Source organism: Phocoena sinus, chromosome 10, assembly GCF_008692025.1.
Source record: "Phocoena sinus isolate mPhoSin1 chromosome 10, mPhoSin1.pri, whole genome shotgun sequence".
Classification (NCBI taxonomy): Eukaryota; Metazoa; Chordata; class Mammalia; order Artiodactyla; family Phocoenidae; genus Phocoena; species Phocoena sinus.
In genome coordinates this window covers 61,911,564-62,037,162 of record NC_045772.1, presented here as the reverse complement: position 1 = coordinate 62,037,162, position 125,599 = coordinate 61,911,564, and the positions used below count along the sequence as shown (strand labels likewise).

The following is a 125,599-nucleotide window of genomic DNA, read 5'->3' as shown; positions in this document are numbered from 1 at the left end:
TCTAAGGCAGGAAACTCAGCTGTGTTACTAACACAGCTCCAGGGACTAACACAGCCTAGCGCGTGGCAGGTGCTCAATATATGGGAATGCCTCCTTGGGGCCAGCACTGCACAGGGGTGACCACGACCTACCCACCTCTCAGCCCTGGAGGGTGGGGTGGGGAGGCCCCTGCCCTGCGCCATCTGTAGCTGGCATCTGTGGGTCCTTCTCACCAAATCCCTTCGGGGCTGGCTGTCGGCTCCAGCCAGGGCACACGCACCTGGCTGCCCTGCCCTCCCTGGTCCTGGGGAGGGAGGACATTTGATTAAGAAAACGGAGCTTCCCCAAGCTCCCTGTTTGAACAGCTGCTCTGCAGTGATGGCAAACAGCGGCTCCCAGGGGCTCAGGTCTAGGGGAGGGGCCCTCTCGCACCTTTGTTCCCAGAGCCCCCGGCTGCCAGGAGACCAGCTGCCTGGGCATAGCCTAGCACCTTCCTGGGGGTGGGGGGCTGCCAGGGCCTCACTGGCTTTCTCCTCCTAGAATAGATTCCCAGCCCCTCTCTTACCAGCCTGTTCCTCCCCTCCTCCACCAAGCAGCTAGTGTTGGCAGTGATGTCAGCACCGCTTACCCAGGCTGAAGGGGGGCTCCTGGCTGGCCGTATGCACCCCGAGGAGAGTGAGGGGGTGCCCAGGGTGGGGCTGGATCCCACCTCTCAGCTGACGGAATGACGGCACCAGCACAGCAGCCTCCTGCCGTGTAGGTGGGGTGACAGGGAGTGACTAATGTGAGAGCTGCGATGCTAAAAATTAACCCAGGGATCGTGTTTGGTGGAGGGGTGGGGGTGGATGGGAAAGGAGCAGGGACTTGGAATATTGTGTGGTCGGTATCCCCCCTGCCCTGCCTCCCCTCCCACCAGCGTTCTGGTTCTCTCAAAGCCTCAGGGGACTCTGTGGGAGCCCTTCCCCCTCCCCAGGCCGTAAGGGGCCCCTAGTAATTACAGGAAGGAGGAGAGTGGACGCCACCCCAGGTCTCATGCACGGTAGACTGAGGACACAGCCCTGCAGATGGAGTTCAGATATGAGGTCCCCGCAGAGCCCTGCATCTGCCCCATCCCCTCAATCATGGTGGCCGCATGGCCCTGAGTCCCCTGGTTCGTCCCCCTCTGCCCAGGCCAGAGCTCTGCCCATGGGCGGTGGGGGAAGCGGAAGCAGCCAGTGCACAGAGACAAAGGCAGGTTCCTGGCAGCAGGCTGGAGTTGGGGGACAGTGGGGATGGCAGCTGTCCTGAAGGAAAGGACAGGAGACTGGCTCCCAGAGCATCCCCTAGGTACCAGCACTGTGCTAAGACGTCCACATCCATCACCTCACTTAGGCCTCACAGCATATCTGACAGCCCATTCTACAGATGAAGAAACCGAGGATCAGAGAGGATAAGGTAGCACAGCTGGTACCTGCTTCAGCCAGCACTCTCTCAGATCTGTCTGTCTCTAGAGCCTAGACTGGGGAGAGGGAAGTCTTCCTCGAGGAAGGAGTGTGAGGACAGGGTCAAGGTGGTAAGGAATCATTTCGAGGAATTGAACCTCCAAAGCTGTAAGACTCACTCGTGGGGAACAAGGTGGGAGCACGGAGGGTAAATGAAAGGTGGGACCTGAGGGAGCAGGGTCTGAGGTGTAGCAGACAGCAAAAGGAGGAGGAGATCAGGTCCACAGGGATCAAGGCTCCTGGATGTGGGTGCTATCCTGGAGTGAGGTGGGGAGGGGCTCTTGGCACTGGGTTCTGGGGGGGGTCACAAAAGAACTTGGGTTTAGAGAAGTGCTTTGTGGACACACATAAGAAAACCTGTTAGAAGGAGGGAACCCATAAACACTCCTGTTTTGCCTGGAAACAAAACCAGAGAACGTGAGCTGAACGGCAGCAGGAGGGGAAACAGTGAGACAGTAGAAGACACTTTCTGCTCACCAGTCCGTCACTCACGAAGCTGGGGAAGTGAGAAGGGCTGTGGGACTCTCCAAGTGTCAGAAGAAACGTCAGGCTGTCGAGTTGGGAGCCTGCCTGGTCCTGCATTGATGGCTGGATGGGATGACCTAAAGGAGGGAGTGATAGGCCGAGAGAAGTGAGAGAGAAAGGGCAAGGGACCAAGGAAGATTCCTCAGAGAATAAGATAGCCAAGAGATGAGACAGACGCTGGTGAACAGAGCAGGTGCGCCTGACCCCTGGTGGTAACCTCAGGGCACTGCACCTCTCCGCCCTGAGCTCGGGAAACAGGGTGGGGCAGAAGTAGGGTCCTCCCCTCAGCCAACAAGCTGTGAAGGCAGCTCCCCGCCTTCGAGCCCACCTCTTCAGCCATGCTCCCACGCCCTTACAAGGCGGGGCCTCCTTGGAGCCACACAACCCATTTGAAGCTCTCGGACACCATTCCTGGGCCTGGTAATGAGTGGGCATTCAAAAAACACTGAAGGCAGCTATGCCTGAAGGGAGTGAAAAACGAATTCAGAAACTTTTAAGTCGTCCAACTCCAACGATTTCAACCAGCTTACCTTCTCTGCAGCGAACTCCGCATGGTCTGGAGGCTCCGAGACTGGGGTGGGAGGGAGGAGAGGGGAGGAAGCACAGCCGCTAAACTGCAACACGAAGAATTGCTGCTATAAGGGACACCTCCTAAATGGCAGCGAATTTTCTGTTCCTGGAGTTTAGCCTTTCAGTAGCGAACACATACATCTATGCGAAAAGTAAAGATTATGCAAATACTGTCCCTGTTTCCCCACTGCTTCCCCAAAGAGTCACTAACAGGGCCCCCTCCAACACACACAGCTGGCCAGTCCATTCAGCAACTCCCTGCCCCCACCACAGTGACTGGCCACCCAGGTCCCACTTTCAGCTTTCCCCAAATTTCACCCTGATTGAAAGCCCAGATCAAGCCCCACTAGTGCTGAGGAACACGGTCTCTGGTTAAGTGAATGCAAGACCAGTGGTTACCAACTATAGCAACAAATCGCCTGGGGGACATTTAACCAAAGATAGGACCCTATCCCTCCCCATAAGATTCTTTTTTTTTTTTTTTTTTTTTTGGCTGCATTGGGTCTTCGTTGCTGCACGCGGGCTTTCTCTAGTTGCGGAGAGCGGGGGCTACTCTTCGTTGCGGTGCGCGGCCTTCTCATTGCCGTGGCTTCTCCTGTTGTGGTGCACGGGCTCTAGGCGCAGGGGCTTAAGCAGCTGTGGCTCGCGGGCTCTAGAGCGCAGGCTCAGTAGTTGTGGCTCACGGGCTTGCTTGCTCTGCGCATGTGGGATCTTCCCCGACCAGGGATCAAACCCGTGTCCCCTGCATTCGCAGGCGGATTCTTAACCACTGCGCCACCAGGGAAGTCCCCCCATAAGATTCTGATTTAGGAGTTCTGGGTCGGGGCTGGAGCATCCGGATTTTTAAAAACACCCCAGACCCTCAATAAGGATTTATTGATTGGATGTTGAATGAAGATGGTTCCGGAGGCCTCTGAGCTCCCTCCCGCCTAGAACCTTGGCACTCCAAATACTGACTGAACTCAGGCACCCCCTGAGGTCCTGTCATCCGTGTCATCCTCAGGGAGTTGAGGACCTGAGCCTCCCACTGGCACAGAAACACTTTCTGCTTCACGGTGTAAGTGTTGGGATGTGTGGTGGCCACTCCCCTGCCTCCGCCCTCTCCCCCCCCCAAACTGGGAGCTCTTGGGGAGCAAGGAGAGCCCACTGGACACATCTATGTCCCTGCCTTGGTTGGAGTGGGGCATAGGGACACGACACAGGTATCCAGGACCTGCTGGCTGACTGGGTGTGTAGCCAACGGTCGGGGGCGGCGGGGGCGGGGGGGAGGCGAGAGGAGTCTGGGGCTGAGCCTGGGTTCACATCTAGACCAGCAGTTGGGGTCAGCAGGGGGAGATCAGATCGGTGGTGGTGCTGGGGGGAGCAGCCCCATGAGCTGCCGAGGCGCTTCAGGATTGACCTTCAAGTTCTGGACTTGGTTGAAATGGGGTGGGGGTGGGAGTGCCACTTGGGTGCACAAACTGGAGTCAGCTGGGCGGCACCCCACTTCGCGCACCCTGAGGTCGAGCGGCTGAGGGGCTGAGTTGCGGAGGCAGGTCCCAGCCAAGGGGTGCGGCCGCCATTAGCTGGGTTGGGGTGGAGAAGGGGACTCCGGGTTTCGTTTCGCTGGGAGGGAAGCAGATGGCAAAGCCTGAGCGAGTAACCGTCTCCCCGGAGCAGCAAGTCTTGCCTCCTCAGGAAGTCCCACATCCACGCCGCACCCCACCCCCCCCGCCCACGCCGCGACCTTCTCGCTCCACAGCGGCGCGCGGTGCCCCAGCACCCTTGACCCCACTGCGGACGCCCACACCGTCCCGTCCCACCACCCCCGCCCCGCGCCCGGAAGCCTCGCCTGCGGGCCCGCCCTTCATCCCTTGCCCCACGGCCCGCAGACCCTTCAGAATCCGGGGAAAGCTGCCCCTGCGCTCCACCCGGCTCCCTGGGTCTCGGGAAGGGGCTGTCCCTGCGGGGGGTGGGGTGGGCGTGGCCCGGGTGGTTTGCAGAGCTTGGGGGAGGTGTCGCCCTCTGCTGGGAAGACCAGGGAATTGCTTCACCTCCGTCGCCGCGTCCTTTCATTGCCCCCCTGGGCCACTTATTTTCGGACCTTCATTGACTTCTCGGCCTTCTCTGTCCTTTCCTTAACCTGACCCTTGCAGGACTCCGACTATGTATATGTCGGTCCTGGTTCCAACTCTGTTACAGGCTGTCTGCGGCAGAGTCGCGGTCTCCCTGAGCCTTGGCTTCTTTCCCTGTGAAATAGCAGTCGTGAAGTCCAAATGCGGGACAGTGAAAGAAGACACTTTGTAAACTGAAAGGGAGCATCTGAGGATGAGGTGTGGTCGTTGTTAAAGCTAAGGGTGTTCTCTCCCGCCTTCTGGAAGGAGGGGCTTAATTCATCCCTTGGGATCACCACATTTTGATGAATTGCTTTTCAGTCTTTTCTTTAAAAAGTAATATACATGTAATATATATGGTCACATTTGCATTAAATATATTTATTATATAATTCAAATATAATTATATAATAAACATATATATCGCATATGTGGCCATACTCTGCATGCTGTTTTATGTCCTGTCTTTTTTTTTTCCAAGACCACAAATCATCGTAAAAGCCTGCTTCTGGAAGTCAGACAAACCCGGATTCAAGTCCTTGCTCTGTGACTGTATATTTCCGTCCTTGGGCAAACCACATAACGTTTCCTTTTCTCAGCCTCAGTTTCCTCCTCAGCAAAATGGTAACGTCAGGAGTACCCACCTCACAGGCTTGCGGTAAAGCCCTGGGCATAGCCAGCTCAGAACCTGTTAGCTGGTGTTATCGTGCCGCCTGTGTTTTGCGCAGTACTCTTCCCAGCCGCCTGCTTCTCAGAGCACTTACGATGTTCTCCCTTCTCCATGTGCCATAACGGTAAGAAAGGGAGAAATCTCCATCTCCGAGCTTGCCCCGCCCTGACACCTTTCTTGGCCACGTGGGTCTCATTATTCCTCCAGCCCATCCAGAAATTCCCCTTCTGGGGCCCTCCAACTCATCCTGGGCCTCCTTAGCTTTTTCTCCAGAAAGTGTCTCCGCCTCCCCTCACTTCCCTGGGGTCCCTGCTACCTTGTTGCCTCCTCAGAGAAGTCGCTTTGACTGTTCCTTCATCATTAGCAGCCTCCAGTCATTCTCTAGACCTGCTCTGTTTTTCTTCATAGCACTTCTCATTACATGGCATTATGTTACATATTTATTTTGGTCGCGCCTCGGGGCATGCGGGATCCTAGTTCCTCCACCCGGGATCCAACCCGTGCCCCCTGCAGTGGAAGCGGAGTCAACCACTGGGCTGACAGGGAAGTCCTACGTGTGTGTTTTAAATTTATTCTATTTAAGTGTAGTTGATTTACAGTGTTTTGTTAATTTCTGCTGTACGGCAAAGTAATTCAGTTACACATATATATACATTCTTTTTCATATTCTTTTCCATTGTGGTTTATCACAGAATATTGAATATCATTTCCTGTGCTATATAGTAGGATCTTCTTGTGTATCCATTCTATATATAATAGTTTGCATCTGCTAATCCCAAACTCCCACTCCATCCCTCCCCCACACCCCCATCCCCACCTGGGCAACCACAAGTCTGTTCTCTATGTCTGTGAGTCTGTTTTGCAGATAAGTTCGTTTGTGTCATATTTAGATTCCACATATAAGTGATATATGATATTTGTCTTTGACTTACTTCACTTAGTATGATAATCTCTAGGTCCATCCATGTTACTGCAGATGGCATTATTTCATCCCTTTTTATGGCTGAATAGTATTGCATTGTGTATATGTACCACATCTTCTTTATCCATTCATCTGTCGATGGACATTTAGGCTGTTTCCATGTCTTGGCTATTGTGAATAGTGCTGCTATGAACGTAGGAGTACATGTAACTTTTTGAATTATAGTTTTGTCTGGATATATGCCCAGGAGTGGGATTGCTGGATCATATGGCAACTCTATTTTTAGTTTTTTGAGGAACCTCCATACTATTCTCCATAGTGGCTGCACCAACTTACATTCCCACCAACAGTGCAGGAGGGTTCCCTTTTCTCCACACCCTCTCCAGCATTTGTTATTTGTGGACTTTTTAATGCTGGCCATTCTGACCCGTGTGAGGTGGTACGTCATTGTAGTTTTCATTCTCATTTCTCTAATAATTAGTGATGTTGAGCATCTTTTCATGTGCCTGTTGGCCATCTGTATGTCTTCTTTGGAGAAACGTCTATTTAGGTCTTCTGCCCATTTTTCGACTGGGTTGTTTGCTTTTTTGTTTTTGAGTTGTATGAGCTGTTTGTATTTTTTGGAACGTAACCCCTTGTTGGTTGCATCATTTGCAAATATTTTCTCCCATTCTGTAGGTTGTCTTTTTGTTTTGTTTGTGGTTTCCTTTGCTGTACAAAAGCTTATAAGTTTGCATATGTTTTTATCTGTATCTCTCCACTAAATGTATCTCCCTGGAAGGTAGGGACTTTTTGAGTTTTTCCTCCACCTCTGTGGCTCCTAGGAGACTGCCTGGCACATAGTAGGCCCCGGACAGATTTTTGTGCAAATATGAATAAATCTACCACTTGCCTTTCTTCCTTCAAAGAGGCAGCAGCCCAGTAGAAGCCACTTCTGTCCAGTAGAGGGCACCACCACACAGCATTTTGGGGTCTCCCAGGGCTGGTACTAGGATGGAGATATTTATAAAGCCCACAGGCCTCTCTCCTCCCACTCTGTGGGCGCTCAGTCAGGCTGGGACCGGAAGCAGGAGGGCCCCCTGTGCTAATCTGCACTGGCAGCGGGGGGGCTGGCATGGGCTGGCATTGGGCTGGCCGCCTCATCCGGCGTGCTCCGGTGCCCAAGGTCGGAATACCCTGACTGCTGTCCTGGACACACCCCTTAGCAGCTGAGTCTTCTGGACAGATCACACCTTATCCTGAGCTCTGCAAAATGAGGGCAATGACAGGAGTTGCATGGCTGGCTCCTGGGTTTGCTGTGAAGCCCAAACGGGAATGTGTGTGAAATGTTTTGTGAATGTAAACACCTGGGAATATAATTTACACATGCCTTTATTGGTAGTGGCAGCTGATTAGCAACAAAAGAGGAGAGATTAGAGGGCACTTGCAAGGCTAAGTGAAGGTGGGTTTATGAAGGGGATTAAAATAGTGAAGGAGAAAGAAGTTAAAAATAACTACCTTTCACCAAGAGCTTATTAGGAGCCAAGGCTGAGGAAAGTGATCTCCAGACATTGTCTAATTATAGCCAACACTTAGATGGGGCTGCCCTGTGCCAGGCACTAAGTGCTTTATGCGTAGAAACTCATGGGACCCTTACAATTCAGGGAGATGGGTCGTGTCACTGTCTGCGTTCGACACGAGGAAACGGAGGCATGGAGAGCTTCAATAAACTGCCCAAGGCCGCACAGACTGGGTGGGATTCAAACCTGAATAACCTGCCTCTTGACAGAATGGGTTCCTAAGCCCTCGTGACCACAGGCACATGGCAAACGAGGTACGAGTTCTCATTTCCCATACAGGAAACTGAGGCTCAGCCAGCTGACAAAGCTCGCCCAAAGCCGTGATGTGAACACGTGTATTTGAACCCTGCTTAACCTCCAAGGGATACCTCCCACTCCCCACCGGAGTCAGGAAAGGGGCGTCGGGGATGGGTAGAGGCATTTGTTAGAGGGGCCAGCAGCAAACACACCTGGCTCCTCCTCTGAGCCTCAGGGGAGGGTGAGAGAACAGAGGCCATGCAGGGCTCAGGGGTGAAGGAGACGCTGCTTGGTGGCCTCAGGTCCATGGGAGGGAGGAGACTGGGTCATCTTCCAGGCCAGGCTGGGAGGGAGGAAGTGAAAGTGTGCTGGGGGCCACCAGGCTGTCCCCAGTGATTCCTCCCAGGCCTGTGAGCTCCCACCACACACGTCCACATGTGGAACAGGGGCTCTGAGGGGCGGGCCTGACCGTGGGAGGTGGGGGCAGCCCATCCCTTGCCGCAAGTGCCCCCAGCTCAGCCCCTGGCTGCCAGCCTGTTACATAAGCTGCTCCGTACCCTGAGGCTGGAAATAGCCGTGGCAGGGCCGGGCTGGGCTGGGGGCATGATGAATGGTCTTCAGGCACATCAGCTGACCTCTCCCGAGGTGACCTGAGGGCCTGCCGGCAGCTCAGGTTACCCAGCCCTCTCTGGAAGGAGGCCCTGCCTGTCCTCTGTGACTCTGTGTCTGGACATTTATGGTGCGAGCATCTGAGGGATCGTCCCACTCTCAAGCCCGAGTGGCTGAGGCAGCTCACAGCTACAATGTGCCCACTGCGGCCACCCTGGGTGCTGGGAGCCAGAGCCTCGCCCAGAGAAAGTGTTTTGGAATCTCTGCAGCCAGCACCAGGGAAGGCTGGGATCTCTGCTCCTTGGCGTCCTCTGCTCAGGGCCCCAAGAGGAGCCAGAGAAATTGGGGGTGGGATGGGGGATGCCAGAGGCTGCAGGCTACATGCCACTCCCACCCCCATGCCTCTGTGTCACAGCCCTCTCTGTCACCACACTCCCGGTCCCAAGGAGGTGCCCGCACATTCTGAAGCCCACTGGCAAGGACACAGCCCTCCAGAGACAAGGCACGTACACTCCTACTCCTGAGAGCACCTTGGGCAGACTTTCAAAGACCACCCAGGGTGTGGGAGGGTGTTCTCCCAGTATAGGGTGATCATATGGTAAGAATTATGAGGATGGGTATTCCAATCCTTAGCCTTTAAGATTCCTACCCCTCAAAAAGAAAAAAAAAACCCTCTCCAAAAGTATAGAAATGATTTAAATTACCTAACAGTTAATCGCCTGATTATTCTCCCCCAAATCCTTCAGTAGAATTGGCACTCCCAGGGAGTTAGGACCTCTTTACTCCATGACTCCAGAACCCTGTGACAGGTAGGAACCTGCCAAATGGAGGAGGGTGGGAAGTTTTACAAAGGAGCAATGGAAGGCTGGTGAGTTGTTTTCTCCTTCTTGATGAGATTCCTGCTCAATGATCAGATATAGACACACACACACACACACACACACACACACACACACACACACACGGCTGCTCTTGTTGGTGCTCAGGTGTGGGGACAGGACCCCCTCCCCAAGCTCCTACAGCAGCTCTCCCTGGAAGGTCTCACCTGTGCCAAGGCGCTGTGCATGCTGTGCTACCCTCCTGTGCGCCTGTGCGTCCTGTATTTCTGAGCCCATGGCATGGGGAGACAGGCCCAAAATTCGCCAGAGAGCTAAGGGATACCCCACACGCACACTGCCAGGTAAACCTGTACAGGAAAGGGTTTGGCCTCCTGTGTTCTCCTGCCTGCCTCCCTGTCGCTCCAGGCCCTCCCCTGGGAGTTGTCACTGGTAACCAGAGCTGGATCATCTGGTGAGAGCCGAGGAGGAGCAGCGTCGCTTGGCAACCTGAATAGCATACAAGATTCGGCTAATCTGGGCTGATCTGGCGGGCCAGTCCCCTCAGAGTCTCCAGGGCAGCCCCCTGCTGGCTAGCAGCAGACCCCCAGAGGAAGACGCTTAAAAACTTCTACCTATTTCCGGGCTTCTCTGGTGGCGCAGTGGTTAAGAATCCGCCTTGCAATGCTAGGGAACACGGGTTCGAACCCTGGTCTGGGAAGATCCCACATGCCGCGGAGCAACTAAGCCTGTGGGCCACAACTACTGAGCCTGCGAGCCACAACTACTGAGCCTGCGAGCCACAACTACTGAGCCTGTGAGCCACAACTACTGAGCTCGTATGCCACAACTACTGAAGCCCGCGTACCGCAGCAAGAGAAGCCACCTCAATGAGAAGCCCGCGTATCTCAACGGAGACCCAGTGCAGCCAAAATTAAATAAAATTAAAAAAAACCAAACTTCTACCTATTTTCACTTCAGTAAACCCCAAGTTCTAGGCCAAGGTCTGGGCAGGGAGGACCCTTTGTCTCCCCATCCTCCCTCCCCTCCCTGCCTGTCCCGCTCCTCATTCTTGAGCCCCACCTTCCTTCACAACACAGTGAAAAAGCTGCAGACCTCTCTGGGGGTCCTAGCTCTGTTGTAGCCATGAGATTCGAGGCAAATCACTTCACCTCTCTGAACTTCAGTCTCTAATCCGGGAGGCAATAACTAGTGGTTCAATGCATAGACTTGAGGCCACATCAGCCAGGATGCAAATCCACCCTCTATATTTTCTCAGCTGTATGACATTAGGCATGTTGTTTAGCCACTTGGAGCCTCAGTTCTCTCAATACTAAATAGTACCCACCTGAGAGGGCTGTTGAACGAAGGAAGAAGAAACAAAGCAAGGAAAGTGCTCAGCACTCTGGCACAAGGCCCTCCACGATGCTTTTTCCCACCCCTGGGCTTTCCCACATACTGCCTCTCCCTGGAACACTTGGCCCTTCCCCCCACTCTGCACCTCATCAATATTCCTCAGTTGAAAACTTACTTCCTGAGAAAGGAGAAAAATTACTTCCCTAGTCCACCACCCCACTTGTAAATTACAGCTCCACATTAAATATCTCATTGGCACCCTGCAACTCGTTTTCTCTTTACATCGCTTAGTACTTATTTGCAAGATGGTTTAACAGCAGTCTCCCCAACTGGGCTGTAAGTAGGGGTGGAGACAGGGGCTGGGTCTGTTTTGTTCTTTGCTGTGTCCCCAGCGAGAGGGTTGGCCTAGATGTTCTCCAAAGTATGATCCAGCTTTCTGTATCTCTGTATTTCTTATTTCTTCCTTCTTTTCGTTTCCAAGTTGACTTAATTTTTGCATCATTTCTTGGGTTCACTGAATCTCCAAGAAGCATGGTCTAACTGAAAAGATAGCTCAAGAATTAAGGGCGCTTACCCTTAATTGCACTCTATTCCCCATAGGAGTGGCTGGACCAGATTTGGGATGGAAAGTCGCAAACCAGCCCCCTTACGGAATTCGAGACACGCTTCTTCCTCAGCCCAGGTCTCCCCACCTGGCAAAGAGGTCTGTTTGCATACATCAGATCCAAAGGAAGCAAAAGCCCGATGGCTGATTTGCATACGCTCGTGCTATTGGTTGGAAGGGCGGCCCGGTAGCCAATGGTTTGCAGCGGTGTTTACCCAGCCGCGGCTCCGCCCCGCTGGGTGATGCAACGGAATCCCGGCTGGTCCCCGTGCTGACTCCCTCGGGTATGCCTCGTGAGGTAGCGGCTTCCCCGGGCCCCAACCCGGCCCACCCAGACCCGGCGCTGGGCAGCGCGGCCGCCCCCGGAAACGCGACGTGGGGCACTGCCGAGGCCGCAGCGCTGCAGCGGGGCCCGGCCCTGTTTCTTTCGGCCTAGCGTTCCGGTCCCGGCCCCTCTGGGAGGGCCCGCTGGGCCAGATCTGATCTCTGGCGACGTGGAGAGAAATTTGGAAGCAGACAGCAGAGGATTACCAAACTCGACTCCTCTGGGAGTGGATTACCGGCCTCTCACCTCGTAAATCACGCAGCCCTGTAACGTTTTGCATTTGTTTACAACGAGCCAGTTTGATTTTGTAATTTAAAAAAATAAGTTACAGAGGATTTCTGTTTGTTTTTAATAAAGAGCCTGGCTTGGATTTAGGAGAAATCTTGACATTAATTCCAGCTCTGTCACTTCCAGCCTCGCGACTTTGGCCACTTTTTCATGTTGGCCCTGATGGCCTTGCATGGCAACTAGGGAAGAGCAAATGTGGAGGCACTTTTAAAAGCTCCCAGCGGGGCGCCTCCTCGTCCTTATGTAATTCAGAGCAAGTACTCTCATCCGGGTTTTGGCCGTAGAAGGCCATGATCCCTGCGACAGCCCCTGGAAGGCCCTGTCATTGTGCCCCCATTTTTTTTTTTTTTTTTGCCCTTTAATTGCTCCTAAACCTGGGGAGTGGTGGGAGGACCCCAGCCGGGTATTTCTCCATCTTCAGGTTAAGGAAGGGAACCACAAAGGGAATCCCCTCCACAGCCTCTCTCTTCACTGAGGGCTGGGGCCTGGACAGGGGAGCCCCTTCAGGGCCCAAATGGGCTGGGGAACCCCCTTGACATCCTTTTACCACCGCCCCCAGTGGGCCAGGATGGAGGTGAGGTGGAGTGGTGTTTCCCTGACTAGGTGGAGTTGGGTCATGAGTTTCTGCTACTTTGAGATGGAAGGGCATATGGGGAACACCACTAAGGGTCTGGTTGATTGTCCTGGGTCCTGGGGCTTTGCACCCCCAGGATCTCAACCCTGCCTCCACCCCACCCCTGTGAACTTTGAGGTCAGTCTTTCTCCTCCATGGGATACCCTCCCTTCTCTCTGCCTTGCCTGGTCCTGTCTCTCCCTTCACACTGTGCCCACGTTCGCTCCTTCCAGGGAGGCCTCTTGTGTCCTGCTTCCCCATCAGACTAGGATCCATCTTTCTGTGGCAAAATCTTCTCCTCTCCCTTAGGAATTTCCCAGAATGTGGGACAGCACTGGCTGGGGTGTCTGTTTTCCCCTCTAGTCCTAGTCCTGAGCCATGAAAGGAGTTGACCTTCTCTCCCCTCAGTTTTCCCATCTGCCATGTGGGCTCTGTGGTAGTTCCTGGAATTTGTGTAGAAAGGGGAGAGGCTAAGTTTTGAAGGTTCAAGATGGTGCATACAAATTAGAGCACTGTTCAGGGAGTCAGAAGACTGGGGCTGTGGTCCTGGCTTGGCCACTGACTAACAGGGTCAAGGAGACAACAAGAGGATTGAAATTTACTGGACATCTCTCATGACATAATGAGGTGACATTGCCCTCATCTGTGCAGCTCCTCAAGCCCCCTGATAAACATACCAGCTGGCAAAGCCAGGCTGAGTACTTTGCGTGTGCAGCTTCAAGACAAAGTCCCAGCCCTGCCTTCCCCCAAATCCTCCTGTGTGGAAATGGCAGGTCTGCTACTACGTGCCAGGCTCCTTGCTGCATTCTTATATCTACTATCAAAGATGCACTCTTAATGACAAATCTGTGAGATGGGTATGTCGTTATTCTTTTTTAAAGGTTTTTTTTTTTTTTTTTTTTTTTTTTTGGCGGTATGCGGGCCTCTCCCTGTTGTGGCCTCTCCCGTTGCGGAGCACAGGCTCAACGGCCATGGCTCACGGGCCCAGCCGCTCCGCGGCATGTGGGATCTTCCCGGACCGGGGCACGAACCCATGTCCCCTGCATCGGCAGGCGGACGCTCAACCACTGCGCCACCAGGGAAGCCCCGGGTATGTCGTTATTCTTGTTTCAAATGAAGAAACTGAAGGCAAGAGAAGGTGAGTAACTTCCCTGAAGTCACCTAGTTGGTAATAGTTGGAACCAGTGTCAATCCCAGGCCTCTTGAGCCTATGTTACTTCCACCATCTCAGTCTGCCACCACGAGCCAGAAAGGTGTGTGTGTGTTAGCATTACATATTTTAATATGTTTTTTATTTCATTATAAAACAGGAGAGTATATAATAAAGCCAAGTTGTGCTGAAGTATTTATAGAAGGGAGAGACCTCTGTGGGCTGGAAGCCTTCATGGAAAAACTGCTAACTGAGACGTTTAAAAAATTTCATCCTTCCTGTCCAAATAAATGTATTTCTCCTACACAGGCAAATATTTTTAAAATGTATTTCAAAAGTTAGATTTCTGGAAAAAGAAAAGGAGGAGGTGGGGGTAGTGACTTCTTTAAAAAGCCCATTTGGAAGGAACTCCTGGGGTAGGAAGGAGAGGAGGGTGGTGAGGGAAGGAAAAAGACAGACTCACGGCCTCCCCGCACCCCCGACCTTGCCGTTTTTTGAAGACTCGGTTTCTTTATCTCCATATTGGCCTAATATTTGAATCTGGGAAAGAAATATAAAGGTTCTGAGAAGGTGATTTTGAGACAAACCAGAGATTCTTGGGATCGTTCTCAAGAAGGAGAGAAAGGGGCTTCTGAGTTGCAGCAGGCGTTCAGGACAGGTCCGGGAAAGGATTTCTGGGGGTGGGCTTGGGGGTGGGGAGAGGAATGTGGCCCCTGGAATGAGGGCTGAGTGGAGGTATGGGGCCTCTTTTGCAGAGTTTTGAATGCAGAAGAGATTCTTTGCTGCGTGGGGCCTGGCCTGGGTGCTGGGATTGATTAGCAGGCTCATAATTTAAGGTGGCTCCAAACATGAGTAGCGGCTGATGGCTAGGGCCACAGAGCACAGGACTGGTCCTGCCTGATGGGCGTTCCCCAAGGGCCTTGCCTGTTGGGCAGCACACGGGGAGACACTGTAACCCCAGCCCCACCCAGCCAGACCCCTGCCCCACTGCTCCGGCCTTGGCTTGGCTTCCCTGAGCCAGCCCCTCCTAAGTGGGCTGCTGTTGGGGGAGAAGGATTTGTTTGCTCCAGACAAATACAGTTCTCCCATTTCCAAGGAGTGTTCCAGTCAGGTGGGAGAGGGAAACCTTCCAAGCACTCTCACTCCCAGGCAGGTTCTTACTGGGGAGAAGAATATGATCAGAAGAGGGTGGGCCACTCAGGGCTTCCTGGCCACTGTGGTGTGCCTCTGTGTGTTTCTTTCACTAAGCACTCCTGTGGATTGGGGAAGTCAGGTTCCTAGAGGAAAACAAGGAGGAGAAAGTAACTATGAGTAACTACTGTGTACAAGGCACCTCCACAGTTGTTCAATTCTCCTGACTCCTGATAACTGGAAAAGGTGGATAATATTATCATCCTCACTTCGATTGATTGATTGGCTGCGCTGTGCGGCATGTGGGATCTTAGTTCCCTGACCAGGGATGAAACCCGTGCCCCCTGCAGTGGAATCGCAGAGTCTTAGCCCCTGGACACCAGGGAAGTTCATCATCCTCATTTTATAGGTAAGAAAACTGAGGCTCAGAGAGGTGAAGTGACTTGCCCTAGGTCACACAGTAGTATGGGAGCAGCTGCCTCTGGGAATGCTTCTCTCCAGGAGAAATTTCACCTTCCCAGAAGTCTTCTTTCTCTAAGCTGCCTTCTCGTGTGAACGCTGGACACCCTGTTGGCTGGGCTCCTTGCCCTTGTGGTGGCATGTAGGCCAAGTGATGCTGGTGGGGGTGTCCAGGGCTCAGAGGGCCCCGGTCCTGGTTTCTCAAAGCAGCCTAATTGCTGTGTGACTTTGGGCCGCTGCTGAGCCTCTCTGGGCCTCACTTTTTCCACCTCTTCCTCGGGGAAGCCCCCGGGTTAATTTATTTATAAGTCATCTCCAGGTTCGCTGCCTGGGAAGATGTCAGCAAGGCCGCAGACGCCTCACCTGAGAAACAGCTCCCCCACCCAGGCCACAGGCGTGCGGATTATGTAACAGGGTGTGCGGCGAGGGTTGGGGAGGGGGGCCCGCGGGGCGGGGCCAGGCCCTTGCGGCTATTCCGGGCGCCGCTATTTTTAGCCCCATTGATGAGGCTGCGTCGGCCACGCAGCCGGGATTCCGGAGACGTCAATGGGCGCGCGTCACTGTCCCCGCCCGCCCGCCGGGGGAGGCGAGCCCGGGGCTGGGGCGGCGGTGCTGGCGGCTGCGGGGGCGGGGGGCGCGGTCGCGGCCGGAACTGGGGGCCGGGGGGGGGGTCCCCGGGGGCGGGGGGCGCGGGGCCGCGGTGGCGCGGCTGCAGGAGCGCGAGGCGGCGGCGGCGGAACAGTGGGGCCCCCCGCGCGGCGTCCGCGATCCCCGGCCGCCCGGCCATGGGCGCTCCTACGCTGCCGAGCCGCTCCCCGCCGGCGGGGGCGCGACCCCGGAAGGCGGGGGCGGCGAGGCGAGCCAGGCGAGTCGGGCAAGGGCAGGGGGCCGGGGGGGGGGGGTTCCGGGGGCCCCGGGAAGGGTGCGGTCTGCGCGGGTGCGTGGCGGGGGTCGGGGCCGCGCCGGGAGTCCCGCTTGGAGACCGGGGGGCGTGGGGGCAGGGACTGGATTCCCGGCGGAACCGGCTACATCCGAGTCAGCCCCCGAGTGTGGCGGCCAGCACTTTCTCGCCCCAGCCCGCCAAGGGTGGGGTTTGGCCCGCGAGGGGCGCTGGAAGTGGCCAGGCCAGAGGAATTCCTTCCATTTCCCCGCTGGCTTCCAGGAGTTAGGGAGCTCGGCTGCCAGGACGCGGAGCCGGGAGGGACCAGAGTTGCCCGGTGCAACCCCTTCGTGGGACTGAGCTGAGAAGCCGAGCCTGGAGAGGGTCTCGTGGAGTCAGGAGCGGACCTGGGATTAGAAGTGCTGCAGAGGTGGCATCTCCAGTGGTTTCCAGTGGAGTGATAATTTGGGTTGGGGGCTAGTATTAGGGGTGTGCTGGGAAAAGGAAGGCTGGGCAGAGGTAGGTGGATTGAGAATAGTTATGCCCAAAGTGTGCTGATGTAGTAGGAGGCTTCAGTGGTGACTTCAGGCTTGGTCCTAGACCCACACCAAGTGAATTGTTTGAAGACTTGAAAGGGAAGCCAGCCGACTCTTTGTAGTGACCTAGAGGTGAGAGGAATGACAATGACAAATGTATAGTACGGTAAAGCCAAGATTCCAAGCGATGGCAGCCAGGCAGAAGGATGGACCAAGTCTAGCAGGATGGATGAGACTGATTATGAACGTTGAGGCCTGTGCTGGAGTTAAGAAAATTAGCTGAGAGGTTCAACCCAGCAACTCAGGCCCTGGAGCTTCCCACTGGCTCTCTGGTGTTGGCTGTCAAATTGCTCTGTGCCCACTAAGCAGGTCCAAGGAGGGAAGGGGGTTGCCTGACCCTGGGCTCCCTGGTTGGGCTCCCTGGGTTCTAATCCTAGCTTTGTCACTTCCTAGCTGTGTGACCTTGGACAGGTTGCTTAACATTTCTGTGCCTTAGTTTCCTCCTTGTTAAAACGTTCATAATAAGAATAATGCTTTTCTCACAGTGTTGTGAGGCTAAAATGAGAACATGAGTGTAAAGTGCTTAGTGATATGTTTAGCACATGGTGTTCAACAAATATTAGCTGCTGTTGTTATTGTTGGTAATAGTAATATGCCCATTTCTGGGTGGGGACATTGGCCAATGCAGAGTTTATGCCATCAAGAAGCCACCAGGGCGGCAGAGGGTCTGTCATTCATTTCGTGTCGCAAGGAGTTCAAGTAAGAAAAGACTCAGTTGATAGGAGGGAGGAGAAGGAGGTTTTAGGTGGGTTCATGCGGGGCTGGGGGCTCCTGTGTCAGTCGTGACTCAACATAGGAGGGAACCCTTGGAGTTTGGGTCTGCCCCCAAGTGGAGGGGACAGCTCCTTAGCTGCAGTGTTCTCCCTGCCTCCTTCCAGGTGACTGGCTGACCCTCCTCCTAAACCCTTCCTGAGGCAAGCACGTCTGAGTCCCCCTCTCCCGCATTCCACAAATACTTAACTGAGCACCTATTAGTACCGTGCTCTGGTTTGGAGACTGAACTCTGCAGCAGTTGAGAGACACGCAAACAAACGCACAGCATTAGTCCTATGGCGATGATAAAAATAGGTTCATGTGGCGGGGTGGGAGTGGAGGTGAAATGGGAATGGAAACCTGATTGATGAGAAGGTACTAGCCACACAGATATCGCAGGCGGTGACTTTCCTGGCAGAAGGAACAGCCAATGCAGAGGCTCTGCGTGGGGAAAGAGAGCCCATGGGGCTGGAGCACAGCAGGGAAGGGGAGCTGGAGAGCAGGGGCTGGGTGCTGAAGTCTGGCCTGAGGCGCCCACTTCCTTTGCGGGGGAATCCCTTTCTCCTCCTCCAAGCCCACTCAGCCCCTGGTTTGTCCTCTGCACAGGGCTGACTGTAACCAATCTTGATTCATTCCTGCGTCTAACCTCCTGGGGCCCGGGGATCTTGATTTGCTGCTTCTTGGATCTCCCACTGTTTGAGGCTCACTGTCTGGCTCACAGTAGGCCCTCAGTAAATGCTTGTGGAATGACTGTTGAGGATGGGATTTTGATGGAGGGCAGGAGATGGGATCAGATGCCTGCTCTAAGATGTTGTGAATCACTTTCTGGGCACCAACTGGATCCCCGACTCTGACCCCTGTTCTCAGATATAGGGTCTTCCTGGGCACTCAGGTTGGGCCTGGCTGTGGTAAGAGGCGTTTGGCCCTCCCTACCCTTTGTCCTCAGCTGTGGGCTGGAAGGGAGAAAAGGGAAGGTTGGTGGAGTCGGGGATGGGGGGAGGCTAGGGCATGACCGCAGACCGTTTCTGGGGTACGGGAAGATGACAGGGTCACTCTGGGAAGCAGGTGTAGGCTGTGGGCTGGGCCAGGTTTGCAGCCTGGTTTTGCCTTCTGTGTGGGGTTGGACTCCCTCCAGATGATCCAGACCGCCTCCCCCTTCTTCATGCCCTGCTCCCCATTATACCCACAGGGATATCGGGGTGCTAATAGCTCTGTAAGAGGAGAATCTGGGTACCATGGGCTAGAGGAACTCCCCTAAGCCTGTGGACCCTGGGACAGAGGTTAGGAGGGTGAAGGAGTCCATCACCTACCCTCTGGGACCCCTCCTCCTCACTCCCTCTACCTGCCACCGTAGAAGCATCTACTTCTCTTTTCTCAGATCTCATCGGCCTGAAGGGCATCCTGATAACCAGGGAAGATCACGCCTTGTCTGGTCCTGCCCTCACCTTGGGGCCCAGTCAAGAGAGGAGAGGGCTGAGTAAGGGTAGGAAAAGGGAAGGAGAGGAGTGGGGTCTGCGTTGCCCTGGCTGAAGGCTTTGGCACCAGCAGGGTTGGGGAGAGCTTGAAGAGGCTGGAGGGGTGGCACGCACAGGTGGCTCTGGAAGTAGAGGCCAGGTGCCCAGAAGTGGCTTGGAATAGGAACCAGGGTCTGGGGTTAGCTTTTATGTGTCATCATTCAATTTCTCCTAATAATGATAGCACTTGTGTGTATCCAGCACTGTTTTAAGTCCTTTACACATATGAGCTCATTTTAAGCCGGCTGGTAACCTTATGGTTGTTAATTTTAGAGATGTCAATTACAGATTCTCTTCTTTTTTTTTAGACTTATTTATTTATTTATTATTTATTTTTTGGCTGCATTGGGTCTTCGTTGCTGCATGCGGGCTTTCTCTAGTCGCAGCGAGCGGGGGCTACTCTTTGTTGCGGTGCACGGGCTGCTCATTGTGGTAGCTTCTCTTGTAGCAGAGCACGGGCTCTACACGCGGACTTCAGTAGTTGCAGCATGTGGGCTCAGTAGTTGTGGCTCGCAGGTTCTGGAGCGCAGCCTCAGTAGTTGTGGTGCACGGGCTTAGTTGCTTCACGGTATGTGGGATCTTCCCGGACCAGGGCTTGAACCCGTGTCCCCTGCGTTAGCAGGCGGATTCTTAACCACTGCACCACCAGGGAGGTCCCACAGATTGTCATTTTCACAGATGAGTAACAGAGAAGTTATGTAACTTGCCTAAGGTTACAAGTGATGGAGCCAGGATCTGAACCCAGGCAACAGGGATGCAGCATCCATGCTCTTAACCACTCTACCCCAAGCTGGACCTTCCAGTTTTGTGACTGGAATCCCTTCAGAGAGGATTTCCTGAGAGTCCGCATGGCTCAGATTAGAAGGCTGGGCTGCCTAGAGATGGGGGCATGGAGCCCTTGCTCTGCAGCCTCTGAAGCTTTGGGGGCCAAGTTGGAGACCCTTAAAGGAGAGAGGGGTATTCTGCTCTGTCCTCACAATAGCTCCCTTTTCTCTGCCTACAACAGGCCCTTTTGTGCACATCAGGGAGCTGAAAGCTGGATTGAGGTACCCGCCTCCCCCCAGGAGTGGGGTGTGAGGCTGAGGAGCTGTGTCTCCAGGGCCCTGAGATGCCCCAGACACTGTCGGCAGCTCCTGGCCACACCCCACGTTCCCAAGTGCTGTTTGCTTGCGGTGTGGGCCCCCAGCCTCTGACGCCCAGCTCACGGAGGTCCTTGGGCTGCCTTGTCCCCCTTCATGGCCCGGGTCCTGCTTCTGTTCCCACTCCTGTTTTCTGGCTGTGCTGTCTCCAGGGAATGGTCCCGCTAGCTGGTTTCTCCTCTCTCGCGTGGACTCTCCCTCTGCAGGCCTCCACTGTGGACAGAGGCCAGCCCCAGCCCCTCCCTGGTGTCGGCGCCTTCTGCCAGGCCCCGAAGGCCCGAGGGATGGTCGAGTGTTGTTCGAGGACTGTTGGTCCATCCAGAGTGGTGAGTGCCCTGCTGTTGCCCCTTGTACGTCCCCGGGGCCCTTGAGCAGGTGGCTGGGGGGCTGAGGTGGGTGTGGAGCTGCCTGAAGCGGATGTGGTTTGGGGGATGGAGGGGGAAGCCCTGCAGAGGCGGTGGGCGAGGTGCTGCTTAGCATGGGGAGATCTGATTTCTTCAGTGGTGGGGGTAACGCGGGGGCAGGGAAGGGGGGAAGCCTGACTTTCTTGGCAGGACAGACCGGGGGGCTCTGGGCGTGGGTGTCATGGGGTTGTCGGGGATGACAGCTGCTCCCAGGGCAGCGTGTGCCTCGTTCCGGGAAGCTGATGGGGTGGGGTTGTGTAGCTCAAGGCCAGGCTGGGAGTCTAGCGGGGCAGACCTGGGGGATGGGAAGCTGCCTTGTTCCTAGGGTGTAGACACTGTACCAGGGGAGTGCATGTAGGGAAACTTGGACCACCCCTTGCCTCTGAAAGGGTGATGACTGCCCCCTTCTGTGGTGGGCCTGTAGGTCCTGTGGGGTCTGGTATGGAGTGGTGGCTCTATGAATGGGGAGGATCTTGCTGACCAAGGGCAGGGACAGACCCTTCACTATTCATCCAACATCCCTGAGAGGGAAAGTCTCAGACTTGTGGCCATGGCCAGAGAAATCCGTGGCCGTCTAGCTCCCCTCCTCTCCTTATGGATGAAGAAACTGAGTTAGAGAGGGGACAAGGCACTTTTCAAGGTCCTACATGGAGGACGTGTAGACCCAAGCTCAGAATCCAGGTCTTCTGGATTCTGGGCAAGCCCAGTGGCCTGGTCAGCTGCTGGAGGACACACCTTCCTTGCCTGAAGATGCCTCCAGAGAAGACACAAGCTGATCTGTGGGTGAGGGGTGGAGTGTGGGAATGGGATTCCCACCAGGCCTTTCCTTGGGGACATGAGGTACTGGGGCGGGGTCAAGCGTACATAGTCCTGGTCACCGTGTTTACCGGAGAGAGCTGGAGTTCAGCTTGGCGCCCTGGGCAGGGACCGTCTTATTCCCTTCTTCCTTGCCCAGAAACGAGGGTCATCTCTGAGCAGCACCCCTTTCGGGCCTTGAGAGATCCCCAGATGAAGCAGGAGCTGGCTTAGTATCCCACCCTGGACCCCCAAACTCTGTTGCCTCTTGTGGAGTTGGTGCTCGAGGTGCAGAGAGTCCCAGAGAGGTGGCTGGGATGGGGAGGATGGGCTGCCCAGCCCTCCAAGCCTGGAGGGAAGGAGGGAAAGCCCTGGGAAGCAGGGCCTCCTGTTCCGGGGGCTGCGCTGGGTATGCACCTGGCCTCTTGCTGGCAGCAGGCACTGTGCCACCAACCTCGGGCTGGGGCAGGGAGAGGAATTACTGTAAGTGGAAGAGGCAGGTGTCCCTGGTCAGCTGGACTCGGGAAGCACGTGAGTGAAGATGACAGCAGCAGCCGGGTGTCTTTCCCTCCTCTCAGCCCCCACCTCTGCCCTTAGGTCAGACGCGGCCTGCTGAGTGCCTAGCCTTCCCTTTGGGTACCCAGTGGCTCCTGGGGCCAGAATTCCTTGCGGTCAGTCCGTTGTCTGGGTGAGGGTGGTGATTGGGTGGAATTCCCATGCCAGAGGTGCTGCCAAGGCCACCGTGAGTGCTGCCAGTGGGGGCTCCATGAGTGCTAGAGCTGCTGGTCCTGTGACGTGGGCACCTGTCTGCCAGGCCCGGGCATGGGCCCAGGGTCACGCTCATGCCAGGGCTCCCGTCAGCTGACTATTTGAGGCTCTTGCTGACCTGGGCCAAAGTCAGGCCTCAGCCAAGAGGGCCCTGAGGCAGCTCCCCCTGCCCCCAGAGGCCAGCTCTGGTTTCAGCTATATAAACAGAGGAGGACATGCTGGCTTGGAGGCCGCTCCATGTCCTGAGTCCACTCAGCCGGTGCACAGCCTCGGACGGGCTGACTGGGCGGTCACGTCTCTTCCCGCAGGGCTTCCTGAGGCCACCGGGAAGAGTCCCCAACCAATCCCGGGATTCTCCCTTGGTGCAGTTGTCCAGGCCCTCAGAGAATCAAAGCAGATCGTGTGGAGGAAGCTGGTGAGTCTTAGGAATGGGGAAACCGAGGCACAGGGGCTGGGCTGTGTGCATCTTTTTCCATTGTGACCGTCCTCACTGTGGTTTCTTTGGCCTCCAGAGGGGGAGGGGCGGAGGAGGAAGCAGGGGTGGCCGACCCTCCCGAGGGATGAGAGTAAAGGCCTGATGGCACTTGGATGACGGGAGTTGGACTTGGACCCCTTTGTGGTTGAGAACCAGGCGACGAGGAAATAGGTGATGCCGCCTGTCTCCTTCCTCAGAGATTTGCAACAGGGTCTTCCGTCCTCCTGTCCTGTTGACCCGGCCTGGACAACACTGGTCTGCTCAGGCTGGGGAGGGATGCTGGAGTGAGCTGGGTGTCAGTCAGGTACCTCAGCACTTGTCCTTGAGTAGGGTCCCTGGCCCCCCAGCTGGTTGGGACTTGGGGTCTGAACTTGTGGATTGACGTCCCTGAGCCCGCCCTCGGCCCCTGCCCTGCCCTACTTGCCTGGCTTCCCACCTGGTTTGGTGCCTGAGAAGCTGGACTGGAGCTAGGCTTGGCAAGTCCGCCAACCGGCTTGCCACAAGCACGCTTCCCGGGAGCCGGGCCAGGGGCTCGGGCCGGCATGGAATAAGCGGAGCTCCTTACGTGGGAGGCTGTGTGCTCTCCTTCTTGGTTCTTGAAAAAAAAATTTTTCCCTTTCTGAACGTGAGTCTTTAAACGAATCCAGAGCCTGTGACTAAAAATACTTTAACAATAGGAAAATGCATCAGTCTTTCCGGCTGGGCCTCGTTATCAGAGGGTTTTTATTTTGGAAGTTGAAATTTTGCCCAGGGAGGCTGGGTGGAGACCTTGGGCAGGCACAGGGGAATTTGGTGGGTTGCTGATGTTGTGCGAGGTGGTGGGAGACCCCCCTAGGGTGGGGGAGAGAAGAGCTGGCCAGGAGCTGAGCAGACTGAGGGGCATGGAAGGAGATTTTTTTTTTTTGGGCTGTGTTGGGTCTCCGTTGCTGCGCACGGGCTTTTCTCTAGTTGTGGCGAGTGGGGGCTACTTTTGGTTGCGGTGCATGGCTTCTCTTGTTGCGGGCTCTAGGCGCACGGGCTTCAGTAGTCGTGGCACGTGGGCTCAGTAGTTGTGGCTCACAGGCTCTAGAGCTCAGGCTCAGTAGTTGTGGCGTACAGGCTTAGTTGCTCTGCAGCATGTGGGATCTTCCCGGAGCAGGGCTCGAACCCGTGTCCCCTGCATTGGCAGGCGATTCTTAACCGCTGCGCCACCAGGGAAGCCAATGGAAGGGGATTTGAGGAGGCTACAAATGAGGCGTGGGTCGACTCTTCCCAGAGGACCTCCATGATCTTGTCTGTGTTTTCCAGCTCTGTCTGGAGGTTCCTCCTGAAGTCTGATCTTGTTGCTTTATGTTGTACGTGGATTCCTTCTGGCCTGATAGCAGGCTGGGGGTTGAGAAGTCACTGGACTGGAAATGACCTCTGTGGAGAGAGGTCTGACCTGCTCAGGTAACCAGCTCTCTTCAGAGTATCAGTTGAGCACTTGCTGCATACAGTCGGGAATTTTCCTGGTGCTGGGTGGAGCCACATCTCTGGGCATACTCTCATTTCCTTTCACGCAGCCCTGGAGAGGGAGAGGTGGGGATGGGGGTACTATTTATCTCTGGGTCTTGAAGAAGGAGGGTGCTGGCTCCCCAGTCGAGCTGACGGCGCTGGTGTCTCCTTTCTGTGCCTGCCTCAGGATCCTGCTGCGGGTCCCTAGAGCCCCAGCCCCCAGACAGTGCTCCCATTTCACTGTGAGCCTCCCCCTTCCGTTAGTGACTTGAATTCTAACAGCACCGGGACTAGCGATGTTGTCAGCATTGGGCAGATGAGGAAACGGTCCGAAGAGGGCAAGGGACTGGCCCCGGGTCACGCACCAGGCTTGCTGGCTCCAGGTCAAAGATGCCTCTGAGAGTTCCTTTATCTTTTGCCTCTGCTGGGGCTGGGGTGAGAAGTGGAGGGCGGAGGCTGACCCGCCCATGTCCTTGGGAGCCTGTTTTCCTGGGAGGTAACAACACGTGTGGTCGTGGCAGGGCCTGGACAAGGGCTAGAAGATCAGACCCGGGCCTGCCCCTACATCCCCAGTTCCCAGAGCTGTCTGTGGAAGCCCCCTGGGGCAGTAGGCAGAGCTTCCCTGCCCACCGCACAAATCCCCCTGCCTGCTGCCAGGGCAGGAAGAGGAAGTGGCCGGGTCGGGCCTGGTGATAGGTCCTGGGGCTAAGGTGGGGAAGCTGGGGTGGGGGGTGGGGGGGAGGAGGCAAAGCTCACTCCCTCTGCCTACCCTGTGGGAAGGGTGTGGAGGCCCACGGGTGAGGATGATCTTGGCGAAAGTAGGGCAACTTCCTGCCCTTTGCTCAGCAGGGGCAGGGGCCAGCCTGAGGTGGGCGGGGCAGCGTGGGAAAGGGGCTGTGCAGTTCCACTTCCTCCGTCTCCTATTTACCCACCGTCTTGGCTGGGGGACGATGGTGTACTTTGGCTGCCCATTTGCGGCCTGCCCTGGGCTACTTACTGTTGAGAATGCATGAAGGGGCCTCCTGCCAAGGTGGGAGAGACAGGGCCTTGCCCTCCCGTTCACACACTGGTTGTCGGGGGAGGGATGGCCTGAGCACGAGAGTCCCCGAGCCCCACAAGATTTGACTAGCAGGGGCCAGGCCCGAGCTGAGTGGTTTGGAAAACATACTGCGGGAGGACCCCTTTCTGATGTCAGATGCTGCAACCTCTCCTAACCGTAGCTGTGCTCTTGAGTATGTGTCGATAGAACAAATAACGTAATGAGAAACAGCCACTGTTTCTCTGTGATTTCAGTGAACTCCAGCAGCATCTGCGTCCATTTGAATAAATATGTCTCTCCCATTTAGGTGTGGCTATTTCTGGAAATAAACTTTTCTTTCTGAAAGTATAACATACATACAGAAAAGCATAAATCACAGACGTGAAATCTTCAGAGCATCGAGTGTGATGACCCTTCCATACTGAGCACACCCCGGTGACCACCGTTCAGACTAGGAACTTGGGACGCTTCCAGCGCCCCCCAGAGACGCCCTCGTAGGCGCTGCTGTTTCCAGCCTATAGGCCTTGTGCGTACCAGCTCTGTGGTGCACTTGTAAGAATCAAGGCTCGTGGGGCCAGAAGCCAGAGCTCTGGAGTTCAGAGTTGAGGGCAGTGGGTCTAGCACAGAACTGGGAGTTCAGGGAGTCTGATTCCTGGCCCCTAAGCCTCCTCCTCATTTATAAAATGTAGGTGGTAATTCCAAACGTAGACGGTTAGGGAGAGGGTTAAGTGGAAGAATCCACGTGAAGTGCCCTAAGCCGAGGGTCTGACCCTTCATTGGTATTCCTCACTCCCCCTACCCCCAAACCCTCCAGTGAGAAGGTACTTATTATTAAGAGTTAGGCTGGTCCAGGAGGATGTTATGAGCTGAAGTCTTAGAGGATGAGTAGGGTTAGAATAGAAGGAAGAGGAACAGTGTGCCCAGTGGGTGGTGGGAAGGTTTAGCCCAAGGTCTTTATATTGGGGCAGCGGGGATCCTGGGGGTGGTGAGGGTAGATCGGTGGGCTGTGCTGTGCTGTGCGAGCCTGACCTTGGGCAGCTGTCTCGTCTCCAGCACAGCATCTTTCCCTGCCCTTCCTGTGTTATCATGGCCCTGCTTTACCTTCTGGTCCTCACCTCTAGTTTCGGATACCTCTGCCATCATTACCTGTCTCTTTCCGACCCTTACCTACCCCACAATGAGCTGTTCACTCTGCCCTTGCTCCTAAAGGTTGGGCTTAGTGGGGTCCCTTGGAGTCTCCGTCCAGTCTTCGACCAGCTTATGCTCCAGGTCTCCCAAAGTCTGCATCAGTTATGCCTTTTCAAGAGTTCCACCTTGGCCAGATTCCGCCTCAGAGCCCCAGGCCACCCTCCCTGGAGGGCATCTGGCCAGCAGGGATGAAGCCTGAGGTCCCCAAGCCCCTCTCGCCTCTCCCCTCTCTGTCTTAGGCTAGGTGCTCCCCGGGTGTGTTCCTACAGAGGGACTGCCTTTTTCTCCTTATTTACTTATTTTCAGAGTGTAGTGTGTTCCAAGCCCCCAGCATCCCCCACCTCCACAAGCATGGCCAAGTGGCAGCTGCTGTTGTCTCTTCCACCCTCTGCCTTTGGGGCAGCAAGACTGCAACCTCCGAACCTGCAATCTCCCACGGAGATGGGGCCTGGGCTGCAGGCACAAATCTGGAGGCTGGATGCTGAGACGTGGAGATTTAGACTGGGGACCCGGACAGCTCCTCACCACACTTGAGTTCCCTGGGGCTCCTGGTTGGGCCTCCCCATGGGAAAGGTAGGGGATGGTCTGTGTTGCTCTTTACAGATGGAAAGTGGTGGGGAAAAAAGGGGGTGGTAGGGCTCAAGGCCAAGTCAGCTTTCAAAGGGCCATTAAGGCTGCAGCTAATATACCTTTTCTTGTCTCTTTTTTTCTTTTGCTGATGAGTTTTGGAGGGAAGAACATTGGCCTGGCTAATCATCTTTTGCTAACATATTAGAATTGTTTTTATTTTCTGAGGAAGGCCCTGCTGGGCTGGGTTGGGGGGCTAGGTGGGGAAACCAGCCCATGACCCAGCTGGGTTAGTTTCACCAGCCCGGACTTGTTTGTGCCTCTGAGCGAGGTGCAGCTCTTCTGGGAGCCCTTGGGTCCTAATCTGCAAAATGGGAAGACATGAATTATATTCGTGGTTTCAAACCAGTTTTAAGCTGTGGAATCCTTTTTATCCAAGTAATATCTTCTGCAAAAGCCCAAGACAAAGGAAAACAAGACTTTGGCTAAACGTCATCCTGCCCACACTTCATCTTCACGCAGGTGGCCGTTGAAGCGTGTTTAGAAGATGTTTTAGCAAAGGCCAGAGCTCTCTGAAGACTGGTCCATGTTGAGACTGCGGGCTGCAATGGGGGAGCTATGCTAGGTTCTGACCGGATCACCGAATGATGCTGGTGTTACATGAAGACTGCTCCTTCCGTGGTGGACAGTAGGGTTTGGAAAGAGGAGGCAGGCTGGTGAAGGGGCAGTCTCTTAATGGACGTGGGCAAGGAGAAGGGAGAAGGGGAGGTCGCTGGCCTCAGTCAGCTCGTCTGCTGCCTTCAGGCACCAGTGAGGCGTGGGCTCTGGCTGGCAATTAGGAACGGAGGATCCAAGAGAAGTTCCAAAATAGAATTTCAGGAAAAAGTGAAAAGTAGCATGTGGGGCATCGGGAGCAGAGATGGGTGGCAGGCAGGGAGTGCAGAGATGGCAAGCTCTGTCTGGAACGGGTGACGTTTGAGGTGCTGGTGGGACCTTTGAGTGGACAGAAGTGGGGGCTGGAGAGCAGGGTGTGGGAAACCTGAGACGGAGGTGAGAGTGGAAGTGAGGAGCAGGAAGTGCCTCAAGGGTAGAGGAAAGTGCTGTTGGGTGACCAGGGGAGGCCAGAGTGGGGTCCGTGGGCGCAAGCTCAGCGTGGAGAGGGGAGAGGGGGAGGGGTGTGGGGAGGGGCTCTCTTCTTCTAAATATTAGCCTTTTCTTCCTTTCTCTCCCACCTAGCAGGCGAGGGCTCCCGGGAAGGCTGCAGGTGGGAACTCCTCGATCATGGACAGCGGAGGTTGTGAAGGGATCCCCTAGACATGTAGTCAGGTTCCACCCCAGTGTGCCATCACCTTGCTCTGTGACCTTGAGCAAGTGCCATTATTTTTCTGAGCCTGTTTATTTATAAAATGGGGAAGAGTCGGCACAGCTTCGAAAAGATTTCTCAGGCTCCACCCGGTTCTGAAATTCTGTAATTTCCCAACTAGAGTGCTTTCACCCTGTCAGGGACTGGGGAGGGTAGTGGTGAGAAATCAACTTCAGCTGTGAGGCACAGCCAGTTGGCCTGTCTTGGGCTTGGCGAATCCCTGCCCTCCGGAAGGTACTTTGCATGAGAAATTGGGGGGAGGGAATAAGTGTGTGTGTGTGTGTGTGTGTGTGTGTGTGTGTGTGTGTGTGTGTGACAGCCCGAGACCCCGCTGGGGAAGAAGGGTCAAGTGCAGTGGCAGCGCCTTGGGCTGAGGTGGGGGGCGCAGGTTCCCCGGGGTGAGTCCCTGAGTTGCCCGCCCCAGCCCTAGGCCTTCCCCGGGCCCGCTGGAAGGGCTGGGGAGGGTGCAAAAGCGGAGCCGGGCGCGTTCGTGGCTCCCGGGAGCCGCCGGAGGGTGAGGAGCTCCTCGTCCGGGGAAGCCCCGCAGCCACGGCGCTAGAGCACCCTTTTCTCGGGCTCTGGCCCTCGGGCTGCTTATTTCGGCTCCAGGGCCCCGGGCCGGTGCTGGGTCCTGCCGGAGGAGCCCCGCGAATCCGCGAGCTGCTATTTTTAGCTGGCGCAGAGGGCGAGAGGGGACTATTTATAGATCAAACGATCCGCGCTCCCTGCGTCAATGGAACCCCGCGTGCGTCACGCGCGCAGACATTCCAGGCCCCCCCTCTCGCCCCGCCCCCTCGGGCTCCCCGTCCCCGTGCCTACCCCTGGCCACCTCCCGCCGGAACCGCGCCGCCCCCCGCGCCCTTGTATGGCCAAAGCTCGCCCGGCCGCGTGCGTCAGTGGCGCCCCCGCCCCTCCCCGTGCGTCACGGAGCGCTTAAGAGCAGGGTCCGGCGCGGCCGGGAGTCCCAGTGGTGGAGGCTGCGAAAGTTGGGGGAGTGTGCAGGACCGCGGGAGAGCACGCGGGACCGGGCTGCGACTTGGGGCGCCGGTCCTGGGCACGGGGAGCAGGAGCCAACCGGGTAGGTGACCCCCGGGAAGCGTGCATCTCCACAGAGCTCTGTTTTGTGTTGGGGGGCTTGCTGCATGAAGGAGATGGGTGTTCGCGCGGGCAGAAAGGGTGTTTTAGGGTCAGCATGAAGGAGGGCGGGAGTAGGATGCAGTTCTGGCGTTGGGGGTTAGCGGTTGGAACGGGATGAGGACTCAGATCGGACTGGAGTTTACTGAGCGCTGTGTGTGTGTGTGTGTGTGTGTGTGTGTGTGTGTATGTGTGTATGTATGTGTGTGGCGGGGGCGGGGGGGGCCATGTCCGTGCAAGGTGGAAGCCACAGAGGGTTAGGTTGGCGCCAGCAGTGGGGACCTGTTCAGTAGGAGACTGGCTAGAATTCAGTCTCCCAGGGTCCTTTAGTGGGCACCGGGCGCCTGGGACTTTGTTGCTGGTTGGGGTCTCAGTACAGTGTGCGCGGGGGAGAAGGTGCACAGAGCTTGGGCTGCTGGGATGTATCTGACTCCTACCAGGATTGAATTTCCAAAAGGGTCTCCTTCTTCCCAGCTTGTCAGCTCGCACCCCAGCCCTTAGTTGTTAGTTGTTTTCTTAACACTTTAGAGGCTGTGGCTTAGTTTGTGGTGACCCTCAGCTGGAAGTTTCTCCCTGGATTATCTAGGAGAGGTCTAGATTGTTGAGGTCAGCATTGGCTGAACTGTGCAGGGGGTGCTGCTGTGTGTTGGAATATAGGAGTCTTCTCACCGGCAGGAGCAAGGTCTCTGGAAGCGTAGGGAAGATTGTTTTTACTGTAGCTTGGATCTGCGTCTGTCTGTGTGTGTGAGAGAGAGAAAGAGAGAGGGAGAGAGGGAGGGAGAGTGGTGGAAAGCGTCATCCTTCGGGATCCTTGGTAGGCAGTTGCTAATGTTGCATTCTCTGGTGTGGTACCACCTAGAGGATACCACCCCTGCCCCACTCCCGCCTTAGTCTATGTTGGATCATACAGGTAGGGTGCAGCCTGAGGCTTGTTTAGCACAACAGGTGCAAACCACAGTGTTGCCAGGACCCGCCTGAAGCTGGATTCTCCTTGCTCCCTCCTTCAACCCCGCCTCTTCCTTCTCCCTGTGCTTCCGCCAAAGGCTAGATGTAGGTCCATATCTTGTGTCATTAAGTACCTGCATGAAGGCAGGAGTGGGGGTAGTTTGGTGGGGATTGATCCGGATGTGGGACGTCCACGTGGAGAAACGGGATTTGAATAAGGCTGGAACGCCCAGCCCAACCCTGTGTAGCTGCTGCCTCTTTTCCTCCACCCAAACCCATCCCTGCCCAGGCTGTCGTAGCGCAGGCAGACGTGGCCACCCTTACCTCTTGCAGGTGCTCAGTGCCTCTGGACGGGTGCCACTGGGTGGGTGGGGCCAGAGTTTCTGGGGGCCCTGTTGTCTGGGTTGGTTGTGGGAGTGTCAGGTCAGGGGTGGAGCTGCCCTGTCCAGGGCCCAAGGAGGTGGGAGAAAGGCTAGAACCAGAGGACTCCCTGGGCTCTGGCCAGGAGGTGATGCCAGCCTTGGCCCCCTCCTGCTGTCCCCCTTGACTATGGCACGCTTTGCTTCAGCTTGCTTTCTTACCCAGCCTCCCTCCCTCACTGATGAGGCCAGGGTCACGGAGACCCCCAAGCCAGGAGGCGGGATGGGGAACTGTCCCGGAGCCTCCCCTGCGTTAGTTTTTGACTTGTCTGCGAACTTAGGGTTCCCCCCCCGAATGGTGCTCCATCTGCTCCTTCAGGCTCCTCAGGTTTGGGACAGGGTGTAACCACCTTTGCCCGAGCTCCTGGTTTCTTCAGGGCACAGAACTCTTTAGCGGAGGGACCCGGGCTTCCGACACTCACCAGCAGGCTCCTCCTCTTCCCTGCACAGCCATCTCCAGTCTCCTGGACTCTTGGGTGTTCTCATAAAAACAACAGGGGGAGACACTTTGGGGGTAGCAGAGGAATTCCTCTTCAGGACCTCTCCTGGAAGTCCAGGGGCTGCTTTCTCCCTCACGCTCCCCCTTACAGCGTCCGGCCTTTAAAGGTCTGGAGCCGGGTTACCTGATCCCTTGGGGAGCTGGGGACTGGGTAGGGAGGCCGGGCTCCCTTTCTCTTTGCTTCTGGGAGCATCCCAGGCAGTGTAGAGTGGGTGCCTGTCCCCAGATGGCAGGACTGGGGTGCGCGTGGGATCTGCAGCCTTTGCTCAGTACGTAGGGTGGGGACGGGTGGGGGTGGGGGTGGAGGGGCACAGGCTCACTGCTGCTTACGCTGCTTTCGTAGGCAACTGGGCCTTCACTCCCAGCTCCTCTTCCATTTGCAGGATGTCCTTCAGCCCAGGCACTGGCACTGTGTGGGGAGGAGGAGAGGGGGTTTGGGAGAGGCTGGGCCATGCCTGGGAATATTCCCAGAAGTGCCAGGTTGGAGGAACAACATATCTGCTCCCGGGACTGGGCTCAGGCCTTGCCTGGCTGCCTCTCCCACCCACCCTTCTCCCAGCCCCCACCCATGCCTTACCCAGTAAGGGAGGGGCAGGGGGCTGGAAGAACACAGCTTTCCCCTGTTCCAGCAGAGAAATGCTGGCTGGATGCCTTCCCTAGGGTTCCCAGGCTGCCTGGGGTGTGGCTGGCCTTCCGACTTGAGCCCACTCTTGCTGGGCCATTGCCCAGGGGCTTTGTGACATGGAGGTCGAGACGGTGCTCTGGCCGGGGGCCAGGATTCCTGGGTTCTGTGGTGGGCTGTGGCCCTAACGCCTCGTGTCCCATGTCTGGCTGGGACTCCTGCCACCTGGCAACTCAGGGGCCTATACTTAGAGGTCAGGCCTCAGGCTTCTCTCACTGACTCCCCCTCTCCCCACCCTCTGCTCTTCCTTCTCCAGAGATGCCCTGTATCCAAGCCCAGTATGGGACACCAGCATCAAGCCCAGGACCCCGTGACCCCCTGACCCCTGAGCTCAGCAAGCCCACCATGGACCTGGCCAGCCCTGAGGCGGCCCCCACTGTCCCCACTGCCTTGCCCAGCTTCAGCACCTTCATGGACGGCTACATGGGGGAGTTTGACACCTTCCTGTACCAGCTGCCGGGAACAGCCCAGCCGTGCTCCTCGGCCTCCTCCTCGGCCTCCTCCACATCTTCATCGTCAGCCACCTCCCCTGCCTCCGCTTCGTTCAAGTTCGAGGACTTCCAGGTGTTCGGCTGCTACCCCGGCACCCTGAGCGGCCCTCTCGACGAGACCCTGTCCTCCAGCGGCTCCGACTACTATGGCAGCCCCTGCTCAGCCCCATCACCGTCCACGCCCAGCTTCCAGCCGCCACAGCTCTCTCCCTGGGACGGCTCCTTTGGCCCCTTCTCGCCCAGCCAGACTTATGAAGGCATGCGGGCATGGACAGAGCAGCTGCCCAAGGCTTCTGGGCACCCCCAGCCGCTGACCTTCTTTTCCTTCAGCCCTCCCACCGGCCCCAGTCCCAGCCTGGCTCAAAGCCCCCTGAAGCTGTTCCCCTCGCAGGCTGCCCACCAGCTGGGGGAGGGAGAGAGCTATTCCATGCCAACAGCGTTCCCAGGCCTGGTGCCCGCTTCCTCACACCTTGATGGCTTGGGGATGGTGGACGTGCCCGTGACCTCAGCCAAGGCCCGGAGTGGGGCTCCGGGTGGAAGCGAGGGCCGCTGTGCTGTGTGTGGGGACAACGCCTCTTGCCAGCATTATGGTGTCCGCACCTGCGAGGGCTGCAAGGGCTTCTTCAAGGTACTGGGCTGCCCGGGGGGTAGCTTTTTATGAGAGGTGGGACAGGCTGCTCTCTTACCCCAGCGGGGTCTGTGGTGGCTTGCCTTGGGTTCTCCTCCCAACAAGTTCTGCTCTTTAAGCAGAGGGCAGGCCTGCCAGGTGGGCTACTGTCCTGGGAGCAGGGAGCTGGGACCTTTTCATGCTGGGACTGGGGCTGTAGAGTTATGGAGGGAGGGATGAGAGCTGGGCAGAGGGTGCGGGCTGCAGGGGTACCCACGAGGGGAAGTTCAGTGGCCAGCCTCTAGCTTTCCTCTGCCTGGCCTCCCCCCACTCAAGGTCCTGGTGGGAAGGGGGGCCCCAGGCACTCGTGTTCCTGGCGCAAGATGAAAGGATCTGAGAAGAGGGCTTGGTGCTTGAGGGCTGGGGGCGGACTTGGGAACAGGCTGTGTGTTTGTCCCAGTGCTGGCTGCCTGCTTCGCCTCCCATCCCCACCCCCAGACCCTCCTCAGCCCTCTCGTGTCTGCCCCAGGGAAGGGGCAGGCGGACGCAGGCACGTTAAGAAGTACCAGCTGCTGGGGAGCCCCGAGCCCCTAATCTTGTGTCCTGAGGGTGAGGCCGAACCCTCCCCCAGTGTCCCCAAGACTTTTCTCTTCCTTCCCCCACCCATCCATCTCTCCCTCCCCTGCCACCCAAATGTTAGAAAAATAGCTGTGAACAGAGAGCGCTTTTGTCTGTGATGGCAGTAGGATCTGGTCGCTTCCCTCCCCTGGGCTCCCCCCATCCCCACGCTCTGACAGCGTGTTCCGTGTTGCCCCCCCCCCCCGCCCAGCGCACAGTGCAGAAAAATGCCAAGTACATCTGCCTGGCTAACAAGGACTGCCCTGTGGACAAGAGACGGCGAAACCGCTGTCAGTTCTGCCGCTTCCAGAAGTGCCTGGCTGTGGGCATGGTGAAGGAAGGTGGGTGGCGGGCACAGGCCCAGTGGGGCAGCGGCGGGCCTGAGTGGGGTGGGGCCGGCAGAGTCCCCCAGACACTTGTTCTGGTGGGCCGCAGGGGAGGGCAGGCCTGGGCCCTACTTCCTCCCCGACCTCTGGTCCACCTGCCTGCCTTGTGGTGGGGGAGGTCCCTGCAGCGTCCCCTGGGTCTCAGGGGCTCTAGGTCCTTGCACTTGGGGTTGCTGCCCAGCACTGCTGTGCACGGCTTGGGCTGAGAGGCCCTTCCCTGGGTCCCTTCCTCCCTTGCTCACCCTTGCCCATTTCTCTGCAGTTGTCCGCACAGACAGCCTGAAGGGGCGGCGGGGGCGGCTCCCTTCAAAGCCCAAGCAGCCCCCGGATGCCTCCCCTGCGAATCTCCTCACCTCCCTGGTCCGGGCACACCTGGACTCGGGGCCCAGCACTTCCAAACTGGACTACTCCAAGGTGAGGCCCCGCCTACCCCACATTCCGCGCTTTCCTGCACATTAGAAAAGCCCCCCGCCCCAACGCCCAGTTCCACAAATTGAAAAGAGAGGAGGCTCCTCCAGGCTGACCAGATGGGAAAATGTACCCCTTTGGGCAGTGGCCAATTAGAAAAACGTGCTCCTTCCAGCAGCTGTGGCCCTGGGTTAATATGTGAGAGTTGGCAAGCAAGTGTGGGCGGAATCTCAGCTCCACTCTCATCCCCGGGATCTGACCTCCAGGGGAGGGCGCGTCATGGCCGTACGTGGTGGCCTTGGTGCGGGGCTTTTTCTGGGGTCTGACCCCGCCAGGCCGCCTCCTAGTTCCAGGAGCTGGTGCTGCCCCACTTGGGGAAGGAGGATGCCGGGGACGTGCAGCAGTTCTACGACCTGCTTTCGGGTTCCCTGGAGGTTATCCGCAAGTGGGCTGAGAAGATCCCCGGCTTTGCCGAGCTGTCCCCCGGGGACCAGGACCTGCTGCTGGAGTCGGCCTTCCTGGAGCTCTTCATCCTCCGCCTGGCCTACCGGTGAGCTTCCAGCTGTCTGCTCCCCCCTCACCTTGCCGCCCTGCCCTCAAGCCCCTCTGACTGGTGTCTGCATCCCTGCCCACCAGGTCTAAGCCGGCTGAGGGGAAGCTCATCTTCTGCTCGGGCCTGGTGCTGCACCGGCTGCAGTGTGCCCGTGGCTTCGGGGACTGGATCGACAGCATCCTGGCCTTCTCTCGCTCCCTGCACAGCTTGGTCGTCGACGTCCCTGCTTTTGCCTGCCTCTCTGCCCTCGTCCTTATCACAGGTGGGTGGCTAGTTCCACAGACCTGGGGAGATGGGGAGGACCTGAGGGCCTGGCCCTGGATGGGTGGGCATCTGGCGCGAGGGTGATTAGATGCAGAGAGGGGTAAGCATGGCTCAGGGCAACACAGCTGGCAGGTGGCAGAGCCAGGCTTCGGGCCCAGCTGTGGCTGACTGCAAACCAAGCCAGCCTGTGAGTTATCCCAGAGGACCACAGATCCTGATCGTGTAGGTGTCATGTGTGGCCTAAAGTTTGGGTTTGTTTTTGAAATCTTAATCATGTTGCACACAGGAAGTTTTTACAAATGGAGCATGTGTACATAAACAGCACCTAGATCAAGAAACAGACGTGGGCTTCCCCGGTGGCGCAGTGGTTGGGAGTCCGCCTGCCGATGCAGGGGACACGGGTTCGTGCCCCGGGCTGGGAGGATCCCACGTGCCGCGGAGCGGCTGGGCCCGTGAGCCATGGCCGCTGAGCCTGCGCGTCCGGAGCCTGTGCTCCGCAACGGGAGAGGCCACAGCAGTGAGAGGCCCGCGTACCGCAAAAAAAAAAAAAAAAAAAAGAAACAGACATGACCGGGACACCAGAACCTCTCCTTGTGCCCCCTTCCTGTCATCAGTTCCCCAAAAGGTGGCTGCCACCCCGACTGCTAATAGCACAGATTAGCTGTGCTTGTTGTATACTTTAAATATAATTATGCAGGATGGAGTTTTTGGCATTAAATGCAGAGGTTTTCGGGTCTCTTTATTTTTTAAAGCACCGGAATCTGCCCCCACCTCTTCTTCACTTCATTTTTTGAACTGAAATTTCGCAAAGCTACACAGGGCAAAAAACTGTAGGACAAGATCTGAGGCCTCTAGGCTGCAGAGAGAGTGTGGTGGGTTTTGAGGCCTGCTTTCCCTGGAGGTGGCCTCCGAAACACTGCTGCTCAGACCCAGGGCTTCTCACAAACAGTCTGGGGGGAGAAAAACCAAAAACCAAAAGCGACACTGGCCTCGTCAGAAAACCTGTGTAGGGTTTTATTTCCTTTTTGCGACCTTAGGCAAGTCATTTAGCCTCTCTGGGCCTCACTGTGTCACTTGGAAGATGAGGATAATGAACGTTGCTCCTTGCTAGGCTTCTGCTGGGGCTCAGAAGCGGGCTCCTGTGCTTTTGCAGTGCAGAGGGCTGTGGGGCCTGGTCACTGGCGGCCGTTCCAGAGACCTGGGAGAGGCCGGGGAGAGGGGCGTCTGCTCCTCAGCTGTGCAGCTAATCCTGCACCTTCCCCGCAGACCGGCACGGGCTGCAGGAGCCTTGCAGGGTAGAGGAGCTGCAGAACCGCATCGCCAGCTGCCTGAAGGAGCACGTCTCGGCCGAGGCAGGCGAGCCTCAGCCCGCCAGCTGCCTGTCACGCCTGCTGGGCAAGCTGCCCGAGCTGCGGACCCTGTGCACCCAGGGCCTGCAGCGCATCTTCTACCTCAAGCTGGAGGACTTGGTGCCCCCTCCGCCCATCGTCGAGAAGATCTTTATGGACACGCTGCCCTTCTGACCCCAGCCCGGGAACACGCGTGCACTCTGTGTGCACGCTCATACGCCACCCCACGTGCCTTTAGCCCACGGCCCACGGACCCCTGGAGCACCACCCCTCAGCCTGGGCCTGAGCTGCAGACTGGCCGCCCCGCCCCGCCACCTGCTCTGGGAGGTCGGCAGGGAGTTCATGCCCTGGGGGAGGGGGATGCGTTCACAGGGGTGACCCTTACTATTTGTCTTACCCCCCAGCCCAGCCCTGGTCTTTATGTTTTTGTAAGATAAAACCGTTTTTAACACACATACCGCCGTGCTGTAAATAAGCCGAATGCTGCTGTAAATACAGGAAGGAAGAGGTTGAGGTGGGAGTGGGGTTTGGGAGGGAGGGACGGGCCCCCACCAGCCTCCTCCTACTTGCTCTCTCTTCCCGCCCTCCTTCCATGTGTACATAGACTCACTCTAGGAGGAAGACAAGTGACAGATTCTGACATTTATATTTGTGTATTTTCCTGGATTTATAGTATGTGTCTTTTCTGATTAATATATTTAATATATTGAATAAAAAATAGACGTGTAGCTGAAGCTAGGATCCTGTCTCTCTCTGACACTCTTCCCCCATACCACCCATCCCCCAAATGGCATGAGAGGCAGGGGTGTCACCCATAAATCTTGGATGTTACCAACCTGAGCTTACTGGCCTCAGTTTACTCATTTGTAAAAGGTGGAAAGAATCGCACCTGCTTCATGGGGTTGTTATGCAAAGCACTGAGACTACTTTCCCACACGGAGAAAGCTTCTGGGAAGCAGGCCTGGCTCGTGGATGGGGCCTGCGCCTGGAGACTGATTCATCCAGGGATAAGAGCACCGGCTTTGGCTGTAAGTTCCTAACCTGGGGTGATGGCCTCTGATTCGGCTTCCACATCTGTAACGCAGGGAGGAGGGCATTCCCCACCTCACCTGGCTGCTGGGATTGCGAGGGTGTGGGTGTGGTGCTCACCGTAGGGCTGGGTACAAGGCAGCTCAGGATGGTGATAGCAGCTATCATTACTCAGTATAAGTTTTCTTCCCATCGCCATTTTCAATATTTCTCCCCACGCGTCTAGCACCCCCTTGGCAAGGAAACTGTTCTGAGGTCCCTACCTGTACCCAAATACCCCCACGTAGGTTCTCCATCCCCCAAGCCCATCAGATGCTTAGCTGGCTTAAAATGTAAATTCCTAGGAACTTCCCTGGCGGCGCAGTGGTTAAGAATCCATCTGCCAACGCAGGGGACACGGGTTTGATCCCCGGTCGGGGAAGATCCCACATGCCGCGGCGCAACTAAGTCCGTGCACCACAACTACTGAGCCCGCGTGCCACAACTACTGAAGCCCGTGCGCCTAGAGCCTGTGCTCCGCCACAAGAGAAGCCACTGCAATGAGAAGCCCGCACACTGCAACGAAGAGTAGCCCCCACTTGCCGCAACTAGAGAAAACCTGCATGCAGCAACAAAGACCCAATGCAACCAAAAGTAAATAAAATTGATCTTTAAAAAACAAACAAACAGGGGCTCCCCTGGTGGTGCAGTGGTTGAGAGTCCGCCTGCCGATGCAGGGGACACGGGTTCGTGCCCCGGTCTGGGAGGATCCCACATGCCGCGGAGCGGCTGGGCCCGTGAGCCATGGCCGCTGAGCCTGCGCGTCCGGAGCCTGTCCTCCGCGACGGGAGAGGCCACAGCAGTGAGAGGCCCGCGTACCGCAAAAAAAAAACAACAAATTCCTAGGCTCTACCCCGAAGACTCGGATTTGATGGGGTGGGGCTCATGGAGCTCTACTTTTACCCAGCACCCAGGTGTTGGTGAGGCTGGAGGCCTGGAGGCCACTCTTTCGAGAAACATGAACGTAGCCTGACCCTAACCCGAGGCCCAAGGTAGCCACGCGGGGTCCGGCCCCTTTCCCTGCTCTCAGTGCCCTTCCAGCCTCATGACCCAGCAGGGCCCTTGGCCCAGGACCCCTGAACCTCTACCTCCACAGCCCCTAGGAACTGGCTGGATGAGGGCAGCCCCTGCTGGATAGAAGTCGACCAAAATAGGGCTCTGCTTTGCAGTAGGACCGAATCAAGGGCCTTCCCTGGTGCTCCAGCCCCAGGCTGCAGGTTCCCCAAGCAGTCCCCAGCCACCTGCCCTCGCTCAGGTTCTGTTCTGAACGGTCCATGTGGGGTGGGCTGGGGAGTCCTGGGCCCTGTGCATGATGACTGCCACGGCCAGCAGTGTGCGGACTGCCAAGCGTGCATCCCTGGCACCCCTGCCAGAGCTCGTGAGTGAGCCTGTGTCACAGCACCAGCACCTGGCAAGGCGGGGCTGGGGGTGGGGTGGTTGGGAGATCTGCTTCTGTTCTCAGCCCTACCCCAGCTCCACGCTGCTCTCTGAGAAGCCCCTCTTCCTCACTGAGGCTTCGTTTCCTATCTGTTCCACGCGGAGTTGAGTCTGATGGCAGTACTCTGCTTAGGAGCAGGGCTTGCTGGGAAGTCCCCCACCAGCTGTGGCTGGACTGAGTCCCTCTCCCTCTGAATCACTCTTTGGCAAAGACAGATGTGGAGCACAGGGCAGGCCCCTGGGGAAAGCAAAAGGTGTTTGAGGAAGGGCCAGGGGTCGGGAATGGGCCGGGGCAGTGGAGAATCTTGGTCCCTATAGATATCTAGGCCCCATAGTGATGACAGTAGCTACCACATATTATGATTTATCATCCACCAAGTTCCTTTCATATGGTATTTGTTACTTCTAGCCCTCGGTACCACACTGTAAGGAAAGCGTGCAACACAGCAGAGGGGTAAAGAGCGAGGACCCCGGAACCAGACTACCCGGCTTTAAATCTTGGCTCCAGCTCTTCCTAGCTGTGCAATTTTGGGCAAGTCACTTTACCTCTCTGTGCCTCAGTGTTTTCATCTATAAATGGGGAAATTAGTTGTACCTATTTCACAAAGTTGCTAATAGTGATTACATGAATGAATGTACACAAAGTGTTTCCAACAGTGTCTGCCTTGTAGCAGGCACCCAATAAGTAATAGCTATTGTTTTTACCAAAGAGGAGAATTCATTTCAGAGGAAAGGAAATGACTCTCCCAAGGTCACTTGACTTCTAAGTGGCTGAGCTGCATGGGTCTAACTACTTAACCACTAGGTCTCCCTGTCCTTGTAAATGAAAGAAGCTCCATGGATGGTGGCTCTTTTCCAGGAAATCTGGCAATTGGGGTACGGGGTGGGGGGCTGATTTCTCCAGCCCTGCCCCGCCCTGCCCCGCCCAAGGGCTGGAGCCTGCAGGCAGGCCTTTTCTTTCCAACCAGCAACTGGAAGAACTGGCCTCTGAGTCTTGCTAGGGGCCAGGAGGGCGAACAAGGGGGCATTGAGCCTGGTGGGGCCTCACAATGGCCGCTCTGTCCCCGCGGCCCGGGGGCTGGGCCGTTTCCGTTGGGGACAATAGTCAAAAGGCAGTGACGCCGGCAGGGCCTGGAATCCCAGGCGGGATTTTCCAAGGCCTCAAATCCCGCTGTTTGTCCTCACAGGAGACCCAGGAAGCCTACCTCCCTGTCTCCCAGCACCCCACCCACGCAGGGCCCTGTGCCCAGAGGCCCTGGCCCCCTCCCCAGTCTGGGGGTGGCTCGGTGACTGGGGCCATAGCTCTGAGGTCTAGGCTCTGAGCAGGGGCCGATGGCCCTTCACGGGGGCCTGGGATGGGGGAAACTGTGCTATACCCGGACGTGGTTATGGAGCTGGTTGGTGAGGGTCGGCCTCAAGGAAGTAGAGAAGCTTTTGAAGGTCACAGGCAACCAGCCGGTACTTGAGCTGTACGATACCGCACGGTTGCTCTGAGTGTCCACGCGCCGGGCTGGGTGGTAGCCGGCTCTGTGGCTGCAGAGGGAAGCTTGTGAGAGCCTGTCAGAGGTGGGAGGCTGCTGTGTGGTGGCTGGACAGTCCGCAGGTCGAGTGACGTCCTTCCGCGGCCGTGAGGCAGCTGTGTTGGGCCTGTTCTGGTTGAGGGGAGTGCTGTGTCCCCCTCACGTGAGAGTTGGGTCTGAGGATTCCCAGCGTGTTTTAGCTTAAATCTGGACGAGCCCCAGCCCCACCGAGCCCCTGACTTTAGCAGTGACCCCAGGGCTGCTGGGCCTTCTCAGAACGTGAGGCTGAAGGGGTACGCCTCCGTCCGTCCGCCTTGCTTCCCTGTCCGGGCCTGGCCTTGCAGCCCCACAGCTCAGCTGGCGGCTGCTCTGCTCTCCCTGGAGCCCCAAACCGCTGCTTCTCTCTGCTTCAGGCTCAGGCCGCTGCCAGCCCTGCCCTGGCCCCTGGGCTGGGGGCTGATTGGGTAAGGCCTAGGCTGCCTAGTGGGACTTGGAAATGTCCAGCCTCCTGTGGGAAGGGCAGGAAGGAGTGCAAGGCTGAGGAAGCCCCCCTCCACCCCCTCAATATCCCCTTCCCCACACAGCCAGGGACATTCTGAGGGCGGGAGGCACATTCCAGGGTCCCCAGCTGGACTCTGAAGGCTCTGGGGCCCTGGAGGCTCTGGCCTTGGTGTCTGCCTCCCGTCCCCCACCCCTAGGCCCATGCTCCAGCCATCCTGCCCACCACCCTGGTTCCCCTTTGCCTCCTGCTGGGCCCTGACCCTGCCAGACCAGGGGGGCCACTTGAGGTCTCCTCAAGGTCTCACCCAGGTGCTGGCTCAGGACCATAAATCATGCCAGCTGGGCTGTGAGGGCCTGGGGTGGCAGCTGGCTGGGGAGGGGAGTGCAGGGGGGGCCTGTCTTGGTACGTGCTGCGTTAGCAGGGAGCAGTGCCCAGCTGCGAGCCGGGCGGGCAGGGTGCTGACCGCCGCTGCCCTAGTCAAGGAACATCAGAGGGAAAGGGCCGCCACCCGGGGAGCCCAGCCTTGGGGTATCCCAAGCAGCAGACCTGGACCCCATCCCAGGTAACTGGGGTACCATGAGGATAGCTACAGAGGTGACCCCACCCGATAGGAAACCTGGGACAGAAAAGCAGCCCCCCAGGAGTAGGTGGAGAGACTCCCTTACCGAGGGTGGGTAAACAGCTATCCTTTTTCTTTTGCAAGGATAGCCTCACAGAATCCTCTGCCCCAAAGAACAACAGATATGCACACACCTCCCAAAGGAACAGAGGCACAGGCCTCGCAGGAAGGAGAGATTGACCCCTTACCCCGGCAGGACACAGAAATAAAGCACCACCCCAACTTGGTCAGAGAGACAAATACGTAGATCTTCTCAGAGAAGGAGACACACCACCCTTCCCCATCACAGAAGGACAGAGCCCCATGTGTCCCAGGGGAAAGGGCAGCAGATGTGCCACCTCCCACCCCGCCCAGGTCTAGAGGCTGCCTGATGAGACTGGGCTGGAGGCCACCTCTTCCTCATGCTCTCTGCCACTCTCTCATCCGCCCAGCCGTTTCCTCTGCCTGGGAAGAGGTGGGGCTGGGAGTGACATCCAGAAAGGGTGGGAGGTGGAGCAACCCCTGCCCAGGATCCCAGGGGGCAGATGTCAGAGGGGACAGCTGGTCCTCATGGCCCCTGTGGCTTGGCTCGGATTAGAGGGTCAGCGGGCAGGGTGCTGGCTACACAGCCAAGCCGGCCGCTGTCAGGGGCCCCCAGCCTGACGTCAGTCCCTCTCATTGTTGCTGCAGAGGCTTGAGTCACTCCCTGTGACGCACTGGGGTCGGCTCTGGAGCGGTTGGGGGTGGCCTGCAGGGCCAGCTTCAGGGCTCAGCTCTCCCCTGGGCGCAGTAGGATGGGGTGGGGCCGTCCGAGGCCACACTCGCCATGGGAAGCCAGCTGCCTACTCCCAAGGTCTTGGGTTGGCCTTCGAGGTCCCTCCACAAAGGCTTTGCTGCAGACGTGCCTCAGAGGGCCTTCGCCAGTCGCCTGTCTGACTGGCTGGCCGTGACTCTGGCTGAGAAGTCAGCTCCCTATGTCCCGGCCTGTCCTGCCTCAGAATTCTCAGTTCCCACCCTCAGCCCTCAGTGAGACCTCTTTCTCCAACTCTTTTCTGTCTCCTTCTCCAGGAAGCCTCTCCAGCATAATTCCCTGTAGCCCCACTTCTTCCTGGAATTGCCAAGCCCCCTTCTTGTCCGTCTCCTCAGGTTGCTGTTGTGTGCTCTCTGCAGTTGTCTTGGTTTTCCACTGGCGCCCAGTCACCTCCCAGCTTGCTGAGAGCAGGGCTTGGGACTCCTCTTCACTCTGAATGTGTCACTTTCTCTTCCGGGCCACAGGCCTCTTTCTGGGATGACAGCAGTGGCTTCCATCCTGGCCCCTGCAAAACCTGCCGCCATTTTTCATACCATTAGTTGTGTTTTCTCACCCAGGGGCAACTTCTGGTCCATTTCCTCTGTGAGACTCTGAGTTCCTGGAGGGCCAGGATTGTGACTTGTCCCCCTTGGTAGGACATCGGCCTGGCGTGGGGACAGTCACGCAGGTGTGGCATGATTGAATGATTCCATCTGGGTCATCAGGAGTAGTGGCATAGGACGGGAGAATTCACTCCACGCAGCCTCATTTTTTTGGGCTGAGACCCTTGCTCCCTGACAGGACCACCCAGATGTGTGTAGGACTCAGGGTCAGAGTTGCAACGAGAATGGCCCTGTAAGGATTCAGGGAGGTACGAGGAGGCAAGAACTGGCCAGTGTCTGGATGTGAGATAAGATAGGTGAGGGGGCTCAGGCAGGAAAGGCTCCAGGGACAAGGTGAGGTGTGGAGGGAGGAGAGTGGGTAAAAAGACTGGCAGAATGAGGAAGGAGTAGCTGTGTAGCTTTGGCAAGTGTATTAGTCAGGGTTTTCCAGAGAAAGAGATCCAATAGGATGTGTATATATAGAAAGAGATTTATTATGAGGAATTGGCTCATGTGATTATGGGAGCTGATAGGTCCCAAGATCTACAGCCAGCAAGCTGGAGATCCAGGAGAGCCGATGGTGCGATTTCAAACGCGGGCCCCGGAGGAGTGGATAGTTCACTTCAAGTCTGATGTCCCATCTTGAAAGCAGTCAGGGAGGGTCAGAACCTTTTATTCTATCCAGGCCTTCAACTGATTGGATGGGGCCCACCCTCCTTAGGGAAGGTAATCTGCTTTACTAAGTCTGCATTCAAATGTTAATCTCTTCCAGAAAGACCCTCACAGACACACTCAGAATAATGTTTGACCAAATGTCTGGCCACTCTGTGGCACAGTCGAGACATAACATTAGCCGTCACAGCACATCACTACATATCACTGAGCCTCAGTTTCATTATCTGTAAACTGGGGGGAAACCGTATTTACTTTCAAAGGCAGTTGGAGAAATCAACACACTAGTGTGTGTGAAGTGCTGGTGTGGTACCTTGCAAAGCTCGGTGACTGGTAGTGGTGATCATGGGGATGTCAGGACAGTGGCAGTGAAGGGCCCTGAGATGAGTGTGTCAAGGGACAGAGAGCGGTCAGTCACTCCCCTCACTCACTGGCAGTCTCTGGAAGTTAGGCTCTGTTTTTTTGTTTTTTTTTTTTGTCACACGACACGCAGGGTCTTAGTTCCCCCACCAGCGATCGAACCCGCGCCTCCTGCAGTGGAAGTGGGGAGTCTTAACCACTGGACCGCCAGGGAAGTCCCTAGGCTCTGTTTCTCCCCGCCCCTCTCCCCCCCGCCCCCCGGGTCTGGTTCTAACCTCCCTGGGTCCCCCTCCTTTGGCTCCTTACAGATCCTCCCCTCTCAATATTTTATCCTGATTCCCTTCTGGTTAAGTCCAGGCTCTAGAAGAGGATGCTGGTCTCTGAAGCAGGCGGCTTTCTCCTCCCCCAGGCCCCATTTATAGAGGAGAAAATAAGAATGGATGGGGCTTCCCTGGTGGCGCAGTGGTTGAGAGTCTGCCTGCCGATGCGGAGGACGCGGGTTCGTGCCCCGGTCTGGGGGGATCCCACGTGCCGCGGAGTGGCTGGGCCCCTGAGACATGGCTACTGAGCCTGCGGGTCTGCAGCCTGTGCTCCGCGGCGGGAAAGGCCACAGCTGTGAGAGGCCCGCGTACCACAATAAAAATAAATAAATAAAATATTAAAAAAAAAAAAAAAAAAAGAATGGATGAATGACATCAAGAGGCACACACAGAGGCAATGGCAGAATTACAAGCTTTACAAGAAATGTCACCAGATCCGTCATGGCAGAGCACCAAAGAAGTGCTCCTGTGTGAAGATAACGGAGTAAGGTTTAAGCCCCTTTGTCCAGCATCTTTGTGGGGCCAGGGATCTTGTCTGTCGTGCACATTGAACAAGCTAAAGTTTTGCCATTCACTCAGAACACTGGCTTGAGCTCATCTCCAGGGCACCTCTCCAAATGGCATGCCCCTCATCTTGGGGGATCGATGCCCCTTGCAGGCCTCTGAGCCCAGACTTGGGGCTCCGTTCCAGGGGTGGCTCGCCGCCGATGACTACTCTCGGCCAAGGGAGGCAGCACAGAGCCCATCAGGCCCCTCCTTCCCGCTAATCTCTATGGCGGAAGTGAGTTGTTCCAGACGAAACACAACAACATCCTCGGTGGTGGGAGTGAATGGACTCGTCCAAATGAGGGAGATACTTCTTACCATCGAATCTTAAAAGCTGATAGGTAACCCAGAAACAGGTAGATTTCAAATTATAGAGCAGCGTATGATTCTTTTTGTCCTCTGGAGTGGACATAGAACGATCTGGGTAGCTACACTAGTGTCAGGGCTCGGCCAGCCCCGCTCGCTCCCCCGCCGGAGGCCGATGGAGCAGGTGGGACCGGCCAGGCTCGCAGAGGAGGGTCAGGGCTTCCGGCGCCGGCACCGCCTCCTGCCGAGGTGATCTGTCGCCCGCGGGGTGGGCGGTTGCGTGGCCCGAAGGTCTAGGACGGGGATTCGGGGAGGTGGGGGGCCGATTTAGCCGTGTGCCCCCTTCTGTTGTACGAGCGCCGGCGCGCCTCGAGCTCCCGGGACCGGCCAGGCTGGGCGCGGGGCGCCGCTCCCGAGACCTGGAGGAGTCCGCTTCTCCCGCGTAGCCCTGGACCGTGGAGGTTCGCCGGGACTGGTGGCTGGAGAAACGCGACTCGGACGGGAAGTCCTTCCTGCGTCCGGCCGGGGTTTCTTGATGCGGAGCCGAATAACTGTGTGTTTTTGCGTTCAGCCCATTTCTTGCGGCTCCTTGGGCGCGCGGAGTTTGCGGCGTACCTGCGGAGATCGTACCTGCGGAGATCGCACCTGCGGAGGGCTTACCTGCGCCTGAGGAGGAGGAAGGGCAAGATCCAGCCTGAGGGACCCGCGCTCCAGCCTCTCTGCGTAAGGTGAGGATGGGGGTACCCTGGGCTCCGGCCTGACTCAGAGAAGGCATCAGTCAGCCTCTGCGCCTGTGCTCTGCAGATCTGGGCCTTGGGGGCACCAAAGGGACGAGACTTCCCAGGCCCTGCCTTGGAGAAGTCCCCTGCTCACCGGGGTCGGGGGAGAGGGAGCAGAGAAGCTCATCACAGACCAAAGGTGGCCGCGTTGGGAAGGAGGCTGAGGTTGGTTAGTATTGACTTCCTGAAGGAGTGGAGTGGCGCTGAGAATGAGGGAAGAGCCTGGGTTTGGGCCAAAAGTGAAGAGATGGATGGCCTGTTTGAAGGTTTGCGGGGGATACAAGAGGGGGTTTGTGGAAGAAAGGGGAGCTGGACCAGAGCTGGGAATCTTTAGATGGGAAATTGCTGGATGGAGTTAGACTGGAGAAGCAACCCAGCAACAATTCCTGCATCAGGATGAACTGGGCAGTCACTTTGTACTAGGAATCAGGTATACTGAGATTCCAGTGATGACTAGGATACAGTCCCTGCCCTCAAGGAATCGTCTGCCTAGTTGGAGAGATCAGTCAAGATTAACACCTGTGAAAAGATAACCGATAATACAGGTAGTCCTGGGCTGATTGCCAAGCGAGAGGCAGAGCCAGCTTGATTTCTGAGCAGTCCATGGACTGCTGCCCTGTCTCAGGGACAAAGAGACAAACCAATACACTTTGAAGAGAGCTGCCAGACTTGAGGAGATAAGATGTGATGTCAAGCTGGCATGTTTATGGGGACTGGAGACCTTTAACCTGTAGATGGGGCGTGGAGGGGGGAGGGGTAAGGGGGTGATGGAAGAGTTGCCTTTAAATATCTGAAAGGCTCCTTTGTGGAAAAAGGGTGAGACTTACTCTGTGTGTGGCTCTTGATATCAAAACTAAGTTTAGTGGTTTGAAGCACTAAGAGATTCCTTCCGTAGAGGGAATCACTGAGTAGAGCTTTGAAAAGGCGGAATGGCCTGCTGGGAGAGGTAGTGAATTGTCTGTCAGGGGAGGTGTGTAGGCTGAACCCTCTCCTGCTGGGCTCATATTCAGTTACTGATGAAGTTCTGGTTCTCAAGTCTGTTCTTTTTTTTTTAATTTTTAAAATTTATTTATTTTATTTTTGGCTATGTCAGGTCTTCTTTGCTGCGCGTGGGCTTTCTCTAGTTGTGGTGAGCAGGGGCTACACTTGGTTGCGGTGCGTGGGCTTCTCATTGCAGTGGCTTCTCTTGTTGCAGAGCGTGGGCTCTAGGCACGTGGGCTTCAGTAGTTGTGAAGCACGGGCTCGGTAGTTTTATATTGCGGGCTCTAGAGCACAGGCTCAGTCAGTAGTTGTGGCGCATGGGCTTCATTGCTCTGTGGCATGTGGGATCTTCCCAGACCAGGGCTTGAACCCGTGTCCCCTGCATTGGCAGGCGGATTCTTAACCACTGCGCCACCAGGGAAGCCCTCAAGTCTCTTCTTTCATTCCCACTCTCTCTACTAGTCCTGTCCTGTAGCCTTGCGTCATCTCTCATCAATGACGATGAAATAATCATAGCAGCTAATACTACTTGTCAGGAGCTGCTTTAAGTGCTTTACAGATACTTACTCATCCTGTCCTTGAGACGACCCTTTCGAGGTAGCTATTGTGAATATGCCCTTTTTATGGATTGGGGAAACTGAGGCACATAGGGGTGAGGCAGCTTGTCCATGATCACGTCACACAGTCAGCAGTTGGCAGAGCCGGGGTTCCAACCCAGGCCGTCTGGCTTTAGAGTCACTGCTCTTTTTTTTTTCTTGCGGTACGCGGGCCTCTCACTGTTGTGGTGTCTCCCGTCGCGGAGCACAGGCTCTGGATGCACAGGCTCAGCGGCCATGGCTCACGGGCCCAGCCGCTCCGCGGCACGTGGGATCTTCCCGGACTGGGGCACGAACCCGTGTCCCCTGCATCGGCAGGCAGACTCTCAGCCACTGCACCATCAGGGGAGCCCAGAGTCACTGCTCTTAACCACTGTTCTGCTGTGTTTTACATGTGTTATTTTATTTCATCCTCATAACGATCCAAATTTACAGATGAGAAAATAGACTTCCGAGGTTGAATGATTTGCTCAAGGTCACAGAGCAGGATATAGGAGAGCTGGGATTCAGACCCAGGCCCTTTGGACGTGAAAACCCCACACTCTGTACTCCACTCTCCCATATCCCGTGGCACTGTCTCTGTAACTGTCACTATTGTAGTGGCCTCTACCTGGACTCCTTGCCCAGCCCTTTCTGCCTTAAATTGGCAAGTTTTTATCTCAGTCTGTGGACGGAAACGTGAGATGTGGTGTGTATGTGTCAGTCAGGTTTTCAAGTCCAGTCTTCTTAGCTTTCACTGACTTCTCAGCAGTCCGTGACCCCAAAATAGTGACGAGCCATTCTTTGCTTGTCACCCAGAGTTACCTTTCTGATGCGCAGATTCAGTGTTGGGCAGTGATGCATTGGCTCTTCACTGCCCTCGGGACAGAGTCCAGATGCCTTAACCTGGTCATTCAAGATCCCAGGAAATCAGCTTCCAATCTTCCTTTTCTTCTTATTCCCACCGTGTAGTCTCACCACTCTGGTAGTGTTTACCTGCCTGTCTCTCCTCCATCCTGGCAGCTTCTCAAGGGCAGGGGCCGATAGGTGTTGCACAGTGAGCATTTGCCGTAAGCCGCGCTGCATACCGTCATGGAATTCAGGCCTGGGCCGGGTGTTTGGACGGGTAACTTTGAGGCTCTCCCCTTCTCCGATCCCGAGAGTCTGTGATTCTCTGCCAGCACGTGCTGCTCAGTGCAGGGACGGGCTGCGGCGTCAGGGGCTGGGCCGGGCCTGGAAGGAAGTGAACAGGTGACACGCGGGTCATGCAGAAGGCGTCCACATCTGATACGGCTCCTTTTGCAGGGCGGTGCCCGGGTGGGGCGAAGCTCCCCCGTCTTTACTCTCGTCCCGACCCCAGCGTGGGCCGCCGGCTACGAGATGAACTGTCGCTCGGAGGTGCTGGAGGTGTCGGTGGAGGGGCGGCAGGTGGAGGAGGCCATGCTGGCCGTGCTGCACACCGTGCTCCTGCACCGAAGCACCGGCAAGTTCCACTACAAGAAGGAGGGCACCTACTCCATCGGCACCGTGGGCACCCAGGACGTTGACTGCGACTTCATCGACTTCACCTACGTGCGCGTCTCCTCTGAGGAGTTGGACCGCGCCCTGCGCAAGGTCGTCGGGGAGTTCAGGGTAAGGTGGGGCGCGGTGGGCGGCAGGCGGCCCCACCCCGCCCCGGCTCGCTGCTGGGTCAGCTTGCCCTTCCTGGGTGTACTTGTCGGGTTTTTTCAGGTTCTAAGGAAGAGGAGCTTTCAGAGCTTCTGTGGGTGAGGAGGGCGTGGTGGGGGGCGGGGGGGTGAGGGGACCTGGTAAAAATACAAGGAAGCAGAGCAGGAAGCCCTCGGAGCGTTGGCGGTCAGGGCCCCTGGGGGATCGCTGCCCCGGTGCTCTTGACCTTCTCTGACCCTGCAGCTCTCTCTCCTGATACCCCTCTGCTCTGCTTCCACATTTGGGCCTTTCTTATATGAAACTCCCTGAGAGGGAGGGATGCTGGGCTCAGGCAGTGGGCATCCGAGTGGAGTGTCTCTTGGGCAGCGTGGCACGTGTCTGTGTGTGCCTGTAGGGGTGAGGGGAAAGGTGGATGGGACACGCCGTTCTGCTAATGTTGGTCACCTCGGGGTGGGCATGGAGGCATGATTTTTATTTTGTCTTCATTCAATGTTGCAGTGTTTCACTATTTCAATGAGTGCATTTTTTTTTTTTTTTTTTTTTTTTTTGCGGTACGCGGGCCTCTCACTGCTGTGGCCTCTCCCGTTGCGGAGCACAGGCTCCGGACGCTCAGGCTCAGCGGCCATGGCTCACGGGCCCAGCCGCGGACCCTCAGCCACTGCGCCACCAGGGAAGCCCCGCTGAGTGCATATTTTTAAATTTTAAAGTAACCAAGGGAATTTCTCTTAAGGTGTTCCCTGAGGTCAGAGGAGGAGGGTTGTCTGTCTGACTCCCATTCCACAGAGGTGTGATCCTTGCAGGGGGTGGACCCTCTCCCAGGCCACAGTGGGCTCCCCACCTCCATCCCTCCAAGGCCAGAAAGGGCAAGTTCATAAGAGTTTCCCAGTCCCCCTTCAAAGGGAGGCAGCGGTACTCAGCCCTCTGTCCTCCAGATGCCTATGAGCGGCACGGGGAGCACAGTGGACTCTTAAGAGCACAGAGTCGAGCCAGGCTCTACCACCCAGCAAGTGTGTGACCTTGGGCAAGTGACTCCACTCCTCCCAGCCTCAGTTTCACTGTGTGTACAATTAGGATGAAAATTGTACCCACCTCGTGGGGTATATGCACCATGAGGATTAGATGAGTCAGATATGTCAAGTGCTTCACAGCCTGCGCACAGGAAGCGCTATAGAAGTGACAGCTGTTAGTACTGTCAGCTGAGGGCACACGAGCTTGGTTTGTTCGTGAAGGAGAGACTTATTCCTGATGGGCAGTTAAGGACTTGAGGGAGGCATCCTTACCTTCTGGGTTGGCCCTGACTCAGATGGAAAGGCGCTTTAGGGTCTCGGCTGCATTAGGAGGAGTGTGGGGTCGCCACACCCCACAGGGGGGCAGGCAGATTTATCGGACCAGGTGGCCCCACTGGCTTCTCAGAGGAGAGGAGGGAGAAGCTCCAGGTCTGGTCTGTCCTTCCCCTCCTGTCCCCCTTCGGTTCCTTGGCTTTTGTCTCTCTATTTAAGGACCACCGGGCTTTTCTTTAGAGGCTGTGAGTTTAGGTTGTCATTGAGTGAATGAGGTAGGACTGTGAGTAATTGGCCTGGGGAGAAGGAGACGTTGGAGAGAAGGTGATTCTGGAGAACCTTCTGAAGGATGGGGGCCAAAGGGGTGGGGTTGTGGAAGGAGAAGGAAGGTCCTTCTTGTAAAGTTGAAAGGCAGAGATTTTGAAATCAGACGATCTGGATTCAAACCCTGGCGCCGTCATCCACTGGCCTGGGACTTTGGCAAGGTAACTTGCCAGTGACTCAGCCTCATTCTGCCTCCGTCAAATGGAGGTTATATACCTGCCACACAGAGTTGTTGAGAGGAGCGAGAAGGATCGTGTGTGTAAAGAGCCTGGCCCACAATATCTGCTTAAAGACATCACTTCCGAGCAAAGCTGGAGGAGTTGGGTGAGCACACAGATTTTGTTTGCTTGGACCATTCAGCTTTAGGCCGGCAGTTGGCTGTGGCACTTCACACGAATCCTTTACTCTCTGGGTCTCATTCCCTGCCCTCCCGGGGGACTGAAGAAGCTAGGAGAGCAGCTCCCTGGGGCATAGGAAGCAGGCCCTCGGGGCGAGAGCCCCTCGGAGGCTTTGGCCTGCTCACTCTTGCTCCTCCTTCCCCAGGATGCTCTGCGAAACTCCGGGGGCGATGGGCTGGGCCAGATGTCCTTGGAGTTCTATCAGAAGAAGAAGTCTCGCTGGCCTTTCTCAGATGAGTGCATCCCCTGGGAGGTGTGGACGGTCAAGGTGCACGTGGTGGCCCTGGCCACGGAGCAGGAACGGCAGATCTGCCGGGAGAAGGTGGGTGAGAAGCTCTGCGAGAAGATCACCAACATCGTAGAGGTGATGAACCGGCACGAGTACCTGCCCAAGATGCCCACGCAGTCGGAGGTGGACAACGTGTTTGACACAGGCTTGCGGGATGTGCAGCCCTACCTCTACAAGATCTCCTTCCAAATCACCGACGCCCTGGGCTCCTCCGTCACCACCACCATGCGCAGGCTCATCAAAGACACCCTGGCCCTCTAGGTGTCGCTGGGGCCTCGGGCGCTCCTTGATGGCTTGCGGACCTTGGCTTCTGGGGATCGTACTGTTAGGCCCTGTTAGCCCTTGGGGCTCTGGAGCCCGCTCCAGGTCCTTGATGAGATCTGGAAGGGCCACCCCTGGCTTCCTGGTGTGTGGTTGCCAGTCTCTGGTCATCCTTGTCACCTTCACTGATGGTCAAGTCCAGCCTACACTGTCTCTCCGCACCCCTGGTGGGGGTCCCCTTTCCTACGCTGTACAGAGGAGCCATCACTAGGATGGTGAATAAAGTTGAGAATGTGAGTTTGGGTTGAGCCATCTCTACCTTGGCTGGTGTTCTGGCCTGAAACATTAACACTTTTTTTTTTTTTTGCGGTACGCAGGCCTCTCACTGTTGTGGCCTCTCCCGTTGCGGAGCACAGGCTCCGGACGCGCAGGCTCCGGACGCGCAGGCTCAGCGGCCGTGGCTCATGGGCCCAGCCGCTCCACGGCATGTGGGATCCTCCCGGACCGGGACACGCACCCGTGTCCCCTGCATCGGCAGGCGGACTCTCAACCACTGCACCACCGGGGAAGCCCAAAACATTAACACTTTTATAGCAGGCCTGCCAGGACACACGTGTGTGTTGAGAGCATTATTCCAAGATGAGGGGAGTGGGCGGATGGGATTAAAGAGAGATGAAAGCTGATTGATTTTGTACTTCGTTGGACATTCACATAAGCAGGTGTGACCATGCTCAGTCCCATGAGTGAGGGCACAGATCAGGATCTGCTGCTTTTGGATATGGCTGTGCTATTTCTCCTCCCTTCCTAAGGGAGCTGTGACATGCCTGCCTTTTATATTATCTGGTCTTCCTTCAGATGACCCCAAAGAATATCTCCTCTGTCTTCATAGAGCACACACAGGCCCCCACTTGCACCAGAAAGCTCATTTGATCTGGTGTTTCTCTCTCTGGAGAGAGATTGGCCACCTTGAGACTGGTGTCTGGTAACACTTCTTCCAGTTTGGGCTGGCCCTCGCCAGTTGTTAGGACATTGGTAACTCACTCATTTCTAGGCAAGCGTGCTCAAAACCGGTGAACTGCACTGTGTGCTTTTCATTGATTTAGTCTTCCATATTTTACAACGCTTTTTGTTACATAGGTGCCAGTTCTAACCAAACTAAGTGAGCAGCGCATAAGCAGCTGTGCTAAGGGAGAAAGGGGCTGGGGGTCTTGTCCATGGTCCTGGAGCAGTTAGGCGCCAGGATGGCCAGGAAGTGTTTGCACGTTTTTCTCACCCCAAGCCACTCTTGGCCGTGCGCTGTTTCATGAGGGGTTTTCTGATGTCCTACCCTTGACCTCTGGGGCACTGGGGAGTTGGAGAACTCAGGAGGTTCTCAGGGGTTTGGAGATGGGGAAGGCCAATTCTCAGCAAGTCCTTGATGAGGTGGGATCCTACCTGGCCCGCTGCAGTCTGGGGGACCTTCTTTTCCTCCTAGAGGCCGTCAGCTCCTCCCTTCCGGGGAGTTGGCTGAGTCAGGTGTTTGCCGACAGCGACTTTGTTTTAAACCGAGCTCAGGGTTGCTACAGTTCTCAGGAGACCTGGTCGGGAGGGTTTTTCCTCCATCCCAGCTTCCCCAGACTTTCTACTTTTTTGCAGCCAGGCTCTGCGCCAGTCTCCCACCCTGGCTTGGCTGTGGGACACCCAGTTGGCAGCAAGCTCCCCTTAGTGGGCAGTTCAGTAACATCTCCATCCCTTTTGGTGGTGTGATTTCCTGGAGGTAGGGGACTGATTTACTCAAGGTCAGGACAGGAGCCCTGGTGACTCAGATCTATGCTTTCCCCTTGGTCTGCAACTCTCCTTGACCTCTGGGGCCTGAGCAAAGGAATGGGGGCAGGCCTTAAAGTCCTCCTGCCCTCCATCTCCCTCCCCTGGGACCAGGGAGGCACTGGTCTGCTTGTCCGGCCCCAGGAGGCTCCCAAGGGGATGATGCACGATGAAGGCTATGATCACTAAGTGTCTAGAGGCTGCTTATTTGCCTCCTGTCCCAGTGGCCACCTGGGCCACCTAGCAGTATTGACCTTTTTGGCCCAGGGACAGAAAGCCCAGGAGTGGGGATGGCCCTTGTTTGTCCTGTGTCCCGCTCAGCGGGGGCAGCACCCTAGCCAGCACCTGGGATGTGGCCTGGAAGATCCTTTCGGGATTCTGAGGGCGGGCTATCTCCTGACCTTTGCTAAGGGGGAGGGAGAGCCCTGGGGACGGGACTCATGGGTTTGGCCGGTTGGGTGCGTGCGTGCTTGTGTGGGCCTTTGAGCCGAGAAGTAACACCGGCCCTGGGATTCTGGGCCATAGCTACACTGGAGGAGCCCTTTGTCTAAAAACGGCCTGAACGCTCCGACGCAGGGGGTGGGGTCGCACGGCGCCTGGGATCCGCCCCTTGGGCCCCTCCCTGACGCGGCCGCCGCCCACCCTCCGGCCCCGGGCTCCCGCACATCTGGCGGTCGCCAGCACATCTGGGCAGCCGGCGAGAAGCATGAACGGCTCGCAGGCGGACGTCACAGCCCGGGCCGCCTGGCTGAGCTCCTGTTGCAACCAGTCGGGGGTGCTGCCGGAGCCCCCCGAGGGGCCGCGCGCCGTGCAGGCGGCGGTGCTGGGCGTGCTGTCGCTGCTCGTGCTCTGCGGACTCCTGTTCCTGGGCGCCGGCCTACTGCTCCGCGCCCAGGGTCTGACGGCGCTGCTGGCCCGAGAGCTGCGCGCGTCCCGGGACGGAGAGCCCGGCGGCGCCAGCGGAGGCGAGGATGACTCGTAGGCGCGTCCGGCTGCGCTCGGGGGTCGCGGCCCCCCGGCGGCCCGCGGACTCCACGCCCGACTTCGAGGGAGCGGTCCCCAGCGCCAGACGGCTTCAGCGGGAAGCCCTCCGGCGATGCTGGCGCGCGCGCGCGCGCGCACACACACAGGTGAGAGCCCGTCCAGATGAGAGCCGCAGCGCCTTGGGAGTGGGGGCGCAGGGGCTGGAAACCGTCGTATTGACCGGGCTCTCTGCGCTCAGCCACAGACCCAGCTTTTCAGCGACTCCCGTTCCAGCGCTGGAAGCCCACGGGGTGGGCCGGCGGCTATCCCAGGGGTGCCGGGATCTGAGCGGAGAGGCTGCCCTTCCCTCCCTCTCCCGGTCGTCTCTCCAGCCCAGTGGCGCCCCGACCCACGGCCTTTTTCTAGGTCACTGTGTAACTGCGGGAGAGGGAGAAGCAGGGCGGATCAAAGAGGAGGGAGTCTGGAGGGGCCACAGTGTGCTGGGGAGCCCTTCTTCCCTGCACCCACGCCACCCCGCTTTGCGCCAGCCCCACCTAGTGCTAAGGCCCAACTTTGTGTCACCGCAGCACTGCCCATCCCACTGGGAGGCTGGGGAGAGCCATGGCCACAGGAACTCAGCCAACCCAGGCCCCCGGCTTCTGCTTCTTCCCGTGCTCTCCTTCAGGAAGCCTTTTCCCCGGAGAGAGGTTTGGGTATGATTCCTCACTGTGGCCTCCCTCTTGGGGCAGGGATGGGAGTGTGGATCGAGTTTTAGGGCAGAGCCAGGAGCCTGGATGACCCTGGGGGATGGGGAAGTGTGCTGGGGCCTCCTCCCCCCAGCCCCTGCTCAGGTGGGGGGACGTGTGTGGCCCACAGCAAGGAGCTTTGGGGTGTGCGTGGGGGGGGGGTAGGTGACAAGATTCCTAACAGCTGGGGGGCCTCAGGAGCACGCTGCTCCAGGAAGCTGGGACTGAGGGTTCCCAGCTGTAGGGGCTCCATCTGGCCCTCCTGCCTCTGCCTCTCCAAGGACAGGAACCATCTGGAGGGAAGGGCCTGGGTGGCCTAAAGACAAGGTAATTCTAGGCCAAGGCTGCCTTGGGCAGAGCCATAGGGTTTGGCGAGGGAAGCCTTCTGGGTCTGTCTCCTCTGTTCAGTGGTGTACCAAGGGATTCCCAGGTTTCTGTGGGTGGAGCTGTTCACCAGGGGTGCCTCTGACCTCTCTTGCCCCTCCCACTCTAAAGCCCCTCCCCTGCCTGCCAGGGCAGAGGCCGGGTCCCAGCTTCCCTCTGAGAAGGGAGTGAGTGCTGGAGAGGAGGGGCCGATGAGGGGTGAGGGGCCGGAGTGGGCAGGGTGCAGCTGTGAGGCTGAGGACGCGTGATCCCTGCACCGAGCAGCCCAGGATTTGGTGCTAATCCCGGACAGCTGTGCCACACTGGCCTTGCTGAGCTGTGGACTTCTCACCTCAGGCATGCTGATCCCACCCCCTTGGAGAGAGGGCTGGCCAGGGATGTGTGTGTGTGTGTGTGTGTGTGTGTGTGTGTGTGTGTGTGTGTGTGTGCTTGTGACTGCTCCTGGCCTTAGGGAGGCGGGCCAGCCCGGGGACATTCCCCACCTCCCTTTGCTGTGTCCTGGGGGAGGGGCTGGAATGCCCTCTCTTTACTGTGTCCAGGTTCGCCCTCCCCCTTGCCCATAAGTTCTGCTGAATTTGCTGCCTTTCCATCCTTTCTCCCATCTCCATACTATGCTCTTTTCTCCTTCCCCATCTGGGACAGTCTCCAGTTCTGCTGTGAACCCTTCACTTTACAAATGGGGAAGCTCAGAGAGAAGAAAGTGACATGCTCAAGTGAATGACAGAGCCGGAACTGGACACCGGGGCTCCTGCTTGATTCCGAGCTCAGGGGGTGAGGTGGCATCCCTGAGTGAGAAGGACCCCTTGGGTTGCCCTCTTTGCTCTGTCCTCTCTTTCCCTGATTTCTCACCACTCTTTGAGATGCTGATGCAGAATATGGCCTCTCTTCCCAAAAGAATGAACCTTCACACCACATTTGTCATATGGTTTCCAGAACTGGAACCTCAACTCCCCCCCTCCCGCTCCGTGTCCTCCTTCCCATCCTTACTTCCCGGCAGCCTTGCTAGATACCTTCATCCTGCTGGGAATGGCCTTCTAGGTACCTCAGCAACTCCCCAACCAGCTGGGCTAAGCTTTCCTGGCCCAAACCTGAGGGTGCGGGTGAGCTCAGAGGGTCAGCTGGAATATATACACCTATGGAAAGAAAATCCAAGTGGACAGAGCAGAGGGATCGGAGGTCAAGGTGATGACTGGGGTTGGCCTTTGGGTTCAAGTCTGGGTGATGTTAGAGGTGTAGAGAGATTTGATGGAGGGACGGACTGTGCCCCCAGCATCATGGTGTCTGCTCACACCCGGGCAGGGCTGGGGGTGTCCCGGTGGGGTGAGAGAAGATGGGGTAGGCAAAGGCTTTCTTCATCCAACTTCCTGCCTTCGCTATCCCTTCAGCTCAGTGCTTGGGTAGCTGGCCCGTGGCATGTGCTGGAGACCTCAGTGTTCCTGGAGAAAGATACTGAGATGTTTGCTGTGGAACTCTGACCCTGGTCAAGGCTGTCAGACTGAGTGGGGAGGAAAATAATTGAGAAAATTGGGAAATGGGTGGTGCTGTCACGGCATTTCTCAGGCTCCGGCTGGGAGGGAGAGGTGGGGGATGGCTGTAGGTCTGAGTGCCGTGGAGTGAGGCCAGGCATCTGGTCACCAGCAAGCTCCATTAGCCTGTGCTGTCCTTGATGGAAACGCCGGGGCCACAGATGCGTGGACATCTTGGCTTAACCTTCCTCCAGCCCCTGAGTCTCACTTTGAGCTGGAAAGGTCTGTCATTCCTTGGCTCCCTTCCCAGCAAAGACAGGGGGTGGCTGTCTGTTACAGATTCCCGAGCCTTACGTGGTCTGTCTCCCAGAGAGCTCCCATTTCAGCGCACTGGCTGTACGGGGAACTCCTGCTACCTTTGATGCATGTGCGGTGCAGATGACAGCCTGGGAGAAACCTGGATTGTCGTGAGACCTCAACTTGGGATCCTTGCACTCAGCTGCTGCCTCTGATCTGCTCCATCCAACCTCCTGAAGTGCTCATGGTGTGGGTCTGGGAGGTCAGCGCTCCAGGAATGAATGGGCCCCCGGGCAACTGCTGTGTGTCCTGGGCACTGAAGAGGCCACACCCCCAGGATGCTCAGTGCCCGCAGACGCTGACCAGCCCTCTGCCTGCTGGGCCCTGTCCCATCTCTGATGCAGGGTGGCTGTGGTCTGACAGGCCAGTGACTTGTCCCTGCTGAGGGCTGTGGGTCACTGTCCCCCATTTGGAGGTCTTGGGTGCCCCAGCAGTGCCGCATCACTGCCCCATCACTGCCCCATCTCTTCCTGTGGCTTGTTATTAAATATGCTGGTAATGCAAGTTTGGGGTACACGGTCTATGTTTCCAGCTCCTGACTCTTGGCATTAGCGGTAGCCCCCGGGCCCCGCTCCAGTTTGGACTGTTTCTGGCAGATCCTGAAATAGCAAACCCCAGCCATGGCCCCTCTCCCCTGGTCCCTCCTCAGTGCTGGCTATTCCCGTTCCACACCCAGATCCAGAGCTTTCCGAGGGTGGGTAGGAGTGGGGCAGTGACTTTCACGCCAACAATCGATTGCCCCCCTGTGGCCAGTGTGGGCAATAACACGTCTTCATTCAGCTGCCCTATTGACGACTGATCATAGTCCGGCCAGAGCTTGTGCCTCAAAAAAAGAGTGGATTTTGTGAGCGTGTGCACTGAATTCTACACTGTAGACCTTCATGAACCTCAGTATCTTCATCCATAAAATGGAAGCAACGATGGCAGGAGGATCAAATATATAGTGTGCTTGTCTGTAGATAAAAGGCTGTGATCATCTCGTGACGCTGTTATTTTTTCCTCCGAACGTGGCCACCCCCAGAGAAAAGGTATAGAGCCACCCACTCCCCACCCTGTTCCTGGGAACACTTCGTTTATTCATCTTTTCCACGAGTGTTTATTGAGTGACTGCTCTGTGCTGGGCTGGCTCTGGGGCTGGGGATGAGATGAATGAGGCAGAGGCCCTGCCCTCAAGGAGCTCACAGTCCGGTAAAGAGTGATGCTTACAAGACTGAAGCTAGGGGCTTCCCTGGTGGTGCAGTGGTTTGGAATCTGCTTGCCAATGCAGGGGACACGGGTTCGAGCCCTGGTCCGGGAGGATCCCACATGCCGCGAAGCAACTGGGCCTGTGAGCCACAACTACTGAGCCTGCGCGTCCAGAGCCTGTGCTCCGCAACAAGAGAGGCTGCGATAGTGAGAGGCCCGTGCACCGCGATGAAGAGTGGCTTCCGCTTGCCGCAACTAGAGAAAGCCCTCGCACAGAAACGAAGACCCAACACAGCCAAAAATAAATAAAATAAAAATTAAGTTTGTAAAAAAAAAAAAAGACTGAAGCTAACACAGACAATAAGAAGTGCCCAGTGTTGACGGAGCCAAGAACAGAGAGTGACTGGCTTGGCTTGTAGAGGAAGGGGTACTGAATGGGCATTCACAGAGCGAAGAAGGGGAGGAAGAACATTCGGGGCAGACGCGTAGTGGGGTGTGGGGCTGGTGGTACCTTAGAAGCAGGTAAGTAGAGCTGGGTGTGAAGGGACGGGAGACCAGAGGCGTGGTAGCCTGGACGGGAGTGGAATTTACCCTGGGGGCAGTGAGGGCTCTGGAGGGTTTTAAGCCGGGAAGTGACGTGGTAAGATCTGGATCTTAGGGAATGGGGGGTAAGTCTGTGGGTGGGAGCAGGCTGGAGGTAGAGAGACAGCGAGGAGGCTGTGATCAAAACCCAGCAAAAGGGCTTTCCCGGTGGCGCAGTGGTTAAGAATCCGCCTGCCAGTGCAGGGGACACAGGTTCAAGCCCTGGTCTGGTGAGATCCCACGTGCCGCGGAGCAGCTAAGCCCGTGCGCCAGAACTACTGAGCCCGCGTGCTACAACTACTGAAGCCCGCGTGCCTAGAGCCCATGCTCCGCAGCAAGAGAAGCCACTGCAATGAGAAGCCCGCGCACCACAATGAAGAGTAGTCCCTGCTTGCTGCAACAAGAGAAAGCCTGCGCGCAGCAACCCAGTGCAGCCAAAAATAGATAAATAAAATAAATAAATTTATTAAAAAAAAATGGTGGCCTGGACTGGGGTGGAAAGAGAAGGGGACAGATCCAAGTGATGTTTGGGATTCAGGCTTTGGTCACTAGTTGGATGTGAGAGATGAAGGAGAGGGAACAGGGAGGACGAAGCCCCAGCTCTTGGACTGAATTACTGAGCGGGTGGTGATGCCTGCCACCCACTGAGGGGCCGTGTTATCAGTTACGACTTTTTTGGTCTGAATTTACAGGAAACCCAAAAGATATTTGGCTTGAGCAGAGGGGAACTTATACTGCACATAACTGCAAAGGCTAGCGGCAGTTCTGGCCTCAGGTCTGCCCTGACTCAGGTCTGACAGTGACAGCAGGCCTGGCCTCTATGCCTCCCGTGGCCTGGTTGGTCTGCAGCCTCTGACAGGGTGGTCTAGTGGTCAGAGCAAGGCCTTGGAATCAGGTGCCTGGATTTGAAAGCTGGCACCTCATTCTCTACAAGGTGCTTAACCCCTCGTGGCTCAAATCCCTCCTCTTCAGAGTGGGGAAAAGTGGGGCTGAGCTAGTATACGTTTTGTTAGGATGAAATGAGATCCCCACGTGTAGGGAGCCTGGCACAGTAAGTGTGCCTGTTATTAGTCTCAGCCTCCATGTGAAGAGGGGATGTTGGCTTCATGGCCTCTCAGATTCATATCTATCATGAAAGGGGCGGGGTTAGGGTCCCTCAGGTCCCAGGTCCCTCAGGCCAAACCCTGGGAGCAGCTGTGACTGTGTGTTACCCCGGAGGTGCTGTGCTACAGTATGGAACGTCCTAAGCCTCGGTCACGTGCTCTACTCAGACACCCCAGACCACAAGGCCTAAAGGAGCGGGCTGTCGCCTCACCAAATCTAATCCCGTTTCAGTCCTGGGGTGAACAGAGGCTGGGTGCCCATAAACTGGCTCATGGCTGTTGCAGATGGGGGCGCCGCAGGCAGAGGGGCGGTGATGCGTCCAGCTCGGGTGTGTTGGGTTGCAAGCACGCTGGGGGCATCCAAGGTGGATAATCAGTGGATGGGGCTGGGGCTCAGCAGGGGGGCTGCCAGGCCATGGTGACTCTAGAGGCAGAAGATGGAGCTGTGGGAAGGGACCAGGTTGGGGGGAGAAGGGAGCAGGCCAAGCAGGACACCCCTTAAGGGCAGGGTGAGAGGACATGGTGGGCCGTGGAGGAGGGGTGCCCGGAGAGGTGGGAGGGAAGCCGGGGAGCCAGCTATTTTGGGAGTTGGGGAACAAAGGATTTTGGAACTGGGGCGTGTCCATGCCCCCCCCCCACCCCCCGCAGTTCTGGAGGGAGGGAGGGCGGAAGGCTTCTTTCTGGACCACATGGCTTCCCTGAGCTACTCCTCCCCACCAGCGCCCTAAGCCTGCGTGATGGGGGAGGAGGCCCCATACAGAAGAAAGGGGGAACGTGGTCCCTCTGGGCCGGCAAAGCCATTGCAGGGAGAGGGATGGGTTTCCTTTCTATAGTTTACTCCTTTGTATGTGTGAATGCTCTAACACACACACACACACACACACACACACACACGGCTCACCTGGGCAAAACAAAACAACACAAAGCGCACACACAGAAGACCTCATCCTACTCCATGGCTACTGTGCTTCCCTTCCAAGCTGCAGTGATTCTGTGAGGCCTGCATCCTGCCCGGAGGGCTGAGCCACATCTCCCACACCCGCGGTTCCTCTGTTTACCTTGACACAGCTGGAAACTACTCTGTCTTTGAAGTCCCTACTTCAGACGCTGCTGTGCTTTATGTCACACCCTTATTCTTTCACTCTGTGTATTCCAACACTTTCATTTGTCCCTACTTCCTCCTTATCCCTCAGCGCCTCCCCACCCCCACTTCCCTCTCCTCCAGGTCAGACTCCGTGGTGCGTTGCCCCAATCCCATTTGCCCACTGCCTGACCTCACTCCTCGCATGGAGCCCTCCTGGCACAACCTCAGCCCTGGATGCCTGCCAAGTGCCCCCAAAGAATACCTCACCCCTGGGTGGACTGATGGCACCAAGAATGGTCACCAGACCCGCACGGGACCCTTTGCGGCTTCGGGCAGCTCTGCCGAAGCTGAATTACTGCGGACCACGCCCACTCTCAACCCTGCCCCTGCTCCCACCCAACCCCTCATCTCCCATTTTCTGCTCAGATGCCCTCACCTCTTACTTCTCACAGAAAGGAGGCACCAGGATGCTCCACCACACTGGATGCTCTCTCCACCTCTGCACCTCACCCCCTTCGCTTTAGTTTTTTTAATGCTCCTTTAACCACTCCTTCTCTGCTGGCTCCAACTTCAAAACACTCAGGTTTCTTCCACCTAAAAATAACCCTCCTGTGCACCCAGGGCGCCTCCAGTTACTACCCTGTGTCTTGCTTCATCTTTACAGTCAAACGTCTCCAAAGTTACCCCCGCTTGCCGTCCCTGCGTCCTCACCTCCCACTCACTCCTCTCCAGCCTGGCTCCTGTCTACACTGGCGCTGACCGGTCACGATCCACCCCCGGATGGTTGCTTGAACCTGCTTTTCAGTTCTTATCTCAGCTGCTTTCCTGGCCACTCAACCTGCTGCCGACCTCTCCTCTTCACAGCTGTCCTCGTGACTGCCGTGATAACTCGGGAGGAAGCTTGGTGCTGTGGAGGGGAGACGCTGAAACCATGGTTTCCATTGCAATAGTGGGTCCACACTCTGGGTCCACCGCTCACTGGGTAACTGAAACCCTCTTCCTCATTAGTGAAGTGGGGTAAGGATAACACCAACTTTGGGGAACCCCCGAGGTGATGTGGATTTCAGGGAATGGGCCCCAGGTCCCTGGAGCGCCTGCCTGAGCTGAATCCAGGCTCCCTGGCTCCCAGCCGCAAGCCCTTGGGGAGGTCTTGCTTTGCCTCGTCCCAGTCTCACCTCTCTCTGAAGGTCCCGTGCCAGCACCTCCTCTCTCCTCGCCCAGGGCTTGCATGCCAAGCGTCTCAGGACTGTCCGAGGCTTTCCTCTTACCCTGCCCTCTTGCCCTGGGTGCCCCCCGCTCTCCTGGAGCTTAAGTCGCCATCTGTATGCCATGGCTCTGAAAGCTGCAGCCCCAGCCTAACCCGGGTCCTGAATGCCGCGTTAACGCACTGGTCCGTTCTGCGATGATTTCCTCAGCAGCTCCGCTAGTAGCCACTGGAGAATACGTGGTAAATGAGACAGAGGGACCCCGCCACAGAGCCCCCGTGCTGGTGGGCGGGGTTGTTTGACGGACGTGTGAACAAATGGTCATTTGCAGATGGTAGCACAGCAGGGCAATGGGGCGGAGACCTGCAGGCCGACTGTAGGTGGAGGTGGTCAGGGAAAGCCTCTCCGAGGAGGCGGCATCTGCGTCGAGACCTGGGCAGACGAGGATCTAGCCAGGCTGAGGGCTGGGGCACAGTGTTCCTGCCAGAGGGACAGCGGGGCAAAAGGTCCTCTTGTGGGAGTGAGATTGGCATGTCTGAGGGACTGAAACGAGGCTGGTGTGGCGGGAGATTAATGAGCGAGAGGGAGCGCGGAAGTCAGGGAGGAAGCCCTTTGTTCCGGGTGCAGCATCCTCGCGAGGGGACCACCTCCGCCCCAGCAGTTGTCCTTGAGTCACCCCCTCCTTCCCCTGCACAGCCACCCATCACCAAATGGGGTCCGTTCTACCCCTTAGAAAGCTTTGCTCCATCTCTGGCCACCAGCCTCACCTCTCCCACAGCCCCACGTCCGTCGGTGCTTCTCAGTCCACCCCTTCTCCATGGGCACCAGAGCGGTCTTTTAAAAAGGAGTAGACTGGGCTTCCTGGTGACGCAGTGGTTGAGAGTCCGCCTGCTGATGCAGGGGGGACGCGGGTTCGTGCCCCGGTCCGGGAAGATCCCACATACCGCGGAGCGGCTGGTCCCGTGAGCCATGGCCGCTGAGCCTGCGCGTCCGGAGCCTGTGCTCCGCAACGGGAGAGGCCACAACAGTGAGAGGCCCGCGTACCGCAAAAAAAAAAAAAAAGAGTAGACTGTCGAGCCATTCCCTATTGGACGCCCCCATCGCCACCTGCCAGCATGGGTTTTCACTGCTCCAAGGATGGAGTCCAGAATGAGGTTGCCAAGCTGCCGCCCTCTTGGGTCTCTGCTCCCTCTTCTCGTCACCTTTGCCCGCTCTCCACCATGTCTTCTGGGCCTTTGACCCTCCTCGTCCCGTTGCCCAGCTGGCCTCTTTCCCCTGTTCAGGCCTGGGGGTCCCTGTCAGGCATTCCCCCAGCTTGGGCTCGCTCCTGGCAGTCTCCATCTGAGTGTTCAGTTACACGTCTCGTGTCCCTTCTCGGGACACCCACCCGCGTGTCTCAGCCTCACCAAACAGCAAGAGCCCTTGCCCGCCTGACATCGTCACAGCCTCTGTCCTGAACCGTTCAGCCCTGACCCCCTCCAGCTCTGATTCCCTTTCTGCTCCTCTTCTATTCCTCCAGCTCAGCCCTCAGCCCTGCGGGTGAAGGAGGCTGCTCCCCTGCCCCAGGCCCTGGGCTCTTTCTTTTAAAAGATTTCCTTATTTATTTATTTGGCTGCATCGGGTCTTAGTTGCGGCACATGGGATCTTCGATGAGGCACGTGGGAATCTATTGTTGTGGTGCACGGGCTTCTCTCTAGTTGCGACATGAGGGTTTTTCTCTCTCTAGTTGAGGCGTGCGAGCTCAGTAGTTGTGGCGCACAGGCTTAGTTGCCCCGCGGCATGTGGGATCTTAGTTCCTCGACCAGGGATTGAACCCGCGTCCCCTGCATTGGAAGGCGGATTCTTTACCACTGGACCACCAGGGCTCTTTCTTGACTCCCACTTGTTCTCACTTCTCAGATTATAACAGATGCTCTGGGGCACATCTGCACCCAAGACAGCCAGACCCTGGGTCCAGCCCCGACGCTGACCCAGATGGGACAGTTCCAGGTGACACCAAAGTTCAAGGATGGGTTCAGGTAGCTCAGGTAGGGTGGATGGCAGGTGTCTGGAGTTGCATTAAAGGGTGGTGTGATGGAGGGTCATCCATGCTTCACAGAAGGTACACAGGGGTGGGAAGGGAGAGGTAGAGGCAGCCACGCACCCAGTCTTCAGTGATACAGAGGCACGATAGGTTTCATTTATTCATTCATTCCACTAGTGTTATAAACCGCTTACCTGTGCCAGGCACTGCTCTAGACCCTGAGGATGCAGCAGTGAACAAAACAGATAAAAGTCCCTGCCGCTGTGCTGTTGGCATTCTTGTGAGGTGAGGCAGATGATAAGTAATACAGGTAATTTAAAACAGAGAACATCAGATGCCATATTGGTTTCCTAGAGCTGCCATAACAAAGTCACACAGTTATAGAGGCAAGGAGTCCAAAACCAAGGTGTCGGCAGGGCCATGCTCCCTCTGTGATTTGTCGGGAACTCTTCCGAGCTTACGTGGCTTGCTGGCAACCTTTGGTGTTTCTTGGCTGGGACCCGCGTAACTCCAACCTCTGTCTTCCTTGTCATGTGGCATTCTCCACGTGACACCTGTGCACCTGACTCCAGATATCTTTCTTCTAATAAAGACACCCGTCATATTGGATTAGGGGCCCACCCTATTCCAGTGTGATCTCACTTTTATTTGACCAATTACCTCTGCAATGCAAATAAGGTCACATGTGAGGTCCTGGGGCTTAGGACTTCGACACATCTGTTTTTTGGGGGTTGCAACTCGTAACAAGTGGTAAGAAGGGCTGTGGAGAATAACAAAACGGAGGGTGCACAGAGAGTGCGGGGGAAAGGTTGAAGTATTAAGTGGGGTCATGGGGAAGGTGACATTTGAGTAAAGACCGGAATGAGAAAGAGCGATAGAGGTAAGTGGGGAAAAGCCCTCTGGACAGCAGAACAGCAGGAGCTGGGAACCTGAGGAAGGAGCCCACCCGAGCAAACAGTTAAGGAGCAAACCGCAAGGAGGCCCAGGGACCAGGGCCACGGTGAGAGCCAAGGTCAGGGGTCGGGTTGGGGGGTGAGTGAGAGGTTGACCAGCTCTTCCACGGAGACCCAGAACATGCATCTCTCGCGTGCGTTTTCTCAGGAGACCACCAAAGAATGTGCTCCACCAACCAGAGAGCAACCCAGCAATGATGGCGCAGGGGCGTGGGAAGGGGCACGCCCCACGGGAAGGGGAGTGGTGTCTGGGGACAGAGGGATGCCTAGGGGGCTGGACTCCGGAGCTCTCAGGCTGGAGCCTCCATTGCCTGATGCTCTCCTCCTCCAAGAATCCCCAGATGGCCAGCAAGGGGCACAGCTTCTGCTGGAATACTGTCCCTGTCCCTGGCTGCCGCCCTCCCCTGGCCCAGATCACAGTGAACTTTGCTGGAGGCTGAAGATGTATTTTAGCAAAGGATCCAGTTAGGGTTCCAAGCTGTGCAGACGACTTGACTTAACTAACTCGGTCCCTTGTACCACTTGAGGGTCCCTAACATTTTCCCCTCACTGTCCCCTCTGTGTTCCTCTTGCAGTCACCTTGCCTTGTGCACATCTGCTCCCCCAGGCTTCACGGGTCTGTGATGGAGGTGTCCGCAGCCCGGGTCTCTGCTCCCTCCACGGGGACGGGGGGAGATCCTAGGGCATTTCTCTGCCAGGGTCTCTCTCCCCACAGCAGCCTGGACTCCTCACCACTATGACAGCAGCTCTTCACCCACAGTCGACAGCCCATGTGAACCCTCCTATTTGACTTTGAATCCCTTCCTTGCAAAACAACAAGCCAGCTGAGACTTCCTGGTGGTCCAGTGGCTAAGACCCCGTGCTCTCAATGCCGGGGGCCCGGGTTCGATCCCTGGTCAGGGAACTAAATCCCACATGTTGCAACTAAGAGCTCACATGCCACAACTAAGTTCGCATGCCACAACTAAAGATTCCGCATGCTGCAACTAAAAAAAGATCCCGCATGCCCCACGAAGATCTCACGTGCCACAACTAAGACCCAGCGCAGCCAAATAAATAAATATTTGAAAAAAACAACAACCCTCTAAAACAAAAAAACCCAACAACCCAGCTAAAAGTAGATTTACCTCCTTCTTGGACTGGCTGTCATGACAAGAGCTACCATGTTAGCTGGAAACTTCTCTGCCTGAGCCATCTGCTTAAATGTCAGCTCCGATAGGATAGGGATTTTTGCTGTTCCATTCACTGCACACAGAAGGCTATGAGGAAATCGATTTTTGAATGAATTAAAATTTTGAATTTAAAGTTCTTCTTTGATCACAGCGTGGGGAGGAGGAAGAAAGTATAAGTGGATTCTAGCCCCTTAGTTCTCTCGAGTGAAAGATGTGTTAGCTCGCAGAAATGTGCTAGAACCTAGCTGAGGCACTTTGGAGTTCGATCAGAGGACATGCTGCTGGCATGAATGGAAGCTTTAGAGAAATGACGGCAAAGTTTAAGGGGGATGGTCGGCAGACTGCTGGATATCGTCATGCTCGCCTTTCGGATTTAGCAACAATGAGGTTTTGTGAGGAAATCCAATAACTCCAAATGCTTTCAACACTGTCCGTTCTTTAGATATCACTCTTCATGGGTTTGCAAAAAAAAAAAAAAAGCACATTTTTTTCTCCTGTGTGCAAGCTGGGTGGAGAGGGCAGGGCTGTGTGATTGGCTGAAGTTTGGAACAGCGTGTTCCAGCACCTGGGAGCGAGGTCCAGAGGCTGTGGAAACGGCTGGAGCAGAAACAGCCACTTCAAAGGCACAGGTGGCAGGCGGATGGGAGCATCGCGCTCCCTGTTTGGTCCCAAATTCGAACGTATCTTTTCATTTAAAATATCTTTATCAGACACCAAATATTATAGGAATTGTTGGAGAAATGAATTAAAAGTAGAAAGTATAGTTTGTCCTTTGTCACTTGGGAGAAATGATGACTATTTCAAAACCATTGGGTAGAAAGCAAGGCTGATGCCCCACCTCCCCTCCCCCGGTGGCTAAGGCGGTGTTTCTTAAAGTGGGTTCCATGATCCTCCAGCCTCAAGGGACTTTAATGGGTGTTGCTTGAAAATAGGGTTCTGTGGTCTGGTAAATTAGGGGATTATTGAGTTCGGCAAAGTTAAAATTGTTTCTTTATTGCAGTTCCTGTAAGAGGCATTGCTATGCCAATATTATGATGACTCTAAGAGAAGCACAGAGCACTTCCCAGCAGATTTGACCAAAGAATTGATTTCCCCCCTCCTCCTCTTTTTTTTTTAAAGGAGCCTCCCATGGGACCCCCATTCCAACCAACATCCTTTGGAGAAACATTGAAAACCTTCCCTTTGGAAGAGAAGAAGAACTTCGGAAAAAAAAGCATAAATTGTGGCTCTTCGGATCGTGCATTTCCTTTAGTCAGAACAACAGTATAAAATTAATTTTATTTCCAAGGACTGTAATGCCACATTACTAAATTTAAATTCACTTCTTTTTCCAAAAAGAGTTTAAAAAAAAACACATTTCGGAACTACTACTTATGTGAAACAAATCTCTGCATGGAGCAATGGCCAAATATGTACAAGAATTTTATACAGGATGCAAATGTGATTCAAGAATTTCAGTGTGCCACAACTATTTTACCCAGAGTTCCCCGTGCTCTGTGGGTCCTGCGACACAATAGATCTTGGCTGGTTTCCCTTTAGCGTGATTGTCACGAAGGAAGCCCATTCCTTGAATAGCTATTTTGTTTGCTTTGGTTTGACCAATCTCTACTGCCAGCAACCTTGTTGGCTAAAATGAACTGGCCCAGAGAATAGGCTTGGTGGCCTGGGCTGTTGGCTGAGGAGTGGGGACCGGGGGCCAAGGCTCGGAAGCTTGAAGGCCTGATGGGCTGGCTCTGTGGGGAAGTTGGCTGCATTGCATTGGTTGAGAGATGTTTTGTTAGATGAATCTGAGCTTACTTGGGTATGTTGTTTTTTTTTTGTTTTGCGGTACGTGGGCCTCTCACTGTTGTGGCCTCTCCCGTTGCGGAGCACAGGCTCCAGACGCACAGGCTCAGCGGCCATGGCTCACGGGCCCAGCCTCTTCGCGGCATGTGGGATCCTCCCGGACCGGGGCACGAACCCGTGTCCCCTGCATCGGCAGGCGGGCCCCCAACCACTGCGCCACCAGGGAAGCCCCTGGGTATGTTTTTACCATGTTATACGTTCTGAACTTTAATTTCTGAGTGTAACTCTGGCTTCTGTGGTTACGGCTGGTGGTTGTCATGTTGGTTGTGTGGCTGGATTTAAAATAGTGGAAATTGAGAGATTCTTAATGAAAGAAGGGGCAAAGGCCACAGTAAAGGGGCCTGTGGGATGGGGGGATTGTTGTGAGTTTCTTTCAAAACCATCTACCATAGCTACCAAATATACTATCGGGTGATCAAATACAGTGCCCACGAGGGCTAGGTGGGAAACGTAGGGTGCCCCTCTAAGGGACCTGAGATGGCTGTTGCATGAGGGATTCAGGCCTGATGGTGTCAGATCTTCTGATTGTTCAGGAGGAGATGGAAATCCAGATTTTTATATGAATTCTACTGATTTTAAAATGTAGGATCCATTAAAAAATGGTGTGAGCCAATCCCAACTTCCACCTGTGGCCAAAGCTGGCCCATGGTTGCCAGTTTGTGACCACTGGTGACTGACAGGTCTCTGTCTCCAGCTTTAATTCTCTCTTGAGCACCAGAGCTACATACAGAGCTACCTAGTAGATGCCCATACACCTGGGTGTCCCAAAGCGTCTCAATTTCTGCTTGTCCAAAGTTGACCTTGCCATCTCTTCCACCCCTGTTCACCCTGGGTCCCTGTTCTCAGTGATGATACAGCAAGCCTCCCATCACCCAGGTCACCCTGGGAGTCCTCCTGGCATCCACCTCTAGCATCTCCTCTCCATGTCCTTGCCACTGTCTTCAGGCCCTTACCTGGACCATTTCCATAGCCTCCTAACCAATGTCCCTGCCTCCAAATCTTCCTTCCAGTCCTTCCTCTGGATCTGCATTGTCCAGGACTGTAGCCACTGGTTACCTGTGGCTACAATTGAATTCATTAAAATCAAGTAGAATTTACAACTTCAGTTCTTTAGTCTTAGTGGTCACATGTGGCTAGTGGCTCCCATATGGGACAGCGCAGACACAGACTATTTCCATCGCTGCAGAAAATTCTATTGGCCAGCATTGCCTTGTAAGCACGTTACTGCCTATAATTTCCCTGATTGTCCATTTCCCTCTGGATAAAGTCCAGTCTCCTTAACCTAGTTTATGCCTCCACCCCGTCTAGGTGCACCTGTCCAGCTGCATCCCCCATCTTGTCCCCACATTCACCCTCCGCTCCAGCCACCCCAGCTCCCTGTAGCTCCCTGCCTGTGTCGACATCTTTCTGCCTTCATGCCTGGGCGCCCTTGGTCCTGCAGCCTGGAGCCACTTGCTTACCTGCATAACCCCAGACTCAGCTCAAACACACCTCTTGTTTGGGGTTCTGTAGCGCCCACCCCAGGACCCCACACCTGCCAGGTCACTCTCACGAGAGCACAGCTGTACTGCAGCACTCGGCCCTCTGGGGACAGTTTGTCTGTCTGTCTCTCTGTGAGTCCGGCTGTGCTTCCTTCCTATCTGCACTCCCCACGTCTAGCGCAGTAGTAGGCGTGGTGATTGGGGGTGGGGTCAGAAGAGACTGGGGAACACGATCCTGACGAGCACCTGGAGTCCGCAGGAAGCTTTCACCTGCGAGGACACACCTCACGCACACTGGGCTAAGCAGTGAAGGGAGCTTTTCAGCTCCACCAACTGGTCAGTGTAGAGGAAGGATGGACTTCAGCGCTGGTTTGATGTGGGCTCAGTCTGTCAAGGCCTGGGGAGTCAGTGGTCTCTCTCCAGGCAGATGTGGTGCAGCGTCCACCTGAGACTGGCGCCCTCGTGTGGCCCAAGAGGGCACAGCAGCTCCCTGGGCTGTGGCTTCCCGTCCAGGTCCTGGGAGAGAGGGAGGATGGGTTTGGGAGGCTCTCTTAGGAGGGCAAGGAAGCCACTTTCCAAGGAGCCCCACGGCAAAACTCTCCTCGCCCCATGTTCCCCTTACCATGTACCCCCGACACCCCGTACCCCCTAACTTATGCAGTGGTGGGAGGGCTGTCTGTCTCAGCTTAAAACCCCTTGTCTAAGCTCCCAAGACACCCTGAAAGTGTGCTAGGGAAGTTGAAAGAACCCTCATTTCTTCCCAGGGAAGCTCTGAACCAAAGAAGGTAATCCAGGCCAGAGCCCTTCTCTTCTGATTCCATTAGGCCTTGGGGGACCAGGAAGAAATGAAGGATTCTGGACGGATTAATGGGGACCCGATGACCTCTGGAGCAGGACAGGCACCTTGAAAACGTGGGAATGCTCTTCCTCTGAATCTCATTTGTCTAAACTTCTGGTCCCTGGGAGATGCTCCCATGCCCCTCTAGGCTGGAGCTTCCTGCAAAGGCACTGGTGGGTGTCTAGCTCCCTCTAATGGGAAGTCAATGTCAGGCCGGACTGCACCCCACTTCCTCCAAGCCATCCCCCAACCCCCCAGGGCTTGTAGGGATAGGCAGCCAGGCACTGCTTCCTCTCCCACCCCACTGAAGCCGGGGACACTAGTTAAGGCTGCAGGACCTAGAACTGCGGCTTTAGGAAGGAAGGTGCAGGGGGGAGGATCCTGCGGGAAGAGGCAGATGCTAGATGGAGAGGGAGGGAGGGAGAGGGAGAAGGAGGGAGAGGTGCGAGGGGGGTACACTGTGTAGGGAAGTCCCTTCCTTGGAAAGGCCCTCGTCTTTAGGTACATTCCTTAGTGAGCCACAAGGGAAAGTCCAAGTCAGTTGGAGAGTTACCCGTTTTCTCTCAGAAGAGGTAATTCCCTTTTATGTAAATGTTTCAGTAAAGAAATTTGCCTATGGAGTAAATGTGCCTTTGGGGGAGATTTAAGGGACACGGTGGCAAAGGGAGCCAGTGTCACCCCCTCTCCTTCTACTCAGCATCCATTCCCTCTTCTTTCAATGCGCCCTTTGCACTGTGGAGGCCAGAAAGCCAGAAACCGCCCTTCTCAGACTCCCTTGCAGCTAGAGTGCATTAGGTAGAGCCAAAGAGATGCACTTGTGCAGGATTTGGAAGGCGGAGGTGCCATGGGGGCCATTGCTGAAGCAATTCCCGCTCTGTGGATGGTGACTTGGTGGTATGTTGGTGTGTCCTTGAACTCAACAATTCCACTGGAAGCCTCCAGCTTCCTGCCTCCACCCATGCTTTTATAAGCATCTAATTCCCTGAATCCCACCCCCTTTTCTTAACCTAGATTGGCTTGTTTCCTACACTGCTGATACAGTAAGTATTCAGAGGAGGCTGGTTTGAATGGAAAACAATGCTGGATCTGCTCCTAACAGATCTTTGGCTCTAAAAGAGAGAGGGCCACCCCAGATTGGGGGATAGGAGTGGGGAGGGACCCTCAGAGGGACAGTGTTGGACAGGAGTCCTGTTTCTCAGAAGCCAGTGGGATGCGGGGTAGTGGGTATAGGTGGGGGTGAGGCAGACGCTTGTGAGAGGACCAGCTAAATGGTGACATTGCCACGTTTACCCCTGGACCTTAGGACCCCCCCTTCTTTCCTTCCCTCCCCCTTCCCGGGCATCCAGTAAGGATGGACTTTTGGTGTAACACAATGGCCCAGGTGCTCCCTCTTCCTCTCTTAGCCACTGCTGCTCTCTGGAAAGACCTGGTGAGCCCACCTGCTGACACTGAGGCATAAGGAGGGTCAGGCCTATAGCACAGTCCCCATGGCGGCTGGGGCTGGGCGGAGGGGGGGGGCTTGTTTTAGAATAAAGTCACTTCAAGATCAAAGACTAAAGCTCTCCAGGGGAATTCTGGGCATCAGCTATGGGAAGGGGAGTTATTTTTTGACATTAGAACACTCTGGAATCATACAGGCAAGTCGACTGAAGAGATTCCCTCAGGTGTTATGGGACGAGGCAGCTTAAAATATGGCCCCCCAGTTCTTTGGCACTCCTGCCGTTGAAGTGGGATCTATGTCCCCTCCCTAAAACTGGGTAGGCTTGAGACCACTTCACCAATAGGCACAGTGGACGCAATGCCATATGATATCTAAGGTTAGGTCATAAAAACCAGGCAGCGCTGGCCTGGGCCTCTGGGAACGCTGCTTTCCCGATGACCCTCTCCGGATACTTCCTCTTGGGACCCAGCCGTCATGCTGTGAGCAGCCACGTGACGAGGCCTGCGTGGATCCTCCAGTGGACAGTGGCAGCCCAGGTCAGCTTTTGAATCATCTGGTCCAGACATGTGAAGAAAGAAGCTGGAGTGAGGATGATTCTAGCCCCGGACGTCCATCTGAGTCACCCTCGGCCCCTCGGGTCCTCCGCACTGAGGCCGCAGCCTCCACCCCCAACACACCCTGTGCCAGCGCCCCGACCCCTGGACTCTGTAAGCACAATAAACCAGGTGCTAGTTAGAGGAGGTCTGAAACGTTGCGGCAGCTGACTGCAGCCTGGGTCACTGCCCACACGAGGGCCCTTCTCCCGTGGGGTCCCCGCCACGCCCCGCACTCAGTGGATTTTTGGGGGAACCAGGCCTCAGGAGGGCTGCGAAGCCCCACCGTGCTTGGTGAGCCCTGCCGACCGACTGTCACAACCCGTCACGCAGACCTGGGGGATCTGAGCTCAGATGCCAGGCAGGCTTACCAAGGCATTTCCTGTAGACACGGGTCTCTCCCGCTCAGAGAACAGCACGTCTGCATTTGCTTCAGCGGTGAACAATTCTCATTTCTGTCAGGGGAGCAAAGACTCTGGAGCAGGCAGACCTGGATTTGAGACTGGCTCCCCCTCTCAGTGCCTCTGAGCCCTTGTGCAGGTTTGGTCATGTCTCTGAGCCTCAGTTTCCCCATCTGCCAAACAGGGACAGTGTGTAGGCCCTTGCAAGGTTGCTGTGAGGATGAGGTAATGCGTGAAAAGCCTCAGTGGGAACAGCCATCCTTCTCCTTGGGAACTAGCCTCAGGGAGACTGCTTGGTTGAACCCAGCACCCAGGGACAAAAGACGGTGGACTTTCACCCAAGTTCCCAGGTTTACTGGGGTATTAGTTGGGCTATCCATTCTCCATGCATCAGAGACTCAAAATGTCAGTGACTTAAGCAGATGGAACTTGGTTTTCTGTCCCGAACCGTCCTGGTAGGAACATCGAGGACCGGCATAACAGCTGCACAGCATCAGGTCTCAGGCTTTTTCTGTCTTGCTGCTCTACACGCTGACAGGCAAGCTCCATCCACGCTGACTTGCCAACCCCACCTCTGGCTTCCAGCCAGCGGGAGGGGACGAGACGGAGAGAGGGTGTCTCCCCAAAGTGGAGGCTGGACTCATGACCTCCACTCACATCCTGTTGGCTATCCTATTGCATGACCACGGCCAGCTGCCCGGGGTGCTGGGAAACACCAGGGCGCCCATGTGCCCAGTGACAAATCAGGGCTCCACTGCTTCTACAGAAGGGGACAGCAGACATGGGGGGGCGAAGGAAGTGTCCGCCGCACTAGGCAAGGGGGCGTGGTGCCAGCCCCAACCATCCTTCTGCCCACCTTTCCAACCAGCTCAGCTGTTGAGGGCATCGAGCCGTTAGCAGCACTGCAGACACGAAAAGACTAGACCCTGCTCTCAGGGAACACGATTTTTCACAAACCGAAGCCCGTGGAGGATGTTTAGGGCACAGCTTTGAAGGGCTGAGCCATCCATCCAGGCCTGGGTCTCCGAGTTCTGGCCAGTCTGTCCTTGGACCATGCTGGTCTCTCTCTTGGATGACTCTCCTTCCCTGAACAGTGGCTCAGTGCGGTGCCCTTGACGTTGGCCAAGAGTCACACGAAATACACTTTCCTTTTGCTGCAAAAACAGTATTTCAGGACGTAGTCAGTGGATCACATCACTCAGCGTTCCCTATACCAAGGACCATGTGAGCAACTTTCACTTGAGTTTATTATAAGGGAAAAACTCTGTTCCCACTGAGAAAGGAGGCTGCTTCCTGCAGATAGCAACAGACCAGCTTTCCTCTTCCGCCCTGGCTGCCCGGACGCTTAATCACAGCATCTGTGGCCACTCGGTCAGCCTTGTATAATCTCTGTTTCCCGTGGGCCCAGAGTTTTAGTTCTCTGTGTTGGTCTTACTGCTATGTCTTTAATACATGCTTTAATACACGTCTTTAATACACGTCTTTAAGAATGCCTTCCGCATTCTCTCTAGAAAGAAGCAGCTATCATTAATGATAAAATAGAAAAATAGGGCCCCTTAATTGGGAAGAAAACAAAGCTGGTGGGACTATAGAGGGTAGTCCCATTGCCGTACTTGGGTGTTAGTGTTGACTCGATTTTCCCAGCAGCTGGGGCAGAAAGACGTTGGTTACAAGGCTGTCCTCAGAAAGAAGGAAACAGAGCAGTGTTGTGAGAGAAGCAAAGCAGGGAGCACTTAGCTGATGGGAGAGGCTCCTGTAATGGTTCAGGGTGTGGGCAGGAACCTGGCTACTGATCTCAGCTCCATCACTCAGAAACTGTGTGACCCTTGGCAAATCACTTAACCTCTCTGTGCGTCAGTATAATAAAATAAGAGCTGGCTTCTGGTTGCATCGCTTCGATCTCTGCTTCTGCTTTCATATCACCTTCTCCTTCTCTATGTATCCATGCCTCCTTTTCCGAAACTTTAAAAAACATTTTTTTTGTTTAATTTTTATTTTATTTTTAATTTTTGCACCACACAGCATGCGGAATCTTAGTTCCCCAACCAGGGATCGAACCTGCGCCCCCTGCAGTGGAAGCGCAGAGTCTTAACCACTGGACTGCTACGGAAGGCCCTTCTCTTCTGTATCTTATCAGGACAGTTGTCGTTGGATTTAGAGTCCACCTGGATAATCCAGGATGATCTCACTTTAAGATCCTTAATTATATCTGCAAAGACACTTTTGCCAAATAAGGTCAGATTCACAGATTCTGGGACGTGGGCGTATCTTTTGGGGGCCACCATTCAATCTACTACAAGGACTAAAGTTTGGATCTAAGCAATGCATCTCTTGTGGTGAGAACAGTCCTTAGAGAGTAGATGGGTGGGAGGGATTTTTCGGGTGGCAGGAAAGGGCTCAGTGGGCTCTTAAAAGCTCCACCTCGAAGAGGCAGCTTTCCAGGGAGCTGCCCCTGGCTCCTATGGGCGGGCTTGGTCTTCTTGTCCTGCATCTCTTGTGACCCCTCAGGGCCCAGTGGGTGCTGCGCACACACTGCTTTGGGCTGGTTAACTCCCACCTCCTCTGGTGGGGTGGGTGGGCGGGAGGGGCAGCCACATGACTCCTGACCCTGCACAGACTCACTGATAGACCCGAAGGGGCAATCCTTCCTCCCTCTGCTCACCCCTCCCAGCACAGGCCTACGCCGCCAGCTCACTGGTCAGCTTCAGTTGCTCCCTGCTCCGAGCACCTAGCACACAGCTGCAACTCTGATGGGGCACTCTCCTGCTCAAACACCTGCCAGGGCTCCCCACTCCTCCTGAGTCAAGTCTAGACCCACTCCAGGCCTGCCACTATGGCAAACCAAACTACCTGTCCCGCCTGAGAATCCAGGATTCTTTTTCTAAAATCCATCTTTTTCTTGCTGTTCCCTAAACCCACCCCTGGATCCTCTCCCTCTGGGCTTTTCCTGACCCTGTTCCCTCCTTCTGGAATGAGTCTCTTCCTTCCAGCAGCCAACCTCTAGTGCTCTTAAAGGCCCAGCTCTATGCCTCTTCCTCCTGGCAGCCCTCCCAGATTTTGCAAGGTAGAAGTGATCATTTTGTATTCCTCCTTCCCTCTTATGGCACCTCCCACTCCCCATCTTGTCCTGTTGTTGTTTATGGTCAGAACTCATTTCCGAAAGGGTCACCTCTTTGCTGGAAGGAGCCATGCCTAGCTCACTTTTGGATTCCCAGCACCTCACACAATGTTTAGCTCATAGTAAGTGCTTACTAACTATTTCTCAAATGAGTGAAACACCCATTGTAGTTCTTTCACATTAAGCTTCGGTAGCTCAAGGGGCAGAGTTCTCAGGGTAGAGCTGCATGCAGCTTCCTGGCCTCAGGGCTTGGTTTTATTCTCTGGGTGGCTGGTGTGGGGGTCAGAAACTGAAATTTCCCTGGGGGCCTGCCTCCAGGGTTGTTTCACTGTGGTCCATTGTGGGTACAACTGGGCGATAATAGAGTTGGTTTCAAACATTGGGAAGTTTGTCTAAAAGAATTCATACGTTTTAAATAAAATATTTCATATCTATAAAAAATTATAGACAAAGTTTAACAAATAGTAAAATGAACATCCATGTACCCACCCCCACCCTGAGGAAAAGAATTTGCCAGTATTGTGAGTGATGCCCCCTCACATGCATCCCCCAGTAAGGTCTCTGTTTCAAGTCTACCTAACTCCAGAATCAGGGACAATCTAACAGTGCTCAGGGACTGTATGAAGCTGTCTGTCAGAGCATCAGATTGCAGAACTCTTAAAGTCACCCGTGTTCATATAAAAAGGGCTTGGGACACACACACCCCCCCCCCCCACGCAAAGAAACAATAACGTTTTAGGGACACAGTTCTACAGGAAGCCGTCTTCTGATTGGCAACTAGATGAAGCAGGTGTGCAGTCATCATTACAGTACTCAACCACAGCCACGTGGTGGGAGGTGGGAGGTGCCTGACGTCCTAATAGGATCTTTTTTTTGCAGTTAGTCCCTCTGGGTCCCTACCAGGCGGGGGCGCCCACCTTGGCGGCACTTAAACCTCTGCAATGCATATTTCTGCCCCTAGATGGCGCCAGAGGACTGTGCCTCTTCCCACCTGCGCGGGCCATTTTGGGGAGAAGAGGCATTTTGTATTTTGGAGATGATGGAAGAGAGAAACCCTTTAAACTGAGAAGCGAAACTTTGGCAAACACTTAAAACAGGCAGTTAGTTGCTAACTCCAGCAGCCTGCTCCTCTGAGCACGAACTCTGGTTCACCATAGTGTCTGCAGGACTTTGGGCCAATGCATAGGTGAATGTAATTAACAGAGCCCAGCTTTGAGGGCTTTTGGGACAACTAAATGATTTTATTACACATAAAGTGCACTGGAACATTGTCTGGCACATAGTAAGTGCTCAATAAAATTCGCTGTTCTTTTCCTTTTCAATTTGTATTGCAGGGACTTGTCACATGACCGAAGGGCAAGGAACCCAGCATACTGTTTGCCTCTGCACCCCAAGTGCCTGGCACAGAGCAGGTGCTTAGTAAGCCATTTCTGTCTCCCCCCCTGCCCCTATCTCATGGAGGAGGGAGCCGCTGTGTTCCACGTGGCTTCAGAGAAGTCCAGGCAGGGACTAACAGGGAGGTGAATGGTGTCTGGCTAAGCTGTCCAAGCATGGGCTGGGCTTCCTGGTGAGAGGGTGAGCTCCTGAGCCCTGGAGATATGAAAGCTGAGGGCACCCGCTACACAGGATGCAGCAAAGGGGACCCTGGTTGAAGGCTGGACTTGGTGGCCCTGCCTGGTGGTCACGTTTCTAAGTGAAATGCAAATTAAGTATTGCTGAAGCCCTCACCTCCCTGAGGTTGTAAGAGAGACAGGAAGGGCTGGGGAGGCCTGAGGGCAACAGGAGAAGCTCCCTCGTCAAGGGTGGGAGGGGTGAGGGAGAGGGGAGAGAAGGGAGGGGCAGGGCCAGGTTTTTATACTCCCCACAGCATCTAGAACGTAGTGGATGCTCCATAATTGTTTACTAAATGAATGAATGAAAAGTGTTACATTTGGGGTCAGCACAGAGAAGAGGCACCTCATTCAGCCTCACCGAGAAGGCACCTTGGGGCCGGGTCTGCAAAGGCCAGCAGGCAGGAGTCAGCTCACAAAGGGCCTTGTACTATGCCAGGCATTACCCTGAGTGGTCGGGGTGGGATGTGCCTCTGTTCCAATCTGTCTGTCTGACCCTGGGTGGATAATTTAACCTCTCTGACCCTCAGTCTCCACCTCCTACTATGATAGGAATAATATAGAATACAGTATAGCATAGAGGACATGGTACAGCATAGGGTATAGTAATGATAGTAAAGGGTGTATTTGGTGTCTGGGCTGGCAAGAGGATGGAGGTCTGTGTACGAGGTGTCTGTCTGGCAAGAGAGTGGGGAGGGAGACAGTGGATGGAGCAGGCTCAGGGCCAGTCCCACCAGCCTGGAGGACTGCTGTGGGGTCCCTTCAGAGAGAGGGGTTCAGGGGATTGGCACCAGGGGATGAAGGAGCCTCGTTTTTTGTTTCTTTTTTGGCCGCGTTGGGTTTTTGTTGCTGCGCGCGGGCTTTTCTCTAGTTGCGGCGAGCGGGGGCTACTCTTGGTTGCGGTGCACGGGCTTCTCATTGTGGGGGCTTCTTTTGTTGCGGAGCCTGGGCTCTAGGCGTGCAGGCTTTAGTAGTTGCGGCACGCCAGCTCAGTAGTTATGGCACACGGGCACTAGAGCGCAGGCTCAGTAGTTGTGGCTCATGGGCTTAGTTGCTCCGCGGCATGTGGGATCTTTCCGGACCAGGGATTGAACCCGTGTTCCCTGCATCGGCAGGCGGATTCTTAACCACTGCACCAGCAGGGAAGCCTGGAGCCTCATTTTTTTGAAGGCCTCTGAGGTTCTGGGCCTAAACAGTGTGACCTTGAGGCCTGGGGAGCATGATGGTTGGAAAGGGAAGCGTTGCCTCCCGCCCCCAATTATTCGTCCTCAGCACCCTGCCGCAGACCCACGTAAGGCTCTGAGGTCTGAGACCCAGCGGGCCACGGGTGGGGGATGGAGAGCTCTCCAGAGCAGTGTTCTCATGGATGACACTGGCCACTGAGGCAGGGTGCCTTTACATGTGCCTGTCTGTGGGGGAGGCAGCATCCCTGGAGGCCCTGGAAGTACATTGGGGGCCACATGGGTGGGGCCCAGGAGCCCCTCTGATTTGGGCACTGATGTCAAAGTGGCCAGTTTTCACCCCCAGGCTGGTGAGGCCACCTAGCGCAGTGCCTAGCACTTAGTAAGTGCTCAATAAACGGAGTTAATACTATCTGTGTCCTCAGTGTGTTCTTAGGAGGGCTCTGCAGGGGACTGAGGCCCAGGCAGAGGGAGGCCGGGCAGGTAATGACAAGTACAAGAACAGGAAGGGACCCTAGGAGCAGCTAATCCACACCAAGCCCATTGAGAGTCTTGCCCAAGGATGGGTCAGAAGCCAGAGAGGGGACCAGCGCTGTAATGAATGTCCCTGCCTCCCTGCCATGTCCACGGACTCTCCAGACCACCTCCTGCTGGTCTTCATAGGATGTCACTCAGGTCCCTCAAGGCCTACATGACCAAGACAAGTCCTTCAGCCACTGTCCCAGACCTGTTCTCACCTGTAGTTCTGACCATCATCCAGCCGGTGCCAGTAATCTGGGAGGCCCATTCGACTCTCCCTTCTCCACCCAGGGCCTGATTCATCACCAAGTCCAAGGCAGAAACCCATACTCCACCCACCCATCAGCCTCAGGCCCTGCTGTTCTCCCCTCCATGTTTGTGCTAATGCGGTCCCCAGGCCCGCCCTTTCCTCTTCTCTGCTCCTTGCTCACCCCCTCCGACTTGACCCCGGGCACTCAGCGAGGTCGAGGAATGGTGGGCGGGCAGGGATCCTGGGGCACGCAGGACTCTTCTTCTGGCCTGGTGCCTTGATTGGGTCCCTGTGCCCTGCCTGTCCCACAATGGTCAGCTGGGGGCGCTAGTGCGCCACGGAATATTTTCACGCCGGCTCCGAGTTGGGGCGGGGAGACGCTGGAGCCTCTCTCGGTGGCAGCGGGGCTGGCGCGGCCGGTCTGGTTGGTCTGCATGTGGACAGTGGGGGCGGAAGCGGGGGCGGGTTTGAGGTGCGTGGGTGCGTTCCGCGGTGCTGGGTTGACACTTGGAATGTGAAGGGTGGGGCGGGGCATCAGTCGCTTACGGGCTGTGGAGGTGCCCTGCGGTACTGGCTGCTCCCCCAGGCCCGGGGACCCCGCTGTCGGGTTTCAACGATTTCGGTGAAAGTCTGGCCTCGGCTCTGCCACCCTCCTGGCCCTTACCCTGGGGACCCTACTCACACCCACTTGTGGCAAGTCTTTAGTTCTTTGGAGGGTGGGCTTTGAGATCTAATTCCCACTCTGCCACGTAGGCAGTCACTTACCTTGTTGTAGCCTCAGTGTCCCAGTAAGTAAAATGGGGACAGTAACATCAATGTCACAAAACTGTCGTGACAACTGGAGCTCCAGGTGGGAAGCACTAGCCCCCAGCTGCCACCCAGTGGCCTGAAGCCGGGTGGGGAGGGATGGAGGTGTCAGACAAGACCACCGTGAAATCACAGCCCCATCTCCTCCAAGAGGAGTCCCCTTCCGGGAAGCCCAGGCCCAGACCACTGTGCTCAGTCTCTGAGGGCATGTCCACCTCCCCTGTCCTGCAGCTTTGTGATGGGTCTTTGCCACCCCTGATCTCCTGCTTCCCAAGGGCACAGACCATCCGGCCACAGCTTTCCGTCCGTGGCGCGGCAGGCAGGAGATGGGCCTGCTTGAGAGGAGTCCTGGCTGCCTTTGAGCTGGTGCTTGAGGGACAGATAGGGTTTGCTTCCTGTCTGGAAGTGGAGCGTGGGGGCTCTCCAGGCTGTGGGGCAGCTGAGCAAAGCCAGGAGGCTGACACCACATGGCCTCTCTGGAGAGCGTAAGGGGCCAGCGTGGCCCGGGCAGGGGCAGGTGGAGAGCAGCAGGGGTCTGGTTGCTGGGATGGGTGGGTTGACTGTGGGAGTCCTGGCGTGAATTCCACGGGCAGCAGGGGAGCTGTGGGGAGACTCTGGGTAGCCTGGACTCCCGGGCGAGGGAGGGCTGGGTCCCTCTGCTGAGCACGGGAAGGGCAGGGTCAGAGCCAGTGAGAGCAGCAGGGGTGGCAAAGAGTGGGCGCCAGGCCAGAGGCGTCTGGGTCCAGACCTGGCTGGTGCCTGGAGGGACGAAGAGGAGGAGAAGCTCCTTCTCCCCTTGGACTGCGTTATAGGGAATCAGGTTGGATGACTGCAAGAGCTTCCAGGGCCGAGGTCTGGGGAGGCCCTGTCCCGGGGGGCCTGGTCCTGCCTTCCCCATCCCTGAGTCCCCTGCGTCTTCTAGCTCCCACTGCTTCCAGAGGCCCCGCACGCCCCCAGGCTTCTGGAGCGAGCCCTGGACTGGCTGAGGCCTGACGTGGGGCAAGGCAATTTACCCCCTAACCCTCCTAGGTGAGGTGTGATGAGTTACGACCTCTCAGGGTCTCCCTTGCCCACTATGGTGGGGGGCATGGAGCCGCAGCTCCTGACTGGCCCACTCAGGGCCAGGTCTTCTGACAGGGAGTGGCAGGCTAAGGAAAGGACCCACTGAGGATCGTGCTGCCACCATGGGTGCAGGGTCTCTGGGGTGCAGGGCTGAGTGGGTGAGAGAAGACTGTGGCGGCCTGAGGGGTTCGGGGTGCTTGGGCCTGCTTGAGAGGAGTCCTGGGGAGTCTTGTGACAGGAACTGCAGCCTGAAGGCCTCAGGCTAGAGCTGAGGGAGAGACCTTCTCATCTGGCCGCAGCAGCTACCTTGGTCTGGGAGGTGCTTGTTTACCCGGTGGCAGGTCCTGGCTTGCTGGGGATGCAGCCTGGGCCTGGGGGCAGGAGGTGACTGCTGATACCAGCCAGGCATCCCCGCTCCCTCTCCCCCAGACTGCAGAGGGAGGGCCTCGAACTCAGCCTACTGGGCCTATAGACCAGGGACAGGGGGTAGGGGTGCTGGCACAAGTCTCAGGGGCCTGGGTTTGACACCCTTCCCTGAGGTGTGGGTATCCCAGGGTCTGGGGTAGAGGAGTGGGCTGGGGGCGTACAGCAGTACATGCAGTGGGTTTCTGGGCCGGGTGGGCACAGTGAGCCCTTGGACTGCTCTGAGCAGAGCCCCCACCTCAGCTGGGAGGACAGGCGTGCTAGGGCAGGCCCAGAGTCTGAATGACGCCCTCCCCACCCCACACAAGTCCTCACATGGGGCCACTGGGTGCAGGGCTCATGGTACTGGCAGAGTGCTTGCCGTTCTTACTGGGGGCACGTCCTGTCCACAGCCCCTGCCCTTTTACCTCGACTCCCAGCCTGGGCATGTGGGACCTGACCCACTACCCTGGATGTATGCCCCAGCTGACACTCCAGGGCTCAGAAGAGGTCTCTGATTGTCAGAAAATGGACACAGGGTGGGCTTAATGGGGGCGGGTGGGGTAGAAGTGGGCTTGTGGAGAGCTTGGGGTTTGGGGAGCTTGGGGTAGGGTCGGTGGTGAGAGTAGAGACAGGGCGTGGGGCGCTACTGGGATGTGGAATACGGGTTAGGATTAAGGGACGGCCTGGGAAGGCAGAGTTTGGAGGAATGTTGTAGGTTTGGGGCTGCAGTTGGGCTGACACTGGAATTTCGGGCAAAAGTCTGAGAGTGGGTGCAGGTCAGAGCTAGGGTTTGGGATGGGATTGCTTCAGGCCTGAGTTTTGCAAAAGGGGTAAGTTTTGGGCATAGGGAAGCACCCAGGTTTGGAGTGAAGTCGATTGGGGGTAAGGTTGGGTACGGTTCGGACTTGGCCTTAGGGTTGGGGTAAGCGCGGTGTCAGATCCGGCCATGGGTCCAGGATGGGGGTGGGGCAAGCCCAGGTGAGCGTCTTGGTTGTCTGCCCTGTGGTGTCCTGCTGGGTCTGTCCTCTCCCTTTCTGGTGAACTGCGCTCGGCTAAGGCCTCGGCTGGAGACTGGATGCTCTGGCCCCTGGTGGTGGCAGGACCTCCTCCACTGTCTGTGCTCAGGCAGTGGCCCAAGGAGGTGGCCTTCTGCAGCTGAGCCCCAGACTCTCTAGGGCCTGGGTATTAGCTGAAGCAGGGGCCCCATGCCACACTGGGCTGGCTTGGGGTTTGGGGCTCCTCCCTGCCCGTGAAGGCCACCCACCTGCTCCCTGTCCTCCTGCCTGGGCATCTTCTCTCACTCTGGACCCTTGTCTGGGAACCTCTGTTCCTTCTTTGAGCCACTGGTGGTCAGGGAGATGGAGGGTCTTATCAGGGTGAGCCCTGGCCCCTTTCCTCACCACCCTGACTCCCAGGCTAAGGTGGGGAAACCACTCCTCACCTGGCCTTAACCAGAGTGATAGTTGGAAGGCCTGGCCGTCTCACCTTGTCACAATTCCCACACATTTCAGGGCCAGACTTGGGATCCCAGGGTCAGGCCTGTGACTCTGCTGCCTGGGGTGAGTGAAGTCTGGGGGCCCAGAGGTGGGCTGATGGTCCTGGTCTAGACCCGAGACCTGTCTGTCAGTCAAGGTCCTGTCTGTCAGTCAGCTGCGCCCAGGCATGCCCTTAACCCTAACCCCTGACCCCAAGCCCCCTCCCTCCCTCATCAGTGGGAGAGGCTGCCTCTGCTTTCCACTGCAGATCCCTTGGGGTGGGACCAGCCTGGGAGGCATGTGGGTACCTGGCTGGGTGTGTTTGCGTGTGGCTCATCCTGGATGCCGAGGCTCTGAGTTGGTGGCTTTGTTCTCCCACTGGCTGGGTAGGGTGCATGCCATAGCCCTGAGTCACCAGGGTGTGGCCCAGCGGGCCTGGTGGCACTTTGGACACACACACACACACACACACACACACAGTTGTGTGCACAGATGGCACTGGGGCCAGGACATGCCGACCTGGGGGGCGGAGGGCCCTGCCTGGCGTGGGCCCTGTTCTCAGTGCTTTCTCCCCGGTGGTGCTGTGAGCCCCTCCTGAGGTGCTCCTCGGTGACCAAGTGCCCTGTAGCCCTGGGGCTCCGTCCGATTAGGGCCTGGAGGGGCTGAAGTGGTTTGGTGTCCGCAGACACAGCCAGAGACCCTGGGGAGCACACTGACCCTTCCTCAGCTGCCCAGTAAAGGCCATTTGCAGGCCATCATGTGCTACTATCCAAACTGTCAGTCCAGCAGGCCCTTAAAACAACTCCGGGAGGAGGAAACCATCACTCCCACTTTACAGAGACAAAACCGGGGATTAGGGAGGCTCATAGATGCCCAAAGTCACAGAGCTATTGAGAGGCCAGCCGGCCTTAAAGCCCCTCACCAGGTGTTCAGTGGGGCCTGCCCTGTGCCAGGTGTGGGACATCAGTGATGGGGGCCTGGCCCCGGTCCTCCACTTCCGTCCAGTTTGTCGCTGGGACCCCCGGACACCACTCCTCACTCAGAGCCAGGCAGGGGGCCCACAGGGCCTGGTGAGTGAGCAGCCCTGTTGCCCCTCCCAGCCACTGGCCCTGGGTCCTGCATCCCTCCATGCCTCCGAAGATGCAGACAGACATGGCCCTGCTGGACTCCCGGGCAGTGCCCAGCCTGCTTCCTCTGGGCAAGAGGCAGGAGGCCCTGGGCCCCTGATGGGCAGCTCCCTCCTTGGGGAACCAGGCCTCACTGCCCTCAGGGAAGGATAGAAAGTGCGGTTCCCACACAGCCACCAACCTCCCGCCTCCTGCCCCCCACCTCGCCCTGCAGGTGCTGTGTGTGTGTCTGGGTGTGAGTGCGAGAGGGCAGGAGAGCCAGACTGGCTGTAAGTCAGAGGTGAGGGGGAAGCAGCGCAGGTTAAGCGCAGGTAGACAACCCCTCCCCCCCCACCTGGAGGGGCGAGGGTGGGAACCCAGGGATCGTGGTTCCCAGGCCAGGCTTGGGTCCTCAGACGTGCCTGTATGCTGTCTGGCTCTCTCTGACAGGCCAGGGGGCTGCTTGGGACCCTGCTGCTCCCAGGGAGGGCTATTCAGGTGTCCTTGGGTGGGTGAGTAGGCACAGCTCCAAGAACAAGCCTCAACTCCTCCACCCACAACCCCACCTAGTTCGGTCAGAAGCTGTTTGAGGGAGAAGAGAAAGTACCTTACAAGGTAACAAATGCTGTCTGCCAGGTGGAGGCCAGGCTACCTCCCTGCTTCCGGGCCTCCCCGCCCTTCTCAGGAAGAAGCTGGCTTCTGCGGTATCCCAGTCCTGGCCTTGAGCCCAACAATGCCCCCCTGGCCTCCATGGAGACACTGACACCTTCTCCAGACCCGGGTAAGGGCAGCTGGAGTCGCGGAGACCTGGCCCTCCCCTCCTGGGAGGCAGAAAAGGCAGTCAGGGCTCAGAGATGGAGCTCACTGCTGTGTGACCTTGGCTAAGGGAGCTCTCCTTTCCAAGTCTCAGTTTCCTCCTCTGCACATTTAGGGAGGTGGGCTAGGGGTCGTGAATTCCCCCAAGGATCTTAAGCCCCATGGAGTGTCCCTTCACTTATAGACTCTTAACAGGCCAAGGCCACACCGCACAGCCCTGGCTCCCTTCTCCAAGCCCAGGAGACTTTGCTGGGCTCCCTTGGCAAGGGCCGCCCTCTCTGTTCAAGGGAGCTGGGGTTGCAGGGCAGTTCTCCTGGTCGGTTCTCCAGGTGGGGCGGTCTGGCTCAGCCTGCCTAATTCCCAGCGAGGGGGCCTGGTGGAGACGGCCTGAGGAAGCAGGTGCCCCCTCCTTAGACCCGTCTCCCTGTCTGTAAAGCTCGCGACCAGCACCTCCTTTGAGAAGCAGTCCTTCCCTGGAAGCCCCCAGCCTACCCCCTGGCCATACTCTCCCCAGCCCTTGAGTGCAGTGTGTTTTGTATCTTTCTGTGCTGGTCATCCTGTGTGTGCCAGATGCACCATCTTGGAATTTCACCCTGGGGATGAAAGGTGAGAGCGCCGACTCCATGCTCCCAGGGCAGTTTTCCAGCATTATCTCATTTGACCCTAGCAACTGCCCCTCTGCCAGGACACTTTGGCAAGTGAGTTCAACAGAGAGGTTACACAGCTCGGTCAGGGCAGAGTCTGGAGGCAGCCCCTGCTCTGGCCCTGGCCCCCTTGTGGGCGCGGTGAAGGAAGGGAGTGTGTCTTCCTGTTGGTCCTAGAACAGTCGGAGCTGGGAGTATCCTTGGATATTATCTAGTTCAGCCCCTCACTGTGCAGCTTGCGGAACTGAGGCCCAGAGCCGGGACTAGAGCCTGGGACTCCTGACCCCCAGCCCCGCCCCATTTGCTGGGCACAGGCTGTGCGCCCTCCCCACTCCCTCCCAGTATGGCTGGGCCTGGGCCTGGGGGTGCACTGGGTTTTGTGCTGGTGAATGCGTCTCGGTGGCCCAGCTGGGAGAGGATAGGGTGAGGGCCAGGTCCCAAGCCTGTGCTGGGAGCGGGCGGGTCAGTACTCCTGCATCAGAACAGAGGGTGGAGGGGGAGAGAGAGAGGCCTGGGGCAGGGCTTCTCCATCAGTGATTGCACAGAGGTTTTCCAGGAAGCTGATGAGGTAACTTCTGCTGTGAGAAGAAAACAAGGCCAGACATGTGAGAATGGCTGAACCTTGCTGTCCTATTCCCAGCCTCCCCTGCGCGGAGCGGCCCTGAGAGGTCTTCCCCCAGCCCTCTACCTTGGTGTAGAAAGGACCCTCCTATAGCCCCTTGGTGACAACCCTTCTTGAAAGCCCTGGGGATCAGGGAACCCCTCAGTCTCTTGCCAGTTTGGAATTCAGACAGTTCTAGCAGGAAGTTCTGCCTGGTGCCTGGCTCTGGTCTCTTCTGCTGTGTGTTTAACCCCCTCTTTTCTTGTCCTGTCCGCTGGAGGGTGTGACCGTCCGGTGCTCAGGCCACAGTAAGTTGGAGGTCAGGACTGCAAATGCTCTCTCCTGTCCTCCACCTGTGGGGTTTGGGGAAACCCGAGGCTCCATTCTGAATCCCCACAGGGATGCCCTGCTCCTTGCCCCTCCCCAGCCAGCTGGCCTTGCCCTCGCCTTTCACACCTTGTGTGCGCTCCCCTCTCCTGGAAGAGAACCTGCTGCCTCAGGTTCTGTCCTTGCCTCTGCATCTGAGCTGGTTGCCAGCATCTTCTCTGCGTCCCACAGCAGCCTGTCTTTCCAGTGCCTTGGGCAGTGCCTGTCACCAGTCGGTGCTCAATAAGTGTTACGAGCTTGTTAAGGGCAGCTCTTCAAGTACATGCTGAAAACCATGGTCAGCTGACTCTTCCTGATTTTACAGATGGGAAACTCCAGGGTAGGCCCTGTAGGTCCAACCCATGGGGACCTTTGGTTCATAGGGCTCTAATGGGGGATTCTGAACACATGTGAGCTTGGACTAGCTTTCTCTTCTGGCCTGTATGCTGGTGCCAGGCCCTGAAGAGGGTTAGGGGGCAGAGGAGACTGCCAGGCCTGTTCACAGATCATCACCCCCTCCTGCCATGGACTCCTCTGGGCCTGGACCAGGATCTATCAGGAAGTTCTAGAAGCCAGGAGGGCCAGGGCGTGGGAGGCAGAGGGCACGGTTCCTCCCAGGTCCTGGACTCAAAGGGGGGCTGAGAGCAGGGTCACAATCTGTGAACAGCTGTTCATGCATTTAGTGAGCACTTACTGTATACAAAACCCCACATTTGTATGGGGTCTGACGTGGCCTTAGAAATGACCTCTTCCCGCAGCTCAGAAACCTGAGGCGTAGAGAGGGTCCTGTGCCACCCTGGGTCGCACAGCGGTGCACAGTGGCTGGGACTAGGGTCTCTGTTCCTTCCCCAGCACCTGCTGCCCACAGAGCTGCCTGAGGATGGGACACAGTGGCGGCGGAGGGGGCTTCAGCGGAGGGAAGGACAGGCAGTGCTCAATGTCCTGAAGCACAGCTGCCAGCGCGCGGCGGTGGTGGGCGGGGCGGATAGGAAAGCCACATGAGCCTAGACCTGGGAACATGGAGTTACTGACAGTCACAAAATGTGCGTGTGTGTGTGTGTGTGTGTGTGTGTGTGTGTGCGGCAGGGCAGTGCAGCGTTTGTTCTGGGCAGGCTTGTTAAATGTATGATGTTTATAAAGCAGGAAGAACAGTGTTCGCCCATAGTAATCGCTACATAAGCATTTTGCTGTTGGTATTTGAGGGGTCTTAGAGCAGGCAGGCAAAGACTGGGTGGACATTCCCGGCTGGGCTGTAGGCAGGAGGAGGGGTGGGCATCAAGGGTAGCATGACAGGTGTGCTTGGAGGGTGTGTGAGCAGCTCGGAGTCAGGAAGAGGGGGCTCCAGCTCTGCCCACTTTCTGGGCAAGGGGAGTCCAGAAACTGGAGGCCACTTCTGCAGCCTGGCTGTGGGGTGTGCAGAGGGTGTCGCTGGTGTGGCCTAGGGGGTGTTGGGTGTTTCCGGGCTTGCCGAGAGGCTTGGCAGGTAAAAGACGGTAGAAGGCAAGGCCTCTCTACCATGCTCTGGCTGTCCCCTCTGCAGGACCCCCAGCAGGAAGTGTTTGATGAGTGACTGATCGGGGTAGTGGGACCCGAGAGGCGGTGCCTTCTCCCGGACCTGCATCCACCTGCGGCGGCCGCCAGGGGGCGGGGCCCGACCGGCTTTGGGAAGCTTCTCCTCCCCTGCCCCGGGCGGGGCGCCCTTGAAGGCGGCGGGACTCAGATGTGGCGTCGCCGCCCGCGTCGCGTCCCGTCCGGTCCGGGCGGCCCCGAGCCGCCTCCCTGCCCAGACACGCCGACCCGCGGGCGGGCGGCCACCAGGTGTCGGCGCCGCGAGAACAGAGGTTTCGGAGCCCCTCCCCGGTACCTGGCGCCACACCGGGTCCTGTCCCCGTCGGGCGCCGTGGGGGTGGGCGCGGAACAGTGCGGGAGACACAGATCCTGAGTTCCTGAGTCTCCAGGCCCAGGGGACCCCCCCTGCCCGCAGCGGCATGACATACCTGCTCTGATGGTGGGTGGCTAGGGCCCTGGGCCACCCCTCTCCGGTGGCCTCCCCCTTATCCTGCTGGAGGCAGCCAGAGCTGTGCTGGAGTCCCGGCTCTGGGCTCAGTTTGCCCATCTGTAAAAGAGAGCGACGACCCTACCTCCCAGTACTGTCGTGAGCGCTGACCCATAGGAGAGGCTCATGGACAGTGGCCCGGGACAGTGCTAAGGAACGTCCCTGCCCACCTCCCCAGTCAGACTGGCAGCTCCTCCAGGGCAACACTCCCCAGGGAGGGGCCTCGTGGTCGCCTGCACCCCACCCCATCGCAGAGGGGCAGGCTCTGGCAGTGTGGGGTGGCGGAAGCAGGGAGAGCACAGATCCCATTGCAGGCTGACAGATGGGTAAACTGAGGCTCAACTTCCCCCCATGAGTTAGTGACAGAAACAGGACCAGACCCAGAGCCCCTAATTCCCAGTCCAGCGCTCTTTTCCCATTTTCTTATCTCCACATTTTCGGGGGTTTACAACTGCAAGGCCGCAGTGGTGGAGAGGGTATGGGTCTCAGAATATGTTCAGGGTCCCCCTTTCCACACCCAGGCCTGTTTGTGGTCACACCAGTGACCCCTTCATTCTGGCATGCTCTAGGCCCCTGGAGTTCCAGAAGGGAGCCTGTCTGGGCACTGATACTCCTGTCAGCCCTAAGGCTTAGCCCTGGGAAGAAGCCTTCTGAAGCCTGCTCCTCGCAACAGAAGATCAGCTGACTTGGGGGTGTGCATCCCCTCTATCTCTTTCTACCCGACCAGTTAGGCAGTCCCAGGACACAGAGCAAATCTCCGAGTGGGAGATTTGCTAGAGCCCCGGCTGTCTCCAAAGAGGGTGGCAAGGCGTCAGGAGGCCCAGCTCCACTGCGGGCCTAGGGCAAGGCCCCTCCTCTCTCTGGGCCTCTGTCTCTCCATCTGTAAAATAAGGTGGTTGGCTACACTTCTGCGGCTGGGTGTCACCCCTGGGATGCCTGTGCTACTGTCATACAACCCTACACCTGAGGTTTGAGGTGGCCCTGACCTGTTTTGAAGGGACCTGGAAGGGGAAGGGCCTGGGTGGGTTGCACCCGCTACCTTTGGGCCAGTTTACCAAAGAAAGGGGCTCTTACTGTCTGCAGTATGGCAGTATGTACGCCACTGTCACTGTATGGAGTGCGGCAGTGGTTCCTGCCAGGTTCTCCCTGCCCACCTGGGGGTGAAGACAGGCAAGGGGAAGAGTCCCAGTCACCCCTTTGGGGCCTGATAGTTTGGGGGCTTGGCGATGGAAAGGCACACTTTCAAGGGGTGACCTGCTGTGTGGTCTGCAGAGCCGGCCTATGAGCCCAGCTTGTTCTCTGCTCTGGACCCAGGTGAGGGAGCTCCTCTCCCTACCCGCCCCGGGGAACTAGGGTGGCCATGGGAGTGGCCTGGGGGGCAGGGTTTTGTGAGGGGACTTAGAGTCCTTGGGAAAGGAGCTCACAGGGATACTGGCCAGCTTCCTTTTCGCAGGAGGCCAAGGGGGGGCATGTGTGTGTGTGGAGGGGCAGGGCCTGCCAACTCTCACCCCACCAGGGGTATAGTCTCAGCAGCCTTGGGCTTGTGAGGAGATGGAGAGGGGGTGTCAGGCAAGCTGGAGAGCCCCAAGGGGGACCCCAGGCTCCCTCTGTGTCAGGGAGGGCCCCTGCAGCACCCCTAACTCACTGTGGGCAGGGCAAAGCCTATGGTGGATTGGAGGGTGAGTGGATCCCTAAATCCTCCATTTTGTACCCCAACTGTCTGTGGCCAAGAGGGAGAGGGAAGGCAGCAGGAATGCAGGAATGAATCCTGGGCAGGCCCTGTCCCAACAGGCTGGGGTGGGAGGGCCAGGCTCCCGTGTGGGCCCACGCCCTCCTCAGCACAGCTCGTAGCTAGGCAGCCCGCACAAACAGCAGGAACACAGAGCAGCCCCGCGTGTGTGCACGCGTACGTGCCTGTGCTGGGGGCCTCCTTGCCTCAATCCCTAGATGGGAACCCTTCTGGTTACCCTATAGTCACTGTCACACGCAGGCCTGAGGATGGGGGTCTGTCTGCTGCCACTGCTGAGCGCTTACTATGTGTCGGGCCTGATCCATTCATTAGCTCCTTTAACCCTTACAACCCGATAGACAGGCGCCCTTATTACCCACTTTATGGACAGAGACACTGAGGCTTTGAAAAGCTGCACACACAAAAGATCACGGAGCAAGAGAGTGGTGAAGCCAAGCCAGAGTTCAAACCGAGGTCTTTCTGTCTCCAGAGTCTAGTTCTCCTCCAGGCACGTGTAGACACATGAGTATCGACTGAGGGCTGTGTGTGTACCCAAGCGTGCAGTTGTGGGCTTTGATGGCAGACCTGTATCCGTCTGTGTTTATCTAAGGACGCCTGCTTGTAGGTGTGGATACCCACGGGCACATCTGTGCATATATGTTCACATATACGGCGCTCGAGTGCACACCGCTGTGAGCCTGTGCATGTCGTCCTCTCCAAAAGCTGACCTTGTCCTGCTGCTCACCCACCTCCTGTCCCCTTCTCAAGCTCCTGACTAAGTGCCAAGATGGGATGTGCGATGGCCTTGTTGATGGCACTGGGACTTCTGAGGATTTGGAAGGAAAGCCATTTTGGGGAGGGATATGATTGGCAAGGGGTTGGACAAGAGGAAGACGCAGGGGATAAGAGGGATTAAGGCTGGGGGTGGGGATCTTCACCTGGGTTTTCTTCAGTCCCAGGCAGGGGCAGAGGACCTCTGTGGTCTGGCCCCGGGAGCCCCGGTCCTGCCCCTCCCCCCTGGCGTTCTCTACCCACCTCTCTCAAGGCTCAGACCCCCAATACCCCGGAAAATGCTCCAGGGAGCCTGCAGGAGAGTCCCAGGGCCGGGAGGATGCATCTGTGAGGTCTGTGCCCTGTCCCCTTACTGTGTGTGGCAGGCAATCCCCCCTCAATCCAAGATGGGACTCCCCTGTGGTTCCTGGGTGTCGGGGAACTTCTCATTGCACCGCCCCTTTGCAGCGACGCCCTCGGGCTCCCGCTGGCCGTGGACATGCAGGCGGAGCAGCGGGCGGCTGGGGGCGCTCGGGGCCCGCGGATGGAGATGCGAGGCAGGTCCGCCGGGATGGGAACCGGCCGGGCGGGGGTGAAACACAGGTACAGTCCCCCCAGCAGGGCGGGTGGAGGTGGGATCCGGAGGACCGACCTTGCGCCAGGAGGGCCAGATTCCCAGTGGGACAGAAATACACCCTCTCCACGGAGGGTCAGACTCCCACCCCCCCCTACCCAGAGACTCACAGACCCTCAGAAGGACAGGCAAAGGGACGCCCCCTCCCCCATCTGGAGCCTTCTGGGCTGGTGTTCGAGGGCCCTGGGCGAGCCAGAGGGAGCTGGGCGGGACCCACTGGCCTGACAGGGTGTGCTGGGCCTCTGTGGCAGTAAGAAGGGGGCGAGGGCCCTGCAGTCAGACAGATTTGCCGTCTGATTTCCGTTCGGCCTCGGGGTGACCCTGGGCAAGGCATTCAAGCTCTCCTGAAAAGGGGGCGATGTCTGCTAGGTGCCCAGCACCGTCCTTGACACACACCTTGGCCGTGGAGCCTATTACAAGTTTCCGGAGGTTCCCTCACGGTACGTCTGCACATTTCTTCCCCAGATCTTTAATGAGCACTGAATGCCAGGCCCTTTTGTGAGACCCTCTGGGTGCAGTGATGAGCATGTCACACAGGGTGGCACCTGCCTCCAGGAGCTTAGGTTCTAATGGGGGCAGGTGTCCTACGGCTTGTCCTTTGATTTTCCAAAATGGAAATTACGGGGTAAAAGAAAGGCTGGCAGAGAAGGCTCTTTCTCTCTTTCATTTCTTGTCAAATACTGGGCTAGGAAAATTCCAGATTTAACTGTTCTGCTCTGGTCCTCTGCCTCTTACCACAGAAGTCAGGATCTGACTCTCCATCCCAAATGCTCCGTCTCACTCAGTTGAAGCTGGAGTCCAGTAATGCCCATGAGGCCGGGCACAGCCTGGCCCCCAGCTTGACCAGTCTCCTCCCATTCTCCCCCTTGTCCCTCCACTGCTGCTGCTACACTGGCCTCCTTGCAGGTCCTCAAACATGCCAGGCAGGGTTCTGCCTCAGGGCCTTTGCCCTTGCTGTTTCCTCTGCTAGAAGGCTCTTCCCCAAGCATCCATGTGGCTCTCTGCTTCACCCCTGTCTGGGCTTTGATGAAATGTCTCCTTCTCAGTGAGGCTTTCCCTGACCTCCTATGACTCCCCCCACCCCCGATATTCCCTATGCACACTGCGACTTAAGTTTTCTCCATACCATTTATTATTGCCATCTGGCCAACTATATCTTTTATAACATGTTTCTTTCTTATCTGTCTTTCCCCATGAGAATGTAAACTCCATGTGAGCAGGGGTTTGTTCATGCTCTCTCCCCAGAGCCTGCAACATGCCTGGTACACTGTAGGCGTCAATAAATATTTGTCAAGTGAATGCTGAGTGCTGGCTCTGAGTGGCACGCATCCCTTGGTGATGGGGGCTGATGACAGGGGTGTCCCTGACTTTTAGGCCTCAGCTGGGCCGCAGCTGCCATAAACCTGTCAAGGGCTGGAGGACAGGGGGCGGGGAGGAGGAGACGGCAGGAGTGTTCTGGTTCTTTCTTGCTCTCTTTGGGACAGGAGTTGAGTGGCTACGGTAATATCCACCAAACTCTTGTGCCTTAGTTGGGAGAGGGAGAGGCAGGTTTCTCCCTTTGAAAAAAATTATTATCGTACAAAAATATACCAATCAAAGTGGGGGAGGTGTTGCTTCTCTCTCTCTCATTCCTCCCCACTTCCTCCCTTTCTTTTTCCCTTTCTTTCTTTCTCTCTCTCTCTCTCTCCCTTTCTCTTCCTTTCTTTTTTTCTTTCTATCTTTCTCTCTTTCCTTTTTCCTCAACTACCCGCCCCATCTCTAACAACCACCAATCTGTTCTCTGTTTCTGTAAGTCTGCTCTTCTCGGATTCCTCATGTAAGTGAGATCATACAGTATTTGCCTTTCTCTGTCTGACTTCTTTCACTTAGCATAATATCCTCAAGGTCCATCCACGTCGTCGCAAATGGCAAGATTTCCTTCTTTTTATGGCTAAGTAGTATATATACCACAACTTTATCCACGCGTCCACAGTTGGGTACTTAGGTTATTTCCATGTCTTGGCTGCAATAAAGATGAGACTGCAGATATCTCTTCAAGATAGTGATTTTGTTTCCTTCAGATAAATACCCAGAAGTGGATCATATGGTAGTTCTATTTTTAACTTTTGGAGGAACTTCCATACTGTTTTCCACCAATTTACACCAATTGTGGCTGCACCAATTTACATTCCCAGCAGCAGTGCACAAGTTTCCCTTTTCTCCACACCCTTGCCAACACTTGTTACCTCTTGTCTTTCTGATGACAGCCATTCAGACAGGTGTGAGGTGATATCGCATTGTGGTTTTGATTTGCATTTCCGTGATGATGAGTGACGTTGAGCATCTTTTCATGTGCCTGTTGGCCGTCTGTATGTCTTCTTTGGAAAAATGTCTATTCAGTTCCAATGCTCACTTTTAAATTGGATGATGATGATGGTTATTATTGTTATTTGCTAGTTTTAAAACGTTTTATTGGGGTATAGTTGACTTACAATGTTGTGTTAGTTTCAGGCGTACAGCAAAGTGAATCTGTTATACGTATACATCTATCCACGCTTTTTCAGGTTCTTTACCCTTATAGGCCAGTACAGAGTAGAGTTCCCTGTGCTATACAGTAGGTCATTATTAGTTATTATTGCTATTTGCTATTGAGTTATATGTGTTCTTTACGTAGTTTGGATATTAACCCCTTCACGAGGATATGATTTGCAAATATTTTCTCCCATTCCGTAGGTTGCCTTTTCATTTCGTTGATGGTTTCCTCTGCTGTGCAGAAACTTTTCAGTTTGATGTAGTCTCACTTGTTTATTTTTGGGAGATGTTTGTGTTTCTGAACAGAGGGTTCCAGCGGGGGTTTGCAGGGGTTACACATTCTCCACCAGGACGCACGTGCAGTACATCTTCTGGAAGCCCACATGGGCCTTGGCCACCTCATCTGAATAATCACCCGGTCTTTAAGTGCCGACTGTTCCCAGTAGAAGGAAAATGTTTTACCCATCCGTTCCCTGCCCCACGTGCAAGAACCAGCCCCCTGGGGACTCCTGGGTTTGGGTAGGGCCACCTTTTCAGCCCTAGGGATGATGTCGCCTCAGTGTTTACTAATTTCTAGAATACCTCTGCTTTCCTCCTTTGTTCTTTACACCTTCAATACCCACACTTTCAGTTCCTTGCGTTGAATCCTCTCTGTTTGAAATGCCTAGCCTGGTTTCTCCTTTCCTGACCAGATCCCAGCTGATACATTAAAGAAGGGAAAGTCAACAGACAAAGCAGGTTGTGCTAAATGCTCTGAAGAACACAGGACAGGGTAATCGTGAAACAGAAAATAGAAACTAGTGTGCAGGTAGCGGGGGTGAGGGCTCTTTTACATGGGCAGGTCTCTCTGAGGAGGTGATGTTTGGGTTGACAAATGAGAAGGAGCCACACCTGGGGGCTGAGTATTCCAGGTGGGATCAGGGTCTCTGAGGCCTGCGGGCTGCGGCAGCCTCTCTGTGGAAGGTGCTGAGCCGGCCCCTGTGGACGGGCGATGATCGGGGGCGTGGTGGTGGGGAGAGGAGATGGCTTAGCCTGTGGCCCCAGCTCTGAGGGCTCAGCCCCGGGAGCCTCTGAACATTGAGGCCTGAGATTTGCGCTAAATGTGCGGGGATCTGGGTTATGGATTCAGCGCTGGGAACCGCATACCCCCTCCCTGCTTCCCGCCTCACCCTCCCCAGGGGAGCGGAAGCCTCTGCAGGCTCAGGCTCCTAAGACGTGCTGGTCTCGCCGCGGCCGGCAGAGGGCAGTGGTTGCCGAGGTGCGCGCAAGTCGGGCGGGCGCTGACCTCTCGCTAGCGGAATGTGGGCGGTCAGCTTCTGCCGGGAACGGGACGGTTGGGCCCCTCCCCTCCCCTTCCCTTCCCTTGTCTAATCCTCAGCCGCCCTCCAACAGATCTCTGAGCCCCTGGCCTCTCCTTGCGGGGTTGGGGGGAGGGAGATGCGAGTGAGGCTGGGCAGATCTTGCCTAACCACTCCTGGCCAAGTTCCAACTCCATTGGGATAAGGGGAAAGGCTCCCACAGTTAGCGTATTTGCTATATTGTTATTTTTAAGCGTTCAGCATGTACCAGGCACAGCGCTAAGTTCTTTTATCTTGCACCATCTCTTCACACCAGATCTACGAGACAGGTACTCTGTCTCCCAGAGCTTGCCCAAGACCACACAGCCTGAAAACCAGGATTTGCTCTGCTGGCCGCTTCTCAATTCCTCTGACTGCGGCCTCCAAGGAGGGCGTGTTGCCCAGGGAACCGAGGTGAGTATGCAGGGGGTGAGCAGAAGGGGACCATCAAGGTGCTGACCCTGAGGGATCTGTAGCAGCACTCATCTACTCCTTTATTTTGCAGATGAAGAAACAACTCCAGCGTTGCCCGAGGTCCCACGGGGATCAGTCACGTGGTCGGCCACAACAGAGGGTTCCCCAATGACAGGGGACCATGAGTTGGATCCTGGCCAGAAGCCAGAAGCCCCTTGAGGGCAAGGACCCCATTTTGCCCCATTCCTCCCTGCTGTACCTAGCACAGGGCACGGCACATAGCAGGTGCTCAAAAAGTCCTTCACGAGTAAATCTTGCATCCCTCGGTCGCTGCAGTCACCTGCCATTCATGCCGTCATTCATTTATTCAGCATTTAGTAAGCGCTGACTGTGTGCTTGGCACCCTACTGGGCGCTGGGACGCACAGTCGAATAAGGCACAGTGCCTGCCCCTGTTGGCTTATCTCCTGGTGGGGGTTTCAGGGGTTACCCCACGTTATGACCCGTGCCCCCATAGTTTTCCTCATTCCTCTGCTCAGCCTGGTACTGGCAGCCTGCTCCACTCCCGCCCCCAGGCCATTCTCACTGCCTTCTTCTTTGCCAGACCAGACAACCCTTCCTCCCAAGCCGCCTCCCTCCCCTCCTCCAGGAAGCCCTCTTTGACTAAGTCCCCCAGCTGCTCTGCAGGCCCCAGTGCTGAGGTCTTGAGCTCTGCCCGGGTATCTCTGGTTCCGTCTCTCTGTTTCTGTTTCCCCCCATCAGCCTCTGGAGCTTCCCAAACACAGGGACTGCCTCCCCTCCAGCTGTTTTTCCTCAGGCCTACATAGACCAGAAGAGGCAGGAAGGGAGGTCGTGTAGTCAGCTCCCAGCACACAGGGCCTGCCTTAGGCCCTGGTCGCGGGAGCCCCTTAGAGGAAGATCTCTCTGCAACTACCAGGGCACTGACTTAGTCTTGGCCCAAGACCCCTGAGCCCTGATCTTCCACACTGTGCCTGGGGGCTCAGGCTGGGCACCAGCTGTTGGGTACCTACTCAGCCCCAGCACCCTTTGTGTTTGAAGATGGGGACCTTCAGTCTGCACTTCACCAACTCCCGGGCTTGGCCATTTTACTGTCCCTGTGGCAGGTAGTCTACAGGTGAAAAATGGTTCCAGGGAACCAACTTGCTGCCTCTTATCTGCTGGGTGACCAAAGTTACAGTGCTAGGCTTCTCTGGGCCTCTGCTAATGATACCTGTCCAGCCCACCTCACAGGTGGTTGGGAGGACCAGAGACCAAGGAGCCAAGCCCAGGTAGGGGCTTATTTTTGTTGTTGTACTCAGAGCAGGGGTTGTGCCCTTTTTTTTTTTTTTTTTTTTTTTTGTGGTACGCAGGCCTCTCACTGTTGTGGCCTCTCCCGTTGCGGAGCACAGTCTCCGGACGCGCAGGCTCAGCGCCATGGCTCACGGGCCCAGCCGCTCCGCGGCATGTGGGATCTTCCCTGACTGGGGCACGAACCCGTGTCCCCTGCATCGGCAGGCGGACTCTCAACCACTGTGCCACCAGGGAAGCCCCAGGGGTTGTGCCCTTGGCTAGGTGTTCACTGAATCACTCTGGAGCCAGGAGTGGGAAGGAGGAGGAAGGAGGGAGCTTGCATGAGGAGGGGGAGTCAGACTCCAGCCTTCCTGGCAACTCATCAGGATCCTCCGCTGGCAGGAGCGGGGCAGGAGAGTGTCCTCGTTTGGGTAGGGAAGTCATTATTTCCCTCCCCTCTGTCCCTCCCTCCCTCTCTGCACTCCTCCTCCTCTTTCTCTCTCTTTATCCCTCTCCCTTCTCTCTCTGTCTTTGTGCACTAACTGTTCTCACTCGACTTGCCAGGCATTACCTTCGCACCAGGGACGCAAAGGCTGAGGAGATATGCCCTTCCCTTCATGGGACTTTTAGGCTAGGAGACCTCGGTTGGGGAGGTACATCATTCATTCATTCTTTCATTAATCTTACTTTTATTGAAAACCTGCTACGGGTCAGGCACTGTGCAAGGCTCTGGGGACGTAATGGGGTGCAATCCCTGCCCACAAGGAGTTTAGAGGATAAAAGGCACAAAAGTAGGCAATGGAAGCATGGCTAAAGTAGAGGATTAGGGAGGCCAGGATACAGAGATAAATGCTGGCTGGATTTAATGTCTCCCTAAGCATGCAGAGCAGGGCCAGGCACAGACCAAGTATGTGCTCAGTAAACGTGAAATACGTGACCCTTGTGTGGGAAGCTTTCTAAACAGCTTATGAGTCAAAGAATAAAACCCTTTTAACTAAATGCTAATAAAAAATGCTAATATGAAGCAGTCAAAATAGTACATAAAAGGAAACTTATGGTCTTTAGACAATCTTATATTGAAAAAGAAGAAAGATGGAAAACTAAAGATTCAACTCAACAAGTCAAAAACTGATAAAAATAATAAATTCAAGAAAGTAGAAGAAAGGAAATAACGATAGGTTATTTTTTATGTTATAAATATTATGAGTTCAGTTTCAGAAATTCAAATTAGTATTCAGAAATCCATAATTCAGAAATTAACAGAATAGAAAACAAAGATAAGTGTAATTCAGAAATTAATACAATAAAAACCAAAGATGATATGAGTAAGAGAGCTGGTCTCAGTTCCCAGGCCCTTCCTGAATAGGAATGGGGTTTATCCACCGTCTCTTCTGAGCTTTGAGAGTGGAGCCCATCCCTCAGGGGCCCCAGGAGAATGGATAAACCCTGAATGGAAGTCTCTAGTCTTCCAGCCCAAGGGCATGGCTGTGCTGTGCCCTGAGACAGCCAGCCTCAGGCCTTTTTGCCTGATTTTAGTCTCTCGACTAGTGGGTTGTCTTTAAGCCATAACATCTGCTGTAATAACAATAACGACATCACTAATAATCCTTTACCTTTGTTGAGCTGTTTGGAGTGCTCAAGCAAGACATGTGCTATTCCTGGTAGGAGTGAACCCAGCCATCTTGTCAGATCCCCAGACCCCCTTATAGGTAAGTAGGGAAGCTGTACGCTCACTTTACAGATGGGAAAAGTGAGGCTCTGTTTGAGGCTTCATTCCAGTGAGTGGGTGAGCCGGGACACGAATGCTTCAAAGGCCCTTCTTCACCCCCAAGATTCCTGTCCTTGAGACATCTCTTCTTCCTATCCCCGGGTTCCCTGAACAAGCCCCTCTCCCCTGCTTTCTTCACTTGGAGAGGAAGTTCAGCTGGCTGCCGTGAGCAGATAGCTCCTCTCTTGACCTGACAGCGAGCTTCTCGAGGTGGCGGGGTGGGGAACGCTCATAGGTGTCCTACCACAGGGCTGGGCTGGGATAAGGCCCTCAATCCTTGTTTGTTGATCTCGAATTTGATTGGGCAGGATTAGGCCTGTACCTATCAGAAAATATTCTGGGCTGTGCCAACCAGCTCAATCAGACGGAAGTGCTTGAGGGGGAACCGCCGTCACATAGGGAATCCCCCGTGTCTGTGCTTGCTGAGGCAGCCACGTGGTGCCTGGGCATATCGGGAGGCGCTGGGAACATAGGTCACACCGGTACAGCCTCCTTGTTGGATGGTGGGGCAGGAGAACTTTTTGTATCCAAGTTGCATTGGTTTGAAGGTATAACTAGGTCCCTGGACTCCTTTCCCTATAACCGGAGAATTTCCAAAGTGCTGTGGTCAACCTGATTGACCAGTGACTGACCAATCCTGAGAGGGGAGATAAAAACAGACACACAGCTTTATCCATGGACAAATCTCAGTACTTTATTCATCCCTTGGCGGGGAGAAGGGGGCATTGCCCCAATATAGTCAGCCAGTCAGGTGGGGTGGCTGACGTGTTGTCTCTCCAGATAGTATAATACATAGCACTGATTACGCAGAAACAGGAAGAGAAGCAATAAGTTAAAAGATGTATAAGTTATGAAAAAATAATATATATATATACTTTTTATATCTTGTATCCCCACTGAGGATGTGCTCCCTTGGAAACCAATAAATAGGCAGAGAAAAAGCAGCAATCAGCACCCTTTTGGGACTTGAGGGATGAGTGTATGTCTGAGTTCCCTCAAGCCTGAGAGTCAGTAGCCCTTCAGTGCCCCCCACAGGCCTGGAGGACCCTGAGACCTAGGAGGGGGGCCAGAGCCTTGGGCCACCCTCTCCTGGAAAACAAGATGAACGAATCAAAACTGGGGCTAGAAGAGGAGGTGAGGCAAGGAGCAGGTAGGGGAGGAAGGTGGCTTATGGAGTGGCAGGCTGGAGCTGCCAGGATCCCCCTGCAAGCCTCCGAAGGTGAGAGCCAAGGGGAGGAAAGAGGAGCCCCAAATCTTCTTGTTGGATTGCCGCACAATTTCTCTTTGGTTGTTATCGGGGCCCTCCCGCCCGACCTCAAGGGCTCAGCAGCTCCCAGACCCGAGTGGACAGTGCCTTCTTCATGACCCATCTACCCTCCCACCCCGGTGGCACGGGGGCGGGCATGGAGGGAGGAGGCGTGGAGGGGGGAGAAGGGAAGGAGCTCTAACCCACAGGTGTGGGTGCAGAGGAGGCGAGGGCCAGGCTGCTTGGCCCCATGCAGAGAACAGAGACACCCAGGAGTGGGGTTCATGGGAAATGGGCCTGGGGTTTCATGGCAGGGGTGGGGCTAGGGGTCTCAAGGGCCTGGTGCACCCAAGCCAGGTTTCAGGCTGGGAAACACCTGGGTGGGAGGCAGAGAGCTCAGATCCCAGGCAAGGTGGTGAACCCCAGGATGGCAGGGAGGAGAAAGGAGGGTCCAGTTCTCCTGCCTGATCTCCGGTTGCCATGTGGCCTCCCCGCTTCCCACTTCCCCGCCAGGGAGTTCATCATGGCAAGAATAACTTCTAGAGAAGGGGCTTGGGAGCTGGCTGGGCAGCCTGTCCACGTCTGACTGTGACCTGCTGGGAGGGACCCACAGGAGGAGGGAAGGGGCACAGGTGTCTGCGCTGATCTCAGAGGTCCGGGCTCAGGTCCCAAACACCCAGGGAGCCTCTTCCCCTCCCTTCCTAATACTGTCAGGTCTCCAGGGAGCCCAGGTGGTGCAGGAAAGCCAGGGGTCCTCAGCACCCAGCCTCCCCAGGAACTCCAGATGCAGAGGGTGCCCAGGCAGTCCCATCAGCCCCTGGCCCGTGGCTGGCCAGGGCTGGGGGAAAAAGGGCATCGCCTCGGTTCCGAGGCAAAGGCAAGGCAAGACTTGAGATGTGAGCTTAGGGCAAGGGTTGGGCAAAGGGTCAGAGGGACCTTGGTTCAGAGCCCTCTGTCGGGGGGAGGAGCGAGGAGGTGCAGGAAAAACAGACGCCCGATTCCAGTTTACCCAGTCAGGAAAACCTCTGGCCAGAGGTTGGAAGGGTGGGACTGTGAGATACTGATATGGAGCCCAGTGACTTTGAATAGCTGGTGACAGTCCTGTCGGATCCCTGGCAACCCACAGAAAAGCAGTCACTGTTTCCAACCCTCCTCTTCTTAGTTCAGGGTCAGGTTTGCCTTCCTTCCCAACCTAGAGGCTCCAAGCCGCTTTCTTGAGTCTAGCTTATATCCGTCCTACTGCAGGGGAATGACGTGGGGCTCCTGGGGTCTGGACAGCAGCCTTACTGTGAGAGCTCCGACTCCTGCGAGAGGAACTCTTCCGAGGTTTCGGTGACTTTTATCACGAGGTCTCCCCCGGTTTTCTTTTTCCAGGAGGGGGCTCTCGAGAGGCCATACTTGGAGGCAGCTACAGGGAACATAAGGGGTGGGGCAGGGTACGGGCTGGAGGTTTGGGAGCCATTTAATATGATACCTTTAGGGCCATGATCCCCCCGCTGTCCACCTCCCACCATGGGTTCTTGGGCCAAGCGGGCTCACCAGTTCTAGATCTGGACTGCATGGATCTGATCATAGTGGCTGAGGGCAAGTCCATCCTGGGGGAGAGGAAATGGTGGGATGTGAAGGGAGCCTGTGGCTTAAGCTCCGCTGGGATTGGAGGCCTGGGGACCGGCGTGAGGAGGGCAGAGCCCAGAGCTCCGGGCTGCCCTTTTTTGTGACCCTGGCTAGCCAGCTTGTACTCTCTGGGCTCTGTCCCCTTTCCCCTGCATGAATGGCTGTCATTTACTGAGCACTAATTTGTGACAGGCCTTTGCACGCAGGATCGTATTAATCCTCCACACCACAGGCGAGCCATGCTTATGATCGGTCCATTTTCCAGATGGGAAAGCTGAGAATTTAATGAACTGGACCGAGGTACCAGTTTGTTTCAGTGGCTGAGCCAGGACGTGAATCCAGGCCTGCCAGGCTCAGAGAATCATGCTGCAGGCGGGGAGGGGGGTGGGGTGAAGAGTGCCGGCCTTCTATGGGGCTGGTCCTACAGTCCTCCCGCGCGCCCAGCCCCACCCCGCTGGTCCAGCTCCTACCAGCTCTCCTCGCCCTCCAGCAGCTTGCGGTAGGTGGCGATCTCCACGTCCAGGGCCAGCTTGGTGCTCATCAGCTCCTGGTAATCACGCAGCTGCTGCGCCATGTCCTGCTTGGCCTGCTGCAGGGCGGCCTCCAGCTGGGCCAGCTTAGCCTTGGCGTCCTGGAAGGTCAGCTCACCCTGGCTCTTGGCTGCCTTGATGTTCTCTTCCAGTTTCAGGCACTGCAGCCAGGAGGACAGAGGGAAGGGGTCCGTGAGCAAAGGTGGGAGAGAGAGACCGGGCCAGGGCCAGGAGCCCACCTCTGTTTTTGGTGGGGGTGTGCACGGGGAGGGAGGACCTAGCACGGCATTCCTGAGCGTGGTAGTGGGTTGCCTTGCAGCAAGAGGGCATTCAGCTAGACCTAAGGAGACACTTTCCCAAGGCCACCAAAGGGGGAAGTACAACAGGCCCCCAGAGGAGCCTGTCTCAACTGTCCTTAAAGGATGGCACTTCTCTGGCTGGAAGCTGGGGCTTAGGCCTCCCCTCCCTTCTCTCCGTGTAGCTGGTGGGAGGCCTGGAGGGAGGCAGTGGGCTCTGGGTGTATGTGGCGGGGCCCTCCAGCGTGCCAACAGCCCCGGCCAGTTTACAGAGCACTTCTACCTGCAAGGCTCATCATGTGATCTGCAGAGCCATCTTAGGAGGACAGATGAGGAAACTGTGGCCCAGGGGTGCTAAGTGACTTGCCCAGGGTCACTCAGCCAGGGCTTGCTTGGACTCAGCATGTGTGACTGTGTGCATGTGTGAGAGTGGGCGAGAGTGTGTGTCCCACGCTCCTCCCTGCTCCACCCCCAGGTGGGTACTTTAGACGCTCACATGGCTCTTGATGGAGAGGATCTGGGATCGGAGCTTCTGGATGTGCACTTTGAGGTCAGCGATCTCGCCGCGGCTTCTCTGGAGGCTGTTCCCAGACTCGGCTGAGAAGGCAGCCCGCTCTTCCAGCTGGAGGTTGTGGAGGAGGCGGCAGTGAGGGGCCACTCAGTGTGTCCCCCCCGGCACCCTGGCCCCTGGCCTCTTCTTCTTCCTCACCCCGGCGCCACCTCCTCCTCTGTGGCCCACCACTGCCCCTCCTCCCCCCACCACGTCCGTCTCTGGATGGCTTCTCCTGGCTGCCCTAGACTGAGCCCCGTGGGCCGTACCCACACCTGGCCTGGCATTGCTGGCTGGCAGCACCACCGTGAGCCTCTGAAGAGTGCAGACTGTGGGCTTGCCCCTGTCCCCATCACCCCTGGAGCCGGGCACAGCTCTGGGCTCTCACATTCTCCTTTCTGCCTGTGAACTCACTGCTGTGGGCTCCGTCCCCCCTGTGTTTCCCCATTCCCCTCTCCCAGAGTCTCAGCACGCAGAGCTGCAGGCGGCCTCAGCCATCGCTGCTGCAGCTCGTTCTGCCCTGGCTGCCTTTCCCCAGCCTGCTCGTGAGCCCCGAACCTGGCTCTGGGAGTACGCCTTGCCCTCTTCCAGGCTGCGAGCCACGACGGCGTCATACTGGGCCATCACCTCCTCCACGATGCCGCTCAGGTCAATGTGGCAGCGGCTGTCCATACTCACGGTCACCAACACATCCTTCACTTGGGCTGCCAGGTCCTTCAGCTCCTGGCCGGGCACAGACTTGGGGGCTCAGGGCTGGTAGTGGGGCACCAGACCCTCAGCCAGACATAGTCCCCATTGTGCATTCATCCCCCGGGGCGAGGGGAGGGCGGGCTCCTCCCTGTCTCCCGGGAGAGATGCTCAGAGGATAGATGCCTCCCTGCCCTGCCTCGCCAGCTTGGACTCTTGGGAAGCAGCTCTTGGCCCCCCGGCTCACCCACCTGTTGGTCTTCCTCTCTGTGAGGACAGGGAGGGACGCTTGGCTCCAGAGGCCCACCCTACAAGCCTTATCCCTCTTGTTTCCCCCCGTCTACACTGTTGTCCACTCCCAGGGCAGACCACCTTCCTCCTCTCCTGGCGGGGGAGGAAAGGGCCCAGGACCTCTGGGCCTGAGGGAATTCTACCATTGGGCAGCTTGGCCTCCCCTACCCCTGCCCTCCCAGGACGGGAACTCCCCGAGGGCCTGGATGAGCCATTTTCACCTCCAGGCCTCCGTATCTGGCAGGGGAATGTCTCTGTTGAATGCATGTTGGGATGGAAACCCATGAATGATGAGGGCGGGAGTAGACCAGAGGCTGACAATCGAGCATCCCCACTCCCCTGCCAGTGGCCAAGGCAGAGGTTACTCCAGGGTCACCCTGGGGACTCAGTGCCCCTCCCCATCTAGCTGAGGGGCTTGCCCGGCCACAACGGGATTTAGCCTCAACGTCTTCTCTTCTCTCTGTCCTTTGGGGTCCTGCTCTTCCCCTCTTCTCTGTCCTCTTCTCTGCCCAGAAAATGCTAGCCTATGTTCTCAGAGACCCCGGAAGCGTCAAAACCTCCCATTTCCCTGGGGGCTCATAATAGCCCAGGCTGTGTGTGCGCTAAGGGCTTTCCAGGCATCCTCACATTTCCTCCTCATCAGGCTGGCACGATTGTTAGCCCCAGATGACAGAGAGGAAGGAGACTGCAGCGCACAGAGTTGATGGAAACAGCTGTGAGCACAGGGCTGGACTCCAGAGCCTTTACGGCTCCTGCTAAGCTCACATAGTGGGGTGGACACAGGAGCTGAAGCCCCAGATCTGCTTTCTGTCATGCCCCACAGCCTGACAGCTTTCTGGCCTGAAGGTTCAGGGGTGTTTAGAAAGGCAGGTGGGGACGGGTGTCTTTGTAGGGGCTGCAAGGTGTCACCTCCAGAGCCCTGGGCTGCTTTCCCTGGAGGTGCTGATCAACAGCCTGGGCCTGGGTGGGGCCCATGTGGGGAGGAGTGAGTGGGCATAAGCAGAGTGTCCGTGGCCAGCATCTTACAGACAGAGTGAGGCAGGTGGCCGGGGAGCCTCGAAGAGGCAGGAAGGGGGCGGGGCACCCTGGGAGGTGGGGCAGGGCTCAGCCCCGGGGGAGGGAGGCGGGGTGGGACAGGGACGACATAGTCACTCCTGCTGGGTCAAATTTTGTTTGATTCAGGATCCAAACAAGGTCCATACACTGTCATTGGTCCATATGTCTCTAAGTCTCTCTTATTTTGTAGATACCATCTCCGTCTCCATCTCTCTCTGTTATTATTTTTTTCTTTTTCTTATTGACAACACCGAGTTGCTTGCCCATAGTCTGAATCTGACCGATTGCCCTGCGTGTCGGTGTTTAACACGCTCCCTTGGCCCCTGTGTTTCCTGAAAAGTGGCAGTTGGATCAGGAGGCCTGCTCAGATCCAGGTTTTGGTTTTGGCTCGTGAACACATTCTGATCTTGGTTCCTGGTTTGGGGCCCCCTCCCGACCCTCATCTGTCTTTCTGCTCAGCGAGGCTGTGGCTGAGGCTCTGGCGTCTGGACCTGCGGATGCTGCTGACCTGCAGCTCGCATCCCTGTGGCTGTAGACCGCGGGGTCGGGCAGCTGCGAGGCCTGCAGAGGAAGGCCGCCCCTCCCCTGTCTGCTCGCTGCCTGACCCCGCCCACTAGCATCTCTGGTGATCAGGATCGCCTCCCGGAAAAGGCAGCTTGGGCAGTGGCAGGAGCCTGTCTCCACCTTGGAGCCCGCGGGACTCTGAGCTCAGTGGCCAGCTGCCCTTTAGGGGGTTCCCTGATGGAGGGTTTTGGCTGATCTGCAGATGGACTTAACAGAGATCTCGGAGCAGAGGCAGCAGGAGGCCCCAGCCCGTGCCAGAATAAGGTTGACGGTGCCTACGGATTCATGCCCCAACTCTGCTGCCTCGGGTCATCCTTGGAGACTGGCATCTCCCAAATGGAATGGACATCCCTGCCGGAGCCTGGTTGTGAACAGTTTCAGAGATGTAGCTTGGGGCTCCCTCAGTCACCATGCTGTGTAGGTTGGTGGACTTGGGGTGTTTCAGACAAAGCTCTCCAGGGACACTTCCAGCCCAGGCCTAGGGTAGCGTTTTTTGTGGACCAGGAAAAGGCTAGGGCGCTTCAGAACACAGGGCGCCACCGGGGCAAAAGGATGCGAGAAACACAGTTGATGGGGCAGCCTCAGATCCTTTCTGGAAAGAGGCAGCGTAAGCATCAGCGTGGTATACAGCAGCAGGAGGTGGAGGGTTTAGAGCATCTGCAGACCTGTTCAGACAGGCCGGCCCCTGCCGGGCTGCAGAGGACATAACAATGCTGACTTGTGTGGTGTGGGAGTGCCACCATGGGATGTGTACCTTCAAGTTGGCAAGAATTAAGCCGAGATACATTTCAGAGCTTCGCTTAGGAGCCAGAGTCTGAGGAGGCTGCCATGCGTATGACCACTCTCATTGTTGTCCCCCAGGTCCGGGAAGATGGTGACTCTGAGGGGGTACCAGTACTGCTTGGTAAAATGTAGTGTTTAATGGCGCTGGGGGACTTCCCCAGTGGTCCAGTGGTTAAGACTCCGCGCTTCCACTGCAGGGGGCACGGTTTTGATCCCTGCTTGGGGAACTAAGATCCTGTGTGCCACGTGGTGCGGCCAAAAGAAAAGGGAACTGAGCTCTGAGTACCACCACATCTTATTACCTGAGCAACCCTGGCCAAGTCTGTAAACTTAGCCGAGTCTCAGTTTTCTCATTTGAAAAATGTATATAATTATGGAACTGAACACAGCTAACATTTAACAAATACCATGTGTCAGACACTGTTCTAAGTGTTTTAGGATATATTAGCAAAATAAATCCTCTCAAAAGGCCAGTGAGCTAGGTGCTATTGTTCTCCCCATTTTACAGATGGGGAAATTGAGGCATAGAGAAATAAAGGAACCTGCTCAAGTTCACATAATCACCAAGCCAGGATTCAAATCCAAGCTGCTCTAAAGCTCATGATTTCTTAATCTTTGTCCCTACTTTATAGGGTTATTGGGAAGAGTAAATGAGATTACATCTGGAAAGCACCCAGCTTGGTGCCTGGAATGTAGTAGGTGCTCAATAAGCAACAGCTAAGGAAACTATTGTGATTGGTAACGGTGATGGAGCCGGGAGGAGGTGTCCAGGGCCTGGAGCAACCTCCCGAGGCACCACGAAGGCAGGTGCCAAAGCAGCTTAGTCATGCCAGGTCCTCTTTGCAGGCATCAGCGTCCTAGGAGGTGTGCCTGGCGGCAGAAGGTTGTCAGTGGATTCCGTAACTAATCTCCCTGGAACCAGAGTGTATGGGTGGGGCAGGTGGCATTCTGGCTGGATGCAGCCAGACCCCAGTGCACTTGGGAGCTGGGGTGTACCCTGGAAGCTGAGGGGAGATGGGGGCCCCAGGGTCCTCTCACAGCCTGTATTCCCAGAGGTGAGGAGTAAAGGGGTTGCCTGAGAGGCTGCAGTGTGTAGATGAGGCCCTGAGCAGCCTATGGCCATTGGCTTCTGGGAAAGGCCTTCCACAACTTATCCTGGGTGTGTGTGTGTGTGTGTGGTGTGTGTGTGTGTTTTGGGGAGAGGGGAGGGCTCTTTCCTGGGACCCTGGGGTGGGCCTATATAGCCGTGCTTTTCTGGTGTCTGCTCCAAAGTTGAAACCAGAGAGTCTGGCCTCACCTGGAGCTACTCACATCCCGCCATGTTTTCCTTCTACCTGAGCTGGCCATGGCTGGCAGCTGCCTGTGCTTGGACCTGCTCTGTCTGATGCGGTAGCCACTAGCTCTCTGTGGTCACGAGCACTTGAAATGTGGCCAGTCAGAACTGAGATGAGCTGGAGGTGTAAAATACAGACCAGGTTTTGAAGATTTAGAATGGGAAAAAGAATGTGAAATAGCCCATTCATTTTTTATATGGATTACATGTTGAATAATCATATTTTGGATATATTGGGCTAAATAGAATACATTAAAATTATTTTTTCCCGTTTCTTTGCTTTTTAAAACAATGTGGCTACTAGAAAACTTACAATTACCTATGTGGCTTGCATTATATTTCTACTAGGCAGTGCCAGCTTAGAGACCCGCCGGTGTGGGGAATCTTCTTAGCGATGGCTCAGTGTTGCCTTCTCAGCCTACAGAGGTGTGTGGAGAGAAACTCAAACCTCACGGCCCGATATCAACCTGCCACCTCACTGCCTCCCAAAGCAATAATAACTGTTGTTATTATATATATTATATATAACATGTAATAATAATATATTATAAATATGTTATGATATAATATATAATATGATAGTATTTATAATATAATATAAATAATAATAAATGCACTTCTGCATTCACTGTGGCCCTTTCTCCACAGCAGTCCTCCAGCAGCACAAGCCATACCTTTACCCCGTCTGTAGCACCCACGCTGGTCCCTACCAAGGGCTACCCATCATGCTTAGAATAAGGCCCACAGCCCATCCTGGGCCCCAGACCCTGCATGAGCTGGCCCTTGCCCACCCTGCCTTAGCCACAGCTGCTGCTTTCTCTCCCTCCCAGGATCAAATCATTCCTGTGTCAGATGCTTCACACAGCTCTTCCTTTGGCGGAAGCCACCTCAAGTCTCTGCTGAGCTGGATCTTCCTGGTTTGGGCCTTCACACGCTTGGGCCTCCTCTGAGATGCACCCCTGTCAACACTCGGACTCGGGGACGGAAGCTTCCCTGCCCTCTTGCAGTAAGGCATCACCCTGTTTCTTTGCATATCAGCAACTTTTCACCCTCCAAAATGATCTTGTCCATATAGGTGCTTATTAGCCTGTCGCCTCTTAGCTAAGTTGTGCCCTCCTGAGAGCAGGGAACTAGCCCGCCTGGCTCACTGCTGTGATATCAGCGCCTGGCATCTAGCAGACACGCCATAAACATTTGTTCAGTGAATGAACGGATTTATCCCATCACAGTCCGATGGGCCTGCTACTATCGCTCTCCCCATTTTAGAGATGAGGAAAGTGAGGCACAGAGGGGAGAAATAACTTGCTCTGAGTCACAGAAATGGTTAAAAAAAAAAAAAAGTAGAGTCAGGATTGGGGCCCAAGGGCTGCCAAGTCCGAATGGAGTCCACAGCCTGGCTATTGGGGTGGGGGCCAGAGGTTTGGCGGGTAGATGGCTGGCTGTGTCTGACCTTCCTCAGCTATGTCTCTACCCCTGTAGGGCCTCCACCTGGCCCTGGGCTCGCAGGACGGACCAGAGGCTGAAACGTTGGTCCTGCTGACGTCTGCTGGGGCGGTAGCAGGCCTGGTGAGTGTGGGCAGCGGGGCACCCGCTCCCCGCGCCACTCAGTGGGCATTGGAGCGGTCTGCCTGCGAGGGCTGCCTCCCTGCTGTTGGCGAGGGTTGGGGTGTTCTCTCAGTTCTGCCACCTCCCATGGCTGCAGGCAGGTCTCAGGCCCACGGAAGCCCCTCTCGGGGCTGAGCCGCTGGAGAGTCGTGAGGCCCACGTGCAGCCACGAGGCCCAGTCTCGTCTCCACAGGGCGAGGCCCTGAAGCCATGGTCAGCAGCCCTAGGGCACTTCAGCAGACCTTTCTGATTGCGGTGGTGACTTTGACCCCTGCTCTGCCCTGGGCTGCGTTGCCATAGCTTGGCGCCAGCGGTGTGCGGCACACGGGCTGCTGCACCCCGTCATCCCCAACGAGGGTCCTGCCTGCTTGTAGATGAACTGAAGCCTCGCCCCATCAGCCTCCTCACCCCTGAGACGGGGGATGTAGAGAGGAGAACACACGTCCCAAAGGATGCCCGGGAGGCAGAGTGGCGCCGCGGGGTGGAGTCCAGTGGCAGGGCTCATCTGCTGGCTGCACTGGCAGTGGGACAGGCCTTGCTGGGCCGCTGTTCCCCCAGGCTCAGCTGAGGACATATGAGAATGTGTCTGGAGGCTCCTCTGTCTACATTTACTGGGTTTTTTTTTTTTGGCTGCACCACACAGCATGTGGGATCTTAGTTCCCCGGGGATCGAACCCGTGCCCCCTGCAGTGGAAGTGCAGAGTCTTAACCACTGGACCGCCAGGTAAGTTCCTAGTGCGTCATTTTTGTCCGGCAGAAGCTAGTGTTGCCTGGGAACCAGAGAATCTGACTATAGGTCTTCCCTGCCTGACTCCCAAATGGAGGAGGGTGCAGTGAAGGCCTATCACAGCTAGAACTGTGGGTGTCTGTAATTTAGGCTACGGGGATGAGAGAGAGGTTAGTTCAATTAGAACGGTTGTTCAAGGCCTCCTGGTTCCCTGCCTGAGGCCACCTCCTGACCCTCGATGTACCTGGTCCCCTGCATGCCCTCAGTGCTCCAGCACACATGAAAGCAGGGCTCTCCCTGAGAGAGGCTTTGTGCCGCACTCCATGAAATGAGTGACGAGGGGACAGTGTCGCTGGATTATTGACAGCAGCGTGCAAGGGGTTTAGGAAACTGTTACATCTGTGGCTGCCAACAGTGAGTGCCTGCTGAAGCTTCCAGGACCCACTGGACACCTCTGCCTCCCCTGCATCCCTTACCCACGGCTCAGCGGGACCCTGGCCCCCATCTTCTCACCTGCTCGTAGATGCTTTTCATCAGGACCACAAAGCTCTTCAGGCCTTTTAACTTGTTCTCTAGTCCTGTCCGTCGAAGACACTCCGCATCCAGGTCCTGGGGGTGGGAGCAGCTGTGAATGATGGGAGAGGGAACGGAGGGGTCCCAGGGCAGGGGTGGGGTAGGGGGAACTTTGCTTCCTGGGTGAGATGGGGATGATTCCCAGAGGAGACCTGGCTCAGAGCCTGGCAGAAGGAGCAGGGTGGGGACAGGTTCACGTCTCTCTGCCTGTGCTCCTGGGACTCAGCCTCTGGGGGCTTTGCTTGGGGATCCTGAGCAAAAGAGGGCAGAGTGTCCATGAGAAAGGAGCCCCCGGGGCAGGCTGGGGAGGCTACCTTCCTCAGCTGCGCAAAGGTGAACTCCATGTCCGTGCGCTTGGAGATCTCGTCCTCATACCTGGGAGGTGGGGAGGGAGGGAAGGGGGAGGCAGGGAGAGACAGAGAGAGAGAGGGGCTGCTCAGCTGGATGTGGTGGGGCTTGGCGAGGGTTTGTTTAACCCTCCTTGGGTGGGGCTCAGGGCCTCTGTAGCCCCATTTGGTGTCTTGTGCCAGTTAGGAAAACGTGGTTCCTTTCTTGAGGTGGATGCAGCCGCTCTCCTCCACGATACCCTAGTGCTGGCTCTGGGGCAGCAGGCAGCCCGCTTCCCAGGCTCACTCCTTCTTGATGAGCAGCCATTCCTCTCCCAGCGGCATCTGCCCCTTTCCTGGCTGTGCTTCACAGTCACCTCCTCCAGGAAACCCCTCCTGATTGTGCCGCCCTTTCACCCTGACGTTTTGTTCCCTCATCGTTTTCCCATCTCCTCCCCGGAGAGTCTCAGTTTCAAACAAGCTGTCTTTGGTTGAGTCTGCTCTGAGCATCTTCCTCGCACGTTATCCTCTCCTAACTCTACCTGTCCCTGCAGCCCCACCCTTATCCCCACTGCTTTGCTAGACAGCAGGACGCCATGCCATCTTCCCCGCAGAGGGAGGACAGGAAGGGCATGGACTTTGCAGTCAGATGGGCCCCCGGTGTGTTTGGGGGCAGGTAACTCCACCCCCTCGCTTGTCTTTTGCGGTATGCACGTGTGCATGTGCATGGGGGCTGAAGCCCACCAGCATTCCACAAAGGTGGGTTCCCTCTCTCCTCAGATGTGCCTCTTCCTTACTCAGTCCACCTCGTTTTCAGAACAAGAACGCTGTTGGATGGGGAGACGGGCTCCCTGGATCCTTGACCTTACATTCTTGGCCCCCGGGGTTGGTGTCGGCCAGCTGCACGCTTCCCACCGGCAGCCCTGCCTGCCCCAGCGGATGTGGGGATTCTGTGGCTTCCTGTTTTCTCCCCTCCTCTTCAGGGAATGCCTGAATCACTGGCAGCTCTAATTACAGCCACCCGCCTGCCCCAGTCCCTGACCTCACAGATGGGGCAGCGTCACCCATCGCCCACGTCAACTAGCTGGACCTGCCATCCCCTAGGCCTTCTTTTCCCCCAGCCTCCCTGAGGGACTCAGGGGAGCAGGCCCCAGGGGGTGAGAGCCCATGGGGCACTTGGGCCTTTGGAACTCAGTGTGCTGAGGACCTGCACTCTTCCCGGTCACTACCTCGGCTTCTGAGAGTTTGGAGGGACTCTGAGAGTACGGGTCATGGGGGCAGGGTGGTGGGGAGGACCAGGGAGACTGGTCTGCAATCTGGGGCCTGCCAGGGCAAACAAAATGCCCAAGAAGCTTTACTTGCATCCCCTCCTGTGACCCTCAGAGCTGCTAGCCAGGGATGTCCTATTGGTCCCATTTCACAGATGAGGAAATCGAGGCACAGAGAGGGGCTTGGAGGCTCGTGCAATGTGCTGGTTAAGCATGGGGCTCCAGAGCCAGACTATTTGGGTTCAATTCCTCACTGTCTTGCTAACTAGCTGTGTGACCTTGGATGGGCTGCTTCTGTGTGCCTTTGTCATGATATGTTGATGTTGCGAGTATTAAATAAGTTAATACATAAAGTGTTTACAACGGTGCGTGGCACCCACTAAAGCTACTGCTATTATTATTACCCACGCTCCCTCCTCTCCAACACCAGACCCCGGCCCTCAGCCCCTCTGTCTCAGCATTTCCAGAAAGAAACCACGGGAACCCTCATTGCAGGGGAGGGAGGGGGCAGTTCTCTGCACATCCTTCACAAATCTGACTTGAAGAGGCTTCCCTCTGGAATCTGGGGGCCTCCTGAGTTGGGGACAGGGGTGTGGGGAGCCCCAAGCTGAGCAGCTCCCACTGACTGGCCTTCCCCACGCACGCCCTGTGTCCAGCCCTTCCCCTCCCCCCACCCCTCTTCTCTGGATAGCAGAGTTCTGCCAGCCTGGGTGCAGGACCTTGGGGAGAACTGTCCAGTGGGGAGCCCTCCGAGGTGCCAAACCTCCTTTTTACCCCTCACTGCCCTTCCCAGCCTTCTGTGCAGCCTTCCAGCCCCCTTCTCATTGACTCCACTGCATTTCAATTCCAGTTCACCCCCTCAAACAGATGCTCTTGTGTACCAGGCAGCTCACAAAATCGTATGCGACATTCCTGAGTCACTTGCTGTGTGGGCTTGGGCAAGTTGCTTCCCCTTGCTGGGCCTCTGCTTCATCCTTAGTAAATAGAGGGGTTAGCTAGCTGATCCTTGGGGTCCCTGCTACATCAAAGCTTTTGGAAGTCTCCATTCCTATAGAGGCTTACGTGATGCCATGTCCCCCTATTCACCACCAATCTCTTGCCAGTCTGTCAGCCACCGGCTCCCAAAACCATTCTTAGCCCTTTTCAGCTCGTCACACCCATACCTCCCCCCACCAAACTTGTTTATTTCTAGGAGTGAAGCTGATCTCATCGGCCTTGTAGACTCAAGGCACACCCCTCCCTGTCAGGGCTTGGTCTGGCGCCTCCTGGCTCCCGGGGGCCCCAGGCTTTGCACAGCCAGGCTTCAGCTTCTGCGGCTCTGGCCCGCAGACCCAGAAACCCTCCAGCCTTACCTCCCCCGACTCAGGTGTGTTCCCTACCCAGAGAGGGGAAGAGAGGCCCTGAGCCTAAACAGTAAAACCAGGCAGCAGCCCAAATGAGGGGGGCTGAGCCAGGTTAAGGCAACAAGTAGCGTCTGTACAGAATTTCCAGTTACAAAGTGCCTCTGTGGATGTGATCTTGCTGCTCTCACGGGAACAGCTTCACCCGGGAGCTTGTGAGGTTAGGGATGGGACTTAGTATGCATGGCCACGTGACTGAGGACAGCCCCCGCCGTCTCTGGGCCTCTGTTTCCTTCCCCGTAAAAGGAGGATCCAAGTTGCCATCCAGCTCTGCCATCCTCTGCTCCTTTGAGGACCAAAGACCTGCTAGGTATCAGTGAAATGAGTCGTGGGCTCTGGTGCACCAATATGATTTGCCTCGTCACCGTCAGAATGGGCAATCAGGTTCCCTGTGTGATTGCCTAGGACCTGGGAGGGCAGGGCTCGGGGGAAAGGTGGCCCCCAGGTCAGAAAGGGGCCCAGCCTCGAGGACCAGCTCAGGCCAGGGCTGTAGATCATGCCAGTTGGCTGGGAAGTTCAAGCCAGATCCACAGATGAGGAAACTGAGGTCCCCAGAGAGGGGAGAGCTCTCTGTGTGACCCTCCCCTCTGAATGTGGTCTGAGCAGGGGAGGCCATGCGGAGAGGCGGTGGGCAAAAGCCGAGCCAGGTCCCTGGACTCCTGACAGGCTGCCTCCACCCTCTGACTCTGGGGGCTTTGGGCCTCGCCTCAGATCACTGGCCTGGGGTCTGGCCCAAGCCCTGCCGGAGGAGGGTGCGGGCTCAACCGCACCCTGTCCTCCCCTCACCCTGGCCGGGGGCCTCCTTGCAAGGAGACCGGCCTCTCTGCCCTGCCCAGCCTCCTTGTCCTTGAAGCCGTGGCCGTTGTCTGGTCAGAAAGGGTCACCTCTCCTCTGAGCTACCAGGGTAACTGGTCTGCCTTTCTAGACTGGCTGAGTCAGCCCAGCAAGCCCGAGTCAAGGACCGCTGTGTGCTGGGCACTCAGCCTTTTAGGGGTCAGAAAAGTAGCCGTTTATCAGCCCCAGGCACCACGCTGAACTCTCGACTTCCTCCTCACACCAGCCTTGGCTTGGCATCAACCATCACCTTTCCCCCTCCACACGGGAGGAGACTGGGGTTCACGTGTGAGGCAACTTGCCCGAGGTCACAGAGCTAATGAGGGGTGTGGGCAGGGAGTAACCCCCTTCCACAGGACGTAGTCATGCCCAAGCCTGGGCCCTTAACCACTGGGCCATACTGCTTGCCAGCTGCTTGTTCCCCTGTCTGTGTGTCCCATTAGGTTATAAAAGCATCCTGCAGGCTGGGGCTGTTTTCCTCATTCTCTCTCTAGATCCCAAGTCCACCATTGAGGTCAGGCACGCATTACCTCTAGGGGACTGTTTCCTTGTGCAAACAAACCCTACCATTTCTGCTCCTTGCCAGTCCAAGAGAGGTCAAAATCCCAGGTAACATTCAAAGCAGGAGCCCATCTGTTGCTCTAGCTAGTGACACAACTTCCCATTGCCAGGGGGTCGTGTGGCCGAGAGCCAGTGTGTTTATGGGCACAATGGGGATGTGAGCTGTGACAGTGCCCAGGGGCCAGCAAGCACAGGGCTTGGTCGTCAACCAGCATGAGACTGGCTTCGTCGTAAGGGTCACTATTTGGGGGGGGTCACTGTAGCTTCACTGTCATATCCTCCCCGTATTTAGAGTACCGCTAGCACATTGCAGGTCTTGAATAAGTAAGTGTGGACTAAAGAATTGTTTTCTAAAGAAGTTTCCTCTTTTTCTGGCCTGGGCTCCCAGACCTTGCACCTGAGCACAGGTTGGTCCCCAGCCTCAGTCCCGGCCCACATGCCCATAGGGCGCCCCTACCTGATCTGAAACGCCTTCACCGTCTCAAGCTCCTGCCGCAGTTTGGTCTCAAGCTGGCCCCCCTCCTGGTTCACTTTGCGCAGTTTCTCCCGCAGTTGGCCCTGGTACTCCTCGTAGAGGTGTCCAAGGTCAAAGGCTGCCAAGTCCTGGCTCTGCAGGAAGCGCCATCGGGTTTCCAGCAGCTGGTGGCGATGCTCCAGGGCTCGCACCTGGGAAAGCGGAAGGGCTGCCGTGAGAGGGCCAGGTGCGGCCCAGCCAGCTCACGCCCCTTCCGGGGGCCTCCGTGCGAAGTGGCAGCTCATCTGTCAGGAGCACACCCACCCCGGGGCCCTCACTCAGAGCCTTCAGGTGGCATCTCCAATTACTGATTGTTCAAACTGCAGATGGTGAGATAAGGATGGAATCTGAGAATCCCAGGGAGGTGGAGACAATTAGCCAAGGTTTCCTACGGGAGGGCGGGGGCCAAGGAGATGAGGGAAGGGGGACTAAGCTGTGAACGTGCCCACATGTGACAGGCTCTCCAGGCCTGCCTGGGGCTTGGGTGGGAGACCCCAAGGAACGTGGGGTGTCAGAGGCCTGTCTGCCGCCCACCCGGTCTCATCTTGCCTTGGAAACTCAGCAGGGTAGGGCCTGGTTAGTTCTTAAATGCTAATCCTCCCGACAACCCTGGACTTGTAGCCCCTCCAAACCTCAGTTTCCCCAGCTAGAAGTCAGGGATGATGTCACCTGCCCTGCCCACCTGCAGAGAGAAGAACCCGGGGATGTGCTTGGAGCAGCAAATAGCAAACTCTGCTCTGGATCCCACGGTGCACCGGGCCTTTTTCTACCTGCTGGACATCTTTAACGCACTAAATCCCCAAACAACCCGACCGGGTAGGTGTTAGTTTCAGCTGCACTTTACAGACGACGAAACAGGGTACAGGGAGGTGAAATAGCTCGCCCAAGGTCACACAATTAGCAAGCGGCAGGGCCACGTGCGGAATCCAGGCAGTTTGGGTTTAGAATGTTTGAATCGCAGCAGCACAGGCCTCCGGTCGGCTGCAAGGTCTCTGCAGGCCCTGGGACCCAGCTGCCCTTGCTGGGCTGGCTTCTGCCTCTAGTTAGGGCCCGTCTTGCCTTGAGAACAGAGACTGGGAGGGCTCTGGGCCCAGGGCTCCTTTCAAACTCTGCGTCCTCTTCACACTCTCCTGCTCAGACTTCTGCAGGGGCTCCTACAGCTCCCACCCCAGCCACCGGCAGAATGACAGGGTCCCTCCTGAGTCCCCTCCTTCCCTCCACCCAGTTCAGCCCAGCACAGCCTGGGGGCTCCCCCTGCCTCTTCCCCACCCCGCCTGTCCTCTCCAGGCCCGACCTTTCTTGGGCACTCACTCTCCTTCCCACCATCCCAGCCCCTCCTCCACGTGCTCCCAGCCGCCTCCCCTCTTCCCTCCAGTATTTGGCCCTTGTTTGTCCTGATCCCCCACGCACCCTATCAGACTGAGAGCCATCTGCTTGCCTCTTGGGGTCCCTAGCCCGTCAGAGCCCAGGACGCGGGTAAGCCACCGAGGCGAGACGGGTGGCTGGGGCTAGGCGCCTAGACAGTGCAGGCTGTTGTTGTCGTGAGGATGTTGTGACAAGGAGCCTGGTGAGGTTCCCTATGACCGCAGGCAAGTAGCTGGACCTCCCCCCATCCACGGCTGGCATCAGCTTCCAGAATCACATCCTGAAAGAGCCAGAACCACAGCCAGGAGCCTTTTGGATCAGCGGGTCTATAACCTTCATATACAGAGGAGGAGATAGGGGCCCAGGGCAGTCAGGTCACGTGTCCAGGGTGTCCACAGCAACTCGGTGGCCAAGCTGCACACACAGGCCCATCTGACGGCAGCTGCCTGCGCTGGACATTCGTGGTCCTCTTCCTCCTGAATTTGGGTGCCAGGTGGGCTCGCCTCTCTTTCTGTCCTGCCCACGTTCCCGGGTTTCCCTGAGATACTCTGCTGCTCTGCGGAAGGCCCCTTTGACCCTTGCAGCAGACAACAGCAGCGGGAACACTGGACAATGGCATTTGTGGGCTGTCATTCCCCTCCTTAACTCCCACTGGTCCCGGTAAATTCTGCTTGAAGCTGACTTTAAGCCTACAGTTTAATGTCATCGCCATCAAACAGGTTCAGTAGGGATGCAGTCGAGAGAGTTTCTGTCCTACTTGTGTGTGTGAGGGATTGCTGGGTGGGGGTGAGGGCAGGTTTCTGCTCACTCCACCTTCCCTGTGTTTTGACAAGTAAGAGCCCCATGTTTATACTGGGGGTGGGGTGAGAAGAGAGATGTGAGGCTCCTTCCTCCACCCATAAGCAACCAAAAAACCCTTTAGACCAGGAATTCCTTCCCTTAGTCTAACCTCGATCCCCTATGCTTTAGTACTTGCCTGCTGGGAGATGGTGTGCATTTGGCCAGCCAGTCCAAGGGCACTTTTGCCTCTGGGGGATCCAGGGAAGCCCCCTCTCCCTGCTGCCCTTGGGGGAGTTCCTTGTTGTCTCAGTGGGTGGGGATGGAAACTCATCCCCCACCCAGAACCTTCCCTGCAGAAGGGCTCCTCCCTCTCTCGGAACAAAGGCCTTGGGAGGGCAGGAAATCCTGGCACCCTGTGAGGTGCAGGGTCAACTGCTTCCAACCTGTCAAGGCTGCCGAACACCCCCCTCTCATTCCCCTTCCTCCCCGTCCTGGCTGACCCCTGCCCTTAGATCACAGGCGGCAGCTCTAGGAGGAGCCTCAGAGAGCAAGCCCTTGGTCTACCTGCTTCCCATTTTACAGATGAAGGAACAGGCTCAGAAGCACAGAACTCACTGTGACCCAACTCCAGGGTCCTGGGCCGCCCTGTTGAAAAGCAGGCCCAGATGAGGGTGGGGAGAGATGCGCTTTCTGTGGAGGGAGCTGAGCAGCCTGGGCTGGGCTGGGAACCCCCCTCTGAGGAGGGCGGGGGGCTGACCGCCTGGGAGGCTTCACGTCCCCAGCCCATGGCCCACAGTCCGTGCACGTGAGCGTTCGGAGCGATGCCTCTGGGGCTTGCAGGTCCTATTCCTCAGGTGCGGGTGGGGTCACATCCTCTGCCTCCAGCCAGAACTTGGCTTTGCCTAAGGAGCCTCAGGGTCTCTTCGTCAGGAAGGGCTGGTTTGTGCCTTCCCTCGTGCAGGTGCCCAATGGCTCTGGTGACTTCCAGAGGCCACACACACCAAGGGAAGACACTGTGCCCGACGCTCTGTCCCCAGCCATTTTACCACCCCTCTGGGATTCCCCCTCTATAGCCTCCTTGGGCGCCACTGGTAGAGTCCTCCCTCTTGTCCCACCTCCATCCCCTCTGGTGTCTGCGTGTGAAGGTGAGAGGGCCCAGCCAGCAGCCTCTGCTGGATGTTGGCATTGCCCTCTCCCTTCCTCCCTCGGCCTCCCCTCCTTCATGGCTGCAGCTGTACCAGTCCTTCCACTGGCATGAGCTCAGGGCTACCCTCAGAGCAGGAGTAGAGCAGGGAAGTGGAGTCTGAAGCACAGAGAGGGTAAGTGCCTTGCCCAAGGAAACACAGCCTCCAAGTGGAAGAATTAGCATCGCTCCAGGGCCCCTCGGTGGACTCCTGGGGGTCTCCCCGCCGACCCTCTCCCTCTTCCTCCTCTTCCTCAGTGCTCTCTGATTTCTCTCGGTGCCTCAGAGGGCCCAGAAGGGGATGTGGAGCTGGAGGGTGGCCCTGCCTGTCTCTTCTCTTTGCCTAGAGCCCACCCCTCCACTGGTGATGGCGTCTCACCCCCTGACTCATGCATCTCTATCCAGCCCCATGCTGCACGCCTACCCACGAAGCTCCCCCCCCCACCTCCCTCCATCAGGGCCCTTCCTTCCCTCTTACCGGGCTCCCTCCTGCCTGGAAGGGACTAAATGGGTTCAGGAGTTCCCTGGGCCGGGCCTATTTATGGTATTTTTAATATAACAAACAGAATGCACCTGGTACATGGTAAGGGCTTTATAAATGCTTTTCAAAAATGATCCCGTCTGACCAGCTCATTACACCGATGTGTACTGAGGCACAGAGAGGTTAAATAATTTGCCTGGGGTTATGCAGCCGGTCAGAGGTGAAGCCAGGATTCCAACCCAGCAACGTGACTCCAGGTTTCACATTCTTAACCTCTGCTTGCTTCCACTTGGGCCCTCACGGTCTTTACAAGGAGGAATTTGAGCTAATGACAGACTTTCTCCATAGAGTTGGTGGATCGGCTGGGACTCCTTGGGCAGAGCCTCAGTGATCAGCTTCCCCAAGGGGCTGGCACCCCGGCTGCCTGCGTCCCACCCTGAAGAGCACCCTCCTCAAGGCCAAGTCTTGAACTGCGGATTGGGAAGCTCCAGTTCTTCTGAAGATCTTAGAGGGCATCGCCCTGGCCCTGGGAACAGAACCCAGACCCCTCGGGCCCCTCCCTGTGCCTACACACCCCTCCTGTCCCCATGGCGGAGAGGCACAGGGTGATATCAGCCCTGGCGTCCAGGGAGAGAGCCACCCATCCGCGCCGAATTACAAATTACGTAGCTCATGAAACATTCCTTTTAAGGGATTAAGCTGTATTTGGAGAGGAGGTGGCCCTGCAGGGACCTGCCTTCCCAGGGCAGCGAGCTCTTCTCCTAGGCTCTGGTTGTCCTCCGGTTGTCACTTCCCCTCCACACCCCTACCCCAGGCACCCCAGGTGTGGGTGCAGGAATGCTGGTCTGGACGCATGAATGTGGGAGAGGGGGCCGGGGAGAAATGACTCCCACCTCGGAGGCTACTGGCTTCGTGTCTCACAGACCTGAGTTCAAGTCCAGACCGTACCCTTGCTGGTTGTGTGACCTTGGGCAAGGCACTTCACCCCTGGGCTGCTCTGTCTACACAGGAGGGGAACTAGCCACCGTGGAGCGCTGGGTGGTGTGGGCAGAGCACAAGCCGGTGCTCCAGAAGTTACTTTCTTCCCTCTTCCCCTCTCTGTGAGTGCCCACCTAGAGGAAGTACAGAGGGACACAGGCTGGGAGAGCAAGGGGAAGAGAAGGACCCAGCTAGGGGCAGAAGGATGAGGGGTGGGGGGCAAGCAAGTTGAGTTTTCCTTATCTGTAAAATGGGCATGGAAATGACTTCTTTCCTAAGGTTGAGGGAAATTGAGATAAATATGTAAAGTACCCAGCACAGTTCCTGGCACATGGTGAGCTGTTAATGATCAGTAGCTGTTACTATCTGACTACTATTCTCGGGCAGGGCAGCAGGGAGCAGAGCTGGGAGGGCTGGTTAGGGGAGGTCCTTGGAAGAGGTGAGTGAGGACCGGCTTTGGGAGGTAGACAGGACTTCCTTGGAGCCCTTGAAGCTCTTGCCCTGGGCCGAAGATGGACACCAGTGCCCAGACCGGCATGCTGGCCATGGCAGTGGGGTCCAGGAAGTGGGGTGCCACGGACTCAATCCCTCTACTCAGGGTGCAGGGAGGACCGGCTGGCCACCCGTTTCTGACTCGCAGCATCCATCCCTTGCATTCCTATCTCCTGACAAGCCACAGCTGCAGGCCCATTCTGCAGCCTCCTTCTGGACTCCCCACACGTGCTGCCCGCCCCCCCGCCCCAGCCCTTGCCGGTGTTTCTGACCCTGGGAAGCTGAACAGAGCCAGCAGCGTGGACAGGAAGGTGGGCCCTGTCCATCTACCTTGGAGTCCGACTGCATGCAGCCCGTGCCCCCATCGGCCATTCTTATGAGGGGGCATCCTCTTGGTCACACTCAGAGCCCCTCCCTAGTCCACGCCTGGGAGGGAGGGTGACCCCAGGCTATGCAGCACATTATTATCCTGACACCCCTCGGAGGCCATTCCGGGGTCCCTTTCTCCCCCACATCAGGGTGGCGCAGGCACTTCCCTCCCCATCTCTCCGCTCGGAGCTAGCCTGCGGAGTTAGCAGTGCCGACTTCCCATTGGCTGGGGGCGGGCGTGGGACGTGATGCTTGGGAAGTACAGAGCTCAGCCACCTGCCCAGGGCTTAGTTTTGAGACAGCCCCTCCACACCTTTTGCTCACCTTGCCGATCAGGGAGGCAAACTTATCATTGAGGACCTTCATTTCCTCCTTCTTCTGGCTCTCCTGCTGCTGGATGGCTGGGTCCACCTTGAGGTCCAGAGGTACTAGCAGGCTGGGGTTCACGGTCACCTTGGGGATGGTGCTAGCTGTCAGGCAGCCTGTGAGACTGCTGGAGCTGAAGCCCGGCTCGGGGGCCCTGTAATTGCTCCATCCGGAGGTCCCAGGCCAGGGACCGCTCGCCTGGGTCACCTCACAGCTGTTGAGGTTGCCGAAGCCGACGATGCAGGAGTGGCAGGCCATTGCAGGTCGCCGGGACCCAGAGCGGGCAGGGCGCAGTGATGGGCGAGCAAGCCTTTGAGGGGTGGCGGCAGCTGGCTCCGGTCGCAGGCAGGGCAGGCTGGGGACTGAGGAGCAGACACCTGTCACACAGTGCTCATTAGCTCCTCGCAGGCGTGACGCCTCTCAGCCCGACCAACCTGTTAGATGATGTGGTTCCTGCCCCTCCCCCGGCACCATGTACCCATCTCCTCCCGGGGCAGGGATCTGCCTTGCTGAGGGGGGCTCTTCATAGGCCTCCCTACCAAGCCAGGCCTGGCTCCAGGGGAGAGGGACATAGCTGGGCTGGCTGGCTGGGTGGGTGTCGGGTGGTAGCCAGAGGAAAGGCAGATTCAACGAAGAAGGAGAGAGAGAGAAAGAGAGAGAGAGAGAGAGAGAGAGAGAGAGAGCTATGCCTCTCACCGAAGACCTCACTGCATACCTGAAGGCTGACGTATCTAGGCTTACATATTTCTGGAAAAGATGAGGCAAGCGCAGGCCCTGGGCTCCTGAGTGTAGGGCAGCCGTCCTGGGCACCGTGCCAGTCTGGCACTGGAAAACCGCACCTTGACTGTTTATTTTCTACATGCGCAAGAGTCTCCCCTGCTTATCTTCTCCTCTTCCTTTCTTCCTCCTGCTCTCCCTCCTTCCTGCCTTTGATCTATTATTTATTGAGCACCTACTGTGTGCCTTCCACCATCTGAGGGGCTGGAGAGGAAATAGATGGTCAAGGTCAAGAGCCTGTGGCTTTGGACAAGTGAGACTTGGTTCAAGACTCAGCATGGGGACTTCCCTGGTGGTGCAGTGGGTAAGACTCCGCGCTCCCAATGCAGGGGGCCCAGGCCAGGGAACTAGATCCCACACGCATGCCGCAACTAAGAGTTCGCATCCCACATCGAAGGAGACTGCCTGCCGCAACTGAGACCCTGCGCGACCAGATAAACAAACAAACAAATAAATTAAAAAGTCATCCCTGCCCAAACCTAAAAAAAAAATTTCATCTTAAATATGAAGTGTAAGTAGAAAAGACACTGATTTGCTCCCACAGAGCCTCTGATGGAGTGGCAGAGGGTTCGGCCAGCCCAGGGCATTCCCTCCTGCCTTCCTGAAGTTCTGGAGGCACCGCTCTTCCACTTCCAGGCACTTTCCAGCTCTCCTGGGCCTGTCTCTTCCTTCCTCCCTGGCCTGATGTCCCTGGGCGCTCTTGCCGTGGCTGGATGGCTCTGTGTGCCCTCCCTGGACCTGGTGCACCACCCTAGGTGGTGGGGCTACAGCAGAGGGAGGAGCGTGCCTGGGAGAGACTCCTGTGGTCACAGGGGTGGAGAGATCTCTGGGACTGGAGGGGGAGACAGGCTGGAGATGGGAGCTCCTGCCCGGGTCACATCGCCCCTTCCAGGCCTCCTGCCTCCCAGGCTAGACCTCCGTCCTACACAGTGGGCATTTCTGGCTCCACTGGGGCACAGGAATCTGCCCCGAGGGCACGAGCCTATCCTCAGGCTGGATCCCAGGCTCTGATGCTGGGGGTGGGCTGCTGAGACACTTCTGGGTGATGGGGTCACTGCAGGGGTGTCTGTGCAGTGTTTCTAGGGTAAGTTTGGGTACCTGGGCAGTCTCCCAACCCCTCCTGACACATGCTTCCCCTCCCCCATGCAGCGCCCACCTGCCTCCCTGACCTGGTATCAGCACCCTGCCCGCCCCAACCCTGACTACCCCCGTGTGCTCTGCGGGGAGGGGGGAGGGCAGACAAAGGCATATGGGCCCTGCTGGTGCCAAGATAGCAGCAGACATGTCATGTACGTCCCCAGTGCTTTACATGGATTAGCTCCTCTAATCCTCCCGACACTCATCCTTCACAGAGGCTTTAATTCTCATCAGCCCCTGTTTACAGAGGGGGAAGCTGAGGCTCGGAGGGGTTGAGTGTCTGGTCGGTTGATAGCAATTTATAAGTAATGGATTTGAACCCAGACAGTTGGAATTATGAGTCCTTCCTCTTGTCTTAGCCTCTAAGCTAGGTGACTCCTGGAAAGGGCAGTGGGACAGAAAAGGAAGCTATCTTCTTACCATCCGGGGCTCGATTCCACCTAACTGTCTTTAAGCTGGATGCTCAATTCTCCAGAGCACCTTTGGATAACTTAAGTCTGCTATTCCTTGCTGACCTCCATCAGCCCCTGTGTTTTGACAAGTCACAGTCCCTGGCTTCGAGGCTGGCCCTGCAGGGCGGTCTCTGGGGTCCGAGCACTGGGCGGCCTTCCTTGCGGGTGGCCTGGCTTCTTGGAAGCACGGAGGGCACGCTAAACTTGGACGCCGTGTGTGGGGAGAGGAATGTGGTCCCACCTGCTGCTTCCTCTCTGGCCCAGAAGTCTTCCTTGGGTGCAGTCACAGAGGTGTCTTTGGCTGTCACAGCTCCGACTGCTGAACAGGAAGTGCAGCAAAAAAGCCCCAAACATAACTCCATGGAAGCACCCAGACCCACCTTCCTCCCCTTCTCC

At 56.5% G+C, this 125,599-nt stretch overlaps 4 protein-coding genes across 31 annotated transcripts; 3 read left to right on the top strand and 1 right to left on the bottom strand.

Annotated features, from left to right (window-relative positions):
• Nucleotides 1–16,337: 16,337 nt before the first annotated feature.
• On the top strand, nt 16,338–37,432 carry NR4A1 (nuclear receptor subfamily 4 group A member 1). Of its 18 annotated transcripts, none has more exons than XM_032645393.1 (10): nt 16,338–16,696; nt 18,994–19,098; nt 20,475–20,594; nt 22,544–22,650; nt 32,276–33,138; nt 33,947–34,076; nt 34,384–34,535; nt 34,877–35,079; nt 35,166–35,344; nt 36,613–37,432. In XM_032645393.1, the coding sequence occupies exons 5-10, from the start codon at nt 32,278–32,280 to the stop codon at nt 36,867–36,869; spliced, it is 1,782 nt and encodes a 593-aa protein (XP_032501284.1). In that variant the 5' UTR covers nt 16,338–16,696; nt 18,994–19,098; nt 20,475–20,594; nt 22,544–22,650; nt 32,276–32,277; the 3' UTR covers nt 36,870–37,432. The 18 variants fall into 18 exon arrangements, with proteins under 18 accessions (XP_032501284.1, XP_032501289.1, XP_032501285.1 ...); XM_032645398.1 differs by having other exon boundaries at nt 20,421–20,594; XM_032645394.1 differs by having other exon boundaries at nt 20,136–20,594.
• Nucleotides 37,433–45,449: 8,017 nt separating this feature from the next.
• ATG101 (autophagy related 101) lies at nt 45,450–52,268 on the top strand. 5 transcript variants are annotated; one of them, XM_032646564.1, is made up of 4 exons: nt 45,450–45,466; nt 45,988–46,144; nt 49,057–49,383; nt 51,567–52,268. In XM_032646564.1, exons 3-4 carry the CDS (start codon nt 49,132–49,134, stop codon nt 51,969–51,971), a joined length of 657 nt encoding a protein of 218 aa, XP_032502455.1. In that variant the 5' UTR covers nt 45,450–45,466; nt 45,988–46,144; nt 49,057–49,131; the 3' UTR covers nt 51,972–52,268. The 5 variants fall into 5 exon arrangements, with proteins under 5 accessions (XP_032502455.1, XP_032502454.1, XP_032502453.1 ...); XM_032646563.1 differs by lacking the exon at nt 45,450–45,466 and adding an exon at nt 45,620–45,665; XM_032646562.1 differs by lacking the exon at nt 45,450–45,466 and adding an exon at nt 45,650–45,877.
• Nucleotides 52,269–54,331: 2,063 nt separating this feature from the next.
• Nucleotides 54,332–97,352, top strand: SMIM41 (small integral membrane protein 41). Of its 4 annotated transcripts, none has more exons than XM_032646566.1 (3): nt 54,332–54,904; nt 96,872–97,008; nt 97,100–97,352. In XM_032646566.1, exon 1 carries the CDS (start codon nt 54,481–54,483, stop codon nt 54,754–54,756), a length of 276 nt encoding a protein of 91 aa, XP_032502457.1. In that variant the 5' UTR covers nt 54,332–54,480; the 3' UTR covers nt 54,757–54,904; nt 96,872–97,008; nt 97,100–97,352. The 4 variants fall into 4 exon arrangements, with proteins under 4 accessions (XP_032502457.1, XP_032502459.1, XP_032502458.1 ...); XM_032646569.1 differs by lacking the exon at nt 54,332–54,904 and adding an exon at nt 85,828–85,910; XM_032646568.1 differs by lacking the exons at nt 96,872–97,008; nt 97,100–97,352 and adding an exon at nt 68,117–68,880.
• A 2,673-nt stretch (nt 97,353–100,025) lies between these two features.
• Nucleotides 100,026–123,640, bottom strand: KRT80 (keratin 80). Of its 4 annotated transcripts, none has more exons than XM_032644723.1 (10): nt 123,272–123,638; nt 122,796–123,199; nt 116,767–116,975; nt 112,235–112,295; nt 111,861–111,956; nt 104,860–105,024; nt 104,248–104,373; nt 103,396–103,616; nt 102,851–102,906; nt 100,026–102,719 (listed from the first exon to the last, which is right to left on the bottom strand). In XM_032644723.1, exons 1-10 carry the CDS (start codon nt 123,309–123,311, stop codon nt 102,595–102,597), a joined length of 1,503 nt encoding a protein of 500 aa, XP_032500614.1. In that variant the 5' UTR covers nt 123,312–123,638; the 3' UTR covers nt 100,026–102,594. The 4 variants fall into 4 exon arrangements, with proteins under 4 accessions (XP_032500614.1, XP_032500616.1, XP_032500615.1 ...); XM_032644726.1 differs by having other exon boundaries at nt 102,577–102,754; nt 123,272–123,640; XM_032644725.1 differs by lacking the exon at nt 102,851–102,906 and having other exon boundaries at nt 100,026–102,754; nt 123,272–123,639.
• Between the last annotated feature and the right edge of the window lie 1,959 nt (nt 123,641–125,599).

Excerpts from the sequence above, each read along its gene's own strand:
- NR4A1 (XM_032645393.1), top strand. The coding sequence starts at position 32,278 with ATGCCCTGTATCCAAGCCCAGTATGGGACACCAGCATCAAGCCCAGGA. Across the intron at positions 34,536-34,876 it reads CCAAACTGGACTACTCCAAG|TTCCAGGAGCTGGTGCTGCC; the intron begins GTGAGGCCCCGC and ends GCCGCCTCCTAG. Across the intron at positions 35,345-36,612 it reads TGCCCTCGTCCTTATCACAG|ACCGGCACGGGCTGCAGGAG; the intron begins GTGGGTGGCTAG and ends CCTTCCCCGCAG.
- KRT80 (XM_032644723.1), bottom strand. The coding sequence starts at position 123,311 with ATGGTGCCGGGGGAGGGGCAGGAACCACATCATCTAACAG. Across the intron at positions 111,957-112,234 it reads CCTTTGCGCAGCTGAGGAAG|GACCTGGATGCGGAGTGTCT; the intron begins GTAGCCTCCCCA and ends TCCCACCCCCAG. Across the intron at positions 105,025-111,860 it reads TGAAAAGCATCTACGAGCAG|GAGCTGAAGGACCTGGCAGC; the intron begins GTGAGAAGATGG and ends GTGCCCGGCCAG.
- ATG101 (XM_032646564.1), top strand. The coding sequence starts at position 49,132 with ATGAACTGTCGCTCGGAGGTGCTGGAGGTGTCGGTGGAGGGGCGGCAG. Across the intron at positions 49,384-51,566 it reads AGGTCGTCGGGGAGTTCAGG|GATGCTCTGCGAAACTCCGG; the intron begins GTAAGGTGGGGC and ends CTCCTTCCCCAG.
- SMIM41 (XM_032646566.1), top strand. The coding sequence starts at position 54,481 with ATGAACGGCTCGCAGGCGGACGTCACAGCCCGGGCCGCCTGGCTGAGC.